The sequence below is a fragment of the Cnephaeus nilssonii genome (genome assembly GCF_951640355.1).
Source record: "Cnephaeus nilssonii genome assembly, chromosome: 6".
Lineage (NCBI taxonomy): Eukaryota > Metazoa > Chordata > Mammalia > Chiroptera > Vespertilionidae > Cnephaeus > Cnephaeus nilssonii.
Genome location: NC_137077.1, coordinates 66,666,387 through 66,810,565, shown reverse-complemented (window position 1 = coordinate 66,810,565; position 144,179 = coordinate 66,666,387). Strand labels below are relative to the sequence as shown.

The 144,179-nt window shown below is 43.3% G+C and overlaps 1 protein-coding gene across 1 annotated transcript; it reads right to left on the bottom strand.

Annotated features, from left to right (window-relative positions):
• Positions 1–36,513: 36,513 nt before the first annotated feature.
• Positions 36,514–132,600, bottom strand: TPH2 (tryptophan hydroxylase 2; the record flags this gene model as incomplete). The annotated part of the gene is made up of 11 exons (XM_079774380.1): positions 36,514–36,688; positions 36,830–36,963; positions 45,710–45,805; positions 73,162–73,288; positions 95,849–95,984; positions 99,223–99,419; positions 122,229–122,296; positions 126,905–127,005; positions 127,116–127,299; positions 130,039–130,191; positions 132,496–132,600. 11 exons carry the CDS (start codon positions 132,598–132,600, stop codon positions 36,514–36,516), a joined length of 1,476 nt encoding a protein of 491 aa, XP_079630506.1.
• Positions 132,601–144,179: the final 11,579 nt, after the last annotated feature.

Here is a 144,179-nt window from a genome sequence, read left to right as displayed (position 1 = left end):
AACAAGACTATCAGTTTTTTGTACTGAAAATACCTTCTCCCAATCTGAGCCTTAACTTTTCATCTCGTTAAAGGTATCTTTTGATGAACAAAATGTATTAACTTTAATGTAATGCAATTTATTATATTTTCCTTTTTATTTGCTAATTCTGCTGTCCTGTTTAAGAAATCTTTCCTTAAGGTTCTGAAGATTGCCTGTAATAAGTATAAGAACTGCACTGTGCATTAGTGTAGCCAGTAGCAACATGAGGCTATTTAAATTTAAATTTATATCAACTAAAATGTTTTTAAATAAAAATTCAGTTTCTCATTCACACTAGAAACATTTCAAGGGCTCAACAAGCATATGGTCTATGGCTACTGTAAAGGACATGACAATTATATATTTCTGCCATCACAGAAAGTTCTATTGAATAGCCCTTTTCTAGAAGTTGTATTGTTTATTATTTTGCTTTCTTATATTTATGCCTATATCTCACTGAATGGATTTTTGTGAGATGCAGGATATTGTTTTCCATATGGATAAACAATTGACTCAGCTTGACACTTTTCACCAAAAAGAAAATCAAATTTTAATTGATATCCCATTGAATCTATAAATCAACTTGGAAAGTTTTCATATTTACTATATTGAATTTTCTAGTCCATGAATATGGCACATTCATCAAAATATTTAGGGCTTCCTTAATTTCTCTCAATATTTTATATTTTTTGTGAAGAGTTTTTATTAATTCATTAGATTTATTCTAAGGTCCTAAGTACTATTTGATGCTTCTACATCTTCTTGTTCTCTGTTGCTGTTGTATAGAAACATATACAATTTGAAAAAAAAATAATGTTTATATATTTTCATTAATTTTAGAGAAGGAAGAGAGAGAGAAACATTGATTGGTTGCCTCTTCACATACCCCAATTGGGGATTGAACCCGCAACCCAGGTATGTACCCTGACTGGGAATTGAACCCACCACCTTCTTGTGTATAAGAGGACACTCCAACCAACTGAGCCACACTGAATTGAAATTTTTGATGATGTACTTAGCAATCTTGCTAAACTTATTTTTAATTGCATACACATGACCACGTCATGAGCAAATAATTTTTACTTTTTATTACTTTTCATGATATTGAATTGGTTAATACCTACAGTACATGAGTTCCCAAGAGCACCTCAGGTTTTATGACTCACTAGAGCAGTGGTCGGCAAACTGTGGCTCGCGAGCCACATGCGGATCTTTGGCCCCTTGAGTGTTCTAACGCCACTTCTTCAAAATAGACTCGCCCAGGCAGAAAACCGACTTCTACGCATGGGCCACGAAGTTTCAATCTCACTGTACGTGCGCACCCGCACGTGGTATTTTGTGGGAGAGCCACACTCAAGGGGCCAAAGAGCCACATGTGGCTCGCAAGCCGCTGTTTGCCGACCACTGCACTAGAGGAACTCATAGGATTCAGCATTTAGTCAATACTGAATTATTACAGCAAAAGGATGCAAAGCAAACTCAGCAAAAGAAAAAGGCAGAAGGAGTAAAGTGTGGAGGAAACCAGGAGCGAGTTTCCAAGAGTCCTCCTGCAGAGGAGACAGACAGGACCTGCTGATTCCCCTAGCACAGGACTGTGCCAACACGTGAAGTGGTGTCTACCCAGGAAGCTCATTAGAGACTCAGTGTCCAGGGCTTTTGGTAGGGGCTGGTCATATGGGCACTCTGCCTGGCATGAAAATTCCATATTTCTAGAAGGAAAGCAGGTGTTCAGCATGTACCGTGTTGCTGGCACAGACAGCGTAGGCCCGTTCTCAGTTAGGAAATGGTGGAAATGCTCCTGAAATTGAAGTTTCCAGATGCCAGCCAAGGAGCACCCTTGCAAGCAGGCCTTTCTAAGAATAGCAACCTCAGGCCTGCTGTGTTAGACTTTTGCAGAATGGCTGAGAATGTCCAATAACATCTCTCTTTTTTTTTTTGTAATATTTTTGTCAGGATTTAATATTGCTATGCTAGCTTCATAAAGCAATAGAAAGTCTTCTCTCCATTTATTTTTACATGAGAGAGTTTAAGATTGACATTATTTCTCATTATTTTCTCAGATAAACTAGGGAATTCATCTGAGCTGGAGTTTTCTTTGTGGGAAAGTTTTTAATATGGGTTCAATTTATTTAATACTTATAGGACTATCCAAACTTTTCATTTCATTTTATGTTGGTTTTGGTAAGATTTGTTCTAGGATTCAGGGCATTATAATTATCCCATTTACAGATGAATAAAATGAGTCAAATACTCTGCTCCAAATCGCATAGCTAGTAAGTAGTGTTGTTGGGATTTCAGTCTATAAAGTCTAAATCCAGAGGACATTGCAAAACCATCACACTGCATAGCTTCTTAAAAGCATAGAGAGGAACTTCCTAGAAAACCCATAACACTACATTTAAATAACCAGAATCTCCTAGGGCCTGGTGTTCTCCAGGTAAAAGTCTGATGTATTTGAACACGTTTTATGACATCATTTTAGGTCACTCAGAAATGTCTTAAAACCAATATATTCCAAACTTGGCAGAGCATTTGAGGTATTTTGTCAAGAATACTGATTACAGGGCTCCATCACTGAACTACTGAATCAAAATCTCTGGAGGCATAGTCCAGAAATCTATCATTTTAAAATTCTCCCAGTCATTATTATATGAATCCAGACTAATAAAACATTGCTACAGAACTAATGACCCTAGAAGTCATGACTGCTTAATTCATATGCTCAGAGGACTGGCTAAACTGAACATTGTTCCTTTTTCACATTGATGGGCAATATCTCTAACCCTGGCCAGTGTGTCTCCCCAAATGTTTGCTGTTCCTCACTTAGAAAACCAAGTGAGGATAGAGATTACTCCATCCAAACTCATCACCAATGGAGGATTGTGTCTCTTCCTATTCTTACAGGGTGCCATCCCTATCGGATTACAGCCCCGCCCTATAACCTCACTTAACCTTAATTACCTCCTAAAGGTCTCATCTCCAATACAGTCACCTTGGAAGTCAGAGCTTCAACATATGAATGGGGGTGCAGGACAGAGGACATGATTCAGTCCAAAGCAACAATAATAAAAATAACATCAATTGCACAAAAATAACAATAGCTATTCTTTTTTTAAATATATTTTTATTGATTTTAGAAAAAGGAAGGGAGAGGAAGAGAGAGAATCATCAATTGGCTGTCTCCTGCACACTCCCTATTGAGGATCAAGCCTGCAACCCAGGCATGTGCCCTGACCAGAAATCCAACCATGACCTCCTGGTTCATAGGTCAATACTCAACCACTGAGCAACACCGGCCTGGCAACAATAGCTATTCTTTATTTTGTGGTTACTAGAGGCCCAGTGCACGACATTTGTGCACTGGGTGGGGGTAGGGGGGTCCTCAGCCCAGCCTGCGCCCCCTCGCAGTCCAGGACCCCTCGGGAGATGTCCGCCTATCAGGTAAGGCCTGCTCCCCACCACTGTCACTGCACTCACCAGCCATGAGCCTGGCTTCTGGCTGAGTGGTGCTCCCCTTGTGGGAGCATACTGACCACTAGGAGGCAGCTTCTGCATTGAGCATCTGGCCCCTGGTGGTCAGTGCACGTCAGTGGTCGTTCTGCCATTCGGTCGATTTGCATATTAGGGTTTTATTATATAGGATGATGTCAGTGGCAAGTGCTTTATTTGCAATATCTCTCTTAATCCTCTGGCATTCTACCAAGTAACTACCATTATTGTCTACATTTTACATGTAAGAAACAGACCCTCCAAAATTACATTGAATAAATGCACGAGTAGATGGCCCTGGCTGGTGTGGATAAGTGGTTAGAGCATCAGCCTGCACACTTAAGAGTCACTGGGTGGGGGAGTGGCATATACCTGGATTGCAGGTTTGATTTCCTCCCTCCCCCACCCCACCCCCTGCTCCGAGTCAGCTAGTGTGTGGGCAGTAACCAATCGATGTGTCTCTCTCACATCAATGTATCATGTTTATCTCTCCCCACCCCCTCCCTTCCACTCTCTCTAAAAATCAATGGGAAAAAATGTCCTTGGGTGAGGATTAACATACATACATACATACATATATACATACGTACATAAATAAATGCAGGAGTCAATGATTGCTTGCATGAATGAATGATTATTTTTCCATGATCATACAGTTAATTAGATGGCAAAAACCTAGATTTCACTCCACTAAGTGCCTTCCAAACACTATATGTTTAATCATTAAAAACACTCCATAAAGGTGCTGTTATTATCCTGATTCTGCACTGAGGAAATTGAGGCTCATAGTGGTTGAGTAATTTACCCAGGTCACACCTAATAGATGAACCCAGGTTTATCTGTCTCTAGAAATTGAACTATCACACTCCATACCATAAAATTTGAGTTGTTTTGAAATAATGTGTCACATTGCATAGATTTCCTGATCTAAATAGGTGTTTGCTTAATACTTTAAAAATAAATTTAAAACAATTTGTGTCAAAAATATGTAAATTTTATCATCATTCCTGACATTGTTCTCATTCTAATTCTTTCCCCGGCCAGAGAAATAAGATGTTACCTGATGAAATTTTCCCAGCACTGAAATCTAATGTGCTGTATAGAAGGGCAGTTCCACTAGATAGAAATTATAGATGGCAGATGTCCAGGGCTAATTCATTGTCTTTTAAATGAAATAGCAAGAATGTCTTTGAAGGGACATTTATACCACCTAATAAGTAATCTTCCAAAGTGCAGTGTGTTGGCTATGATTAACCAGGACAAACTGCTGAGGTTAATGCATAATGCTCATCTTAATTCATCTGCATAAACTCCTTCTACTCAAGACTTCTTTCCCCTAGTTTTCTCTTGAGATGGCTATTTACCAACTAAAGTAGGAATTAAAGACTTGCAAAAAGATATTAGACATCAACAGTATTCTTTAAACATCTCTGGATGCAGAATGCTGACCTAAACATGGGAAACATAGATCATTGTGACAGTCTCTTGACTGTTTATTATCCAAGAGCTTGTCTCCAGCAGGCCCGGAAAACCAGCTTTCAAGAGAAGCAGACGAGTTATGATCTGTTAGATAAAGGATTCTACAGGGGAAAGAAAAGAATTTAAAACATGCATAACTAAAGCAACCTGCCTAAGCAAGTTAGAAATGATGACAAGAAAACAAGTCGGTGTGAGTTGTTAAGCAGGAAAAAATTCCGAAGCAAGTGAATAAAGCAAAGATCAATTATTTTCACTAAAAAAAGGGGTGAGGGGAGTTTAAGAGCTTCATCAACAGCACAGAATAGCCTGTCATTGCAGAGCCAGCACATAAACCTAGTGCACCCAAGTTCAAGAACGTCACAACTTCAAAGTGGTACCATCAAAACGAATTTTTCTTCACATAGTTAAATTTCTCTTAATAAAAACGAATGTTTATCATTCTATCCAGAGCTTTCCCTTCTCTCCTTGTTTGTTTGTTTTTAATCTTTATTGTTAAAAGTATCACATATGTCTCCTTTTTCCCCCATTGACCCCTTCTAGCCTGACCCCGCCCCTCCAATCCCCCCACCCCCACCCAAGGCCTTCACGACCCTATTGTCTGTGTCCATGGGTTATGCATATATGCATACAAGTTCATGGATGGTGACAGAAAGGATCAAATTCAATAATGCAAAAGTCCTTCAGTTTCTCCAGAAGAAATCTACAGCCTAGACCCAAATACCTTCTCATTTTTCTTCAATATTACAAGCAACATTTTAAAAAATGTACCTTTATTAAAAATAAGAGAAAGACTATGGAAAACTTTTCCCAACCTTATCCTTCATTTTCACATGTTGGGCATCTTCTTAGATGGACAAACTGGCTTCCCAGCCTCACGTCAGTTTCCCAAAGCTTCCCATCATGCCCACCATGGATAAAGGACTTTATTTTCTCCTTAAACTCAAATATAAGCATATCGCGTGCCTGCCCAAAACCTCCAATGATGACTATTTCCTACAGAATAGAGTTCAAATTCTCCAGCCTGGCCCTCCAGGCCCTCTCCAATTGGGTAGTTTCCTTCCCCTTTAAACATGTGTTCAGTCCATGCAACAATATTTCAGTTACACAATTATATTCCGTTCCCTCAATGAACGCTAGAGCTACATATTTCTAGGCCAATATTTCTCAAACACCCAGCTCCCATGAGCTTCCCAGAAACAGTTAAAGAAACGATGCTTTAGCCTTTGCCCAGCTGTTCCCTCTGCCCGGATGCCTTGCTCCACACCTCCAAGGCCCCGGCCTCCTGTGGCACTTCACATGGAAGTCCATCCCCGCCAAAAAAGCAAAGTCTCTCCTATCTCAACATTTACAGAGAATACTGAAGCTCTCTTTCATCACTTTATAAATGAACATCTAGACAATGCATTAAGGTTTACAAAAAAAACCCTTGCAGATATTATTTCTAAATCTTCACAAAAGTCCTTCAGTTTTCTTAGAGAAAGAGCTTTTCAGAATCTCAGACAAATTACTTCTATCTGAACCTCATTTTTATCTGTAAAATATGAATAATCATAACATAATTAAGGAATCATTGAGAATATTGTTGTTACTTTGAAACAAGATACTTATTCCCAAGGACTTTACACGGTTCTCACACAGAGAACACAAACTGGTGAACTGGAAACAGAATTTGACAGCTGTATATACTGAGTTGGGTCTGCAAGGGGTATTTTTTTTAGTTGAGCCAATATTTAAAGATTAGGAGTTCACAGAAAACCCAGATCAGCTACCCAGCTGCTCTTTCTCCGGAGGGAGGAGGGCGAGGAGGAGAAGGAGGGGGAGGGGGAGGAAGAGGAGGGGGAGGGGGAGGGGAGAAGGAGGGGGAGGAGGAAAGGTTTAGCATTCTTATATGACAATATGCCCTGGAGTTGAGTAGCTGGTGTTTCCTTTGAAGAAGGTATTCATCTCAGTGTATCACAGTCCCCATCAGTCCCTATTGCCTCTCTGACACCAAAGTCAAGTGTTAGTCCCCATTTATCATCATGCACCGTTGTTGTTTTCATAGTAGAGAGATATACCTCAAATATGTCTCTATCAAAATTGGAAAAGTAAAGGATAATCAAGAAGAATTCATGTTTCAAGAAAACCAGGGAACAGCATAAACTCTGTAGAAATGAGAACACATCTACTAGTTTAAAAAAAGTGAGTCTGTGCCTTGCACCTGTTGCTATGGTATGAATGTTTATATCCTCCCAACATTCATATGTGGGCATTTTAACCCCAAAGGTGATGACACTAGGAGGTGGGGCTTTGGGGTGATTAGGTTATGAAGGTGGGGTCCTCATGAATAGGATTGATGTCCTTAAAAGAAGCCTCAGAGAGCTTTCCTATCCCTTCTACCCTGTGAGGTTACAGTGAGAAGAAGCTGTCAGTGAGAAAGCTGGCTCTCACCAGACACTGAATCTGCCAGCGCCATGATCTTGGACTTTCTAGCCTCTGGAACTATGAGAAATAAATGTTTAATGTTTATAAGCTACCCTGTCCATGGTATTTTGTTATAACTACCTGCACAGACTAAGGCATGGGGTTGCTTTACTCATTTATATTACCACTCTGGTCCCTGGAGTCACTTGGGTTTGGAAACCTAGATCTAGGCTGTGAACTCCATGGGAGAGACAGAGAGACAGGAAGAGAGAACATTTTGTTGTTAATTTAATGTCCTATCTTTCATACCTAGAACAATGCCTGGCACAAAGAAGATCCTTAATATGTTTGTTGAACAAATACAGCCTAACAGTAAGGGAGATAGCTACTTAAAAGTAATAACTGTAATGAGGCACTGACGGTGCTATTTTAAAAATATATATACAGGATACAGTGGAAACACAACAGGCTTTGCCTCTTATCCAGCATAACATATAATAAAGGTGAGCCAATAGGTGCAGATGTCTCCTTTTCCACTCTCCGCACTGCTTCCACACCGAATGTTAGCTTCAATAACAGGGATCAGTAAACATTTTCTGCAAAGGGCCAGATAGTAAATATTTTAGGCTTTTAAAACCAGGCTGTCTCTGTCACAGTTGTTAAATCCTGTCATGGTAGCACAAAAGCAGCCATAGGCGATATGAAAACAAATGCACATGGCTGTACCCCAATAGGAGAAGCAAGATGGCGGCGTAGGCAAACGCCTGTACTCGCTGTCTCCCACAACCACATCAAAATTACAACTAAAATACAGAACAACCATCATCCAGAACCACCAGAAACCTGGCTGAATGTAAGTCCTACAACCAGAGAAGTAAAGAAGAAAGGACACTGATACTGACAGGAGGGGCGGAGGCACGAAACTGGCTGGTCCGGCACCCAGATGTGTCGCTTTTTTAATCAGGAGGGAGATCACCTTTGTGGAGGCCGCCCGGAGGAGTGAGGGGTCCCAGCCCCACACCAGACGCCCAGTTCAGGGTCCCAGAGCTGGGAAAAGAAATTCCTATGGGCCTTAAGAACTACAGGCTGTAAAAAACAGTGCAAATTGAGGCTCAGTGACACAGAGGCTGCTGGAGACCCAGCTGCTCCCCTTAAAAGGCCAGCACCACAAACTGAACTTACAAGCCCCCACTTCCTCTGAGCTCCAGTGCCCAGTGATGCTCTGGGGGACACAGACACATACGGGGAGAAACTGGACTGTCTGGCATCGGGGCAGGAACTCGGGGGCACCTTTCTTCCAGACAGAGGTGCTCGCAAGGGTCATTATTCCCATGCTGGGACCTCCTGGTTGCAGGGCTGACTGGCAGCCATTTCTGTTTGCTCAGCCCTGATGATTCCCTGAGACCCTGCTCCACCCAATTTATACCCTCCCAACCCCTGACCCCCCCCCCCCCCAACAAGTTGTGGGCAGCGGCTTTTGCATATGAATGGCCTGTTCTTTCTCAGGCTAAAACCTGTCAAACAAGCTGCAGCTGGGTCAGGGAGCCCCAAACCTATCAATAAAAGGCTCAAGACCAGCACCAGCCTGCCTTGCTTCACAGCTGGGCTTCATCTGGGCACTTCCAAACATAATACAAAGAGGAGGAATCTGCAGATCTCTCTGTAGCTCCTGCTGGGTGGCCCCAGGCAGTGGATAACTTTGCACCTCCCTGGAGACCCAGGAGCCAGTATACCCAGTAGTCAGTGTGAGACCAAACCAGATTACAACTCTTCACATCCATAAGTGACACACTCAAGGGGCAGACTCAGTGAGCACCAAAGCCCCACTGAAGCAAGTCCTGCTCAAAAATGGTGTCTCCTACACAGCAGCTCTCCCACTGTAGTCGCAGCTGGTCCCCACAGCCAATTGGCCTGGAGGTCAATGCCTCCCAGTGACACCAACAGCAATCAAGGCTCAACTATAATAAGACTGTGCTCACAGTACACAAAGGGGTGCACCTAGAGTGTCCAGCTCAGCTGATTGGGGAGGCTGGGCCACTGGCCCTACAGGGCAACTACTACACAAGGCCACTCTATCAACTCAAGGAGACTTAGCAGCTCTACCCAATACACAGAAACAAACACGGGGTGGGGGGGGGGGGGGCAGCCAAAATGTGGAGACAAAGAAACATGTCACAAATGAAAGAAATGGAAGAAAGCAAACTACTAGATATAGAGTTCAAAACCACAGTTATAAGGTTACTCCAGAATCTTCTAGAAACCTCTAAGGGATTTAGTGAGACTTTCAAGGATCTTAGTGAGAATGCCAAATAAATGGAAAAGGACCAGTCAGAAATTAAGCATATACTGACTGAAATAAAGAATAATATACAGGGATTCAACAGAGGATCCAGAGAATCAAATCAATAATTTGAAATATGAGGGAGGAAGGAAAAAACACCCAAACAGAAGAGAAAAAAGAATCCAAAAATATGAAGATAGTGTAAGGAGCCTCTGGGACAACTTCAAGTGTACCAACATCCGAATTATGGGGGTGCCAGAAGAAGAGAGAGAGCAAGATATTGAAAACCTATTTGAAGAAATAATGACAGAAAACTTTCCCTACCTGGTGAAAGAAATAGACTTACAAGTCCAGGAAGCACAGAGAACCCCAAACAAGAGGAACCCAAAGAGGACCACACCAAGACACATCATAATTAAAATGCCAAGAGCAAAAGACAAAGAGAGAATATTAAAAGCAGTTAGTTACCTGCAAGGGTGTGCCCAGACAACTGTCAGCTGATTTCTCAACAGAAACTATGCAGGCCAGAAGGGAGTGGCAAAAAAATATTAAAAGTGATGAATAGCAAGAACCTACAACCAAGATTACTCTACCCAGCAAAGCTATCATTTAGAATTGAAAGTCGGATAAAGAGCTTCACAGATAAGAAAAAGCTAAAGGAGTTCATCACCACCAAACCAGTAATTATATGAAATGCTGAAGGGTATTCTTTAAGAAGAGGAAGAAGAAAAAGATAAAGATAAAAAATATGAACAACAAAGAGGCAACAAATACATATCTATCAACAATTGAATCTAAAAATCAAATGAATAAAAAAATCTGATGAACAGAATAAATTGGTGAATGGAATAGAATCAAGGGCATGGAAATGGAACAGACGATTCTCAGAGGGAAGGAGGTGTGGGGGCGTGCAGGAAGAGATTAGACAAAGATCTTATATGCATGTTGGACATCCCCCAAGGGGTCCCAGATTGGAGAGGGTGCAGGCTGGGCTGAGGGGACCCCCTCCCCATGCACGAATTTTGTGTACCAGGCCTCTAGTAGTTAATAATACTGTATCATATACCAGGTACTTAAAAATTGCTAAGAGAGTAGATTTTTAAGGCTTCTTACCACAACAAACAAAGGTAACTATGTGAGGTGATGCTTGTGTTAATTTACTAAATTGTAGTAATCATTTCACAGTGTGTATATTAAATCATCCTGTTGTACACTTTAAATATATACAATTTTATTTGTCAATTCTACCTCAGTAAAGCCTGGGGTGCAGCAGAGCCTCCCCTTCCAGGAGAGCTGTGAGCTTAAGCAGAGATCCAATTGAACCAAAAACACAAAAATTATCCCCAAATACTCTCCCTGTAGGATTCACATCTACCCCCACCCTATCCCATCCTCACCTTTGCCCAATCTGGAAACAGAGAAAACTCTAATACAGTAATTACTGAAATTGCATTCTCAGTCAACATAATAAAATGAAGGCTTGGATCAGATTAAATTTGATTTGGAGAAGTAAAAGAAATGTCTTACACCTAAATGTTGGGGTAGAATAAAATTCATTGCTGTTGTCGCACTTCTTCATGAGTCACTTTAATTTGTAGGGTTCGGTCACATCTCACATTAAATGCAGAGCAGAATCATTCTTATTGTCAGCCGCCTCCACTCCCAGCTCATGAGCTGCAATGTGTCAGACTGTTCTCAGCACTAGACAGCAACTCTATGAGGGAAATACCATTTTTGCTCCCATATTACAGATGAGAAGCCTGAGGCACAGAGAGGTTAGATCACTTTCGACGGTCCCACAGTGTGAGCCTGAGAACTGGAACTCAAAGCCTAGTAATCTGACTACTGAGGCCAAGGTCTCCACCAGCCAGCTGCTATCCTGCCTCTTCAGACTCGGGGCGTGAGGGTAGGGGGGCGGCTCTCATCTCAGACAAGAACAGCCTAAATCATGCATAACAGGAAGTTTCATGGCTCTTAACGTCCTGGTGTAACCATATGACAGCAGATGTGAAAACTCTGAACACTAAAACGAAATAAGCCTCAGTGAGTAGCTGTTGGTGAACTGAAGGTTTTCCTTGGCAATCTCCAAAAGCAGAAACGCAACGCCTTTTTCTGCAATCGTGACTATTCCAGTGCTTTTAACCTTTAAAAGCGATGTCCTGAGTTCCAGCCAGTCCCTTTCTGGAGTTTTCCATAGAAATAGAGAAAGCCTTATCAGGACCTCTCTCATTAAAGGCCTGTGTGCCTTCACACGAGGAAAACACCACTTCCGCCGGAGCGTGCGGGCCTGGATCCAGCAAGCAGCAAAACCCACGGGGCTGGAGGAGCCGGGAGACGGTCACAAGAAGGAGATGGGAAGGGGAAGCGGGCATTCACTGCATTGTCTATGAAGTGCCAGCCTCGAGCCCTCCCGGCAGGAAGACCAGACCTGGACTGATACTTGGGGGAGGAGGGTTGAGGAGAGTGTATGAAAAGGAGCCAAAAGCTGATTAAAATCCCACAGCATATCCTTAGTCTAATTTTTTTTCCTTTCCAACGCGTTTTCACCAATTATGTTTACCACTAAATGCCTCCTCTTGTTCATAACTGATGATTCTCACATGGGCTGTAGACTCTTTACGCTAGTCATGGTCTTATTAACATGACTTTTGAAATGGCTAAAAATAAGATTCTGACCTTCCAAAGTGAATGCCTGTTTATTGCCCTTCCTTGGGGAGAAATTAACTTGGAAATACCTGCAAAGTATGACCAGGGTGACATGTCCACCCATTCTTCTTCCTAGTTGTTTCTTTAAAGTAGCGTTTCCTACATTTTTTTTCCAGAAGAGACATGGGTCTCAAGATCACTAGGCCCCAAAGAAACTATTACAAGATACTACAGACAAATGGAAAGGTTTCTGTAGGAGAATACCAAAGCGACCAATGTTTCTCAAAAACCCACTCATGTATTGCTTTTGATTTTAGAAAGGAGGTCAAATAATGAACATAAAGTATTTTTCTTAATATGTGTCAGCCATTAAAAATTATATCATCACTGCTCATGGGAATGTAGACTAGTACAACCACTATAGAAAGCAATCTGGCGCCCTAGCCGGTTTGGCCCAGTGGACAGAGCATCGGCCTGCAGACTGAAGAGTCCCAGGCCAAGGGCACATGCCTGGGTTGTGGGCTTGATCTACAGTAGGGGGCATGCAGGAGGCAGCCGATCAATGATTCGCTCTCATCATTGATGTTTCTCTCTATCCCTCTCCCTTCCTCTCTAAAATAAATGAAAATATATATTTTTTTTAAAAAAAAAAGAAAGAAAGCAATCTGGCGATTCCTTAAAAAAATTGAGAAAAGAGCTACCATATGACCCAGCAATCCCTTTCTTGGCTATATACCCAAAAACCTAGAAATCATATATTTGCAAAGATATATGCACCTCTATGTGCATTGCAGCATTATTCATGGTGGCCAAGACATGGAAACAACCAATAGAAGACTGGATAAAGAAGATGTAGTACATGTACATAATAGAATATTATACAGCCATAAGAAAATATAAAATACTGACATTTGTGACAAAATGGATGGACCTTGAGAATACTATGTAGTGAAATAAGTCAGTTAGAAAAAGCTAAGGACCATATGATTTCACTCAGTGTGGAAATAAAACTGAAACTCCTGAAGCAAACACAGTTTTGGGTGTTGGACACAGTGCAATATACAGAATTTGTAACAGAAATCCACATCTGAAACCTATATGTTCATGTTGACCAATGTCACCCCAATAAATTTAATTTTTTTTAAAAAATGATTATGGAAAATTACCTGAAAGTCAGGTCTGGATGACTCCCATTTTATCCAGGGTGTTCCATTCCAATTATTAGAACCTTTATCCATCCATCCATCCACTCCATGGTTCAAGCCAGAAAACAAGGAGTCTTCCTCAACACCACCTTTTTCATCCCTCATGTTCCCAAACATCACCAAGTCCTGTTCACTTTTACCTACTAAATTTCTCCCCATTATCCCCTCCCCCCCAAAAAAAATTATATCATTTGGTATTGGAAAAAATTAAATTAAAAAAATTTTAATGATATCATTTAAGTTCAATTTTTTTCACATAAAGAAAAACTATTATTTGATCATTTCAGGAGGTGGGGAAGATAATATTATGCAATCCTACAAAAAAAAATCTCCTTTGAAATGTGGAACACAAAGAAGCCAGATAGTGAGGATTTTTTTTTTCTATACAAAACTGAAGATTAAAATATGAATTGAAAATTAAATATGAATTAAAACTATCAAAGATAAAAAGATATATTTATAAAAACTTGGAAAACCCAACATATTCCCCCAAGCATTTATAAATGTGTGCAGTAAGTGGTGTCAGTGCCAAATAATAATTCTATACATTTTATTGATAATTGTCTTCAGCCTGACATATGGAAGGAAACATAATAGTTTCAGGGAATTGCAGCTATATATTTAGTTCCTTTAAACCTCTACTTCAATCACCTTTCATAAAGTAAAAGAAATGAAAGGAACTTTGTAAGATATACAAAGGAAACTAAACTTACTGATATATGCTAGGAGACCTGAACCAATTTCTTTCATCCAGATACACATAATTCTTACTGAGGACCAAGCTCTGTTTTTTGGATGAGCAGTCTCCTCCCCACCCCATTAGAACTGGGGAAGAATGACTATATCTGATCATGTATCGCTATCATTAAAACTAAGGAAATATGCCCGCCCCACTCCCTTGCATATGAAAGGGAAGAAAAGTAAAAAATAATCATCATCAACTTCCAAGCACTGACTTTTTATATCTTTTACAGGGATCCATGAATCTTCCAAAATTAATGACAATGGATAAGCTTCCTCTAAGATTGTGCAGGATGCTGCTGGCACATTTCTGCAAGGAAAAGCGATTTACTTTGCCCTCAGAGGAGGGAAAATAAGAGAGGGCTTAGAAAAATAAACTAGCTTGAACATAAAATTACAAAGCTGAAGAAATAATATATGAAAGAAACATCCCACCTATTCTCAATTTTAATCATCTCAAAACCTAAAAGAGAATTAAGCTTATTTATTTCCCCAACTGAGGCCATTTTGCTGAAATTGCAAGACCAGTCATTTTTGCAAAAGGAAGGGAACAAATAATAAAGATTTTGTGCTGTCCAGAGTAAATACTATGCATTAAATAAGAAGGAGGAAAGATTAAAATGAAGCTCAGTTGAGAAGGAATTTCAATTAATATATTATCTAGTATGTGCTTTAATAATAATTAATCAACATTCAAATTATAAAAATTTTCTGATGAAATAATTCCTAAATCCATAACCAACTTCAGAGGACTAGATAAATCAACAGTATTTCAAAAGTTAAACATTTCTAAGGTAATTATTTCTGCACGTTATGAAATAAATACTGATAAAATAGTAAAATTCACTCAATTATTCTTTCATTCAAAAAAATATTTAAGGAAGGCCTATTGAGGTCCAGGCTGGGTTTTTTTTAGACACTGGAGGTATAGCACTGAACAAGAAGGGGGAAAATCTCAGCTAGAAGGATGTAAGAATAGAGCTTTTATTCTAGTAAAGAAAGACAAAAAATAAAGTAAATGTATATCTATTTGATAGTGGTAAGTACTTTGAAAAACAAGGCAGGAAAAGTACTGAGGGTGGCAAGATTTGGGGAGAGAAAATTGAATAATAAAGGCTTTTCTGAGAAGGTAGCATTTGTGCAAAGACTGGAAGGAAGTTAAAAAAGCAAGACATGTTGATTTCTAGGGCAAAAGCTTTTCAGGCAAGGGAACAGAGAGTGCAAAGTCCCTGAGGCAGAAGTATGGTTGACATTTTCAAGGAGCATCAAGGAGTGAAGTACTTCTGGAGCAATGTGAGGCAGGATAAAGTAAAGATGATATCATAGTGGTAAGGGGATGGAATTCAGACCATGTACATTCTTTTAGGCCATTGTAAGAATTTTGGCGTCTTCTCTATGATTGGAAGCTTTTAGAAAATTTCGAAGAAAATGGAATGATCGGACCTATATTTTTAAAGGGTCACTCTGGTTGCCATGTTAAGGAAGACCGCCAGAAGAAAGGGCAGCATCAGAGAGGCTGGACAGAAAAGTCACTATGGTTATCCTAATAAGTCATAACATTGGGTAGGACCTGAGTGGTAGCAATGAAGATGGTGAGAGGTGTTCTGACTTGGCATGTATTTCGAAGATAGAGTCAACAGAATTTACCGTATTTTTCCGTGTATAAGACGCCCCCACTTTTCCAACCCAAAATTCAGAAATCAATATTTTAAACATTTTGCAGGTTTTCCTCTTAAGGCCTTCTTCTTTTTTGGCATCTTAAGGAGTTGTTCTTCCTGTTTTCTCCACTGTCTAATCATACGTTCAGTGGGAGGAGGTCCAAATTGTCTCTCTGCAGCTCTGTTTCCATGTTCTCTTGCATAGCTGATTACATTCAGTTTGAATTTTGCAGAGTAAGACAATCACTTACCGGTATTTATCTTTTAATTTTTTTTACATCTTTATGGGCTCAGAACGCTCTGATCCCTGTTGTATCTGCACACTCTCCACCTCCACCTCCAATTATGGCATCAGCTGATGTCAGTAACAATAAGGCTCATGATTGGAGGAAGCCTGTTTGACAAGGTATCTGCAGCTACACACCCATGCGGTTCCCTCCTCAGCTGACTTCTGTGTATAAGATGCCCCTTCGATCTTCAGTCTAACAACTTTAGAAAAAATTAGTGTCTTATACATGGAAAAATATGGTACTAATTTAATGTTTAGGGCTGGTATGAGAATGAGGAGTCAAGTATAACACTGAAGATTTTGACTGAATGTGGTCAATTAAATTATTGACCCTAACTCATGATTCCCAGCATCAGTGTCCTTCTCCTCACCTCAAAGTGGGCATTGTCTGGTTTACGACTCCTGACCATGGGTTCAACCACAGACTTAACATTGGTCAATGACATATGTGTGGAAGTGATTGCCAGCAGGTTCTGAGCCTAGGGCTTAAGAAATCTTGCACATAGTCCTGGTCAAGTAGCTCAGTTAGTTGAAGTTAACATCCCATAAACCAAAAGATTTCAGGTTTAATTCCAGGCCAGGGTGCATATCTAGGTTGTGGGTTCGATCGCTGGTTGGAGCACAAGCAAGAGGCAACAATTGATATTTCTCTCTCTCTCTCTCTCTCTCTCTCTCTCTCTCTCTCACACACACACACACACACACACACACACACACACACACACACTTTTTTTCTCTCTTTCTCCCCCCTTTTTTTTCTCTCTCTCTCCCTGTCTTTCTCTCTAAAATCAATAAAAATATATTCTCAGGTAAAGATTATATATATAATTTTAAAAAGAGATTTGCACAGTGTTTCTTGCCCTCTTTCACTTCTGTCCTGACCAGCCTTCCTGTTCTAGGAAGGTAAGAAACAAGTGGAGTGGAGAGGCTCAGGGGACCAATAGGCCTGCAGTGGGAAACAGCCTTCGCCTCTGAAGCCTGAAGCAAAGGTGCCCAGCCAAGGCCAGTCTAGATTAGCCAATTGCAAATCAACATCTAGACATGTGACTAACAATAAATAAGAGTTGATGGCAGGGTGGTTTGTTATGAGGCAACAGATAACTGATACACTGAACAAATTAATGGGCATAGTTGCAGCTACTGAAATAAGTAAGCCTGCAAGAGAAGAGAGATTGAGGAAGAAATCAGGATCTTAGCCTTAGACCTATTAAGTTTGAGTTTCCCTTTAGACTTTAAAGTATGAAATAATCACCTAGGAGAGAGGGTAAGTCAATGGATTACACAAGGCCAGGCTGCATAAGGTCCACTTGAGGTGCGTGATCATGAATTTAAAATGAGACTAATCACACAATTGTGTGTTTATTTATAACCACGTTCTGTTATGCCCATAAAGTAGGAAGATTAGATGTACCCAAGGTTGGGATTTTCCCAAACAAAACTTATAAAGCAACAGAATGCATCAAGGGAGTTGAGCGTGGATGCAGGGAACTGATAATGTTTGACCATGGAATTTAAGCTGGAAAGGAAGAGAAATGTGTAGGAATCAGGGTGAAGGAGAATACAAAGATTGGGTCAAGAACTTTTAGAGCTGAAGTTAGTGAAGGGAGTTGCAAAGGTGGTATGGTAGTCATAGAAAGTAGTTTTTTTTAACAAGATTTATGAACAGGTTGCAGTTATGGACAACAACAAAGTTAGGATGTGACTGAGAATGAAGTGTCGCGGGAGGGCAGAGGACAAGATATGTGGAAGAGGGGAGGTGACGGAAATGGAATGTCCTTGCATTGGAAGATTCATCTAGGACCTAGATTCTAGGCTCAGATGCTGAAATTGCCAAGAATTGTGTCAAGACAAGTATTAGAGCGTTAGAGTAAACTAAAGATTAAATCTTTCAGAATCTCAAATCAAAAGGTTTTGACTTCTGCAAAAGACTTATTTCACACCTTCATTGAAATCAGAGTAAATAGCATTCAAATTTCCCTATAAAACACTAAGAGAGATCTTAGAAGTTCAGTAGAACTCTTAACCAACCCCATTAACCAGCGTGCCAGATCCCCCGATGCTCCCTGTCCCCCTATAAAGCTCTTCTGTTGAAGCCCATCAGTTCAGTTGGGGTTTGCCAAGAGTCCACTATGATTGTTTCCAACCCTGTTTATACCTCTTAAACTTGCTTTTGTAATTGCCTAATTTAATGAAATATCATGTAAGTCAACGAAATGTGAGGGCAAAACAAGGGTTGAAAACTGTATTGGATGCTTTAGAAAGATTTTATAAAGGTGACTCACTAAGTGTCTTTTAAAAATAACTTTCTGCTCTAACCAACTTCTTCAATTAACCCCTTTAGCTACTGCCCTGATTGCATGAGATTAAAGGGTTCCTGGTGTTACTTTAAACTAGACCAGAATTTAAATTTAGAGATGCAAACCACAGAGATCAAATGATTCATTTCGAAGGTAAGTCGTTTATAAACGTGGGGCAAACATTACCTAGTTGAACTGGGCAGTGACTTTGATTTTCTGATTGTTGTTATTTGTGCAAAGTCTTGGAAACGATGTCATAAGAGCATCAAGGCCACACGCTTGCCTTCCAGGCAGGCTGCGCCTGAATTCCTAAATAAATGAGAATCTCTGCATTGAAGTTTCTCTTTGATTCCTTTTACATGGAATAAGAGTTTGGCGTGATAAGTTGTATTGTAACATTGCGTTCACTAAGGCAGGCTGCAGGAATGTGGTTGTGAAGTAGGTTAAGTAATTAAACTGACCTGTTCTGATCCAGGACATAGAACAGTGTGACATAGGAAACCTAACAGTGATTCTGCTACTGCACAATTTGACCCAGTATTTCTGCCCAAATCCAGACCATTCATTAGATGAAATTGTCATAACCAGGCAGTCCATCAAACAGAGCGTGACTCTGCAGAGGACCCTAAGCACGGGGTGAACACTGCCAGGGTGGTAAGGAACAGGAGAGAAGTATTTAGCATCGTAAAGGGGAAAGCAGTCCTTGTTGACCACTGTGACGGGCTCTGCATTTTAAGAAGCAGAAGGAAACTAAAAACGTGCTGCAGATAGTAAGAAATGTCCTGTTCAAAGGAAGAAAGCTGCTAAAGTGGAACAAGAACCACCATGAGACGCACAGAAAAGGATCAAAATGCTTGGATGGTTCGAGAGAGAAAGCTGGAACCAGACTGCTTAGCCACCGGTAAGCCAGGGTTTGTGCTCATTCCTCAGTGAGGATGCATGGAAATTCTGGTCTCGTTATCACCATTTAAAGTTCATCATATATGATTATACTTCGGTTAACCAAAAACTAAACTCTATATGTTTTCATCTCATGGTGTGAATTCAGTCAAAATTAGAGTTCAAAGTTAAAAACCTGCGATTCAAGACTGAGCTGTAACCCTTAGCGACTGCAGGCAAAATTCTGGAGCTGATATCATCTCCCACAGATAAACTTTGTGATATGTATCAGGTACTACAAGTTCCTCACACCTATTCACCTGGTGACATTACCTGTAGAAATTTAGTCTACAAAAATGAAGAGTGAATAGACATTTATATACAAAAATTTAGAAACAATCCAAATTAACCACTTTAGAGAAATGGTCAAATTATGGTACATTTATATGTTACCATTGGGACCAAAGAAGTAGCAAAATGTGCAACGTGTGTGTGTGTGTGTGTGTGTGTGTGTGTGTGTGTGTGTGTGTACAGGAAGAATATTTGTTATATGGAGAGCTGGGCACTGAGTTCTTATCAAGATAGAAAGTGTCCATTTGGGAGAGAAGTAGCAACTTATCAACCTAGTCTTATCCCCATTTTTACACACGAGAAATCCGAGGCACAGGAATGTTAAGTAACTTGTCAAAAGACATTCATCTCTACTAGTCAAAAAGCTAGAATCAGAACCAAGAAGATCTGATACCAGAGTGAGGCTGTGGCCGTATTCTGACTTAGCTCTGTTCAGACCAGAGATTTTCAACCTTTTTCATCTCATGGCACACATAAACTAATTACTAAAATTCTGCAGCACACCAAAAAATATATTTTTGGGCCCAAGCTGGTCTAGCTCAGTGGATAGAGCGTTGGCCTGCGGACTGAAGGGTCCCAGGTTCGATTCCAGTCAAAGGCACATTCCTGGGTTGTGGGCTTGATCCCCAGTAGGGGGCGTGCAGGAGGCAGCCGATCAATGATTCTCATCATTGATGTTTCTATCTCTCTCCCTCTCTCTTCCTCTCTGAAATCAATAAAAATATATTTAAATGTGTGTGTGTGTGTGTGTGTGTGTGTACACATATATATTTTTTTGCTGATCTGACAAAAAATAGGTATAATTTTTATTCATTCATACTGGACAGCTCTTGTTGTGCTGGCTGTTGTTAGTTTTTTATTTCACAATTTAAGGGAAAAGAGGTCAGTGCCTCTGACTAAGTAGTCAGGTATTGCACGTTTTAAAAATTCTTGCAGCACAGCAGTGTGCCTCAGCCCTCCAGGTGAAAAATGGCTGGTTTAGACAATGGACTGACTACCTGGAGCAAGAATCAGGTCTTAATCTATGCATTTCTAGTGCCTGGCATCATGTCAGCAAAAATAAGCCTCCATTGCGCTGAAGTTCAGATACTGAGCTATGGGGTCAGACATTCCAGGTTTTAAAAAAAATAACACCAGGTTTCTGCCTGACCTTAGGTGAGTGATTTACTTTTTCTGAATTTCAGATTATTTATCTGAAAAAGGAAGTATGGGACAAAGATATCTAGCTCATAAAGTGGTTGTGAAGATTAATGAGATAACACATTTAAAGGGCACCTGTATTTGAAAAAATAATAAACAAGACTGCACAACAGGGAGTTATTTTTTATCTTCCTTTCCCTTTCAAAATTATTTTTAAAATGTTGCAAACATCTGAATGTCTTCCAAATCCTCTCCCAAGTATAGTGAAAATTTCATTTAAAGAAGATTTTTTTTTTAATTTTGTTCCTTACAAGTCAAAAAATATATATCATTCAAAGAAGTCTGACTCCCTTAAAGCTTATCAAAGAAGCCAGGCTATCATTTGGTAAAACTAGCAGTGACCGTGGAAAAGAACTCACAAAATACAGGTTTTGGGAATGAATATAGGAGTGTATTAAGGTCAGCAATCCAGAGAAATGGCTCAGATGGCTGAAGGCAGGTCTCCTACCCACCAGTAGATTTTATTTTATTTTATTTCATAAACATCCCTTTTCCTTCAGGTACTGCTCATAAGACACTAGTTTCCGCCACGTGCTTTATCCTGACCTTCCATCAGAAAGTATTACTGAGTTCCAAGTTGTGTCTGCTTGGAACTCAGCATAAATTGAAAAATAGAAAATGTCACTACCAAAATATGGTGTGGGAGGGCGGATAAAGATTATTAGAGGACCAAACCTTCCTCCCAAGTCGCTGAGTTTGTGGAGGGCAATGATGTGGGTGGGGAACAAGGGGAATGTTCATATTGTGTTTCCCACTCCTTTGTATTCTTGACCTTCTCAATTTAAAAGTGTACTGATGTATGAACTGTATAAAATAAGAAAAGTTCTGATGAATAGAACCATATGGTTAACTAAGAACAGTGGATGGAATAATAACAGCCCACATTTATCGCTTGTTTACAAATGTCATGTGGCAGACACTGGGCCAAATGCTTTTCATATATTTTTCTGTTCTCAAGAAGTCTGTGAGAGAGGTGAGAGATGCTATTCTGTGTGCTTTAAATATATCACCACATTTAATGTTCACAGCCACGCTGTGAGATCACTATTATTAGTTCCTATTTCACGGATAAAATAGAGTGATTAAGCCAGCTTTCCTAGTTAATAGCAGAACTGGGTACTCAACTAGGTTATCTGACCCCCGCCTCTACACTTGTAGCCACCACAACATAGAGAGGAAAGAAAATCTACACATCTGCTGGCCAAAGCAAATGCATTCCCTCCTCTACTGGCTGCTTTATAAGTTTTTTTAAATTTTATCTTTATTGCTGAAAGTATTACAGATGTCCCCTTTTTTCCCATTGACCCCCTTCACCCCTCACCCACCCCCACCCCCACTCCCAAGCCTTTAACCACACTATTGTCTGTGTCCATGGGTTATGCATATTCATAGAAATTATTTGGTTAATCTTTACCCACCCACCCCCACCTTCCCTGCTTTATAAGCTTTAAACCTGACAAGAAAAAAAGAACCAGGAAAAATTATAAGATAAAAGAGAGACATTTTTAACTTTTTGTGTATGTGCCTCTAAAATATAGAGAACGTGATGTCGTGTTCAGACAAATCCACCATTACGTTCTCTTTGATTCATTTTATGTGTAGCAATCATACTAAAAATAATGGATATTAAACTAATCCTGACAAAACAAGCTAATTCTTATTAGTGCACAGTTATCTCATTTTTCCTGGATTGAGATAGGTATAAACTATGATTAGCACATGAAACACTTTATTTTTAAGAAATAACATACCTCTCAAAAAAGAGAGAGGAAAGCTATAAATATATTTGAATATCTTTAAAAATTGAGTGTGGTCATTTGAAGATGACAGTTTTATACAGGCAGAGCCTTCCACTCTGAAGCATTAGTGAAACTAATGAGCAACTTCTCTCTCAGCTTAAAGGAGGCATCTGACACTCTACAGACCTCCTGGGCTTGAGCCTCTGACCTTAGTTCTTAGGTTATACAGCTCAAATTATCACAGCCACAAGGTCACATATACCAAGGGGAAAATAATCCTGGAAAACTTTTAGACAGAAAAAAAAAAAAAAAAAAAAACAGGACCAAATTTTCCCATAGTGGCTACCACAAACTCTCACTTACATGGCATCTCAGTAGTAAAGTAGGGAGTCAATCCACTATGTCAGCCTGCCTTCCAGGTAGTGTCTTGATAAAAATTAAGCCACAAAACAAATAAAATAAAATAAACCTCACTTTCCAAAGAAAGGAGAATACAGCTCCCCGAATGAGGCAGGAATCCCAGGAGGACCACAGAGTCTGTATGCACAGAACTTGTCTGGCCATCCTCATGATACATCCAGTGCACAGGTGCCCCATCCACATCCCTAGGGCCGGAGGCTCAGTTCTTTGGAGTCCATAGTTCCTTAACCCTCAAAGTTCTCCTCCTTTTCTTCCAGGACCACACATTCCTGACACTCCTACCTTTCTGGATGCTTCTGTTTTCACTGTCTCTCCTCTCTGCCCATTACTGTAAGAGCCCCCCCAAGTCACCTTTCTAGCCCCCACGTGAAATGATATCAGATACAATGTAGGGAGTGGAGGGAGGGACATTTGAATGAGAAGCTAGCAAGTCCAAAAGGGAATGATAGAAATAAGAAAAAGGAGGTAAAGGCCCACCCCAAATCTGATCATTTGGGATCTAAGGATAAACTCCATTAAGCATGATGATTTTAAAGTGGGACAATAGTTATAGTCTGAACTATAAAAATCTATTTGGATTTCTGCCCAGCCTGTGTTCTCCCATAACTGCCTTCTGCCTGCAGAAAAGGGTCTTTGCAATCATATTTATACCCCCTTATCTCTCCACTCTGACTAAAGTCAACTGGACCAGGATTGGACAACTGGCCCACACTGGATCAATCGGACTCTCTTTACTAAAAATTTGAATTCAGAGGCAATGGAACCTTCTTTGGCTAAAACTATAACATGTAAAACTCAGAAATTTTAGAGTCACCATATTCCACCATGCAGATAGGTAAGTAGAAAAATCTCATCTGCAGAGAAATAAAAGAAGATGAGAGTCCCGGAAAGTAGAACGAAACAAATGTGCAGAGAAGACAAAGGTGAAAGCCTAGAGAAAATTCTGAAGTCTTTCCACTTACCAGCTCTGGTCCCTTTCAGAGGCCCACTACATCCCTGCTCTTGGATTGCAATGAGTCATCCTCCTATATAATAAAGAGGTAATATGCAAATTGACCATCATGCCCTCACACAAGATGGCCGCCCCCATGTGGTCACAAGATGGCCACCACAAGATGGCCGGTAGGGGAGAGGAGTTGGGGGCAACTGGGCCTGCAAGGGAGGGCAGTTGGGGGCAACCAGGCCTGCAAGGGAGGGCAGTTAGGGGTGACCAGGCCATCAGGGGAAGGCAGTTGGGGGCAATTGGGCTCACAGGAGAGCAGTTAGGCATCGATTAGGCTGGTGGGGGAGTAGTTGGGGGTGATCAGGCAGGCAGGCAGAGAGGTTAGGGGAATCAGGCAGGCAGGCAGAGGGTTTAGGGGCAATCAGGCAGGCAGAGGCAGTTAGGGGTGATCAGGCAGGCAGGCAGGTGAGCGGTTAGGAGCCAGTGGTCCCAGATTGCGAGAGGGATGTCCCAGATTGGAGAGGGTGCAGGCTGGGCTGAGGGGAAACCCCCCCAGTGCACAAATTTCATGCACCAGGCCTCTAGTATGTAATAAAGTTCCCCACTGTCTGCCAAGCTAACTCCAATTATACAAATACTACAAAAATAAAAGTCAACCAAGTAAAGAATGGGAAATAAAGCTAATAGTTGGTTGATCTTTGATTATAATCCTTACTGAAATGAGTATCTATTTTCAGATCACATGTGAAATGTCAGTTCTCCTCATGCCTAACCTAGGTCCTCAAGTAAAAGCAAGCCACAAGGGTCTTTGCTCTGTGTTTAGGCTGGTGGTTAGAATGAGCACTCCATTCAGAGTTGTTTAACTTACAACCCAGGTGAAAAGGAGGCAAGAATAAAGTCAAAGTAAAACTGAATCCAGCCTCTCCCTTCCCACATCAGAATATTTTTCTCAAAGTGAAATCTTCAAAGGAGAGGACCTCACAAAGGAAACAGATGGTTATTTCCGTGGGAGCAAGTAGGAGACACTCCATGCTGCCTTTCCCTCACTCCTTCCTTTAACAGGAAGGATGTAAGCAGTGATGGTTATTCCTCACATACATTTCAGCTGTCCTGTTTATGCAAGGCAATAGATAGACCGATAAGCAGCTGACTGTGGGAGGAGATTCAGAAATGGAAAGCTTGTCAGTTAGTGTTAGTGAATCATCACATGAAACAAATTGTTCACTTTTTGTTCAGCCCATTAGCTGCCAGGATGAAAGGAATTGCTCTCCCAACACATAATATTCCAATTTCCTATTTTCACTTAGCACTTCCTTTTTCTGCTCTGCAAATAAAAGGCATTTATATTCTGCCCTTAATTTGCTCCATTTGACCAGGACTTTACTTTCATCAGAGACAACCCTAAGCAATTGCTCTCTGAAATGGAGCCTGGGGAATGCAGTACCTTGGACATAGAGGAGGTTGGTTGGGCCTGCCTTTCAGTAGGGGGGCTGGTGACTGGAATTTATACCCACAACCACTCTGCCCCCTATTTCAGTTTTTCTGAGATAGACAGTGTGCAACGGCTCAAAGCCATCTTGCCACAATTCAACGAACTATGAATAATAGTTTGATTTGCTTAGTGTCTTTCTTCCAGAAAGTTCCAACCTTTATATTGTTTCATTGATTTGAATAGGTCTTTATTCCCATTTCATAGATATAAATTTTGATGTCCAGAGAGAAATGCAAAGCATCTCTGAGGTCACTGAATCGGTTAGTATCCATTGCGTTTGAATTTTCAGGTAGTGGTTTAAGGCCATCATGCAAATGACCACAAGCCTACAGATTTACATCTGAATGAGATTCAGTGAGTTCTACCAAAATCACCCAATAAAAGTATGAAAGGTCACAGAAATAAAAACAATGACCCATAACACTGATATAGTACTTCTTTGGGCCATTAAGTTACAATGATTTCATCATCTAAAAGTGTGAGGAAAGCTGGGAATGTTTAGGAGTTGATAGATTTAAAAACAAGAGAAGGAAATTAACATTTTAAAAATAATTTTGTGGTTAGACATATATGTAATATTTAATTCTCATGATAATTCTGTAAATGAGGTATTCTCATACCCATTTACAGAACATAAAACTGAAGCTCAGAGAGTATCAATAAGAGATCATCCACCTAGTAAGCAAAAAATGAGAATCTGTACTTCTGTTTACCCAATTCCAAAGCCAATGTTCTCTTTACTGTAAGATAGAATTTTTCTTTAAAGGTACCCAATCCTAAAGAAAACCATATCCTTCTGAGAATTACAGTTTTAAAAAAAAAAACTGGAACAGAAAAAGCCTTACCCAGTTATCCTAAGTTTAATTTTGATTAATCTTCTTTTTCAATGAAACAAATTGGTGGCCTACAGATTGAATCTCAAGTAGTCACCTAGAACCCAATTAAACACTTCTATTGAACAAGTCTGCTGGCCATATCTCATGGGAGAAGTCACACAGTTTCCAGCATTAGAGGAAGATTAACCGATCAGGGTCAGGCATCCCATATTTCTATGGCCCAGACGAAGCCAAAAAAATGTAACTCTTACTTCTTCAGGAAGTTGTGATTTCCACAGATGTAAACCCTCCTGCCTCTCCTCTTGGGCTTTCATCCTGGGTGTTAGCAGTCTTTGGGTGTCAGTGACTGCAGCAGGAAAATAAGAGCGGGGGATGTGGGCATTTATCAGTTCGCAGATCTGGAAAGTCCAAAGATACATCTAGCTTTAGGCACAGCCAAAACCATGAGCTTGACAATGTTGTTAAGATATTGCCACATGGGTCAACACTCAACCACTGAGCACATTGGCTGGGCTCATGTTGCTGTTAACTATACTATACCCACCAATGTAAAAGAAGTATGTGTCCATCCATTTTACTCTTTGTCCAATTGATACCATCGTAATTAGCTAACTATTAATAGAAGAGAAGCAAAAGGAAGGCCAGATATTGTAAGTACTAGAGGCCCGGTGCACAGCCTGGCCATCAAATGAGGCCTATGAGGGTTCAGCCGGGGGGAAGGAGCTGTGGGAGGTTGGCCAGCTGGCCTCCCCAATCAGAGCCATCAGGGGGGCTGGCCGACTGGGGGGAGGGACCTCAAGAGGTTGGCTGTGGGAGTTCACTGACCACCAGGGGGCAGCTCCTGCATTGAGCGTCTGCCCCCTGGTGGTCAGTATGTATCATAGTGACTGGTTGACTGGCCGACTGGTCGTTCTGGTCATTCTGGTCGTTCTGGTCATTCTGTCATAACGGTCACTTAGGCTCTTATATATATAGACTAGAGGCCCAGTGCACATAATTCGTGCATAGGGCGGGTGTCCCTCAGCCCGGCCTGCTCCCTCTCACAATCCGGGACCCCTTGAGGGATGTTTGACTGCCGGTATACGGGCCTAAACTGGCAATCGGACATCCCTCTCGCAATCCAGGACACTGCATGCACCAGTGACCATACTTCTGATACAGGTGAAAGGCATCTTACTGTTGTATGGGCAGCTACATTTTTTTGCCCTGATTATAAGAAGTAGTACATGAAGTGATCCTTCTGAGGCAGTTGTACCATTTTCCCCATCTTATGGGTGAAAAACTGAAGCAGAGAGAAGTTAAGTTATTGGCTTTGTCACACAGTTGTAAGTGTCAGAATCAGGGCTGACCACAAAATGTGCAAGCCAGAGTCCATGCATGTCATCGCTGCATCATCCTGTTTTGTTTTGTTTTCAGTGTTAGAGTAGCCTTGCCAGGTTTTAATTTTTAAATCTAAGAGACTGTTCCCAATATATAGGCTAGGGTCCCTAGGTCTGGCCAGTGATCAGGGCCAATCTATGGGACAATCGCTGAGGCAATCGGGTGGCCCCCGCTGGCACCTGCCTTGGCTGGTGGCCTGGCGCTGTCCGCTCACCGGCCCTACCCCCCCACCACCGCCAGTCGCCTCCCTCTGCCCACTGGCACCCACTTTGGCTGGCCTGGCGCCACCTGCTCACTGACCCCACCCCCTGCCGACCAGTCTTTCTGCAGGTCATTCCGCTGTTTGGTTGATTTGCATATTAGGGTTTTATATAGATAGACTAGAGGCCTGATGCATGAAATTCGTGCAAGGGGCTCAGCCCTCGCAGCCCTGGCTTCGTCCAGAAGGTTGCCCGGCAGTCCAGTCTAATTAGCATACTATGCTTTTATTATTATAGGTGGCCATCTGGGCATCTTCACCAGGAAGTTGCAATTTAACACTTCCCAACCCATTCCCTATAGACCACTGGGGAAAGGAGTCCAACAAAGGGGAGGTAGATGCATGTGCAGTAAATCTGAGGTGACATAGGGAAGGTGCCTGTCAATCAAATCTGGGAACAGAAATCATTGGCCATAGTGGGTGGGGCCACTACAAGCCTGTGAAAATTTGGGAATACATAATCCCCAAGACTAAGGAGGCTCCTGGCTCTCTTGTGGCTCTCTTGTCCCTCTATTTTTCCTTCTGCTCATGTTGCCTCTGCAGCCATGTGGCCCTGCTGACCCCATACCCAGTGAACCGATGGACTGCAGCTGGGAACACAAACTCACCTAGCATGAAGCTGGATTGGACTGTGCTCCAATGTGGAACAGAAACTCTGGACAATGGCCTTAATCCTAGCCCTGATGAAGACATAGCTGGACTTCTTTTGGGGAGGGTTGGGGGGAGGGGAGACTAAGGAAAATGGGACCTTGGAAACTCAGGGATTTAATTCCATGCAAATAAATGTCACTCATTCTTCTTAAAAAAAAATTTTTTTTTAAAGATATTGCCTCTCTCTTACTCTTGTCCCTGTCTCTACATGGTGGCCCCCGGAAATTCCTGACTCACATACTACCACCTTTCAGTCACAGAAAAAAGCAGCACACCTCTTTCCCAATGGCTCCAGAAAGGTCCAGGGTTTGACCTTCATTGGCCCACCTCACAGCATCGTCCCCCCAACCCCTGCAGCAATCATTGCAGGCAGGGCCACATACATCTCATTGGCTGATCCTTATTGAAACTGATCAGAACACTGACTGCACATCTACCCCTTTCCCTGCACGTCCACACTTCCCCTCGCCCCTTATAAAACAGTCTGGCTTTGTAAGAGATGTTAATATGGTTATTAGGACAGGAATCCGCTATCTTCTCACATCGCTGGCAATTGAATCAACTTCTTTCCTTCTCACCAGCACTTGTCTTACGAGTTTGGCTCTCATAAGCCCACCTCTGCAACTGCGAGGTGGAGTCAGTCTCACCCAAGGTATAAACAAAGAATAGTGGGCGGTGATTCACAAAAGGAGAAGGGGGACACAGTTACTAGACAAAGAGGGTATGGATGCTGGGCAAATAACAGCTACCCATGTATACAGCGGGAAGGTTAGGGAGAGGTGGGGGAGGTAAGAGATCAACCGAAGGACTTGTATGCATGCATATAAGCATAACCAATGGACACAAAACTCTGGGAGGTGAGGGCATGTATGGGAGTGGGATGGCGGGGGAGGGCAATGGTAAGATATGTACACATATAATACCTTAATTTAAAAAATGAAAAAAAAGCTACTCATGTAAGCAAAGTGACACCCACTCTCAAAGGAAAGAAACAAAACACCTCTGTCCAGGCTTGGTTGGAGTCATGAGGATTTTTCCCTCTGTTCCCAGGCAGAAGCTCAAGAGGCAGACTCAGTCTGGCAATTAGCTGTCGGCTGATCACCAATTCAAATGTGCTGGAGTGGGCCGTGCTGATGATCTGTACTTGCTGTAATCATTTGGCTGGGTGAATCAAATTATGCTTTCCAATGCCACTTCAAATCAGGATTGCTATGTCTGCACTCATGTTCAGCAGTAAGCATTACCCGGCAAGTTATTTTCTTTGATATTGACTATACGTGGGCAAGGCAGAAATGTAGGCTTCTTTTTATTTTTTTTAAATAGGTTTCTTTTAAGTTCTGTTTAACAGGAAAGACCAAAAAGTTTTAGAGATTTGTGAGGAGGCTAATTAGGATCCATTCCAACTTAATGGCGAGGCTTTCACACTGAAATGGATAAGGGAACATGTTCTGCCATTGCAAGGTGGAGATTTTTCTTCCAAGTAACTGTCTGGTTTGGGAACCTCATTCTCTCATGATGCCATGTGCAGTGATCAATCAGATGTAATGATCAAAAGGAAGTTTGCCTCAATCAATCCCAATAAACAAATAACTGCTATAGTGGCAAACCTAATGTGTTCTTCACTTCAAATTCACTTGCCAATAATTGACCTCATTAACGTCTGTGAAGTTAGCTGTTCACTAAAATTGGGCAAGCTGTACATTAGACGTGTTCAGTGGTTTGCAAACCTTTGGGAATAATAGACTGACTGAATCAGCATTATTCTAGTTCCCTGGAAATTAACAAGCTAAAGGGTAAGGAGATTGCAAAAGACCTGGGAGAAGGTTCGGAGAGACTGGGAAACTCCTATCACCTTCCTATAGTAATATTATCTTTCTTTACCTATACAGTGAGAACGAGCTTTGCACCTTTTTAAAGATTTGATATTGACAAGAAAATGACCTTGATTTCTCTGTGCCATCTAGCTTTCAAATTACCCTCCCACATCTGTCAGATGTTTTTGTTGTTCAATTATAAAAACTGTATCCAGACTAGATTATGAGAATGCTGTTTGCAGGCCCCATAACTGCAGATGCCTTGGGTTGAACATCAGGCTCAGTACCATCCTCCCAAAGAGGGAATATCTTTCCAGCTGCTGCGCCAGACCCATCCTTCTGGGAGAGAAGAAATCACAGAACGTGAACCTTTCTGGGGTATCTGAGATGTACATTTGGTGAGATGGGAGGCAGCGAGAAGAATGGAAATAGACCTAACTGATTTACTTACATTTACGTGGCCTATTCCTACAGAAATGGCCAGAGTGAACACAACTATTTAGTTTGCCTAGAAGTGAGGAAGCATTTTTGTTCTGAATCACCCTATATGTCAGCACTACCAGCTTTCACGAAAAACACCCTATTCTCTACTTCAGTTTTGCTTATGCAGTTAGTATCTGAGAGTCATGAGAAAAAAATGCATTTGTGTTACGAAGGATGTATAAAATCTTATACTAACCAATAATATAATCTTCTTGATTAAATAACATATAATGAGGAATGCTTCTCCCCAGATCAGGAAACAGGATATATGCCTTAAAATAAAAGCCTGGTTTGTCATGCCTATAGCATGCCAACAGCTTTTTTTCTTTTCTTTTCTTTTCTTTTTTTTTAAGCATACTGCAGGGACCAACTGTTCTACATCCTGCCTGGGCCTGGGGCAGTCTGGTCACAAGAAACTGGCTGTCACCGAGATCCTTATTGAAACTGACCAGAACACTGACTGCGCATCTACCCCTTTCCCTGCACACCCACACTTCCCCTCTCCCCTTATAAAACACTCTGGCTTTATACGAGATGTTAATATGGTTATTAGGACAGGAATCCACTATATTTTCACATCGCTGGCAATTGAATTAACTTCTTTCCTTCTCACCAGCACATGTCCCATGAGTTTGGCTCTCATTATGGTAGGCAGCCAAAACTGCATTCAGTTTCATTTGCTTTCAGTTTGGCTTTTTGTCCTTAAAAGATGGTGAGGGCGCCAAAACCGGTTTGGCTCAGTGGATAGAGCGTCGGCCTGCGGACTCAAGGGTCCCAGGTTCGATTCCGGTCAAGGGCATGTACCTTGGTTGCGGGCACATCCCCAGTAGGGGGTGTGCAAGAGGCAGCTGATTGATGTTTCTAACTCTCTATCCCTCTCTCTTACTCTCTGTGAAAAATCAATAAAATATATTTAAAAAAAAAAAAAAAGATGGCGAAGGCAAGTTTAGCATGATGTTGTTTTGTCAAAGAAAGCTTTAAGTATCTGAGAAAGACACTGGATATCATAGCATGTCTGCTTCTCCAGCGAAATGATTACCAACCCTGATTATTCCTGCTTCCCTCAGTGCTTCTTCTGACAGTTATGAGCTACCCATTTAATTTTGTAACCTATGTAACTACAGCTCTTTCTAATAATGTCCACCATGAACCAGCAAGATATTGACCTTGCAGATCCCCAGTATTGTGATGGCTCCTACTTGGTTTTACCTCTTCTACTCTGTCCACACACCCACCTTTCAACCCCCTACCCCCCTAACAATTCATTTCCACCTTGGAACCTGAATAACCTCTTAAAAATGTAAACTAGATCTTGTCACTCTCTTGATTACAGCCCTACAAGACTTCCCACTGCATTTAGAGTATATCTGACCCCTCTGGACCCCTGTATCATCCATCCTTGCCCCATGTTGCTCTCTTATCCCGCCTCTCTAGCCCCCTGGCAATCTATGTCTTCCTCAGACACATCAGCCTCATTTCTGCCTTCTAGACTTTGATCTTGCTGTTCTCTCTTCTAGGAACACTCTCTCCATATCTCTCTTCATACCTGGCTTCTGGCTTCTTCTCATCCTGTCCTTCTTCATCAAATACCATCTGTCCAGGAAGGTCTTTCTTACCTATCTTACTCCCTCCCCCATTTTCTTTACCACCTTACTCTGATTGTTTTCTTCATAAAAGTCACCAGGATCTCAATAAAATAATCTAGTATTTTTGCCTGTGTCTCTCCACTAGAATGTAGGTTTGAAATGGGCATCAATGTCCTCTGTCTTATTCACCACTGTATCCTCAGTGTCTAGAACAGTGCCTGATACAGTTCCTGATAGTGTCTAAACCACTGAATGAATGGTATGACCCCAAATAACATTATTTTAAAAATCACCATTTCATGTTCCAGAACTGGTTTATTTTGAATACATACAAATCTAATATTAGAAGAAGCTGTATCCCATTACTACTTCCCAGAATATGGCAATCTGCATAAGAAGCATGTCCCAAAATGAAAGAATGTCTTTGGAAACTGAAGAAGAAAAAGAAAGAGAAAAAACTCAGACACACTGGAAAACTCTGGGCTTCCTTCTTTTTCATTACAAGTAAGACAAGGTTCATGAGAGGGAGCACCAGTGCCGGATTCTTCAGAAGCTGAAAATTAGATCAAATGAATTGGAGGGCAACTACATCTCGTGTTAATGTTTTCCTCCTCGAAGAAAGAAAATGAGATGATGTGAGCCATGACTCTATTTGAAAATGAAACTTTGTATTTCTATTTGCCTGCACATTAAAGCACACTGTTTTCCATTTTAGACTTTTCATGTTGGTAAATGTTGCAATGCTTTACATTCATTAGGCTCAGGCCCATTTACTATGTGCAAGTGAGACAAGCACAGATATGTCATCCCCATAAAGCATCATTTCTAAATTACACAGTAAGTACTAAGTGAGAAACCCAACTTTCACAACCCTTACCACTATAGTTAAAAAAAAATTTCTTGCCTGGCCCACGTGGCTCAGTGGTTCAGCGTTAACCTGTGAGCCAGGAGGTCACGGTCCAATTCCTGGTCATGTTGTGGGCTTGATCCCCAGTGTGGGGCGTGCAGGCAGCAGCCAATCCATGATTCTCTCTCATCATTGTTGTTTCTATCTCTCTCTTCCTCTCCCTTCCTCTCTGAAATCAATAAAAAATATATTTTAAAAAATTTTTCTTTAACCATCTTGGATCAAAGTTCCCTACTTGTAAAAGATGCAACTTATGAACAATCTTATTATGCTCTTATTCTAACTCATAACAGACAAAAATGGTCCTAAAAGAAAACTGGACTAATCAGATTCTGGCTGTCTTTGGCAAAGTGTGATATGTAAGAAATCTGATCTTGCTAGGAACCTTGTGTTGATTTCTGATGAGCTGATTACTGAAGTCAGCAGCAAAGCCAAAATAAAGTAGTGATTCATAGTGAGATGACAGTGAACACGTGCATTTAAATTTATAATTGCCCTTGGATCTATTTAATTTAGCTTTAAGTCATGAGTCGTAATTGAGATAAATGGTTCCACTGAGCAGGTATCAGCGATGACTGTGATTATTTTGTTGTACTGTTTTCATTTGGGAACTTTTTCTACCAACATTTTTCCAATGATGGCTATTAAATTTTATAGGATTACTAGAGGCCCAGTGCATGAAATTCATACACTGGGGGAAGGGGGGCAGGGTGTCCCTCATCCCAGCCTGCACCCACTCCAATCTGGGACCCCTCAGGGGATATCCGACTGCCGGTTTAAACCAGCAGTCAGATATCCCTCTCACAATCCGGGACTGCTGGCTCCCAACTGCTCACTTGCCTGTCAGCCTTATCACCCCCTAACCACTCCCCTGCCAGCCCAATCGCCCCCAACTGCCCTCCCCTGCTGGCCCGGTAACCCCCATCTGCCCTCCCGTGCTGGTTTGGTTGCCCCCAACTGCCCTCCCCTGCCAGCCTGGTTGCCCTCAACTGCCCTCCCCTGCAGGCCTGGTCCCCCCAAACTGCCCTCCCTTGCAGGCCTGGTTCCTCCCAACTGCCCTCCCCTGCTGGCCTTATCACCCACAACTGCCCTCCCCTGCTGGCTATCTTGTGATGGCCATCTTGTGTCCACATGGGGGTGGCCATCTTTGACCACATGGGGGTGGCCATCTTGTATGTTGGATTGATGGTCAATTTGCATATTACCTCTTTATTAGATAGGATAATTGCCCAGGATTATCTAGACTTAGCAAAGCAAGGTCTAAGAAACTAGGCATTTATGGATCTATAAAACTACTGAAAATACAACTACTTGATCTTTCTAGATCCTTTTAATTTGGTACAGCTTACTCATAATTTCTCCACCCCTAATAATTTTTTAAACTACTATGTCTTTCACTTAGAATAGCATTTAAATTGCATGATTTTCACATTCTATGCACCAAATCCTTTCTCAAAACTTCAGTTATTCTGAGAATCCTGCAGAAATGAAAGAGTCTCAATAGCTAAGATAACCAATATTCAAACCTCTGATTTTTTTGTCTTAATTTTCCCTCTCTCGGATGTATGTTTTAACTCTTCCTCATGTTCTCCCTGAACATATTTAGTCCAAAATCGTCTGTCTCATCATGGACCCATATAAGATTTTGAAATTATATATATAATTTTTTATTAAGAGAACATCCTAGGAAATTGCTCTAGTAAATATTTTAGAATTGCTAACTTAAAATTCATTTCATCATCTTTTCCTTCTCTACTTTTTCTCATCTTCCCTTTCTTCTCCCCAGGATTCTGTACCCAAAGCAGAATGAGGAGAACAGTGTTGTGTTTGTTGAATAAATCAGAAGATGAAATTCATTCACTTATTCCACAGGGGTTTTTTTTATTTTTTCACTTAATCACCTGATTACACCTCTTATGGCAAGCATGACCAGAGATTTGTGGTATTATCACTATTTTTTATCCTAATGTGCACAAACTTTGGGCACATAGACAGACTCCCAGAGATCTGGCTTGGTGTAGGCCTGTGAGAGGAAACATCTGTACTGTTGGCAAGTCTAAATCTCAAACCAATCCCTATTTAGTGATGAACATTAGTTTTGATAAGCATTAGTTTCCCTTCTCTGGCTACACATAAATACATGCATATACCAAGGTAAGCTTCTTAGCAATTCAAAAGCAATATGCAATGGGCTATAAATGTTGGTGCACAACTAACTGTGCTACTTCAACCAAATCACTTAACCTCTCTGAGATTTAATTTCCACATCTTTGAAAGCAAAGCTCTATGATTTTATTGCCCTCTAAAAGAAATGGGTTAAACACCTGAGCATGATAATTCACTTTATTCCAGCATAAAATTAATAGTCCCAAGATGTATTACCCGTCGTTCAGTCTTTCCTCGCATCCTTTCTGGAAGTGTCTCTTTCCGAGATGCTTTGGGGCGCATGCCACAACCCAGCTTCTACAAGGTCAGTGCCACCTGTGTGTCCCATTTCTACAACGCTTTCTCTTCTTCCACTGTATAAACACCCAACCTAAAGTCACTCCAACTAGTGTGTCACCTCAACAACCTTTGAAACAGAGCACTGAATCCTTGTTAATGTGACGGGAAGTGTAATACAATTCTGGGTTTATCTCAAATAATGCTGTGAAAGTCCTGATCCTATGGAAAGTAGAAACGGGTTCACTGCTATTTTCATTTTATCTAATGAACACAGAGGAAAGGGCTCAGTTCTGAGAAAGAAAAGGTCAAAACCTAAAATCACAGAGGGCTATTTGCTGCAAAGTTTATATAGATGCAGTTTGGTTAAAGACACTAAGCAGGGGTGTCAAATTGATTTAAGATATTGAAACATGTTACAATCTTTCCTACAGTGAGTGGGTACTTGTCACTGGGTTCTTAATGGTGTTCCACACATTAGCACAGTAAGTTACAAGCAGGTAGAGATATACATAATTGCATGCCTACTGGCCAAGCCATGGCACAGAAAGTTATTGGTGTTATATGACATTGACTGCTAAGACCCACAAGATCATGCTGGCAACAACGCTGGTCCTGGGCATCAAATCCCCAGATACTGGTTCATTTTGTTCAAGGCATCACACACGGTGTTCAAATCGCTGCGGAGATCCTGCACCACGTTCTCAATACTTCTGGTGTCTTTCAGAATCTCCACACTCCGTGTGTAGGGATTGAAGTAGACTGAGAAGGGACGGGTAATTGACTTTGCAAAATCCCTGCAAAACAAACAGACCCAGAAGGATATGCGATCGGCCCTCATTGGTATAAGAGATAGCTAGAGGACAGAAACAGAGCCAGAAAAAAAAAAGAAAAAAAAACTTTTTTATTTTCTCTGTATGGAGGAAAAATAAGCTTACCTCATCTTTTCTTTGGCTTCTTCAAAACTCTCAGAAACAAAGTAGGCCTCCTGGAAGGTGGTGATAAGGCACTCCTGTAGGCACGTTGTCTTCGGGTCAAAGGCTTTCACACGAGCCTTGTCAGAAAGAGCGTGCTGCAAAACATACGGCGAGACCGTGAAACTCCACAGCGGGGCTTCCGACGTGCCAGGACGGCACATTTCTACAACCCAGCTCCATCACTTTACAGGACTGCTCAGTTACCAGCCCCTCCTGGAACACGGAACTCTCCCACGTGTGGGGTCAACTGAGTGTAAGGGGGTTTTGTAGTTGTCAGTGTTGTTGATTTTAAGTCTGCTCAGTGCCGAAGGGGAGAAATGAGAGGATGGTGTTATTTCATTTATTATTGGCCGAATACATACGGCAAAACGGTTCAGAGCTGTACCCCAACAGAAATGGAATTTCAGATCTATGCTATGAATAGAAGCAGGGATAGCATAAATACGGTCCTAAATTTACTGCTCTAAGCAATGTACTGAAATTTCACTTAAATGGCAGAAGTGATAATTACCTGCGTGGAGAGGTAACAGGGGCTCTGAACAAACTATTTGTGGACTCATTGAGAGACACTTTGAGGCCAGGTATCAACAGAGTCTACAGTGGGCCTGCCAATTTGAGGAAATTTACAAAGCATTCATTTACCTTCCACCCAGTACAGCAGAGCAATACACAGCAGATAAATATTTCCAGGTGGGAACAAAAGAGCTAATATTAATAGTTACAGGTATGCCCAGAGCAGGCATTAGGAAAACAGGAGAGGAAAGGCAATTACTCTCTGAGCCTTCATTAGCTCCATTCGGCTCACTACATGGCTGGCCGGGGAACAGCAGGGAACAAGGAAGGCCTGGATTCTCCAGATAAGTTCAGTGATGCTAAAAGGTCATGGTCATTTCCTGCCATGTGCTACCTGCCTATGTATAGACCCTGCATCGATGATTCTCTCACGGAATGGGCATGGAATCACTAAGGAGCTGATACCCAGGGCTCAATTTTATTTGGTAGGTCTGGATGAATCCCAGAAATCTGCATTTTAAAGGCATCCCAGGTGACTCAGACATAGTGGTTGCGAAGTATATTTGGATGAATACTCCACTAGATTCTGTCTCTTAATTTCCAGGGTAAGTCGGTTGGGAGAGAAAGACAAGGGGAAGCAGTAACTGCCTTGGACGGGGAGTTGGGCAGCGTGGGCTCCGGTGCAGATGTTGCTGCTGTCTGACCGGGTAACCTGGGCCAATCACTTCAGCTCCCTGGGCCCCAGTTTCCGCAGCTGGAAAGAGAGGCTTGGGCCGTGTGATTTCCATTCCAGCCTCTAGGTTCCACCCAAAGCGCTTTCTACCTTCTCAATCTCTCACTGCTATGGTTTCTGAGAGAGATGCTGAAAAACCTTTCCTGTTCAGTATTCTCGGTGCATTCCCCCAACAATTTCAAAACACGTGGGATGATTTGCAGCCTGAAGAGGGCTGTGGCTCCCTAAGTTGGAAAACATAATTGTGAACCAAAGGACTGACACGCAAGAGAAAGGACACATGGCCCTCCCCTGTGATCTGCTTTCTGGCGAGTCCAGGGCAATGCATACGTGGATCCGGGGATGCAGAGGACATCTCGAAGTGAACTCATTTTCCTGGCCCACAAATAGCTTCATCATAAGGAGAAGGTCACTCAGCCTGCACATGCATGCGTGCCAGATTCAGTGCGGTGCAGTGAACATCAGGGGATTTGGGTTCCCCGTGACTAATAATTCTGTCCACATTTCTGAAGCAACTTCAGCTCCAGGAAACAAAATGTCCTCTTATGAGAGCGGTTGCTCCTCTGCAAAGAACAGGCCTCCTGCTGGCTCGCCACCGGTTTCAGAATTAGAAGTTGCTTTCTTTGCAGCCATATCTGGGAGCATTTTACTTCAGTGTGTTGCTCTTGTAGCCCATCCACCCATCAGTACATACGAAAAGAAGGAATATGGCTGACACAGTGTCGTTCATTGGTCTTTCTCTCAGCCCCACACTCAGGAGCACGGGCGGAGTCAGGGCAGAGCAGCCTATAAGAACATTTTTTTTTAATATATTTTATTGATTTTTTACAGAGAGGAAGGGAGAGGGAAAGCGAGTTAGAAACATTGATGAGAGAGAAACATGGATCAGCTGCCTCCTGCACATACTGGGGATGTGCCTGCAACCAAGGTACATGCCCTTGACCGGAATCGAACCTGGGAACTTCAGTCCGCAGGCCAATGCTTTATCCACTGAGCCAAACCGGTTAGGGTCCTATAAGAACATTTAAGCCACGGCTCCCCTGGGGTATCCCTGCTGAGCCAAGGACGTTTCATGGGGTCTAGGATAAGCACAAAAAGGGGGTGAAACTCATCTACTAGGGTCTGCAATGCTTTGATAGGAAACTAACAACCATAGCATCCCTATGTGTAGAGAATGCCTCCAGGAAGTGTGTAGGCAATAATAGAGACTGGGATCAGAGTAGTTTTAGAGAAATGTATGATGGGATGACCTCACTGGACACTCAGATGAGCTTGTTTAGCCATGTTAACTGGTAAAGAGGATGAGAGGACACCAAGGAAAATTCCAGAAGCACAGGGTGCTCTGCCCCAGAATTCAAGAGAAGTCGGTGGACTCACAGCATACAATTTGAGGAAAGACCACTAGACAATACGGATCATGATTGCCTCGTGTACTATTCAAGGAACCACTGGAAGCTGATTGTGCTCTGATCTAAAAAATGCAGCCCATCCTCAGGAGCCCGTGGTGTCCAATACGCGGGTTCCCTGCTGAGGACCTCTATCCATGGAGAATGGGACCTGTGCTGCCCTGGGCGGTTATGACCATGGGGATGATAATGGTACTCAAGGACCAGCCTGGAGAATGGCAAGAGCCTAGAGTTGGGCGAGCAGCCAGTGAGAGGGGACGACAAATGAAGCTTCGATACTCCTATAAACGGTCTCCTTTACCTGCCGGGGAGCTCCCTGTGAGATGACTGCCAGGAATATCCATGCAGCCCAGAAGGCCCCCTGTTCGGAATACTAGAGTGTCAAGTATCCATGTCTCATTGCTTCCAGAGCCCACTGCCCACTGGAGTGAGGTCCTACAGAGTTTGCTCCTCAGCCACGATCCATCTCCCTCTCTAAGCTACTGGGCCTTGGAGAACAGCTGTCATTCCCTCTCCTCTGTGCCCAGTGGATTCTCTGTACACATCAAGCCAGACTGCTGCATGTCCCCAGGGAACTCCGTGGTGAATCTTTGGTGAATCCTTCCTGAAGTGTTCTTCAGGTACGCTAAAGTCTGCAAGAATTAGCCCTAACCGGTTTGGCTCAGTGGATAGAGCGTCGGCCTGCGGACTGAAGGGTCCCGGGTTCGATTCCGATCAAGGGCATGTGCCTTGGTTGCGGGCACATCCCCAGTGGGGGGTGTGCAGGAGGCAGCTCATCGATGTTTCTAGCTCTCTATCCCTCTTCCTTCCTCTCTGTAAAAAATCAATAAAATATATTTTTTTTAAAAAAGAATTAATCCAGCTTTCTGTAGAGAGGGGCCTGGTGATGCTGACAGGATCTGGTTGACAGTCCTTTATTCTCAAGCCATTTTAAAAGCCCAGGAAAGCTTGAGAATCACCTCCCCTCTTCTAACAGGACTGTTCTGGAGTTACCCATAATGCTGAAGACTAGGACACAGGACTGGGAGCCAGGAGACCTGGGTTCTAAACAGGGGTGAAAAATCCCCAGGTTGGGGCACAGTTTCCTCTTTGAGCAACTCCATGAATTCTAAAGCTCTTTTGCCATGCAATTTGAACAGGGCCTGCACCCATTCCACCAACCCCTCCCTCCACCTCCGCCAGCGTGAGCTGCCCAAGCAGCCTCCCCCCCCCCCCCCCCCCCCCCCCCCCGGAGCCTGGGCATGGCCTTCCCACCTTTCCCAGCAGAGGCGGCCATTACCTTTGAATGGGCCTGCGTGTACAAACTCAGACTTATTTGCCATCCCAGCCTTTTCAATGAAAACATCTCTTTTCCACATCAAACATTTCCTAGAATCCAATTGTTACCTAAAGTTCCTACATGACTTTGGACAACTTATCCCACCTCGGTAAGCCTATTTCCGTAGGCATCTGAAAATGGGAATACTGAACTAATAGTAACCGCAACCCAGGGTTGTGGTAAGAATTAAACAAGGTAATGCATGCAAAGTACCTGGCACATAGGAAATGCTCGATATATTTGTTTATCACCGCTGAGCTAGTCTCGCGATGAGGTTTGGTGTGCGGGTGCATTCAGCCACGGCTGCCACCACCGGGGCAGCCCCTCTCCCCGGGGCTCTGGAACCCACAGGTAAGACCCATGGCCCCAGTTGGGAGGCTGCCAGGCCCTGCACGGCAGCAGTTCCTCCCTCCCAGCCACCTGCCTTTGTAATGACATGGAGTTACTACCTCTACTATTCTAGATGTAAACCCTGTGATCCTCGCCCTCTATGTTAGGACTGGTTAAAGCTGGGAAAACACAGTGTGAAGTCGGGATTACAGGTAGGCGTTGGCCTTGGATTCTGAATAAAATAAATTTGTAAATGCCTTTACACTCACACTACAATCATCTTTTCCCACATCAGAATAACAAACATATACATTTGTATATGCACATATGTACGTATACTATATTTTTTAACCTCCCTCAAATGCTCCTCCTGCTAACCAAGCACAACTTGGCACTGACACCCTCATTGCCAAAGTTGGGGATGATGGCATCACACTTCTTTTTCGGTATCCGTGATGTTGAACGTTTCATCGGTTTGAATAAGCTACAGGGGTGAGGGAATCAACTCTCTCTTCAAGCAATCCTCTCAGAAAGGCCGAAGCTCAGTTTCCGGCTTCCAATGCCCCGGCATTGGCTCTGTCGTTATTATTAAGAGTGCCGGCTTCGGGAAAGGAAAGGGAGGAGGGAGAAGATGGGAGGTGTGAGCCAGCTGAGCAGGGTACAGGTGTGGGAGCTCGGAAGCAGTGAGTCCTAGCTCCAGCCCTATCTTTCACCACTATTACACCAGATGACCTCAGAGAACCCTCTTCTCTGCAGCCTGGCAGTAATCCTGACCACCTCACAGAGTCGCTGTACATGGTAGTAAATACAAATGACTGTAATAAATATGAACCTGTTCTGTGAAGGCTGATTAACAGCTATAAAAAGCAGTACAGCCCGGCCGGCATGGCTCAGTGGTTGAGCATCAACCTATGAACCAGGAGGTCACCGTTCAATTCCTGGTCAGAGCATATACAGGGTTTCGGGCTCAATCCCCAGTGTGGGGTGTGCAGGAGGCAGCTGATCAATGATTCTCTCTCATCATTGATGTTTCTATCTCTCCCTCCCTCTTCCTTCCTCTCTGAAATCAACAAAATATATATTTTTAAAGCAGTACAATAAATTTACTGTGCAAGGATATCCTAAAACCAAAGCCAAAATAATAATTATTATTAAAATTTTTAAACCATCAGCTTCATTAAAACCTGCAAATCAGAACAAATGTATTTATACTCTGGGATAAAGAGGGGAGAAAGGGGCATGAAAGGAAAGACACATGCTAGACTGTGGGTGAATGGCAGTCAATTATCCTATTTTCAACCTGTTTTTACGTCAGTTTTCCAGATGACTTAGCTGATATTAACTGCTCTCTAAAGTGATGATGGTAAGAAAAGGCCCTATTTAAACACACTTTTTTTTGCATCACCTTTTATTCCCTCTATGCCTCTTCCACCTCCATCCAACCTTCTCCCCCTCCCCCACAATCACCACACTGTTGTCCATGTCCATGAGTTCTCTCTCTCTCTTTTTTTCTTTTTTGCTCAATCCCTCTACCCTGCTAACACCCCACCCCACCAGACCTGCCCGCCTGCTCTCTGTCTATGAGTCTGTCGCTATTTTGCTTGGTAGTTCAGTTTGTTTATTAAATTCCACATGAGGGTGAAGTCATATGGTACTTATCTTTCTCTGATAAACAAACTTTTATACTTTCTGAAAGCTCATGACAAAACAGATAACTAGAACAAAAGAGAGATGAACCATTGCTGAAATTTAAAAAAAAAACAAACAGCCTTTATGGCTATCAGATTAATGTTAGCTTTTACAAGCTTTTTCATATTTTTGTTTCTGTCTTTAAAGATAAAAATAAGCATTATCAAAATTGTAAAAAAAAAAAAAAAAGGCAATGTTGTTATCGAAAAAATAAGACAGAAAAATGAAAGTTATCCTCCAAACCATAGATATACCACTTGGAAATACTTGCTCAGTTCTGAAGTGCAACATCCATGCCTAGGAAAATCTAGCCTCTTTAAAGCACAAAGTTTAAAACGTGTCTATTCAAGCAGAGAAGGTGAGTTGTAGATATTTATGTAAAAGTTATAAAGACTACACCAAAACCTCCAACAACTTAGCTGGGACCTACATTTGGGCTGCAGTTGGAATACAAAAATATTTTACCACATAAGGTAACTGGATCCCAAATTTAAGCGTGTTTACATTGGAATTATTATAATGCTATTAATAAAGTTATCCCTACTCAGATCAAGGACTATCATTGATCATCTAAGTAAGTTAGGCTGAAGTGTTGAGAAGTGTGTGAGAGGGCTCTGCACGGTGGGATGGAGCGAGGGGGAGCTGCGTCGAGAACATCTGCATCACATTATGTATTCTCTGTGAACTATCAGAAGATTTTTCTTGTAGAAAGAATGCCTGAATTGTAAAAATGGTCCACAGTAGCAATCATAGGGATGTTGGAGTGTTGAAATTTGAGAATGGAAGAATGCTAATGACCAGAGGTGATGGACCAGAACAGGAAGATTCATGGCTGACAATGCCCTTCGGTCGGTGTACATGTTTCTGGCTGATTTCCATTTCCAGACGATTCCATCCACACCAATCGAAACAAAACCAACAGATTCACTCCAATGCTGCCTACGCATGCCTCATTAACCAGATCAGAGGACCTTGTCGAAAGTTGAGGCAATAAGAGAGATTTGTTTCTTTTGTTTCTGGCGTGATTTATAAACCCTCTGAGGAGAATGTAAATAGATGTAGCTCAAGAGCTACATGGTTTTCTGGCTAATCTTTTTTCGGGGAAATCAAAAAGCACTCTATAGAAGGCCTAAGTCTTTCAGGTATATGACTTCATACTATTGCTGTGGGCTCTGGCCACTGTGCTGAGATTAACCCCAAATGGACTATTTTTGTTGAGAATTTAGTAAATAAGTATTTCACCACATTACATCAGGCTTTTGTTATGCTAAATATTACCATCAATTCCAGCCATGCCAAACCTCAGGCAGCTCCCTAAATGGGGCAGGCTTGACGAGAGCACACACACTGCTGTCCAATGGCTGATCTGTGTTATCTCGTCCTCCCCCTATTCACCCTTTCCGTTCCTCAGGAATCAGCTTGGGCAGCTGGGCCCTTCTCAGGAAACCTCACCAGGCATGGCCCACTCGGTGCCAGGCACATTTGCCACAGTGTCTGTATTATCTGATTGGTTATCTCTTGCACTAGAATGTAAACTCCTTAATAACAGGGATCCCAGGCAGTGTAGCCTCGTGGTTAAGGGTTCAGAGTCTGGAGCCCAGACTGCCTGGACGTGGTTGCGTCCAGCTCCAACACTTACTAGCTGTGTGACCTTGGGCAAGTTCATTAATGTCTTTATACCTCAGTTTTATCATCTGTAATGCTTATCTCATTATGTTGTTATGAGAATTAAATGGGTTTATATGGCTAAAGTATCTAAAATACTAAGGTCTATTTAAGTGTCCATTGAGGTAGTTGTTATTTTATTCTTATTCTTATTCTTCCTCATTATTTGTATTTGTATCTTCCAGTGACTGGCACTGTACAGGGTACATAGTAGGTGCTCACCCAAATGTTTGAAGAATGAATGAATGGGGTCATAAATTGAGAGGACCTGATAAAATCATAGTTAAATTGCATCTTTCAAGAACAGAAACAACCAAAAACTTCCAATTATCACATATTTCCTAATTATACTTTATAAGGATAATCAATACTCAAAATAAAAACCCTAAGATAGCCCATAATCCTGATTTTAGTCTGAATAATCAAAAAAAAGATTAAATTATTTTCAGTACTATTTCTAGACTATATTTCACATCTCATTCTAAATTCATCAAAACTTACTCTCCCCCAATGGTATAGGTAGTAATTCTGAAGGAACCAGAATATTTAAATTATCAGATGTCCCAGGCCCCAACATTTCTGAATAAATGATAATTTACTATATTTTAAGGGGGGGGGGGGGGGACAGCATTCCTTAGGCAGCATTACACATTTTAGATACCACTCAGTAAAATAACCATATGTCTATTTAGTCTTTTTCTAAATTATGTATGTCCACATATGTTTTAATACTCATTAACTGGGAAGAAGTTAAAATAATGTCAAATTCCCCTTTGGGAATAAATGCTGGGGAGTCCGGGGGAGCCATGGGGGTGACAGAAGTGACAGCAGCCAAGACACCCTTATGAGGAAGCTTTCATGAGTGGGAGCACTGCTAGCTCATTGCCCACTTTGCGGCACTGAATTTAGGGCAGTCATTTGTTAGCCAACGTGTGAGCATACATTTGTCATTCCTGTTGATTGTGCACATCGCTGCTCATCCATTTGAGTCACGCCACAAACCCAGAAAGGCATGACCTGTTTTCAGGAGTGCAAAAAGTTAGGTTAGCACCCACGGTGAGGTGCCAACTCCTCTGTGTTAAATATTTATGGAGTATCTGCAAGTAGAAATGCGCAAACAAATCAATATTTTCCATGACCTTGAACCAGTTTGCTTGGGAAGGATACTTCCGTCCACAGCTTCATACCTTTAATTCTCCAATGGAAGAAAGCAGCCCTGCTCCATATGCCCGCAGTTGCCCTTCTTGCTTGCAGAGGCCAAACTCAATTGTAAAGAAATAGCACTAAAAAAAAAAAAAAATCACACACATTCAGTAAACTGGTCAAGTTCTTCCTTAGAATAAAATGGCACCCAAAATAAAATGGTGCACTGTGCATAATTTCTTCAACCATGTCAATTTACAATCAAAAATATTTATTGAAATCTATTTTCTTATTTAATAATCCCTTCCTAGGTTAAAGGGATACAGAAAAGGTATGAACCACTAGAAGCCTTATGCTTGCTACATTCAGAAACCCTGTGAGTCAAATCAGATCCCATGCAATAATTTTATAAGTAAAAATAAAATACATATTTAGAAATAAATGAATATGTTATTGTGATAATGCTGTAAGAATATGCTATTATGTTTACTAAGTTGTGTTTTAGTGATATCAATAAGTTCATGCATAAGTGAAAACATAATATAGAATCTAGTAATCCCAAACTGATTTTTGCAGTTTGTTTATTAATTCAACAAACATTTGTTGAGTACCTTCAGGATGCCAATGATTGGTAAAGAAACAAGAGAAAGACCAAGAAAGCAAGTACATGCCAACCAAATTACCAAAACCACAATTTTAGTATGTTTTTAGTGATAACTTAACTGTATATACACACATATATACTTAAATATATATAGTGAGAACCATCTCATTGACCTGTGGTATGTCAGCATCAACTACTACAGCTTTCCCAAGGTATTAAAATCTACAATTGTTTCTGTTGAGTTTAGGAAATTAACCTAGACAGACAGAAACCCCTGTACAACCAAAAACTCACAAAGCTCTTGAGAGAAGCTGAAATCACACTATTTTTGCTTTGAGAAAAAAGTGAGAAGCTGACAATGAGCAATAAAACTTGCATCAAATTAACACTGTCCTGCATTAGTGATGACAGAGTGCTGAAGGTGTTGAGAAAGAGGAGAATTTCAACACTCCTGAAAGGGGCAGAAGATAATATTTCTAGCCCATGCCAGTTGCTCTATTTTTATTTGGAGGTTAACATGCCCCTTGGTTCAGGAAGGTTTTCTGTTTTTTTCAGTGTGAGGATGATCTGAAGTTGCATGGGCTAATGCCCTGCAGCACTGGGCTGGACCCAAAGGACTGGTCAGTCCAGGTCATGGAGCTAAACCTCTAGAAGCAAATTTTCTTTTCCTGGTTCACCTCCCAAGGAAGCTAAGATTATAGCCCTTCCTACCCCCATTACCCATAGGGCCCACCAGCAGTCCTGCTGTGTTCTGACTTCTCTTACTTTCCCATCACACCACTGTTTGACATGGTCTTCACTTTATTTATGTTTGGTGTGTACCATTTGTCATCTGTCTCCCCACCCTAGATTATAAACTCCATGAGAACAGGGATCTGTCTGTTCACGTAGAACAGGGTTTCCCGAGCTCAGCACTACTGACAGTTCAGGCTGAATCATTCTCTGTTGGGTGGATGGGTGGGTGGGTGTCCTGCATATTGCGGAATGTTTACTGGCCTCTACTCACTAGATGCCAGTAGCACCCCCACCCCAGTTATAACAACCACAAATGTCACTAGACATTGAAATGTGTTCCCACGGGAGCAACATCACTCCTGGTTGAGAACCATTAATATAGAATCGTGTCTAAAACACAATAAGCTCCATAAATATTTGGTGGATAAATAAATAGTGAATAAAAGAATTATCTCTAAGTTAATAAGGCTTGTTGTGTGGCAGTATGACCTGGAGGAAAGAAACATAATGAGGCCTGCGTTCAAGTGTGAGCCCTGCTTTTAATTAGTTATGTGACCACAACCTCTCTAGCATGTAGTTTTTCTGCCCGTGGCATCCATTCATTCATTCACTCATTTATCCTATAAACACTCCTTGAGTACCTATATGCCAGACTCTGCTTTCGCTGTTAAGGATGTGCAATGAACAAAGCAACAAAGTCCCCATCCCCATAAAGCATATATGCTATGCTGAGATGAGACAGGCAACAATAACAACAACAGAAATCAATACGCAGGATAATTTCAGGTAGAATATGCTATATAAATAAAACCATGTGATGTGTCAGATATTAAGCAAAAGACATGGCTGTTTTAGATGGAGAGGTCAGGGATGGCTGCTCTGAGGGAGAAATATTTAAACTGCAACCTGCTTGAAAAACAGCCTTTTGTGCAAAGATCTAGGGCAGGAATGGAGCGCATCCAGCCGGCAAGCTGTATGAGGCCCGCAAAATCACTTGGTCTGGCCCTGCCAAGGCATTAGGGATGAGTTAATTAAGTGTTTTACCAAATATAGCAGGCTAATTTTTAAGCTGATAATTTTGTATGGCCCTCCAACAATGTTATAAATATCCAAATGGCCCTTGGCAGAAAAATGTTTCCCACTCCTGGTCTAGGGAAAAGAGTGTTCCCAGCAGAGGAAGTGCAAAGGTCCTGTGGCAGGAATAGACTTGTGTTTCCAAGGACGATGGGAAGGTATTGAAAGGCTTTAGGCCTGGACAGAGATGTTCTAATTTAGTTTTCAAATGATCATGCTGGTGCTGGGTAAAGACCAGATTGCAGGGGGGCAAGAGTAAAAGCAAAGAGACCGGTTAGAAGGAAGCGGCAACCAAGAGACAAGGGAGTTGAGTGACTTAGAATAGACTTACTTGGGTGAGGGGTAGCAGGGGGTTGGGAGAAGGCAATATCACATAGGCCTCTCATGAGAAGAACCAAAATAAGAGATGTGAATATGTTTTGAAAAGTGAAAATACACAGGATAATTTCAGGTAGAATATGCTATATAAGTAAAACCATGTAATGTGTCAGATTGCACAATTACAATGAAGAGAAACTATCATCTCCTACCTAATAATAGACAAACATGTAAACTGACTGTACCTCTGCTCGCCCACAGCCAATCAGGAGTGAGTATGCAAATTAACCCAACAAAGATGGTGGGTTAATTTGCATACACAGATGTGGAGCAGCTGGGCAGGGCAGGATGCCTGCTATGAGAGGGAGGCAGGGCGGAGGGAGCTACAGGAGTGGTGCTCCAGCCGGGAGCAAGGACTTGCGAAGCCAGGGGAAGGAAGGCCTATTCTTGCACGAATCTTCGTGCAATGGGCTTCTAGTATACTCATAAAACAAGAAGACTGAAAGTTCAGCCTCCTATTTTATCAAAAGGAAACTCAAGTTTAAAGAGATTAAGTGATTTACTCAGGACCAGTCTACATGGTGACATTTAAGAGATCTAGAGCTCAGTATTTTAAAGTTTCTAGGTAAAAGATTAATAAATGCATAATTTTTCCCTTACAACCGAAAAATGGAGAAATAAAAGTCAAACAGGAAAATTAGAATCTCATAGCATCTTCTTAGTGTGTCTTTAAGATGACTTGTCCAATGTATATTGCATTTATGGCACATGATGTGAAATCCTTGGAACCTTAACATTGCAGACAGAAGCGTTTGTCAAAAAAAAAAAAAAAATGTGCTGTCATGTTTTAAAGCCTCCAAAATACACATATGGAGCCAGTTACAGGAGCCTTTAGGTCAGCCTATTAAAAGCATCTTCCGTTTTCCTTAACGCTATGTCATTGCGTACATAATGCATGTTCACGGTTATGGCCTAAACCAAAACAGGCTGAGGGAGCCCCTGAGAAAATACGGTGCACTGTGCACACAGTCGTCACGTGGATTTGGCATCCCATCTAATTTTAAGAGGAATTAAAAGGTCTGCATCAACTCAACTGAAGATTCAAAGCTACACCTATCCGTGTGTCTTTAGTCCTTGTGCTTCTAGAATCAGGGCAACCCCAGAGGAGAGAGTGTGTCCTTCCTGTCACTGGGAACACTCTCGGGCCCCATACCTCATCTGGGAGTCCTTCCGGGAACTCTGACCTTACACAGCTCCATCTGCTCTTTTCCTTTATCTACCTTTCCCTTTGGTTTTCTGTTGTCCTCAACCATGAAAGGCACCTAGATGCTGCTTGTACAGCCCACTCTCCCCGTAGAATTAAGACCTTTTGCTCTGAGACAGTTTTACCCTTTGTAGCTCCACGTGTGGCTACCAGGTAAAGAGAAATGGTAAAATGTACCTGAACCTCTGGTGTTGGCAAAATTTCAATTACGGACTGGCTCAGAATAATTTTCTTTTTCTGTTTTCAGCAGCAATAGAGCCCTCAAAATGCCGGCTGCCCTGGTTGGGCATGGTCACTAACGGAGAAGAGGGGCAATTGCACATTTCTTTCGCCTGATGCCTGTGTAGCACTGAACTGGGTGACCCCGTGACGACCTTTCAGAATTCAAGGAGAACTAATTGCTTCTGAAATGATTAAGAAAATATCATTTGTTTTCCTCAGAGGATTCTCCAGATGTGGATCTATAATATATCCCCTAGGGATTTACCAAATAAATAGCCTACCTATTATTTTAAAAACAAATAAACAAACAACAACAAAAAAACCTCGAACCTTATAAAAACAGGAAAAGACAATTACAGATTCTTGGCCACTAATGTCTTTTAAACAGAAACAAATAATAATATTAAGAGTAGCACCTCCCAAATTGAAGGTTACCTTTCATCAAAGCCTGAAGTTCATGAATTCCAAGTTTTACATACCACTAATTATATGTAATTATTTATAAATATTTCATTTGAATATAATTACATATAATCATTAACTGGAAACCAAAACAGGAATGATAGACTGGACCTCTTCCACAGAAAGAAAGCAGAGTCATTTGCATACACAGAGTCATTAAGCAGAAGAAAGTCTGAGTGACAGTCTGAAATCCAAACCCTGCTGCGGAACAGGCTGCAGGACGTGCTTCCACAGAGCAGGTGCTGAGGGACTGAGATAGGTCGCCCAATGCTGCCACCGTCAGGTCACTGCCGGTAGCACACCACTTCTGCAGCAGTTCTGGCGAGCCAAATGGGCAGTCGTGAGAGAGAGCTGGAGCGAACACAGTCCATAGAGACTGAACACACCAACACAATACCACTGGTCCCACGTGGTGACTAACAGAGGCCCACAATGCCATGTCCTTTTTATGTTTGGTGTGAGGTACCTGAAGCTTTTGCTAAGACACATATTCCAGGTAAAGAGATGAACATTTTTTTTTTTTTTCAAAGAACTCTTGATGGAAAAGAAATTTCCCTCTCAAAGGGTCCTTTTGCCTCCCACTTCTCCCCACTCCCTGAGTCCAGGGAATAACTATATAACCTCTTCCTGAGAGTCATGCAACCCGTCCCCCTCCCCCGGCCTTCACCACACTAACTATGTAAACTGCAAATACTCCCAAGAGTCACGCATGAAGCCAGGTCACAATAGGTACAATGACGACCCCCACGCTTTATTTGCAGCAGAACAAGGGTTCCTGGCCGGGAAAGCTCTCTGGGACTGGGCTTTGAGGGGGAGCAGAAAGGGAGATTTTGCATGCTTCATGATTTTTCCCTGCGCTAGTCCTGTGTGAAATAAGAGCGTGAGAAATGCTGAAAGACACTAGTCATCTGCAGTCCTGGGGCTGCAGCTGCTCTGTAACCACGTACCACTCACCCCTCTCTCGGAGCCTCCCCTTGTCACAAGGAAGCCACTCCTCACATGTTGGCAGATATGGGGGCCGGTCACTGCATAGATTCCAGGTACCACCGTCTGAATGCCTTGAGCCACTGCAGCTACACCCAGATATCTAGACTCGCATTTTACCATGAGCCTCTAATTAAAAATCACCAGAGCTCTTGCCAAGTCACAACATATTCAAAATACATTTTAAATTTGTATTTATTAAATTCTGTGCTAAGCTCTAGTTAAGATTACAGAAGTACCGAAAGATATGGTTCTATGCTCGAGAAACCTGCCATTATGGATGGGAAGACCAGAGTCTTATTAATATAACACTAGTCATTTAACGCTGCTCTTTGTACCCCGCCACAAACTTCTCTGTCTTGAAATCCCAGTGTGCTTATCAGTCTCAGAGCACAAAGATGATGAAGCTTGTGTTGGACTTTGAAAGGTAAATGGAATGTTGGGAGGGCTTTGGAAAGAGGGAAAGTGAATGGAAATAATAAGGTCCAGGGGTTGGGGGAGAGGGTGATGTAAGAGAACCCAAAGTGTACGTCATGGGGCGATTGAGGGAAGTCAAGTGATGGGACATCCCATCCAGCTCCACTTGAACTGGTCGAGACTGCCTCTTTGGCCAGGGATTCTCCTCAAAGCAAGACAGACAAAAACAAGTCGAGAAAAAGAAGAGGGCTGGGATTTGAGCAACTTGTCTTGTCAGCTAGAAAACAATGACCTGAATTGTGCAAACAGCATATATTGTCTTAGGTTAAGAACAGCCATCAAATGAATTAAAATGTAAAAACCTAAGCTCTGAGGAAACATTATGGCAAACCTTGTGGAAAATTGATCATCAAATATAAGAGGATCGTCCATAGGAGAAAAAAAGCGTCAGCAGAAAACAACTTTTATTGAAGAATACATCGGCATAGGCAATTTCCAGCAGTACTGTGTGAGTCGGGGTTTTTCTGTGTGGTTCTTAATACTCTTTCCTATATCTTCCAGGTTGCTTTCAAGAACAAATGGATTTTGTTTAAATGCCCTCCGGCCATTTCAGTTTTATTGCCCCTTCTTCAGCTTATCTGAGAGCATTTTCAATTTCAAAGATCACCTGACTTATTATCACTCAACATTTACTAGTTTTTTATGGTATTTTTTTATCTAAAAGAAAAAAAAAAGAAAGAAACATCCCTCATTCTCTTCCTCCCGCTCATGGACTAACAGGAGTAACAAACCATCACTTACCATCAGTGACACCCAGCAGCTGGTCCACCTCTAAAACCCTGACAAGACCCACTGCAAGACACTTCATCCCCAGGGCTCAATGGCAGGTCACAAAGCCAATCCCGAAACTTCACTGTCCCCAATGCCCTAGAGCAGTGGTTCTCAACCTTTCTAATGCCGACCCTTTAATACAGTTCCTCATGTTGTGGTGACCCCCAACCATAAAATTATTTTCGTTGCTACTTCATAACTGTAATTTTGCTACTGTTAATGAATCGTAATGTAAATATCTGTGTTTTCCGATGGTCTTAGGCTCTACAGCAGTGGTTCTCAACCTGTGGGTCGCCTGTGAGAACCGCTAGCGTGGTCGCCTAAGACCATGGGAAAACACAGATATTTACATTATGATTCATAACAGTAGCAAAATTACGGTTATGAAGTAGCAACGAAAATAATTTTATGGCTGGGGGTCACCACAACATGAGGAACTGTATTAAAGGGTCGCAGCATTAGAAAGGTTGAGAACCACTGCCCTAGAGTAAAGGTCCAAGCTTCTTCATATGGCAGAAAAGACCCTCCATTGTTGTAGGCAGTGAGACAGACATGAGCAGAGCAAGGACGATGGTCCAGGTACAGAAGGTCACCAGCGTGGAAAGCCCAGGGGCCTAGCAATGGACAATCAATTGTAGGGCGTGAAAACCTGGTGCCCACCCCCCAGGTGACTTTTCCTCCCCTAGCACATCACTGGTCATGAGGTTTGGACCCCTGACCTTTCCTCCCTAGAATAACTTCTATGTTTCAGTTGTATTTCAGCTCCAGGCCCAGAGAAGCAACAAAACCAGCCACTGCTGATGTCAGAACTGATGCGTGCATTGAATAATGACCCCCTGCCCTGGTGCAGGCCAGTCAATCAGTGGAGACCACAACCATGAAAAGACACACCTGGAAAACTGCTGAGCATTCCATTAGGAAATTTCCTAGGCCCGCCCCTAAAATCTCTGCCCCTAAAATCCTTAGGACAGAGGACCCAGTGCGCGCTCCCTCCCAGAAGCACACCCTTGCCTGTCCCTTGCCTTTCTCCCTCTCCCTTCTCCCCCCACCCCCACATCCCCCCCCCACACACACACACACACACACACATTACCATCAGCTTCCTCCCTCCCAAGCTCCAAGGGCTCTTCCTTTACCTCTATCACTTGTGTCCTAAGCCCATTTCGTCTAGGAATTACTTTTTCTACCTGCATAATTTACCCAGTAAATGTTCTCTTACAGTTTGGGTCTTGGTACTTGGTTTCCTAGCCAAAACCCAAGAACCAAGATTGCTGAACCCAGGTTTGGTCTGACCCCACCGGTCAGACACCTGGTGCCATTCCCACTGCCTACAATACCGGGACCTAGCCTCTGCCTCCTCCAGACCCGTCTCTCAGCCCTCTTCCTCTCTCTGCCCACCATTCAGGGACTATTTGCAACTGTGCAGCTGACGGCGCTCCCTCTAGCTTCCCACCTAGGCCTTTGCACACAGCTTCCTTCTGCCTGGAGTGCTCTCTCACTGACCATCACCTTTGCCCGATCCCTGCCTGTGCACCGGGGCAGGTGGTCCTCCTCTCGCCCTCGGTGTAGCCTATGGATCCAAACTGAAGTCGCCTTTCTTCTTGCCTCTCTCCACCAGACTCTGAACTCCCTGAGGTCAGGGACAGTGTTTGACTTGGGGTTTTTTGTTATTGTTTAACTAGAAGCCCGGTGCACGAAATTTGTGCACGGCGGGGGGTTGTCCCTCAGCCCAGCCTGTACCCTCTCCAATCTGGGACTCCTGGAGGGATGTCCGACTGCCCGTTTAGGCCCGATCCCACCGGGATCGGGCCTAAACGGGCAGTCGGACATCCCTCTCACAATCCAGGACTGCTGGCTCCCAACTGCTTGCCTGCCTGCCTTCCTGATTGCCCCTAACCACTTCTGCCTGCCAGCCTGATCACCCCCTAACCACTCTGCTGCCAGCCTGGTCGATGCTTAACTGCTCCCCTGCCAGCCTGTTTGCCCCCAACTTCCCTCCTCTGCCAGCCTGGTCACCCCTAACTGCCCTCTCCTGCAGGGTTGATCACCTCCAACTGCCCTCCCTTGCAAGCCTGGTCCCTCTCAACTGCCCTCCCTTGCAGGCCTGGTCCCTCACAACTGCCCTCCCTTGCAGGCTGGGTGCCTCCCAACTGCCCTCTCCTGCTGGCCATCTTGTGGTGGCCATCTTGTGTCCACATGGGGGCAGGATCTTTGACCACATGGGGGCAGCTATATTGTGTGTTGCAGTGATGATCAATCTGTATATTACTCTTTTATTAGATAGGATAGAGGCCTGGTGCACAGGTGGGGGCCAGCTGGTTTGCCCTGAAGGGTGTCACAGATAAGGGTGGGGGTTCCCTTGGGGTGTGGGGTGGCCTGAGCGAGGGGCCTGTGGTGGTTTGCAGGCCGGCCACGCCCCCTGGAAACCCAAGGGGAGGCCCTGGTATCTGGAATTTATTTTCCTTCTACAATTGAAACTTTGTAGCCTGGAGCGGAGCCAAGCCTGGGGCTCTGGCTGCCATTTCTGTGGCAGTTAATTCACCTTCTACAGTTGAAACTTTGTAGCCTTAAGCGGGTGAGCCCGGCCAGGGTGTGCGGAAAGCTTTGCTTCCCCTGTTGCCGCCGGCAACCCTGGCCTGCTCTCTCAAGCTCCATTCTGCCGCCATTTGTTTGAATTTGTTTACCTTCTATAATTGAAACTTTGTAGCTTGAGTGGAGGCTTAGGCCTGCAACGGCTATGGAAAGCTTGGCTTACTCTGTTACCTGGGAAACCTTGCTCTCTGTGGCTATAGCCATCTTGGATTGGGGTTAATTTGCATACTCGCCCTGATTGGCTGGTGGGCGTGGCTTGGCTGGTGGGCGTGGCTTATGTAGTGGAGTGATGGTTAATTTGCATATTACCATATTATTAAAGAGGCTGTCTGGTTGATAGCACCCTGCCTGGCATGTAGCAGATACTCTGCAAATATTGAAGGAAGGGAGGAAATGGTTAAACAAGTAGAGTTTCCCAGTGGCCCAAGACAACAGGGTCAGTGCTGATATTCCAGGCCAGTAGTTATTACCATCAGCAAAGTTTCTAATATTACAGGCTCTGAAGAGATGAAAACCTTTCTACTGTACCCATCAAATCAGTTTTCACTTATGGCTTCAGAAACAGATCTGTTCCTTGACCTCTCTCTCATTGGCCACCTCAATAACAGCCAATGCCCTCCATGCAGGAGGAAGGCAGGGGCCGGCCTCCTCCCGGGCTGGCAGGAGCCAGGAGGAAGGCTGATTGGCAGGTATCTCCTGCGGAAGCTCAGCCGTCTTGTGGTTAAGTGGCTTCTAGCCTCCTTCATTACTACAAGCTGCGACTCTGAAAACCCACTGATTCCGACATCTGGATCCTCATCAGAACATGTCAGGGGGAAATTTTTCAGTTTGCTGTTTCTGAACGCGGGAGCCATCTGGAGACTAGCCGGGGGAAATGCTCACTGCTCGGTCAGGGCATAGCGCATTCTGACTGTGATAGATCCAGGCCCTGAGGTGCCTCACTCACGGCCCAGGCTGCTCAGAATTAGCAGCTATGAGGAATTTCTGTCGGCATCACTGCCCAGACCTTCACTGAGCAGATGATGACACACAAGATCAGACAAACGCTATTTCACCTGGAGATGAATCTGTGAGATGACCATCCTTCCAATTGTCTTCCACATAACGCTGTGGCTCTTAAGAAGGGTATTATGAATACAAATATAAAAATGCCTTCTGGACCTGCAGGTACTTTGAGTTTCACACATCAAAAGCTGGTTTTATATTCATCAGTATTATTCCTTGGACCCTAGATGTAGTATATGAGCCTCAATGTGACATCTCCATAACAAAACAATTCACATAGTGTGTCTCTTCTTTTAAAAAAGCAATTCCATCTTCTTCCAAACGACCCTTTGCTGAACTTATATAATTAAGTACGTTGAAATGGCTAAACTTGCCTCTGAGGACACATGCGCACACACGCCCATCATTTCATACCAGGTGCATGGATTAGCATTCCATTTATATATGTGCTTAATCTACTTTGCACAGAAGACCTACTTAAGCAAATGCTATAGATTCAGAAGTGCCCAAGAACTGACTTTTATAACCTAAGCAATTCTGAGCTCCTTGAAGGAGAAGAAAACTGATGAGCGCGTTCCTGGCCATTCATTTTTTGGCATGCCCTAAAATGTTCTGCATCAAATCACACATTCTCCCCAGATGTGGTGATTTTAAAGGTCAGCTCTTGAATGCTGGTATGAAAAATGAGGTTTTTACTGACTCCCTAGTAAACTGTGGGTAGTCACCACTGCCTTTAGAGGGTCGTTTTATTTTTATCTCTGCATTACGATAAGCAACGCCCTCCTCGACATTTGGGCTACAGAGCTTGAACATTCTCAGCTATTTCTTTCCAGGCAAGACCTGGAATCCTAGAGGATGATCATATGTCTGAAAACTGACAAGAAAGGTATGTTCAGTGGGGAGAGCCATTCTCACTGCTCCACTGCACTGAGCCATCTTCTATTTGAAGTTTTTATTAATCAAGTCATGTTTCTTTTCTAGTCACTAACCATCACCACTACCATCATCATCTCTCACACTCAGAGTCGACACTACCGTCTGTATGTATAAATGGAGCTGAAAGACTTACCTGTAAACTGGGGTCCTTGTCACAATGGGGGTCCATGGGTGATTCAACCGCTAGACAGCATTTCAGCTCTGTTGAGCTTCCGTCTCTAACAATAATCACTGCCAGTTACTGTAACCTACATGCTTGCACAGTGCAAAGCACTTTACCTCATGCTCACGCCTCGAGAGGCAGGTGCTATGAAGGTGATATAATATGGTGGTTTCGGCGCATTGACCGTGGAGTGAAAGAACAAGGGTTCAAGGGCAGGCTCTGCCATTTACTTCACCTTAGGAAAGTTAGTTAGCCTTTCTCAGTCTTAGGTTCCTTTGTCCATAAAATGGAGAAAATAAAGTGAATAACTAACTTGTATGAACTGCTCACTATGTAAATCCCCCATTTTACAGATAGGGTAACTGAGACTTGATTGAGTAACTTGGGCAAGTTTAGGGCTGATAGAGCTGGATTGGAATCAGTTGTGCCTGACCCCCAATATCTATCTTGTTTGTACTACACCACACTGTTCTCAGACCCCTCAGTGACTTGGACACTGCAGACCCCCGGAATTTATGCCATGTTCTTGACAGCTGAGCTGTGTGTCAGAAAAGACAGGGGTCTGTCTAGCTTGCCTGAAACCATCCTTCTACAGCTTGCCCTGGGAAAGTGTCTTCATTGCCTTTGTGGCCTCTGGATCAGCCAAGTAACACAGCATAGGCTAAATATGTAATTATTTTGTCCCCAGAGACATTAGTGAGCACAGAGGGCACTGATTTGTAATCCCAGGGGATAGTAAGACTTAAAGAGTCTGAATCCCACTTCTGTAACCATCACCTGCCTCCGGGACACCGAGCGCCTGTCTTGGCTGCCTCACCTGGTCACACCTTGCCCTGACATCCTAAACTCCTGAGAAGTGTTTTGATATAATAGAATGGGACTCAGAAAATCGAATCGCTCAGTCCCTGCCATTATTTACTGTATGGACTTGAGCAAGGCTTTTCACTTATCCAAGCCTCCCTTTATTCATTTATAAAATGAGGATCCCTTTCCTTGCCAAGTGTTTATTGAGCCCCAGTTGTGTGTCTAGCACCCTCTGGATGCCAGGGACTGGGCTAGGGGACCATAAAGAGTCCTGCTTATCTTGAAGGGGCATTATGAGACTCAAATGCTAACTCGGTGTAAGAGCGATAACATGGTGACAGTTTCCTGCTCTGAGGTGATTAAGACCATAGTTGTCTTCGTGGCTGACTCGTCTTGTCTCTGGCTCAAATTCTATAGAGAAATTCCTTCTGGGTAGAAGATTATGGGCTTAATTACACCTCAACAGTTCCTGAAACCCAACCTAAGGAGCTCTCCAATATGCAGATAATTCATTGAGATGTAAAATTTTCCCAAACTATTAACCTCTGCTCTATCCGTAAGTATATATAACAGCAAATTAAAAATTACCAATTTGACTGCTGACAAAGTCTTCCCCTAGGAAACTACCTTTGATCATCCATCCCACGTCCTGAAACAGATGTAAGCGCCCTCCTTCCCCTATCTTTGCATTTATCAAGTTATATTTAAATCCCCATCAGTATCCTTCACTAGACTCTCTAAGTCCCCAAGAAGCGGGACCATGTCTACCTGTTTCACAGTTGAATTACCAATGGCCGACACATAGTAGAGGCTCAGTAAATATTACCAAATCAGTAAATGAATGGGCCATAACTGATTCTATCAGAGTTGTAAAAACGATATTTAGCAGGAATCCAACAAGGTCATACCTTTGCTAGATCACCTTAGCAAAGAAGCAGAATCCAATGCTCCTTTTCCTGCTGATTATAGTCTTGACTTTTATCTTGGGAGAACTTAGTCTTCCCAATTATATTCGAGGGAGGAATAAGTGAACATCCCAAAAAAGGTTTTTGTGAAAGCGAAACATTTAAATGTTTCTAAAGCATGCCATTTTAAGGTACGTACCCTTGTTTTATTACAGAGAACTCTTAAACCTTGCTAATTAGACACCAACATAGGACCCCTGTTACCAACATGGAGGGAGACACATCCAAAAAATGCATCGAAACAAGAGCAAATGACATCTTTTGGAACTCTTCCAATAGCTTCTTTGCATACTTCTATGTTAATGCAGCCATCTTACAGCCAAAGTGCAAACACCTGGCTTGAAGTCTCAGAAACAAACTCATAAGGAGGGGCAGCCAAGGTTTGAAAACCCAAATTTATTGCTTTCTTCAGTTATTAAGGGAGGGTTGCATGTATCAATGAACAGCATCACTCCTAATCTGCTTGAAAAGTTTAGTCAGCGTTTCATATTTCATGTGCTTTTCGCTGGCACAAACAATATTTATTCATTTGTTTTTCCCAGGCTGTTTTCTGCGACTTGCCTTTCTTTATGTTCACTCAAGGGAGGTGTGTTAATTAAGTCAGGGGAGGCCTCCTCCATTTCCAGGGAGAAACTTGACATCTTTTAAAGGAGGTCTTCCCTTTATTATTTATGGTGAAAGCCCTTCCCATTGCAAGGCAGCATGCTGTCTCCATCTAAAACCCCTTTGTAATACCAACTGCATAGTCTGCATTTCAGAAGAGAAAACCTGAGTTCTAGAAAGTCAGAGAATTACCCAAGGTCACACGGAAGAGTAGAAACTCTCTGCAGGGGCCTTTCCTGTACTTGAGTCTCACTGATGTGGCCACTAGAAACCGAAGAGCACAGTCGTGTCATATTCACTAGCTAGCATTTACTGGACACTTCGCTCTGTGCTGGGTCGCTTTACAACGCATTATCTCGTTAATCCCCAACAGTTCTATAAGACCTGACATCATCATTGCTCTCATTTTGAAGATGAAGAAACTAGGGCACAGAGAGGTTAATTCACTTACCCAAGGTTACCCAGCCAGTAAGGGATAGAGCCTAAATGTGAACCTAGGTCATTTGACCGTAAAGTCTGCACTCTGAATTACCCACTACACATACTGCCTCACTAGCGGTTCCCTCAGATACGGAGGCTCGAGGAAAACCAAGAGTGCCGTATACCGTAGGGTTCGCTCTATTTTATTCCAGTTTTCTCTTTTACTCCCTGTGGTATGATTATCTGAGATCAAGTGCTATGAGGAAAGTTGTTTATGATCTTACTCAAAAAGAGAACAAAAGGAAGGTGAATATTGATTAAAGTAGCACTCTCTGATGGTGACAAGACTAATGCAACATTTCAAGACCGAAGATTAAAATATGTATGGAAACCAACTTTTTAATTTAAAATTAAAAAGTTGTATTGGACAACTCCTCAAAAAAAGAAAAAAGAAAGAAAGAAAGAAAAAGCAAATGAAACTCTTTAGCTACATATGATGTTCACTAAAACACTGCAACTTATGTGAGAAAAAGTCATAAACCCCGTATTTGTAAGAGAACTTCCAACTTGTTCTTTCTGCTGTTGATGTGAAAGATGAAGCCTCTCCTGACAGCACCAGTCTTTGGTAAGCGGATGAGCACCTCGTTGCTCCTTTTCCCAAAGCCAGGGCTCGCTTTTACTTAGTTCTTACTTGACTCGGCAAAATGACTTTGCAGGAAAACTAGAAGGCTATGGACCAAAACGTTAACAGTGTTATCACCACCATGATGTTGCAAGTGATCTTTATATTCTTTTCCTTATTTGTTCATTTAAAATTTTTTTCTACACTGAACATCTGTCACTTTTGTAATAAGGAGGAGAAACAATGGTTTTTGTACAGACTTTTCAGTAAAGGAGTTCCCCAGTCGCCCTGCCTCAGCCTTCCCTTCAGTGCTCAGGGAATGGTTTTTTATGGACACTATAAAGACAGACCTGCAGACCCTGGGAAGAATGATGAGGCCCCCTGGGTGATTGATTCCTCCCAACCCTCCCAGCATTCTTACTTACACCTACTCTAGATTTAAGCCCTCAAATGACAGCATTTCCATTTTCTGTGAAACCTTACCTCAGTATGAAATCCACCCATCAGAAATATCCCAAAAATGCCATCCTTGCAGTGGCAAGCATATAAAACTCTAAGCAACTTACAATATTTCTGAGAAGGGAGCAAAGAGATTTTTAATTGCTGTGTGTTCAATGTCATGCCGTGTTCCCCTTTGTGCTTCCATTCATTGTGATGGCTCATAATGTACAGTAATACATTTTACATCTGCTAAATGCATTCTGGGTTTTTATATCACAGTTCAGAAGAATAGCTCTGAAAATCCTTTTGACTCTTTTATATGAAAACTACATTTGTGGAATGGGGTAATTAAATTCCTATAGTTTAATATAATGTTACCTCTGCTATTCTAGCTCATAAAAAAAAAAAATCCCAACCATCTTCTCTCTGCTTTTGCTAGAAATGGAATTATACCACAGATATTTCTGTTAATACAAGTGTAAGACTTTTGAGAGCCTGCTCCATTGTAGTTAAACCAGAAAACCCCTTCTTTTGTACATCTTTATGGAAATTGAAATGATTGCAAAAGTCTTCTGTGCTTGATGAATGCGTTCTGGTTTACTTTGAGAAAAAAAAAGTAAGAAAGGCTCAATGTCAGGGCTTTCAAATCACAGGAAGCAGTTAGCTCTAGATGAAGACCTAGAGGATTTCAGGTCTTAAAATGACTTTAAATTTACTTAAATTATAACACAGTTCCTTTGGTGCGGTTAGGATTTCTTGGGTAAGAGTAAGATCAAGTACTATCATACTTGGGTATGAGGTAGATAATGGCATGGCATACATCACTAAAGTATTTCATCTCATTTGCTTTTCATTCAGCACTGGATGGAAGAACATCACCATTTTAAGAAGACATTTGAGGCACAGAGAGATCATGTAATTTGTCCCTGAGTACAAGGTTAGAAAGTAACAAAGCTGGCACTTACATCATCTAAAAAACAACAAGAGATAAATATTAATGAGGATGTGGAGAAAAGGGAACCCTCTTACACTGTTGGTAATGATATAAATTGGTACAGCCACTATGGAAAACAATATGGAGGTTTATCAAAAAAAATAAAAAATAGAACTACCATACAATCTAACAATCCCACTTCTGAGTATATATCCAAAGGAAATAAAAACAGGATCTCGAAGAGATATCTGCACTCCCATGTTTATTTCTGAACTATTCAAATAGTCAAGATATGGAAACAAACTAAGTGTCCATTAATGATGTGTGTGCGTGCACATGCGCATGCGTGTGTGTGTGTGTGTGTGTGTGTGTGTGTGTGTGTGTGTGTGTTAGTTATTCGGTCATAAGAAGGAAATTCTGCCATTTGCAATAACAAGAATGGATCTAGAGGGCATTATGCTAAGTGAAATAAGTCAGACAGAGGAAGACAACTACTTTATGATATTACTTGTATGTAGAATCTAAAATGCCAAACTCATAAAAGGAAGAATTGGTGAAAGGGTAGAAGTCTCCAATAATAAGATAAAGATAAATAAGTTCTGGGGAATCTAGTGCACAGCATGGTGATTATAATACTATATTATATACTTGAAAGTTTCTAAAAGAGTAGATCTTAAATGTCTTACCAGAGAAAAAGAAATGGCAATTATGTGACATGATGCAGGTGTTAGCTAGTTAATCATTTTATATAAGTGTATTATATCAAGTTGTTTACCTTAAACGTACACATTGTTATGTGTCCATTATCTATATATATAAAACCCTAAGCAACCGGTTGACCATTTGACCGTTCACTATGACACGCACTGACCACCAGGAGGCAGATGCTCAACACAGGAGCTGCCCCCTGGTGTTCAGTGCACTCCCACAGCAGAACCTCCACTCAGTTGACTGATGGTGCCAGATGCTGGGCTCACAGCTGGTGAGCGCAGCTGTGGCTCCCGCCTCCGCGGCAGCGCTACTGAGTGGTAGTGGTAGGCGCAGCAGGGCTGGGGTGAGCGGGAGCAGCACCTGGCCCGGGCTCGGGCTCCTCCCCAGCCACCTGCCACTTTGAGCACTACTACATCCCTCGGGGGTCCCGGATTGCAAGAGGGTGCAGGCCAGGCTGAGGAACCCCACCGGTGCACAAATCTGTGCACCAGGCCTCCAGTATGTCAATAAATCTGGGGATAAAAAATCTGGCACTCGATCCTCATTGAGCGAACTTCAGATTCAGACCCTTTCCACATCACACCACACACTGCCAATCAAACATCCTGAATAGCAGCTTCATCAAGTACTGAGGGAACCCCCACTGCTAACTTGTGGCATTTACGTGGATAAAATTAAGTGGGCACAGAGCTCATTCAGCACACAGAGAATGAACAGTTACCAAAGAAGCTCCATTTTTATGAGTTTCCAAATACCTAAAGTAGGTTGTGGGGTTTTGTTTGGTTTGGTGTTTTGTGTTTTTTTTTCATCTGCAGTTATAAAATAGCTCTCTGAAGCCCCTAGGACATAGTTATAAATGATGAAGAAAGATCTGAGTTGCAAAAAATATACAACCATTCTGGATTGCAAATGGATTTGTTTCTAAATACAGTGGGCAATCTAGAGCTCTTTTTAAATACATATTTTTATGGATTTCAGAGAAGAAGGGAGAGAGAGAAAGAGAAACATCAATAATGAGAGAGAGTCATCTATCAGCTACCTCCTGCACACCCCCGGCTGGGGATTGAGCCTGGAACCCAGGCATGTGCCCTGACCAGAAATCAAACCGTAACCTCCTGGTTCATGGGTGGATGCTCAACCACTAAGCCACGCCAGCCGGGCTAGAGCTCATTTTTTAAATTCCAAATAATGGTGGTGTTCTCATCATGATGTGAGTAGATGGCACACACCTCATAATGTCGACAATGGATACCATACATGAAAAATACACAAACAGATAGAGCAAAATAGTCTTAGCTCCTCTATCAAAATTCTTAAAAGACAGCTATCGTCAGAAGGAGGTGTGGCCTTGGAGCACCCTTGTGGAAAGAGACCAAGGGAAGCAGACGGGGAAAACTGAAAAAGACCTGAGTAAGCTCTATGGGGCTAGTTAAAGAAATATAGCATTCTTCACACGGGTTACTACTGTTCTATATGCATAGAAGACATAAAAGTGAAAGCAATGAGTCGGAATAGATATTAACTTTTAGGTAAGTTACTCTTGGAAATAACACACAAACTGATCATCTACCCAGACATCTCAATTAAAAATATATACAAGTACATTCCTTCCAGCCTTTTGTTAGCTTTGTATCAAATGATCCAAACACTTGAACTACTTCAAAGGTGCTACATGCACTAAATAAGCCTGGGGCTTATTACTCAAGCTTTCCGCAGAGAAACTGAAATGATCACTTCTAATGTCATCCATCTTCAGAAGAAGCTAGAGCTTTCTTTTATTTTTATTTTTTTATTTTTTTAGATTGGAAAGAAGTCTCAAGGTTTTTATTTTAATTAATTTTTTTAAGAGAGAAAGGAAGGGAGAAACAGAGAGAGAGATGTGAGAGAGAAATATTGATCGGTTGCCTCCTATACACGGCTTGACTGGGGATCGAACCTGAAACCTGGGTATGTGCCCTGACCAGAAATCAAAACTGCCACCTTTAGGTGTACAGGACAATGCTCCAACCAAGTGAGCCACACTGGCCAGGGCTAGAGCTTTCTTTTCAAAACATCTGAAATTTCCCAACCTCCAGCCAAGTAAGCGAAGACATGAGAGACCTGGAAACAAGCTGATGTCCTCGGCAGGCAGGCAGGAAAACATAAACGGGCAATTCGTAAACTAAGGTTGCCTTTACAATTACACTTCTAATATGAATTACAGTTGATTATTAGTTTAAGACTGAATGTACATTTTATTACCACTCTCAGCATGAGAAAGTACCGGTTATACCTGAAAATTCAAACACACTTGATTCATGGCCATCAAAAGCCCCAATCAATGCAAACAACTTCACTTGGAACAGATAAATTATTTGTTTTGATAAAGTATAAACAGAATCCTGTATTACTGGTTTTATGACATTTCTTCCCTGCAAAAAAATAAAATAATTATTAGCTGGTCTCTACTCACATGAATTCAACCCTTTCAAAAAAATATTCTAGAGTTGTATTTCCTAAACTGTGCTCCTTGAAATATTAATAGCCTGGGATGCTAATACACATTCATAAAAAATAGACTTCTATGACCATATAATGTAGTTTCTCAATTCTCAAGTTCACTTTTTTTTTTTTTTTTACTTTTTAACCTTTTTTTAACATTTCCAACCTGGAGCCTCATTTTACAATGTAAAAAAAAAAAAAATCTGGCCCTAGCTGGTTTGGCTCAGTGAATAGGCTCAATCTTCAGTAGGGGGAGTGCAGGAGGCAGCCAATCAATGATTCTCTCTCATCATTGATGTTTCTATCTCCCTTTCCCTTCCTTTCTGAAATCAATAAAATATAAATAAATGAATAAATACTAGCTGAATCTTTTTTCCCCCTAAAAAAATAAAACTATTAAATTAAGGGTGTGTTTTTACAACCAATTCCATCTTAAAATGGAGAAAGCATGGTAAACTTGGAAAAATAATTTTTTTTTCACTTGTGGAGATTTGTTCTGCACCTTATCTTATTAAAGGTTCTGAAAAGTCCTGCACTTTATAAACAAAGCTTTTCTCTTTAACTCAGTGTTTCCCAAATATATTTGTCCATGGGTCCCTCCTTTTACAGAACTCATAATATCATTTCATTAGACTAGAGTTCTGAGAACAGATTCTGGGAAAGTTTGCTTACTCCTTCATTACCCTTGGCCAAGACACCTCTCTCACCACCTTCGGAAGACCCAGAGACAGAATTCCTCCCATCAGAAAGTGAACAGAAACATGTGTCAGGGTCACCAGAACTGAACGGATGACCTAAAACTCTCAGTACAGGGAAAATTCCAACTGGGCCACGGGCTGATTTGTTCTGCTTGGGAAACATCTGTGGTGTATGCATACTGATTGCTTTCTCCTAGGAGTGATGCACAGTTTTTTCTTTTCAAATGCCTTTCTGATGTGAGAAATGAATAGACTGAATTGAAGCCATCTGCATCATAGGATGGAATTCACCGTCTGGTGAAAGGAGCCCCTTACATTTCCTAACACTTGGGAGAAGAGAAATCAATATTTTCCTAGGGCTGGCTCCTAAATTTACCTTATCAGCAAGTTTCTGTTTGTCCATTCCTGAACAATTCCATGATAGAAGACATATGGCAAAGTAGCAGGAGGCAGGAGAGTGTGAGAGCAGACACGTAAAACAGAACCAATGACACGGCACTCCTAGATTCCAGGGTCCATCTTCAGGCCCAGAATAAGTCCTACATACACTCATCTCACACCACACAGAATTTATCTGCTGATACCTTATTAATCCAGTTCTTAAAAGAAAGTAGCAAACATGAAAATAAGTTTAAAAGATTGCCCAGCCAGCGTGGCTCAGTGGTTGAGCGTCAACCTATGAACCAGAAAGTCACGGTTCAATTCCCAGTCAGGGTATATGCCTGGGTTGCAGCTTGATCCCCAGTGGGGGCGTGCAGGAGGCAGCCAATCAATGAGTCTCTTTCATCATTGATCTCTCTCTCTCTCTCTCTCTCTCTCTCTCTCTCTCTCTCTCCCCCTCCTTTCTGAAATCAATAAAAATATATTTTTTAAAAAATAAAAGATTACCAGGAATGGGGGGATGAGGACAAATATGTGACACCTTAATCAATAAAGAAATTTAAAAAAATAAAATAAAATAAAATAAATAAAAGATTACCATGTGCCTATTCAAAGACATATTTGAGCATTGTCCCACAGGCCCAGCTGTCTAACAGGTCTCTGGCTTCTCTTGGACCAGCAGCATCAGCATTACCTGAGATCTTGTCAGAAATGCCATCTTACCTCAGGCTCCATTCTGTGTGCCCAGGAACTGCATGTCCACAAGATCCCTAGGTCACTTTATATCACAGAAAAAAAATACTGATCAAGGAGCTACATAACCTTTGTCTGACTTCTTATTTACTGATGATCAGGGCCCACATGCTGTGAGTTAGCTGCTACCTTGTGAAGATTGATAAATTTCACGTTATTTTTATTCACTAGACATGTAAATGATCTCTGCCTGGTAGAAAAGATAACTTCAAGGTTACGGTTTCTTGTCCTGTAAAACCGAAGCCATTTTGCACCTTATTCCTTCTTTCAGCGACTTGGATAATCTCAATCCCACAATTCCTCTCAGAGCTGGATTGACCACCCTGCTTTTCTCTCATTATTGAGTTAAATCAATCTTTGACACGTGTTCAACATATATGTATGACAGTCTTGCTTATAACTGCTTAAAAGTATAAATTATAATTCAAACAACACTGAGATACTTATTTCTAATGAACACTGTAATAGCCATCTTTTCTTAGGGAAAAAAGAGACATTGTCCAGCAAAAAGGCACTGAGAATGTTCAATATGATATGAAGATGAATCTAGGACGGGCTGGTAGTCTAGCATATAATCTAGCTCTAGATACAAGGGCTGGCAACTGAGAGCCTATATGTTTCAGCTTGCAGACATAATGTGTAGCCAAAGAGCTTTAGTCTTGTTTTAATTTTTGAATTGGAAGGTGTAATGTGCCTTCTCCAGTTCTCCACGGGCTCCAATACTCCTTATCATCTTATATCAGGCTGTTTCACACGTGTTTGCTACCCATCTGGTCCCTGAAGGCATTTACGTTTACAACCTTTAGAGAAGACACTAATCTATTAAATCCACTTAAGCCGGCACTACAGTGGGAAATGGCTGGTCTCAAAATTATAGCACACTCTATGCAGCCCTTATTGAGAGGATTTTTGCATATCTATCACACACAGACCCCGGACGGCTATGATGAGCATGAAAAGAGTGCAGCTGCCGAAACCAGTGGCCTTATTCATTACCCACCAGAGGGCAAATTATTTACATGTATAACAATTCATTTGAAATACATTTACCAAGCAGCAGCATCAATTTCTTCAGATACAAAAGAGTTTCATTTAAATGGTTCTCAGGGCGTAGAAACCATTGCCCACATAAAACAGCGGAGATAGCTTCGTTCTCAAAACTGAGCATTATTAAAATGTCAAAATAAATAACAGGCAGAAATATAGCAACGGAAGGCAGCAGCTCCAGGCAATAGCCTGGTCCCTCTGAAATCAGACCCAGAAGTTCAAAAGCAGCTGGGACAAGACAGAGTTTGGCGGTCCAATTAGTCCTCGTGGGGGTTGTTTTCTTCCTTAGATAGATCCGTTGACAGCACATCACAGAAAGTTATTAAGTGTCTGCTTTCACCAGGCATGACTCTCTTTTTCATCAGTGCTTAAATTCACGAAACAAGGACAAGCAGGCACAATATAAACAAAGTCATTAATAATATAAATCTCACCCAGAGTAAGAGAGTCATACGGCCTGTCTCATGGGCCTGCATAATGTGATTTCCGTGGTTTTCCATTTGCCCTCTCTATGGATTTTTCTTCTTCGGTACATCTCATCTCATTCTATTCTAAGATTTCTTCAGGGGCCTTAATGGGAACAACTTTGAGGAAATCAGCTAATAATACCTCCATTTCTCATCTGGACAGCTAAGAGGACTTGCTAGCCGCCACTATGGCCCACCACTGGACATTGCACCCCTCCTAGTGAGGCCTGAGCGCTAATCTCTTAGCCTTTGCAATTGGGTCATTAAATTGGGCTTCTAGCTTCGCACTTGGCTTGAGGGTCATTAATATGCATGTCGCTTGATAGGTTATTTATTCCGGAGTTTAGTTTGAAATTGCCTGGCTGAAATCTGTGTTTTCTTTTAAGACCACGTTCCAGCAGATTTTCATTCACTTTGGTTCTGACTGAGGCATGGCATGTGGTTCGAGAAGTCAAAGGAAGTTTTAGCATCATTTCAGGAAAAATCGCCCTGACCTCCTCCATTGTGAGCCTATCCTCCATAGCCTCCACGTCACACGGAAAAGGCTTTTTAAATTTCTCTTCGGTCTGCAAAACACTGTTCAAAGTAAGTGGGCAATCTCTAAAATTGGGAAGGATCAGAACTGTGAAGCTTGTGAGAGGGGAAACCAAAGAGAGTTGGGTGGGGCTCATGCAATATGGGGAAACGAGAAATAAGATCAGGCAAAACCCTGGTGAGACACCACCTCTCCACCCCAGATCTCCACTGCATTTAGAAGAGACCCAAAATCTTTCAGTGAAAGTTTTTTTGCAAGTTTACACTCCGGTTGCTTTTTTTTTTTTTTTAACTGCAAGATTCCAGGCAGGTTGGCTCCCTTGGGAGATCCTTGATCCCCCCTCACCTGTCACCAGCCACTTCCTATAGAGAGAAGAACCTCTCTGCTGGCCCCTGCTCCCATTCTGAATTCCAGTCTCCAATCTCAGAACTCACATACACTTAGAAGATTTACCTTAAATCCACTTCTCCTACATATCTGCTCATGTATCTCAATAAAAGTTGACACTGACTTGGAGTGTTCTGTATTTCTGTGTACTAGAGAGTTCGTTCTTTAAAGCAAGTACTACCTTTTAGTCTTTTTTTTTTTTAATCCCTTTTTCATGGTGCCTGAGATTCTTTAGCCTCTTAAAGAATGTCTGTTGACTTGATTGGCTATTTCAGAAAGGCAGGTACATTCCAGGGAAAGGATAATGAAAAAAGAGAGAGAAAGAGAGAGAGAGAAACATGATTAATGACCTAATGCTCTCTAACAGATGAAAGTGTTTTCAGCTATTAGAGCTAGGGCAATCCACAGCCAAGGGTATTGGAATCATGCTAAGAAATATAAGTTCCAAAAGAAACTTGATCATCCTACAGATTTACTGGCCTTAATAAATAGTTTTCAAGGTATATTAGCTTTCTTTCTTATAAATATCAAAATAGAAATGAAGAATAATGCCCCCCAAAGATGTTCATGCCCTAATCCCCAGAATCTGTAAATACGTTAACTTTGTAGATATGATAAGGGCAGCATGAATTATCCAGTGGGCTCAATGTGCCATATCAGTCTTTAAAAGGAAAAGGCCATTCCCAGCAACAGTCAGCTGGAGAGAGATGTGACAAAGGAAGAAAAGGCAGAAAGATGCAACATGCTGGCTTGGAAGGTGGAAGAAGAGGTCCATGAGCCAAGGAATGTGGGCAACCTCCAGAAGCCAGAAAAAGCAAAGAAACAGATTCTCCCCTGGAGCCTTCAACAGGAACACAGTCCTGCCAACACCTTGACTTCAGCCCAGTGAAAACTCTATTGGAATTCTAACCTTATGAAACTGTAAGACAAACTTGTGTCGTTTTAAGCCAAGCATAATTGGTTACAGCAGCAACAGAAAGTGAACACAAAAGGCAACCCTGGCCTTCAGCATGGCCCTCAAAACTGGGGAGCAGGCATTCCCTGCTGAGCCCCCAAACCAGAGAGATGTCTTATTCCAGCTGAAACTATCTTTCTATTCCCCCCTTTTCCTCTCTACCACTTGGCTGACTTTTTCTCATCCTTCAAGACTCAGTACAAACTTTCTCTCCTCTGAAAAATTTTGTTTTATTTTCTATATAGGCTATAAAGGTCTGAAAAGTGGGGACTATGTCGTGTTCTTTGTACATGTTAGTTTGAAAGATGGAATTAATTAATCATCATTCGATGGAGTGTAAAAAATAAGGAACAATCAAACTGCTTTCCTGTCACTGCATTTAAGAAAAATGATCACTCACTCACTAGGATCCACTTTCACTCACATTCATCAAGTCCTACCTTAGTCTTTCTCCTCCTCTCTTTAGACACACACACACACACACACACACACACACACACACACACACAACCTGGCAGTTAAATCCCAGTTTGTGGCTGTTCAGAGTCAGACAAGTAAGCAATACATTCATCCCTGATCAAAAAAGGAGCTGTTAAAAAAAAAAAAAAGCTGTTGGAGGTCAAAGGCTGAAAGCAGAAAATTTAAAAGGCAGGGAAAAGATTCCAAAACGTGGAGTTTAAACCCAAATCCAAGATTTGAGAATTAAATAACAGGACTCGTGTGATAGTTTCTAAAATATATCCACAAACACTTTGACACTCCTTTTCCAAAAAAAAGTGAAGCCTAATTTCCCCTCCCTTGAAGGTGGGCACGAGTGAGTCCCTTCTAATGAGTAGAATACGGCTGATGTGAACAGCATGAGATCAAGTCAAAAAGGCATTACAACTTCCTAGCCACATGAGTGACCCATCTTGGGATAAGATCCCAAACCTTCAGACAATCGCAGGCCCACAGCTTGACAGCAACCAGAGGGGAGACCCTGAGCCAGAACCACTCAGCTGAGCTGTTCCCAAAGTCCCAACCACAAACACAATGAGATAATAAATGTTCATTGTTTGAAGCCTCTAAGTTTGGGGGTTATTTGTTATGCAGTAAAATAGTCAATATAAATGAGATATATTCCCTAGGGCAGTGGTCCGCAAACTCATTAGTCAACAGAGCCAAATATCAACAGTACAACGATTGAAATTTCTTTTGAGAGCCAAGTTTTTTAAACTTAAACTTCTTCTAACACCACTTCTTCAAAATAGACTCGCCCAGGCCGTGGTATTTTGTGGAAGAGCCACACTCAAGGGGCCAAAGTGCCGCATGTGGCTCGAGAGCCGCCATTTGCCGACCAAGGCCCTAGGGCAAAGGTGACAAATTGGAAAGTCAAGAACCTAAAAAGGTCTACAAATATATTTTTTCTCAGCTCAAATTGGTAGATTTTTTTATGAGCCAAATTTTAAAAATCATTCAATTCTATTTAGAAATCTAGATTGCCAGTCTCGCTCAAAAATGTGGAGATCTGGCAACACAAAGGCTGCATTTCCATCTGGCAGCCGTGAGCGGGAAGCGGACCAGCCTTCTGCTGGAAAAGACGCATGCTCTCCCGAAGTGCACTGGAGTCCCACTAACCCCAATTCATGCCCACACCACACCAGTAGTGTGGCTTTGGCAGTGCTGTTCCTCTTTTAGTAGAGAAGTGTTTGCCAGCTCCCATATTTCTATCAAAAGTAGGAGACAAAAGATATACTGAAAGGGCTGTGTGTCTTAAGAAGTCTAAGAAAAAACTTACTTCTTAGTGGAAGTGAAGACTATTCTCGCATGTCTAATATGCCCTAAATGTGTATCTGTATCAAATACACACAACTTAGGATCCTGCTTTTTTTTCTTCCTCTTGGAGCTTTGCTCATCTAGACTACCTGACTAGTCCCTGTAGGTAAGTGAGTTTGCCAAGCCTGCTCTTTCTTATGGGCTCTTGGAAATGGGGCTAAAATAAGTCACATGAACTTGTCAGATCTGGCTCATCAGCTTCTTCAAGGTAGCTGCCAATACTACACCGTCCCTCTCATACTGCATGTTTTGAGAAGAACCTTGCAGAGACCATAGACTCTATAAAAATGATCTGGTTTTGTACATATAATAATTGTTTAGCCTGAGCTTCTAATTGCTGACTCAAATTGTGTCTGAGTACAACCATAGCAACTAACCAAAGACATAATCCCAAGCACAACCCCTACTTCACCATAAATGTGTACTTTTTACTATGATGAATATTTCTAGGAAATCGACATTGAAAATGAGAGTCAGAAAACTACAGCACACAGAGCAAGCCTGGCCCACACCAGCTTTTGTGAATGAGGTTTTCTTGGAATGTAGCCACACTCGCTCATTGACAAACTGTGGCTGCCTCTGCACCATAGTGGTTGAGCTGAGTAGTTGTGACAGACACCTTATGACCTGCAGAACTAAAAGGTTTACTACTTAGCCAAAGCCTGAATGAGAAGAATCAAACACAAGTATTTGGGTGGTTAATAAGCCAAAAGCACACTGCTTCAAAAGAACACAACACGGGGGAAGATAAAGTCACCATGCCCTATCCAGCATCTTTGCCTTAAAATCCATAGTTGATAATTCTAAAGCTTTCCTTACCTTACAAATGAACATACGTAGAATAGGTTTTTAAGTTGAAAATAAACTGACCGTGGCTAGTTTCTGAACATCTTCATCTGATGCTCCCAGAGATGCCAGGCCTATTTCTTGTGAAAATTGAGCAAACTTGGGGTCCGCAAGTAGTGGAACATGTCCCAGAAGTTCATGACATGTGTCTCTGACAAGAAAAAAATCACAAAGAAATGTTATGCTAGAAGCTTTAACTATCACTGGTAGAACAAGACTTAAAATCCTAAACATAACCTTGATATGTTTACTCTAATTAATTCCTGTCAATTTCATCAATTGTAAGACTTTTATCACATTTTAACAACTCTGAAATCCAGATGTACCTTACAGTCAATGGCACCTTAAATTATGATATATAATATTTTTAGTAAAATAATAGTGACTACTATTTACAAGTGCTTACTTTATACCAAGTACATGATAAGTGTTTTATTACATATATATATATATATATATATATATATATATATATATATATATACACACACACACACACACACACTTAGTGGCCAGATTATTATGATCTCTGAATGCATAATAATCTGGCCACTCAGTATATATCCTATATAATAAAAGGCTAATATGAAAATTGTCCCTTCGACCAGGAGTTCAACCAGCAGGCAGGCCGGCCAACCATCCATGTCTCCTCCCCCTGGCCAAGCTGGCCGGACCCCACCCATGCATGAATTCATGCACCAGGCCTCTAATATATATACACACTGAGTGGCCAGATTATTATGCGTTCAGAGATCATAATAATCTGGTCACTCAGTGTGTGTGTGTGTGTGTGTGTGTGTGTGTGTGTGTGTGTGTATTCAATCCTCAAGAGAAACTGAGAGGATTAGAGGATTAAAGTAACTTATTAGTACAAGATCCTGTAGCTCAGGGGTGAGCCAACTATAGCCATAGACCAAATCTGGCGCACTGCCTGTTTTTGTAAATAAAGTTTTATTAGAACACAGCCATACCCATTCATTTATGTATTATCTGTGACCCCTTTTGACTAAAACAGCAGAGTTGAGTAGTTGTGACTGAGATCATATGGCCCACAAAGCCTGAAATATTTACTAGCTGGCCCTTTACAGAAAAAAAAGCTTGCTGACTCTTGCTATAGGTAGTGATAAAACCAAAATATGGTTTTATCCAGCTTGTTATGATTTCCAAATTCTTGCTCCTAACCATTCCTTCAGTTGCACTGCATCTCATGTTACACTTTGCCAGGCTCTGGAAAATAGCAGAGGATCATATTGTCATCGCCAAAGTGGCTTTCCCCACAGACAATTTATCTGCCTATAACACAAGCAATTCCCTTGAGCCTGCAGAATGCAAGACCCTCCTAGCCCTCTGCTTTGGTTCACCTGAACTAAGTAATAAAAGAAGCTTAGAACCTCACTCATTTGCCTGAGCTTCCATTTGGAGCCAAATGATCAGGCAAAGGCAATATGTGTCACAATTTATCAAGGCAGATGACTTACTGAGTCATCTCCATGAATTACAGACTGTTTCCTGAAACCACACTATATTGGAACGAAGTCCCCTATGCCTCTCTGGAAATGGATCAAGAGGCAGCAATATTTTATTTTCTTTACAAAAACCAATTAGCCAGGTTGTAATTGAAAGATGTTTCCTGATTTCACCTGGGCTCCTCTGAAGTGTATCACATCAAACAGGTGCTATAATATAAATGCCAGGTGCAACCACCATATTACAAATATAAAGTAGGTTGGATGGTCATGTGGTTGAAGCAAGTGAATGGTGGTCAAAGACACAAGACTGATGCGCACATAAAACAGATGGCATTACTCAATCAAAAAATCTTGTTCCCACAACTGAAGCCACATCCCCAGTGGCCAGCCACTTCACAGACACATCCAGTGAACGGGCAGCCAAATGACATATGTGGACATGATGCTAAAAGAAACTCCAAATTCGTTCCCTGTCAACTGTGTGCCAAAAGCTTCCTTCTTGCACGTAAACTGAATTTGTGGAGAATAAGATGTGTTGTGTGTTTTTTCTCTAATCACAATGCTTAAGGCAAAGAATTGGGGACCAAGCCTCTCATTTTACCCATGAATAAAATAAAAACAGAAAGAAATAAAAGGAAAGATAGCACATATTGAGTTCTTACTGTGTCCCGGATACGTACAAAATGTTTTCATATCACATTGTTAATTTAACCTTCACTTACAAAGAAGTCTTATTATTCCCACCTAACAAATGGGCAAGCTAAAAGTCAGTAAATTTAAGCATCTTTGCAAGGTCACTCTGTTAATAAGAGACAGAGACAAGATTTGAAATAATATTCCTCTGCCTTAAAGCTATGCTCGTTCTGTTCCATTGTTCTAACTTGTATTTGTAGAGTAAATGAGAAGGGAGGTAGGCCTCAGTTTGTGAGGAGGAGAGTTCAACCAAGTTAGTTAGCCCAAGTGAAAATGTAGTCAGTATATCCAAAGTCTCTTGTCCAACTATTCCGTAGTCTTCAACCCTCCCAATTACTTGAGGAACCTTTTTTAAGATACCAGTGAATGGGTCCTGCCTAACACCAATTCAGGCCGACTCTTTGGGACCTGAGCCTCTGTATTTTTTTAAATTCTCATCCAAGGATATGTTTTTTAATTGTCTTTAGAGAGAAAGGAATGAAGAGGAAGAGAGAGAGAAACATGGATCAGTTGCCTCCCATATGCACCCCAATGGGGAAATCAAACCTGAAACCTAGGTATGTGCCCTGACCGGGAATTGAACCTGCGACCTTTTGGTGTGCAGGACAACACTCAAACCAACTGAGCCACACCAGCCAGGGCTGAGCATCTACATTTTTTTAGAACTTTCTGGATGATAATGAGACACAGCCAGAGTGGAGACCCAATACATAACTGATGATGCTAGGAGCTCTCCTAGCAAACTTCAAGCAACTAGTACTTGAAATTGAAGCTGAATATGAGTATGTACTTTTGAGCTGCTCAAATTTAATTTCACTAGAACCACATCATTAATACTGGAGAATAATGAAAGGAGGTGACAGAAAGGTCACCAGGTAGCTAATTATTCCTTTGTGTGTATTTGATTCAGTTAAATGTCTAATACTTCCATGCTAGGAGTGGACCCCATAGACTCACGCCTGTGATCAGTTTTTTAAAAGGTCATGCTGTCGGCACCACTGTTGGAATTAGGATCAAGTGGCCCACCCTGGATAAACCTGAATACGCCACTGTAAATACTAAAGCATCCCACTGATCCAGGCAGAAAAATGTGACAACAATAACTCCAAAATTAGACCAGATATCAAATTCCAGGGAAATACTGATGCTGGTATTAGCTCCCGGTATAGATAAGCAAAGTGAGCAGAAACAAAACTAACTTTGTGGCCAACACATACTAAATGCTTGCGGTGGGTCAGGCACAGAGCTAAGTGCTTCATAATGTGAGCATAGGAGAAGCTGTGCCTACTGTGCAGGTGAATGCTTGGTGCGGTACCGGATTTACTTTTGAGCTTGTTATGTACTTGAGGAAGCTGCTGCAGCAGACAGCCTTCCATCTACCCAGGTCCTAATGGAGTCCAAAGGGTAGGAAGGAAAGTGGAAAGCTGGTGGTTGGAAAGGCGAGGACAAAGGAAATACAAGAGATCGCGAGACATTAAGGACCCCATTCTCTGTGGTAGGAAGAGAGCTGTCATCTGGATTTTAAGTGAACGTGCCATGATCAGAAACCTGTACCTCTCAGCCAGTTTAGGAATCTTTAACAGCATTGCAATGGCAAGGTAATCCAACTATACCTAGAAGAGGAATTATAAATTTGAAAGAAAAAGAAATCATACAATCCAGCAGTTTAAGTTCTATTGTTTCACTGAGAGTGAAAGCCTGGCCCTGGGTGGTGTGGCTCACAGTTGGTAGGAGCATCAACCCCTACACCAAAAGGTCATAATTCCTTAATAATAAAAAAATAATAATAATAAAAATAAATATGGAGAAGCCAGGTCATACTCATGCAAAAAAAAAAAAAATCCTTGCTTATCTGAAAGTCAAATGCAACTGGCTGTCATAAGTGCAGGCCTTGAGCAGGGTGGCGGAGCTGTCCAGGAGGGGCACCCACAGACTGGACGGGAGACCAACCAGAGTCCCACAAAGTGGCCATCTTTGCACCAAATGAAGTTTAAGGGCCAAGGGCCAGACCACCCACCTTCCAGCTTCACCCTGCCCCTTGTTCCTCCAACCCCCACGCTCCAGCCTCCAGACCTTTGTCCTTGCTGTGCTCTGGCCTGGAGCAGGGTTCTCTCCCCCAGCCCCTCCCCCATCTCCTTGACTTAGTTCCAGCTATCTGCTAGGACTTGCTTCAATGCTCACTCCCCTGATACCCCTCCCCCTTCCCTCCCGGCAGGAGTTAATTTGCCCTGTTACTGCTTTTCACAGCCCTGAACCTTTCCTTCATTACAGACAGATATCCTTCAACATTCACGTGTGAATCCCTAGAAAAGAAAGGAAAAAAAAGAAAGAAGAAATACAAGGTCATGGGTTCGATTCCCAGTCAGGCACATGCCTAGGTTTCAGATTCAATCCCTGGCCATGGTTTGGGAAGCAACCGCTCAATGTTTCTCACATCCATGCTTCTCGCTTTCTCTCCAAAAACAAACAAACAAACAATGAAAGCCTGAAGCAAGATGTCTAACAGAAGGATTAATGGCACGTGAGGGGTGCCCTCTGCCCCATTAGAAGCAGAAATGATCGCTCAGGACTTTGCTACACTGTGCCCTCTCTCAGCCCCATGTCCAGGCGGAGACCCGGGAAGAACTGCCGCTGAGATGCCCCAGCCAGTGGAGAGGGGGTACAGGAACCAGCTTGTGCTTGAGCCAGGCTGTGAGCACCGTATTTTCACACCAGAAAGCAGGTGGTTACCTGTCCTGACATTAGTGGAACTTTCTCAGAAAGAAACACCAGGTTGTTCTCTATCCCAGTGTCTTCCGATAATTTTGGGGGTGTAGACCAGGGAAACTGCAGTGGAGAGATCTTTAATGTTAACTAATAAAAGCAATTCATTAACTTTGAGAAGTGGACATTTTCTCGAATGTCTTTGCGACTGAAGGACTGAGACGCTAGGCTGACTACAGCTCTCCGGGGCTGAAAAAGGTTGCAGACTATTGGGAGCCTGAGGCGGGAGACAAAGCCTTCCCTCCAGCCTTTGCATCAGTTCAGTTGCACTGGGCTGAATCCTGCTATTTCACCCTATTTCACAAAGTGCAACCGCTTTCATGTCCTGCAGGCAAAGTAGTTCCCTGCCTCGGTTATGGCATCCACTGCTGGACCCCTGAGTGTCTAATTATGAACAGGTTTCTGATGTGAGTCCACAGCTATTGCCTTATCTCACCAGATCCTTCTTAAAAGACCCAATTATTTGGCCATAATTGCACCTGTCAGCACATGCTGCCTCCAATCTCTACATCGGCAAACTTTTTCTCTTTTTAACTCACATTCCTTTGATGTATTTTCGCCTGAATAATGCTTGTCAGAGCCCTTTACACAACAGCGCTCTGTTCACTGAAAATGTCGGACCTTTCAAAACTGTTAACACTGTAAAACATCATGTCTCCTTTTGACCAAAAAAAAAGAAAAGAAAAAGAACGAAAAGCTAGAGCTGATATCAGACACTAAACTTTGGCTGCTCTAAATTGGAATCTTCTCTGATAAGCCCTTCAGAGGGACTCTAAAGCCTGCTGAAATGGGCCTACAAAGGGGCCTGGGCAAAATGCCTCCAGGGAATTCTTAAGTCATTCTCAGAAAGTTGCCATCATTTTGCTGCATGGGGAAACAAGGGTCCTGGTTGTTAAATTCAAAACCAGTCTGGCATTTTTTCCCCTCTTATCGGTTTCCAAAGCGGACTCCCCCAGCTACGAAGGAGGTGTGGAACACTTCTTTCAACTCCTGCTGTAAATTAAAACCTTTAAGAAGCAGTGAGTGGGCACCCAACATTGGCTTCCAATCCCAAATCTGCGCAACTGTCTTTTAAGCCATATTTCTATAGGTTTTGTTTGTTCTAAATGACACGGAAGCCAACACGTAGCTACATCACAAAGAGAAAGAAAGGAAGAGGGGTGGAAGGGGTGGGGCGTTCGCCTTGATGAAAAGAAAGAAGACGAGCTGGGAGCCAAAATAGGTTATTTTTTTCAGCTGTCACACAACAGTTGGTGGGTAAATGCAAGTCATCTGGGATAATACACCCGGACGCATTGGAAAGGGGGTGATTTGGTTTGTTTTCACGGCACTAGGAGATGATAACAGAAATTCATTTAGTACTGAGAAAAAAATTTTTCGGTGTTCTCTTTGGAGCCGTATACAGAGATTCTTTAGCTTAGGTTTAAAATACCGTACTATATAATCTAGCCCAGTTTATAGGCAGCCCTTATGATCATTCCCTCTTTTATCCTTATCACACTGTAGATAGACACCTTTGTGACCCTCTTTTTATGAATCCAAGCACCTGGATACTGCCCTGAAGAAAGTCTTATTTACTTTTTTTTCCCTTAGGAATTGTAAGTAAGGCCACTGATGTTACTCTTCTGCACTACAATTCTTTTGAGACTGGCAGAAAATACTATAGTTATCTTTTTTGAAATTTAGTTCGAGAAGCATTTATACTATGTGCCTGCTATGGACCAGGCACTATGTTAGGAACTGAGGTTTAACAGGAAATAAGGCATTTCTGAATGTAACTCTTAGCAAAAGTCACCTTATCCTATATAATAAAAGGTCAGCCACCATAAGCGTAACGACGGGAACAACCAGAGACCAGAACCACCACAGCACCTCACCGGGCTGGCCCCGCCCCCAATCAAGTGGTTAGGGGCGATCAGGCAGGCAGGCAGCGTGGTTAGGGGTGATCAGGTAGGCAGGCAAGTGATCAGGGGTGATCAAGTTGGCAGGCAGAGCGGTTAGGGGTGATCAGGTAGGCAGGCAAGTGGTTAGGGGCCATCAGGTAGGCAGACAGCCCCTCCCTGGGATGGCTCCACCCCCAAGCAAGTGGTTAGGAGTGATCAGGCAGGCAGGCAGGCAGAGTGGTTAGGGATGATCAGGTAGGCAGGCCAGCAGCTAGGGGTGATCAGGTAGGCAAACAGCCCCTCACAGGGCTGGCCCTGCCCCCCAGCAAAGAAAGAGGGAGTCCCAGGCCACCCTCGGCAACTCTGTGGCAGGTGTGTAGCTGGCCAGCAATCGCCCCACAGAGGGAGGCCCAGGCCAGCCAAGCCATCGCACCCCACGCCTGTCGCCTGCAGAGGGAGGCCACTGGTGGCGGGGGAGGGGGGGCAGCGCTGCACAGATGGCAAGCAGTGGCATTGGCAGGGGTGGGGCCAGCTGCCTGCAGCTGGGGGAAGGAAAGCCCTGATAGGCCCTGATCTGAGGCCGGGCCTAGGGACCCTACCCGAGGGGTCCAGGATTGTGAGAGGGTGCTGGGCGGGCTGAGGGGACCCCCCCCCCCCCGCGAGTGCATGAATTTTCATGCACCAGGCCTCTAGTGTTTCCATAAGAGCACAAACAGCAAGTCCTAACTTTCCTGACCAGTGAAAGAAAGGTTCCAGTTCTTGCAAGTAGCGCGCGCACACACATACACGCGCATGCACACACATACACACACACAAAAACACTCTAAGGAAAACTTTCAATGTCTCTAGTTCCCTACCATCTCAGCTATTTCTTATTTCTTAAAGAAATAAGAGACTTTTAATACTTTCCCTGTCCCTCCTAAATTTCACAACATACAGGGTATCCCCAAAAACTGTATACACAAGTAACACTTGATAACTCAATTGATGTTTCTTTCTTTTCAGATTTAACCCACTGGAATTAATAATTATTCAAAATGTGTATGCATTTGGGGGGACACTCTCTATTAAGAACAAAATATAACATAATGGTCAAAAGCTAATACCCTGGAGTCAGACCTAAGTCCATCCCTCCCAAGGCAAATGACTCAGAGGTGGCTGTGCAATGGGACCTCCTACTGAGGACGTGGGCACAGCAGCCTCCTCTCTGATGGAAATGTTCTATATCTACATCATCCAGAATGGCAGCCACTTGGCAAAGGTGGCTACTGAACACTTGAAAGGTGGCTAACACTACTGAGGAACTACATTTAGAGGCCCAGTGCACGAAATTCATGCACTGTCCCTCCATCCAGCCTGCACCCTCTCCAATCTGGGACTCCTCAGGGGATGTCCGACTGCCAGCAGGGATCAGGCCTAAACCAGCAGTCGGACATCCCTCTCACAATCCAGGACTGCTGGCTCCTAACTGCTCACCTGCCTGCCTGCCTGATTGCCCCTAACCATTTCTGCCTGCCAGCCTGATCACCCCCTAACCACTCCCCTGCTGGACTTATTAACACCTAACTGCTCCCCTGCTGGCCCAATCGCCCCCAACTGCCCTCACCTGCCGACCTGATCTCACCCCCAATTCCCTCCCCTGCCAGCCCGATCTTGCCCCCAACTGCCCTCCCCTGCAAGCCTGGTCCCCCCCCCCCCAACTGCCCTTCCCTGCAGGCCTGGTCCCCTTCAACTGTCCTCCCCTGCCAGGCGGGTTGCCCCCAACTGCCCTCCCCTGCCAGCCTGATCTCACCCCCAAATGCTCTCCTGCCCTCCTCTGTCAGCTAATTTGGCTCTGATTGGTCGGTTTCTATGCCAGTCAGTGTCAAAAGCTCCACCTCCTAGGCAGCCATTGGCTCCTCACAGTTCACCCGGATTTGGTTTTGATTGGCCGGTTTCTATGCCAGTCAGCATCTCTGGGCCTATCAACGGGGCCTGATCAGAAAGGTGGGGCTGATCAGCAGCCACGGTGGAGGCCTGGAGAGAAATGGAGGAGGGGCTGCTGGCCAGGCCCAGAGAGAAAGAGAGAGGCAAGTGCTGACCAACAGCTGCCACAGAGGCTATGGATCAGACCCTGCTTCTCTCTTCAGACCTCTCTTCGGGCCTGATTCGCAGCCCCCTCATTAGCCACGGCAACCCAGCACTGACTGCAGGACTGACTTCCTCCAGTTGTTGTGGATGTGACAGACCCAGAGTTTTTATATATTAGGATTTCATTTTAATTAATCATTTTAAATAGCCACAGCTGTACTGTTTTCTCAGCTATACAATGGAGACTGTAAGGGTCCCTATCTCCTGGAGTTCTTAAACAGTGTAGTAAGATAATGCATTAAACATAAGCTCTCAACAAGTTATGTATTATTCATCATATTACATTCAATTATACTTACACCGAAGTCTACTGTACTGCCATAAGTTTTGCTCTTTTGGGGGATATTCTATCACTTGAACAAGAAGCAGTAAACTTCTCTGGGAGAGAGGCCATACCATGTTCATCTTGGGGTTCCCAGTGCTCAGAAAAGCCTGGCACATCATAGATGCCCAAGGGCTACATTTTGAACTCAACTGAATGGAGCAGTGATGGCAGGGCTCTGCTGCTCCCTATAGAGCAGGCGTCCTCAAACTACGGCCCGCGGGCCACATGCGGGTGATTTTGCCGTTTTGTTTTTTTACTTCAAAATAAGATATGTGCAGTGTGCATAGGAATTTGTTCATAGTTTTTTTTAAACTATAGTCCGGCCCTCCAACAGTCTGAGGGACAGTAAACTGGCCCCCTGTTTAAAACGTTTGAGGACCCCTGCTATAGAGGTAAAGTGAAACCCAAGTATAGTTTTCCTAATTCTCAGTGTCGCATAGGGCTTTGGACTCTACCTTGGTTTTGCCATCTCCTAGTTGTGTGACCACAGGGAAAACACCTGACTTCTTTGAACCTTGGAGTTGCCATCTGTAAAATGGTGACAATCCCACCGGACGGACAGAACGTGTGTGGGAAATGTCAGGTCCCTTTTTCCTTCTCTCTTGTGGTGGCTCCTGTGCCTGTCAATAGATGTCATTCTCTACACGGTAGTGAAGGGAATGAACAGTGGTTACCGCTTCCTCGCCTAAAAAAAAATTCAATCATTTTGAATTGCTTCTTCTGAACTTGCAATTTAAAAATGCAAATATCCCTGCCCTAGACGGTCTGGCTCAGTGGACAGAGCGTCGGCTTGCAGACTGAAAGGTCCTGGGTTCACTTCCGGTCAAGGGCATGTACCTCGGTTGCAGGCTCTTCCCCAGCCCAGGCCCTGGTCGGGGTGCGTGCAGGAGGCAACTGATCTGTAGGTTTCTCTCACATAGATGTTTCTCTCTGTCTTTCCTTCTCTCTTCCACTCTCTCTAAAAATCAATGGAAAAATATCCTCAGATGAGGATTTTTTTTTAAATGCAAATATTCCTGAAAATATTTCTCCCAGGTCATCTCCATCTCCCACATCTAAAGGTACATAAGTGCGCTCCTCCCCGACAGCGAAACGCTGAGGGACTGTGAATTATGAGGTAGGTGCGGGTGCTTATCAGTGCTAATTTTGGATTACAGGCATCACACAAGGAAGGCAAATCTTTGGAACAGCGGGAAAAGGGAAACCTGCTTTGAATCTGTCAAAAAATAAAAATTTTAAACATTATTTGAAAGCTTTATCCCAAGCCACTACCAATAACAGTCCTAAAAGAACAAAAACAGGACTCCAGCAGACACGTAGGGCACAAATTCGGTTTTAAAATGCATAGGTTTTTAAAAATGTATAGGGTGTTTGTTTTGTTTTGTTTTTATAGAATGTCCATTGTTAGATTGCTTGGAGCTCTTGAGACAAAAGTGTCTGTAAAAAGTCTTATTTTTACTTTTAGGCACGTCACAAAACTAGACACAATATTATGACTGAAAACGTAGGAGTTCAGGGCTAGGAACATGGCTTGTAACTGAGGATGCACTGGAATTTATGAGGCACATCAGCCTCCACGTGAATTTAGAGGTGCCAAGTAAGAGTGGACCTACTTGGTATTAATACAAAGCTTTTTCTCTCCGAAGATCAAAGCGTTCTTTCATCATCTCTCATGCTGGGAGGTTAAGCGGTTTGCTGCCAGTCATACGGAGGGGCCTGGGTTTGGGGCCATGAAGTTGTAGGTCTTTCTGCCCAAGGACGAGGACACAGCAGCCTCCCCTCTGCGTTACTACATGGTAGTGACGCACTTGCCCCTCCTTTTTCCCAGTGAAACAGGAGATGCCCCCTCTTGGTAAATGGGGCAAGTTAACAGGGCCCTGAAAAGATCAAAGGAGAGGGTATGCTTCTAACCAGACGAGTGGTTGGACCAAAGACTGGACCGGGCAGCTTAGCACTAGACCACCGCATAGGCACATGCAGTACTTGGGGTTCTGGCAAGGCAGGGCCACTAAATTAAAGTAAGAAAGTGTCACTTTACTATCTTATACAAAATTTGTCATTAGAAAACCAAGAAAGGAGCTATTCAGCTTCAGCACACATAGAAGCTTTGAGTTTTTCTGTTTATTACTACTATGTTACATACAACAGTGCTTATTCCCACAGATGTGGGCACTACCTCCTAAGTTCAAATGTTGACTCTGTCACTTACCAGCTGTGTGACCTTGGACAAGTTACTTCACCTTTCTGTGCCTCGGTTTCCTCATCCATAAGCAATAATATTGTCCACAATAATAATAGTAACAATTCAAAGGGTTGTTATATTGAGTTCATCCACATATAGCACTTAAAATAGTGCCTAGTACATAATAGTTGATATATGCATGTTTGTTATTAATAGTAAAAAATATATATTGCTGCCTGGCCAGCGTGACTCAGAGGTTGAGCATCAGGAGGTCATGAACCAGGAGGTCATGGTTTGATTCCTGGTAGGGGCACATACCTGGGTTGTAGGCCTGATCCCCAGTGTGGGGCATGCAGGAGGCAGCCAATCAATGATTCTCTCTCATCATTGATGTTTCTATCTCTCCCTCTCCCTTCCTCTCTGAAATCAATAAAAATATATTGCTGCTGCTGTTGCTGTTGTTGAAATTACCTAAGTTGAAAGATAGAAGAGATGACAGTATTTTTAGGTCTTAGGTCCTGAAACATCTTAACTGACCCTGGGTGTAGCCCCAACCAAACTTCTCCTGAGAGAGAAGATGGCCGTGATACTGGGGTTGTGAGTTCTGGGCTAAAATGCAGGAAAGAGAGGTCAGATGGGATCGGCTTTTAGGGAACATGCCATTTTCTGAGAATCGTGGTAGTAATGCTGCTTGCAATCCTGAGCAGCAAAAATGAAAGTAGCGCTGTGGAGGGAGCCAGTTGGCTGGGCAGGAAGCTTGGCTCGGGCTCAGGTGTCCCACGGGAAGGAGCAGGTTTAAGCTGAGCAGAGCTCCTAGGAATGAAGGTTAAAGTCTACGAAGCTCTGGCTTATCTTCCCAGCTCTGCAATAAGACCTTGCCCAGCCTTGACTTCAGCCAGCCAGGCCTGATTCTAAAAACACCCAGGACAGCCAGGGCTTAAATCAGACAAGTTCACAGACCCAGTCTCTCAGATGTCAACAAGCAGGGAAAGTTGGGAAAGGAAAGATCCTATGTCTTCCTCTCATTACAGACCTAGTGAGAGGCATCTGTTCGATCAACAGAGGAACAGCTAACCCTCATAAATTTGAACGCCTGTGTCTTTACCTGCTGATATTGTTACTTAACAAATGAGGACTAATGTCTGAGCCGCAAGAAAAGGAAGGAAATGGCACCTCCTGCCAGTTTTAGAGAGGGTTCTGTTCTAATGAGCAGGGCTAGGCATAAAACTCATCTAATTTAATCTATAAAAGAGATGAAAAATAGTGTCAGGAATAATTCACTTTTCTTTTTCTTGTAAAATTGAAACATTGTGGCAATTATAAGAAAAATCACCTGACTGCAAAACCTTTTTTAAACTTTAAAAGTTATCCTATATAATAAAGAGGTGATATGCAAATTGACCATCACTCCAACACACAAGATAGCCACCCCCATGTGGACACAAGATGGCCCGCAGGGGAGGACAGTTGTGGGCGATCAGGCCAGCAGGGGAGGGCAGTTAGGGGTGACCAGGCCTGCAGGGGAGGGCAGTTGGGAGCGACCAGGCCTGCAGGGGAGGGCAGTTAGGGGTGACTAGGCTGTCAGGGGAGGGCAGTTAGGGGCAACCAGGCCTGCAGGGGAGGGCAGTTGGGAGCAACCAGGCCTGCAGGGGAGGGCAATTGGGAGGGACAAGGCCTGCAGGGGAGGGCAGTTGGGGGGAACCAGGCCTGCAGGGGAGGGCAGTTGGGGATGACCAGGCTGGCAGGGGAGGGCAGTTAGGGGCAATCGGGCTGGCAGAGGAGGGAAGTTAGGGGCGACCAGGCCAGCAGGGGAGGGCAGTTGGGGGTGACCAGGCCACCAGGGGAGGACAGTTAGGGGCAACCAGGCCTGCAGGGGAGGACAGTTAGGGGTGACCAGGCAGGCAGGGGAGGGCAGTTAGTGGTGAACAGGCAGGTAGGGGAGGGCAGTTAGGGGCAATCGGGCCTGCAGGGGAGGGCAGTTGGGGGCGACCAGGTCTGCAGGGGATGACAGTTAGGGGTGACCAGGCCAGCAGGGGAGAGCAGTTAGGGGTGACCAGACTGACAGGGGAGGGCAGTTAGGGGCAATCATGCCAGCAGGGGAGCAGTTAGGCATCTATCAGGTTGGCAGGGGAGTGGTTAGGGGATGATCAGGCTGGCAGGCAGAAGCAGTTAGGGGAAATCAGGCAGGCAGGCAGGCGAGCAGTTGGGAGCCAGCAGTCCTGGATTGTGAGAGGGGTCCCAGATTGGAGAGAGGGTGCAGGCTGGGCTGAGGGACACCCGCCCCCCCATGCACGAATTTCGTGCACCGGGCCTCTAGTATTTAATAAAGTAATTGCCTCTAAAAACGCTAACTGCAGCAAGAAAGATTTTCCTTGATGCAAAGGCATTTAGTTGCATTATGCAATAAACATTGCAATATTAGTCACTAGTATCCTGAGTTATTTCCTAAGGATGAACATTTACTCTTTGATTTGAAAAGTGGTCTACCAGGAATGAGCAGAAGATACACCCACATCAGATGGGCTGAATAACCAGCCATCCCCATGCAGCCTTGAATCTAGAACTCCTCAATGAAGTAAGTTTATGCTCTGTTGAGCCAAGTATATTTTTGTTACTAGTATGTTAAGCTCAGCATCTGATATATAAACTGGAATGAATATTTTAAAATGTTTTCATTAAAGCATTTTTTAAAGGGATTTCTGGTGCAAAATTTCAATAGCTCTTTTGGAAAGACGAATATTGTACTGACTCAACCTCAGAGAATTGACGTCAAAAAGTATATTTTACATTTAAATTCCCAGTTGCTTCTCCCTGAACAATGGACTAGGGGTAAAGGGTTGTGCTATGGATGTGTATTTCAACACTGCCTTGGGCAATGTTTTATGTTCCAAAGGGCATCAGTAGAGAATCACAGGCATCTGGTAACCTCTGGTCTCCAACCAGAAATCTAGATCAGAGTAGATATGACCTATAGTGAAGAGAACAAGTTTGGACATATTACTCCTATACGTGTGTGTGTGTGTGTGTGTGTGTGTGTGTGTGTGTGTGTGTGTAGGAGTAATATGTTTAAAAATAGGGTCTTCTTGTCCTACCCCCTTCATTTCAGAGACCTCAGTCAGTCCATTAAGCTTTGAAGGAAAGCATGAAATTTGGCACTAGGAAAATATGGTTTCTAATTAAAGAGCTGCATTGCTAAGATACCACTGACCATCAGGACTCCAGATATAACTGCAAAGAGTATACCCAAGTACGTGTGCACATGAACATTCAGTTAGCAACTATTTAACATCCACCTCACACAAAACACAAGTCTGTAGGAACCACGAAGATGAGAGACCACAGATCCCCTAGAAGGAAGTGCCACGGGAAGAAAAGGCAAATGAACCAAAGCAGAGCTAGGAATAGTAGGATAAATGGAACATCTGAAATTCAAAGCACCCCCGGAGAACCAGAACCTGATGTTAGAGACCAGACCAGGCCAAACAGACCAGGGAGTGAGAGAAAGAGCCCAGCCTACAACGTGCTTCTCTTCCCAGGATGCCCAAGACTTTCCTAAACCGAAGCATCACCACCCTCCAGCAAGAAGCTTCTACAGACAAATGGGGATATGTTCCCACCTGTCTGAACCGCTCTCCTCCCTGAGGGAGGGCACCCACCCACGTCAGACATGGACAACACGTCCATCCACGTGACAGTCCCGTAGGGACCTGCGCTAATGGTGGGCAGAAGTCGCCCATCTCATAGAATTACCTTGTGATGCAGTATTTTAAATAGTTCGAATACAATTTAGATCATGTCACAGAGTGGCATTAGTTTTAAAGGTAAGGCAATGAGCTTTCCTGCCTTTCAGGGGGGATACTATTCAAGGTTAGTTACCCAAAAGAGAAGGAAATGTACAATTTTTAGCACCATGTGAGGTGTGGTTGGGGCTTCCTTTTTTCCTTTACCTCCCTCCCTCTCTCCTTCTTTCTCTCATTTTAATAAGAGGAGGTGGGGGAAATCTTCCCGTTGCTTTTTCCAACTCTTTTTCAGCTTCGCAATGAATAACAACTTTTTTATTCAGAAACTAACTTTGTCCCAAAAACAAAATAGATGAGCAAAACAGGTTTCCCGTTGCTGGGCATGATTTGAAAAGAAGGCTACTGGTATTCTTCAAGTAGTGCTCCATAGCATCAACTGGTGTCTACATTTCCACCATTAGAGGTTCATGATTTTGCCCAAAGACACTGACGTGCAAAAATGCCTTATTCATAGAGGGATGTCCAGCATCAATCCCTAGTTAGAGTAAAGCTGCTGGGGTGAGTGGAAGACCCTCGCCAATATAGGGCTGTAGCCCTTCAGAAAGAGGCCCGACTGCCACATAGTGAGTACCCAGGACCCCCCACGCTCCCTCACTCCACAGATTTCAGGGGGACCTGGGATCTGAGTATATCTCGAACCTGGCCCCTCCCGGTGGTGGTGCTGTTCATGGCTCCAGCCCACGTTGGACTCAGCTTTTACTTGTTTCTGTATTGCCTTCGCCAGCTGGCCTTGAGGTAATGACAGCCTTAGGAAGGAGACTGACGCATGAACAATTACCATGCAGTGTTGTAAGCACTGAAATCGAAGTGAGGCCAAGTGCTACAGGAATATCTAACTCTGCCTACAAAAGCCTTCACAGAGAAGGTTGAGGCTGCGCTTTAATCCTACAGAATGAAAGGATTTTACCAGAGCATTCAGGCAGAATGAGCCACCTGTGCGAGGGATGGAGGCATGAATCAGCAGGCCCATGGGGACGCTGAGAAGTCAGTGTGGCGGGAGCATAAGGTTTAGAAGAGGCAGAAAGAGAAGGAGAAGACATGGTTTAATGAGATCAGATGCTTTCCCTGTACTAACAGGGAACCAACAGGGGTTAAACAAGGGAACGCTACATTCAGATTTGTGTTTTAGAAGGAAACAATGTCTACAGATTGCTTCTAAGAGGAAGAAGTGTAATAATTAGCAGACAGAGCAGCAGTGTTAATGTGACCTGTCAAATTTCTTCTTCCGGAACAGTGGTTCTCACTGGGAGCCATGTTGACCCCCAGGGGACATTAGGCAATAGCTGGAGACATTTTTGGTTGTCATATCTGCAGGACATCTAGTGGGTAGAAGCCAGGGATGCTGGCAAATATCCTAGAGGACAGCTCCCCACAGCAAAGAATTGTCTGGCCCAAAATATCAATAGTGCCGAGGTTGGGAAACCGTGTGCTAAGGGAAGATGAGGTGGCCAGAGGATGCAATATGGCACAGAGAGGCAAAGAGGAAGCCAGGAGATAATAGGGCTCCTCAAACTTTTGCTCTGCCACTACCCACATGCTGGGTGATGCTCCCACACCCATACAACTGGGAACTCTAGATCTTTCCCTCTCGTCCCACTGAGTGAGCCCGATGCTATTATTGGAATAACCTTGAATTTGACCCAATGGATTTTTTTTTAAGGAAATCATTTGCAAATTTCAATACTCAACTAGTGACTAAGTTGCTTGTGATCACAGCTGATCACAGCATGCAGCTATGCAACAGCCAAGTGCAGAATCACTGCCTCGGGCGCTGCTCAAAGAGAGAAAGAGCAAGAGTATGTCCCCACTCCCACCAGCAGCAGCACCTTCAATCCAGGGAGAAGCACCCAGAAAGCCCCTCCTCCCACCAGGAAAACCAGGAGTCCCTGATTCTCCAGGACTTTCCCTATTGCCCTCCAGGCCAGGAAATTTCCCCCAGAAAACCAACCCCACCTGGCATCATTTCTTAACTTCAAGTCCCACTCTCCGGCCAGATTGAGAGAATCCAGAGTCTAAAATGCAAACGCAGGCCAAAGACATGTTTAAAACCCAACGTGTGTTAAAAGCTGTGACACCAAAATGCATTTTGCACAGACTGAAAAGGAAAATAAAATTCCTTTTTCAGATAATGTCTTTTGTTGCTTTCGCTCTCCTTTCTACCTGCGTCTCCAGGGGGCAACTTTGTCTCATTAGCGCTGCCTCCGCGGCAACAGCGCGGCAATTGAAGGCAGTTATTGGGAAGCAGAGTACAAGTACCAAGTGCATTAGCCAAGCTGAACTTCACAAATTGGAGAATCTGCCCTTTTGTTGGTTTTCAATCGAGGAAATGGAATTTCATTGCAAAACAATGCCTGTGGAAGTGCTTGGGCAGGAAATGGCGCTTCCCGAATAGCGTCCCATGGATGCAAACTGGCTGGTGAGGAGCTTAGGACTCTGCAACACGTAAGGATTAAAGGGATCTGTACTGAGAATTCTGTCTGCGTAGCGCAGGGGTCCTCAAACGTTTTAAACAGGGGGCCAGTTCACTGTCCCTCAGACCGTTGGAGGGCCGGTCTATAGTTTTAAAAAAACTATGAACAAATTCCTATGCACACTGCTAAGTCGGCTGCTAAGCAGGACAGGCAGCGGCGGCAAAAACACCCGGCGGGCCGGATAAATGTCCTCGGCGGGCCGCATGTGGCCCGCGGGCCGTAGTGTGAGGACCCCTGGCGTAGCGTGTTTCTGGAAGGGTGCACTGGAAACTGGTGGCAGCTCCTCTAGGGAGGAGCAAGTGGGTGTCCAGGGAGCAGAGGAGAGCACGAAACTCAGTGTGCACAATTTGTACCCTTTTGTAGCTTTGAATTCTGAATCATCTACATGGGTTACCTATTCATAAAATAATAACATTTTTTAAAGAATAGTATTTGAACCCACCAATTCAAAAAAAAAAAAAAAACAGCCCTAAATTAGCAAATCCCAAATTTCCTCTCGTCTGAGTCATAGTAGGAGTCAGGGAAGAGGAAAACACTCAAATCTATTGTGAGAGCTTTAAATTTACTTCTGAATTTCAACCAGTATTTCCAGCTGCCAGAAGCTTCTCAGAACATCTGGAGGTCCCACCCATGGGCACCTCAAAAACAACATGCCCCAATCCCACTTCCTCCTTTCCCTCTTCCTTCCCTCTTGCCTCCAAGTAGGATCCTCCGCTAATATTCTCAGTCACTATTAGCAATAACTACCCACTTAGCTTCCCAATCCAAAACCTTTAGCATTACCTTAGGGGCCCTCCCCTCCCCTCCCCGCTATGATAGGCACCCAATATTGTTCATTCCATCTCAGTGATTCTTTGCACACAGGTGCCCTCTTGTCTTATCCCACTGACCCTTTCTAGTTCAACACCTTATCAACTAGGTCCTTTCAGTGGAATGTGAGTTCCCTGTCTGTTTTTCCATCCAGTTCATTCCCCACACTTCCCTAGTCCCCACCACCACACCACCACCACCACCACCACCACCACCACCATCACCTCATTCTTCTCAAACAAGATTATCCCATCATGCCTAAGAACCTTGGATAGCTCCCTACTGTCTACAAAATTAAACCCAAAGGTCCTAGTTTGACAAATGACCATTTACACTGAGGACTGAAGAAACATTTCATCCCTCATACGTAGCCTGTGCTCTGGCCTCTCTGGTCTCACGAGCCTCAATCATTCATGCCTCTGTGTGCCTTTACAACTTTGCACTTACTGTTGCCTTGACTTGAAAGTTTTCCCTTCCCTTCACACCCTGCCTTGTCCAAAAAAGAATTTCCTATCTCCCTTCCCAGAACGCCCCCCCCCACACACACACACACACACACACACTCAGTTTATACCTCTTGTGAGAAGCCTTTCGGGACTGCTCTCGCCTCTGTGCTCCTCGAAGACTTTGTACGCAGCCCCATTATAGCCCTAGCCACACTCTCTTATAATTATTTATGCTTCTATCTCCTCTGCCAGAATGTGAGCTGCTTTAAAAAACACCTGCTATATTTTATTCATCTCTGAATCCACTGCACCTCCCTGCTAGCATTGCACATAAATGTTTGCTGAATGAATTGGCTAAAAGTACTTCGATAAAAATGTAACACATTATCCCAAAATTTTATAGACCTCTGTGGCTAAAATCTCATTTCTTTGCCCTCTTAACTCCGCACACAGACCAATTGGCACACTATCACTGGTCTCAGGAGGGCCAGGTATTCAAAGGGAACTAACCAAGTGCCTACTATTTGTAAACAGGGCCATTTGTAAACCCTCTGGGCTAGATTTAGAGATTGCCTTTCCAACGCTGACAACACTCCTTTGAGCCCTCACTCCACTCTAAGAAGCATTTCTTTTCCAAGTGTCTGGAGTCCTATAAGTAACCTTTGTTTACCCTGAAAACACTTTCAGGGAAGCTGAAAGGAGCTTTTAAAAAAACAACAATGTAGAGACTGTAGGGACCCACCTGGTCAGTGAGCTCCATGCCCACCTAAAAGGAGGAGGGGACTTCGTAGGCTCAGCTCCAGTCTCTGCCCACTTGCTCCACCATCAGCTACTTAACTGCTTAAACCTCCAAGGGCTCTCTGCTCCCAGTGAAGACCATGGCAGCCCGTTAATCACAAGATTACTGAAGTAAAACAGCATCATAAGTAAAGGGATAACCCCAGTGGCCTGAAGAACTGTGGTCGTTTGGGTCCCTGGCCCCAATTCCAACATTGGAGAGGGGCCACTCCCGCAAACAAAGAGCAAATCTCAGGCACCAGCTGGGTGTCCTACAATTTAACTCCATGCTGACACTGTCTACCCAGAGTTAGCATCGGTTCCACAGGTAAAGGCTCAGTCCTACAAGCCTGCCTCCCCACCCACTTCAGACCCCAGCCACAAGTCCAGGTTGTTGCTGATGCTCTAGCCCAACCTGCTTTAGACTGGAGGCTCCAACAACCACTGCCTTGGGTCTCAGACACCAGTCGTATTGTGACCTATGCTTCTGACTGACTGGCTATAAACCAGAAATTTCCTTGAGCTCCTCCTCAGGTTCGATTAATTTGCTAGAAAAGCTCACAGAACTCAGAGAAACATTTTATTTACCGGATTACTGGTTTATTATTTTTAAAAGTATGATAAAAAAAATACAGATGAGCATCCAGTTGAAGAGACATGGGGGGCATGTATGAGCGTGGGGTGAAGAGCCTCCCAGAAGCTCCCTGAACACCATCCTGTTCGGTTATTACACAGGTATGACCGGTTAAATCATTGGCCATTGGCAACAGAGTCAACCTGCAAACCCTCTTCACTCCCAGAGGCCAGGAGGGTGGGTCTTAAAGTTCCAACCCTCCAATCACAGGGTTGCTTCCCCTGACAACCAGCTTACTTTGTTAGATGACCTGAGGGCTTTCCAAAAGCTGCCTCGTGAATATAGCAAGAGACATTCTCTCTCTGACCAAGGACATTTTCAAAGGTTTTAGAAGCTCTGTACTAGAAATGGGCACAAAGACCAAATGTGTATTTCTTATTATAAACCACATTATTACAAATGGGTAACCAATGAGATTACAACTAGGATCAGGCACTCATCTGAATGGAGCACAGGGGCCAGTGACCGCTTCCCAACCTCACGGTCTTTGCTTTTGCTCTTCTCTCTCCACCTGGAACGTTCCCCGTGATACAGTCTGGTCTCTACTCAAATGTCACCTCCCAAGAGGCTGCCCTAATGACTCAATCCAAAAAAGCATCTCACATCACCTGCTTTATTTGTCTTCGTAGCATTTTTAGCACATCACCGCACTTTTACCTGCTACCTATCTCAGCAATTTCCAACCAGTGTGCCACAGGAATTTTTAAAACATGCAATGCCTGACTATTTAGTCAAGGGCACCGACCTCTCTTCCCGTTGATTGTCAAATTTAAAAAATGACGGCAGCCAATACAACAATTGCCATTCTCTGTGAACAAATCAAAAATATACCTATTTTTGTCATATCAGCAAAAAATATATTTTCTGGTGTGCCGCAGAATTTTAGTCATTAGTTTACGTGTGCCATGAGTTGGGAAAGGTGGGAAATCGCTGCTCTGTTTATATGCTGACCGTTTTGTCTCTCCCATTCTCCCAGGAGGGCAGGGACCTTGTCTTGTCCCCAGACTACCCAAGCACATAGTAATCTCCCAATAAATGTTTGCTGGAAGCACAAAAAGAAGTATAATTCGGAGCACTCGAGTACTCTATACTTTCAGGGAAGCAGTAAGACACAGTTTAACATGTTAAAGCTAGCATGGTTAAATACATGTAACAGGTGGGTAATAAGGAGAATAAACGACAGGTTTTCTGAAGGAGTGATTGTGCACAGGACAGCGGGAGAGTGTTTGCCAGAGAAGACAATCACTGTCCACCTTGAAGGCAGTAGAAATCGCAGAAAATTCGAGGAAAGGGCCTACGCTGTCTCACACTGAGAGACTGTGCAACGCCATGTCATGAGGCCAAGTCACTAACAAGAAGGGCTTCACAGCTTGCCCTCGGGTCCCCATGACAGAAAAGCACAGCATCATCACTCGCTCCTCTCTGCACGCCTAGCCCACCCGCTGTCCAGGAGAGAAAGGATAAAAGTCCCAAAGATGAATTCCCTTGAGGAAACCTGACAGAGCCCAAGAAGAATCACAAACGCCATATGAATCTAGCGGTGGTGGGTAGGGCGGAGGAGCATGCAGAAAACTAGGACGGCAGGGAGAGCATGGCACAGAGTCCTGAGTTTGGGGGTGATGTGAGGACCACAGGAGAGGGGTTAGTAATAGGAGCTGCCATGGCGTGTGTAACCTCCTCGGTGTGAGAGGAGCCTGCTCCTGCGAGAGGCACGCATGTCAGCGTTGGCTTTGCCCCCGTGCCTGTGTCTCCTCATCGGTAAAAGTGGGGATAATAACAGTACCTACTCCACAGGGTTGCCATGTAGATTAAATGAGTGGATGAGCCCGACTGGTGTGGCTCAGTGGTTGAGCGTCGGCCTATGAACCAGGAGGTCACGCTCAATCCCCAGGGGGGGCGTGCAGGAGGCAGCCGATCAATGATTTTCTCCCATCATGGATGCTTCTATCGCTCTCTCCCTCTCCCTTCCTCTCTGAAATCAATTAAAAAATATAGATATATTTTTTTAAATGCGGTGATGAGAGCAAAGCCTGCAATGTAGGAATTATCCCGATTTTTGGAATTTCTGCGTGAGTCCTGCTTCTTTCAATGAAACATTGTCTGTATGGACCATGGCTTTATGGAAGCTACACATGACTCACACAGGCCCCAGCTGAGGAGCTGAGCGTTCAGGAAGCTCTTCCTTCTCGGGGTGAGTGCTGCGCCCCTCACTGGCCAAAGGGTGAAGTCAGGGGGGAAAGAGGGCCTCGTCACTTTCAAGGAAAGGGGACGTTCGTCACTTCACCGTGTGGTGTCTCCCGCCAGCCCAGGCTCCCGTGTGGCACTCACGGTTCCGGGGTGTAGAGAGGGTCCGAGCTGTGCCGGATGTACTGGGTGCAGTGGAACACCCTGTAGGCCAGTCCCGCCAGGAAGTCTCTCGGACTCAGGTATCCAGCCACCGGCCTCACCGTGAAGCCAGATCTTTCTAAAGAGGCAACAGAAAGAGCCAACTAAACACTCAGCCAACAGGACTTGCTGGGCCAAGCAGAGCCTCCTGTTATTTATAAGGAAGTTCTGGAAACAAAGTGATCAGGTCCTACACCTCCTGACAAGTGAATGACATACATCGGACCCTTGAACAACACGGGTTTGAGTGCCCGGGTTCATTTACACGTGGATTTTTTTTTTTTCAATAAATACAGTCAGCCCTTTCTGTCCGCAGGTTTCACACTCACAGATTCCATGAACTGCGATCAAAAGACCTATTTTCACAGTCCCAGCCGCATTTTCCCAACCCCAGTTCAAAAATCCTGTTTGATCTACAGTTGTTTGAATCCGGGACGGGAAGGGCCAGCTGTAGAGTCAAGTCACATGTGATTTTCGACTGTGCAGGGGGCCCTGGATTGCTCAAGGGTCAACCGTACCGCTAACAGCTATCACATCAGTGGCTTCTGATTACTAAACTACACTGTCGAGGGATGGTTTCCAGGGGAACAAGACATCTATGAAAATGGAAAGAAAAGCTGAAAAAAGACTTAAGGATTTAAATACAGAAGCCAATTTTAGGACAAGAAGGCTCAAATACACAGGAGAGGATTGCAATCTAAAGTGATGCTTACCACGTATTACCTGGTATCTTTCTAAAACACCACCCCCCCCACCACCACCACACCGTCCCCCAGGGAGGGATCCCTCCTTCGGGTATGTGGTCAGTTAACAGCTCATTCACTCCCTTCACTGGCTTCATGGAATCAGTTCACATCCCAGCTTCCTACTGTCAATACCACCTAACTCCTTCATTCTGTATTATTGTTTCTGTGATATTATGAAAACAGTCACATCAATTACTCCAATTTGAAGAGGAACATGAAAGCCCTACATGCTTTATTGGTTTAGAGTAAGAGGGAATCAAATAAGCAGAATATAATAAAATCTATAAAAATGCCCTATGCTGCTAACTCAGTTAGGCTGGGGATGGATCATGAGCGTCTCGGTTTAAGGGCCACTTCCTGCTTCCTCCTGGTCAAGGCCCAGAGCGTTTACCACAGGAAGGCCCGTCTTCCCTCGGACACCAGCACCCCAAAGGCTCCCGTTCTGTAAGCCTCCCCGTGTCAGGAGAGCACTTAGAATGTCCACAAATGGTTGATAAAGACAAAAAGCAATTAAGCTTATAAAACCAGTCTCCGTGGAGTTTCTGGTGTCTGCGTGGACATCACCCTGTCCTCGGGCCTCCTCAGACCCATCATCCTCACAGTGTTATGCTCCTTCCAAAGCTCTTGCTTTGGGTTGTTCCCCACTGGATAGCAAAAAGATAAGTATATTTTCTCCTTTTTCTATTTTGTACCCATTAAGCCAGTGTGTCCCACGTGAGGGACATGAGTGTGGCACACAGAGGAACAGTCTTTATTTTAATAGTTACGTATTTTATTTTTATATAAATTTTTTTAAAGATTTAAAAAATCACAGCAAGAACTTTGAATTTGTGGATACCACTGCTTAAAAAGTTTTCTTTTAAAATAAATTAGATATTTTAAAAGTCAGTCCATTAAAAGCAACAAAAACACTGACATGGGGCTTGCTATGAACCAATGAGTGATGTAAGCCACACTCCCAGTATCCAGTTCACCAAGGGTCGTGAGAAACAGCAATAAAAACAACAGTAATAGTGATGATAACTAAGACTCCGCTACATTTAATGTGTGTCAAGCAATAATGTTAGGGCTTTAAGTTATATTGGTTAGTTTCCCCTCCCAACCCTCGTGAGCTAGATAAAAGTATTATGTTCATTCACAGAGAAGAAACCCAAAGGCACAGAGAGGGTAAGTGACTCATCTAAGGCCGCAGAGCTAGGAGCTGGCCGCACGCAGGCTCCTCCAGAATCCGTGCTATATGCTATTCCACCTCTCATAAGAAAAATGCTAAGTTGGGAGACAGATATGGCAAAACTCATGGGCTGGTGTTCTAATTCCAGGGGTTTGAGAAACAATGCAGTAGGATGCAATCCCCTTATGTGAGCAATCAGGCCCATGGTAACTATGCAATACACACATAGCTCTGCGGGGAACAAAGAGGGGCATGTCAGAGGCAGGCTATGAGGGGAAATGTAATCTAGCTAAACAATATAACAAATCTGATTCTCCATCTCTGTCCCTCAGTCACACACACCGTCCCTGGTGCTGGGTGTGGTGCTCAGCATACCAGCTGTCAGACCACACCCATCTCCCTCCTGATACTCACGTGATCTAGGAGAGCTCAGGAAGGCAGTTACCATCAGGATTCACAGAGGAGCAGGATTTGTCCTGAGCCTCAAAGAGTAGGTAGAATCTGAGTAGGTGAAAATGGGCTGACTTTTCTAGCCAGGGGCAGAGCCTGAGCAAAGGTGTGGAGGGCCCACAGCTGGAACAGAGGCTGTGGGCAGCTCAGTCATATCAGGAGACAAACTCGGAAAGCTGGGTCAGGGCCTTGAACTGAGGCTGAGCGGTTCAGAACTTGACCGTGTAAATCAGAGCTCAGCACACTATGGCCTGTAGTCCAAATCCTGCTTGCAGCCTGTTTCTGTCCACCCATGAGCTAGGAATAGTTCTTACATTCTTTAACCATCATATTTAAATGGTTATATAAATACCTAAATAATAGCCTTCATTTTGCCTCTCGGCCCACAAAGCCTAAAATATTTACCATCTGGGCTTGTACAGGGAGGGGGAAAATAAGTTTGCCAACCCCAATAAAAACAAAGGAGAGGCACTGGTACTTCTGAGCAGAGATGCCAGGAAGAAAGGCATGCGACAGGGAGCTTTATCTGGAAGCAGTGAACAGGAGAGTAGAGGGGAGAGGACACCGGCGTCAAGCTTATAAAGTGAAGGGACTTCAGCTTGAGTGGTGGCATTGGAGTGAGAAGAAAAGACAGGTTCACAGTGGGTCACAAAGCTCGAAGTGGCAACACTTAAGAGACCATGGTAAGCTGGATAATGGCCCTCCAAAAATATCCATGGCCTGAACCTGTGGATACGTTTCCTTACGTGGCCAAGTGGACTTGGCAGGTGTGATAAGTGACGGATGTGACGTGCGGAGCTGACCCTGGATTATTCAGGCCAAGCTGATGTAGTTACAAGGGTCCTTCTTATAAGAGGGAGGCGAGAGCGTCAGAGTCAGAGGGGGACAAGGATGTCCGTGGAAGGCAACTGAGGATGCTGGCCGGGATGAAAGCCGGTGTGACGCCTTACCTTTCAGGAACATGGAGACATCCTCAAGCTGAGGCACGTTGTCCTCCCTGTAGCCACAGTATTTAGTCAGCAGAGGGAAGTTTTTCAAGTACTCCCGGCAGGCGTGGGTGGGGTAGAGTTTGGAGAGCTCCCGGAATACAACGCCCCAAGTTTTAGTTTCTTCCTCCGTGTACTCCACCCTGGGGATGGGCTGGCCGCTAGGCAGGAGAGAAGACGAATGAATGAATCTAGCTCTGGGTCACTGAGTTAAGTGTATGCTTGCCTTAATTCCTATCTCAAGTCAGATTCTTACAAAGTGGGACACCTGAGTATCTAAAAGGATCCCATCAGTATTATTATTATTTTTTAATATATTTTTATTGATCTCAGAGAGGAAGGGAGAGGGAGAAACACAGAAACATCAATGATGAGAGAGAATCATCAGTCCGCTGCCTCCTAAACACCCCCCACTGGGGACCAAGCTTGCAACCCAGGCATATGCCCTGACCGGGAATCGAACCGTGGCCTCCTGGTTCATAAGTCAACGCTCAACCACTGAGCCACGCCAGCCGGGCCCATCAGTATTATTTTTTAAAGTTAGGTGCTAACCTTCTAAAATTGTGTGTGCTTTCAGACTTCCGTAGGAATGGTTTGATTAAGTTACAGCTTCACATATCCTTATGGAAATTGGATAAGATTTATGTTCTTACTCTGAGATCAGTAACAAGTAAGAGTTCTGGGTTGGAAGGAACGGTTTCGGTACAAAGCTGTGCTCTGGGAGCCTTATCGGCAGTCACCTGACAACAGTAACAAATGAATGTTGTCACTTGAAAATAAAATTGCCTGTGGGTTCTCTTTGTCCCGTGTGGGGAACTCACCCCAATCTCCAAGTGTAATTTTAAGATTATTTGTTCAGTGAGAAAAATATCTGAGAAATACTAAAAGACTATGCTAAGTTTAAAACTAAAGAGTTTTGCAAACTGCAAAATAGGAGCATTTATTACACATCAGGCTGAGAGATGTGCACATTAAGCCCCTCAGTGGAAAGAGGGGTCAGCAAACTTTTCCTGTAAAGGGCCAGAAAGTAAATATTTTAGGCTTGTGAGCCATATAGTCTCTGTCACGATTGTTCAATTCTACCATTGGATCTTGAGAGCAGCCATAGACAGTACTAAACAAATGAATGTAGCTATATGTTTTCTTTACATTATTATCCATATTTTTTTGCATTTAATTTTTCAGTTGCAGTTTACATTTAATATTAGTTTGTATTAGTCTCAGGTACATAGCTATATGTCCTAATAAAACTTTCTGTACAAAAACAGGCAGTGGGCTAGACCTGGCCCACAAACAGCATGTGCTGATGCGTGGTTTAGACTATTGAGAGGTGGCCCTGGACTGGAATGGTCAGGGAGAGCTTCCTGGAGGAGGCACAACATCAGCTGAGCCTTGTTGGCCAGGTATGATCTGCAAGTTGACGACAGGAAGGAAGGAGAGAAAGAAATGCTGCTCTAACAGTAGCCAGCAGCCATGAGGAGGGAGCATAGCTCCTGTTGCAACCTGGAAGGGAACACAGACATGAGCTTTTGCAAACTATGGCTTGAGGGTCCAGAATCTGAATTTAGCCTCTGATTAAAATACCTGTTTGGAAAGTGAAATTAGGGTTTGAGAAAACCTCTCACGACATGCTCAACAGCCACCTGCAGCGCTCCCCTCTGCCTACCCTGGCCACTTTTCAGAAAGTCTGCCCCTGAAGTCAGCAAATATATGCACACAACGAATGGAAGCCCAAATATATACACAGAAAACTAGGAATTCTACCCCAGCAGTCCACATAATCCCACCTGTAGCACCAGCCACCACAGGAGCCTGTGCCCAGGTAGCGGCAGGCACTCAGGGATGCTGTGGGGCATCTTCCACCAGCTGAGACCACCCCCACATCCCATCCCCACTTCCCACCACTTCAGCCCCTCCCCAGAGGTAAAACGGGGAAAGAGAACCATAGCCAGAGTAGGCTCGCAAACTGCCCCCTGCCCCCAACCCTCTACATACTCAGTGTTCTTATCAAAATGCTTTCTGTTTAAAATTCAGGTAAAATTGTGGTTCCCACTGCCCCAATTTTTTTTTTTAATCCTCACCTGAGGATTTTTTTCCCATTGCTTTTTAGAGAGATTGGAAGGGAGGGAGGAAGGGGGAGAGAGAGAGAGGAAAAATATCGATGTGAGAGAGACACATCAATTGGTTGACTCCTGCATGCTCCCGGACCAGGGGCAGGAGAGCAAACCTGTAACCCAGGTATGTGCCCTTGACCAGGAATCGAACCCAAGACCCTTTGGTGTGCAGTCTGGTGATCTAACCATTGAGCAACACCAGCCAGGGCCCCAAATTCTCTTTTTTATTAACTGCAATACATGAAGGATGAGGGAATAACACGCACAGAAGAGAGAACCAGACATTAATATTTGCTTTTTCTAACTACCAAGAGGAGGGCTGATACAAACCAAATCAGAACAAGATTAGCATTGTTTAAATTTGGCTATTGAAAGCAAATAAATTACAACCGGCGGATATTGGCTGAGAAGGTCAAGACTGCTAAGACTTAGCATCTGGATGAGTTCAGAAGGAAAGCTTGAAATGGACAGATAAAAAAAAAATAGAAAGGACATAGGAAAATAAATACACAATCGGTCCAGAAAATTCAACAAAATCAATTTGAGTTGGGTAAGCCAATACAGCTAATCAGAGCTGTGCACAGTCGGAAGGTGAGAACGCGATGAGGCTGAAACGATAAATGAAATATTGAGAAGCCATTTGAAAAGAATCGTTAGGTCAAACTTTTCCCTTTGATAGCAATCTGCAAACACGCAGCCTGTCAGAGGGGAGCGGGCTGTGTCCCACAGGAAGCAGCAGAGGGAAAACAAGTGTGAGTTAGGGGAGAAAGAAAGGCATACCGATCTGTCACTTAGTAATGAATGCCTGGAGTTGCAATCTTGGAAATACAGATGGTCATGTATATTCTCATTTGCTGCTGCTTGTTTGTCCTGCCTGAGTAACTAACTAGCCTGCTCTTCTGAGTGAACGGCCGATGCAGAATTGAACTGCTACCTGGATCAACCGCAGGTAAGTCGGACTGCCCGTCACATCACGAGATTGCTCACACTGCTCTGACCCCCACCCTCTCCCCAGGTCATCTTTAAGGGAAATGTTTAAAAATCAACTTCACCACAAAGTAAAGGCTAGTTGTATCCATTTAATTTCTATTTAAAACATCCAAAATACGGGGGGGGGGGGGAATAAGAAATTTCCCATTTTTGTATGGAGTTAATACAGGGATATAATATTAGCTCAACTTTGAGAGCTGACTGTGGTGCCAGACAATTTTTTAAGGCTAAGTGTTTTTATATGAATTAACCCATTTCACTCTCACAGCAACTCCATGAGGTAGACACTATTATTATCTCTATCTGCAGATGAGGAAATGAGACTCAGAGAGATTACGCTATTTGCCTGGAATCATAGTACCAGGTTTTCTACCCAGTCAGTCTGGCTGGAGACTGGCTGGAGTCTTGATTAACTAGTACCTACCAATGAAATAAAAAAGGTATTCCAGGCACCAACTTACTTTCACATACCAAACTAAAACAGGGTTTGTGGGTATGTGTGTTCATGTGTAAAAATCGCACATACAATGATATGTAATCATGATGCTCGGGTATATTTGTAGATCACATAATTTTGTAGATACTTTCCTATTTATTCACTCATTGAGCCTTCTCAGTAAGACAGGGATGAAGTGCTGAGTTCCCCCGCAGAACAAACCTGTGCTTAGAGAACACGGAATGCAGGAACACCTGTGTTATTTCCTCTAAACTTTGAGATTTGTAGTCATGGGGAAAATCAGAGTTTATTGCACTTGCTTGTACTTTGGATTCATGGGGTTTTGTGACTCGTCTGTGAAAAAGATGACAGAGCAGTGTCCTGATCTTTTTAGGGCCTAGGATATCATTACGCACCTGTCTGCGGACACACGTTATAATGCATATATTTCAATGTCCTAAAACACTCCTCTGGTCCAAAACTAAAGTCACTTAAATACTCCACGTTCTAGAGAAAGACCCCAGAAGCTGGAGCCAACCATCTCCCTGGAGGGCTTGTTAAGCAGCAGCAGAAATGGCCCTACCGCCCACCAAGTCCTCTCGATCACCCTGCCCACGCCAGACCCCACCCAAGTCTTAACAGAGAACCAGGGATGTGTAGGATGGTGAGGAGGCCAGGGGTGGAGGGACAGGTCGGTTCTTTCCCCTTCCCTGAGTGAGAAGGGCGGGCTGCGCCATGAGAATCCTTCATAAGGACCGCGGATGTCCTATGTGGAGTCTGGCATCACATGGCCCACTGGACTCCTGCTGAGCGGCAGGGGCACAGGCGGTCCCAGGTGCTGCCGCAGAGGGGAGCCCTAGAGAGCCAGTCCCGGGGGCGTGTCTGGAAGCCTGGGAGGCTGGCACGCAGTGGGGAGGAGGAGGGATCCCTGCCGCGTGTCATCTGAAATTTGAGATTCCTGTAAACATGGAGCCTGCTGCCCAGTGAAATCGAGATTTCCAGGGGACCCAATGTGGTGTGCCTGGGAGGAAGATGGGGAAGCCCCACCCCTCCAGTGTGCTGAGTTCTTAGGAGGCAGAATGCCAGGGGTTCCATCACCCCTGAAGAAGAGGCATTGAAGGGCAGGTGTGTGAGGAGTGGCCAGCTGTGGCGTGCCCGCCTTGGAGAGGGGCTGGAGGTGTGGCCACTGACAAGGTCAAAGGGGCGCCTATCTGCAGGGGTGGGTGGGGGTGGAGGGAATGGTCTTGCCCCAAGAAAACTACATGGGACACTGTGCAGAGACCATTTCAACATAGATCACCCCATCAGAAAGAGTCTGTCTGAACCAGGGTGAGTGTGGGCTCAGGCCTGCCCGCCTATGACATTCTAACAATCCTATAAAAACCCCCTCAACGTCCCCCCTTCCTCCTGAACCCCCACTCCAGAGGAACTAGGTCCTGGAAGAAAAGAAAAAGTGTCTCCCTAGCCGAGCGCACACACCCACACTACAGATAACGAGGGGGAGAGAGGATACACGTTGAATCAAGTTGGATATTAATCTATTTTTAAATGAACGGGACTATGTCTTAAATACCCAAATGAGACGGCACTGATAATTGAAAATGACAGGAAATTGGACGTTGCTAAGAAACTAGCTTCCCAGCAGGAAAGCAGGATTCAACACAATACAGTTGAACGCAGTGAGCGGGGAAAATAAAACCATTTGATGTAGGTTTAAACCCCAACAAGATGAGAGTCTTCAACAAACTCATTATACGTACACATTATCATTAGGTCCCTAGGGGGTTCCTCCATTTAAATGGAATTCTCAACAATTACCAAATTAGTCACAGATCTCTAAGTCACTGGGGAAAAACAGATGTCACTCAGAGGTTTCCGCTCACGGCAGATTCTGCCCCCTGGCCAGGGAAGGCGAAGGCCTTATAAACACCACAGGGAACCAGTGCCCACGAAGATGTACTAGGAAGAGGACGAAGGCGGTCACGGTGGGGATTTAGGCTTGACAATGGGGAAAACTCCCTGGTGCAGGATGTTACTCAGAGATGACTAAGAACTCTCTAAGAAAACAATGAAGGCCGTGGGAGGCCTCTTTCTGCCTGGAAGGTTAAACCCCACTCTTCCTAGAGGCAGGGGGGGGGTGATTCTGAAACGCCTGTCTTGTCCCTGCAGAGAGGAGAGAGTGGAAAGTGCACAGACAAACCTCATTGGGGGGCAGGTACAGATAGCTCTTCTGTGGAAGCCCTGAGCTTGTTAGAGCAGAGTTTGTTCAACATATCCATTCTGACACTGGAATCCAGGGACACGTACCCCGCTGAGGCGGAAATGCTGGGGTTCTGTATACAGCCAGGTGAATAAGCGACAATGCTTTCATTTGATTTCACTATTTGTTTGATCTTCTCCCCCAGCAGGTCCAGGCAAGCTCTTTTCCTTATATGTATCTTTTTTAATTTGGTGGGGTTGGGAAAGATTTGATTATGGGGTATGTCCCAGCTGCCTCCTGGGGCCCTGGCTGTGAGCATGCCTAATGTGAGATGCAATTTCGCTGCTTGTGTTATCTTTAGAGAAGCTCCAGTGTCGGGAAGCAATGCACTTATTCAGTGGAAGAAAATGTGACAGGCTGCAATTGATAGTATTTACATCAAGATGATAAGACTGGCTGAAACACAAGGTGGATTGTGTTCTTTGAAAACAGCTGGATTTCCTTGGCGGCAGGGACCAAACAGCAGAAGGTAAACAGAGAATTGGTTAAGGGGACGGGTGAATCTGATAGAAATAGTTAGGAATGAACTCATTTTCTGTTTTATTTCATTTTGTGTCCCTAGGGGCAGGAGACGCCTCACTTATTCAAGAGCTGCTCATCTGCCTGGAATAGATTGTCTCATCTCTGCCTCATCTTTTCCCTCCTTCCCCATCTTAGACATTTCTCTCTTGATTGACATTTCCCCCTGGGGATGGCAGCAGGCAACGGAGAGGAGGTGAATGTGAAGTTCTATCAACTTTGCAGCTCATTAACAATTAGCAGGTCCTCTAAGGGTCTAGCCTGTTGGAGCCTCTGGAGAAGGATTATGGGGAAACTTTGAAGACAGGAGGTCTCTATCTTGGTTGCTCCTTGAACTATGAGACGAATGTGCCACGCTCCTCAATGAGCATACCCTGAATTCTGCACCATCCCCAAGGAGCTATCGGTAATTCATCGTCTTTCCTGCTCATCCAAGAAAGCACAGAAGAGTATAGAACAGCAACATTATTTTAACATTATTATAGCATAATCTTTATTTTGGCCTAATTTAATTTAAAAGAAACACTTAGCATTCACAAAATGTGCTGCTTGTTACATGTCTCACAGCTGAGGTGACACAGCCGTGTGCAGAAATGCCAGTCAGTTCTTATGACTCTTACTCTAGCTGGGAGCCACAAGGCCACCCAGTACTCTGCTGGTTGGGACCACCATCATGAGCTAGTGCCACCTGCAGCCAGGCGTCTCCAGAGTGGAGCCATGCGGTCAGTGAGTGCTCAACAGGAAGTTGGCTTTTGTCCCTGAGACCGGAAAAAATGTGGCCACGCCCTAGCCTGTTTGGCTCAGTGGATAGGGCGTCAGCCTGCGGACTGAAGGGTCCTGGGTTCGATTCCCACCAAGGGCTCATGCCTGAGTTGCAGGCTCCATCCCCAGTGTGGGGCATGCAGGAGGCAGCCAATCAATGATTCTCTCTCATCGTTGATGTTTCTATCTCTCCCTCCCTCTCCTTTCCTTTCTAAAATCAATAAAAATATATATATTTTTTAATGTGGCCACAAGCCAGGAAAAATATATATACGGTATATCCTAAGTGGAATGGATGGATTCCACTATAGTTATACCATAAAGCAAATGCCTTTTTTTTTTTCCTACTGATTTCTAAGAGTCCATGGGAGAACTCTAAGGCTCCCACATTTGATAAAATTACACTTCAGAATTCAGACCATAATGGACACTCAATCTATATATATAAAAGGCTAAGCGACCAGCCAACCAGCCGACCAGCTGGTAGGTATGATGCACACTGACCACCAGGAGGCAGATGCTCAACACAGGAGCTGCCGAGTGACAGCAACTTTGCAGAGTGCCCTCTCCTACTCCTGGACCCCTCGGGGAATGTCAGACTGCCGGTTTCAGCCCGATCCCTGCAGGCCAGGCCGAGGGACCCCACCTGCCGGAGGGACCCCATTCACTCCACAGACACCCTTTGAGCCCCAGAGCTGCCCCAGGTGTGGCCAGCCAGGGAGGGACCGTGGGAGGTTGGCTCCAGGGCGTGTCCGGCCCGTCTCACCCAGTCCCGCCCCACTGGCCACCTTCCAATTAATTTCCTTTCAATGTGCACAAACCTGTGCACTGGGCCTCTAGTTTATAACAAAATACTATCAGTAATACCCAAGGGTAAAAAAGAAGTAAAATTTCTTAAAATATTACTCTGCTAAATCTATTGCCCCATTACAATATATGCTTCTTGAAGACAAGGATTTTGTTTGCTTTGCTCATTTTTATATCTCTGCCACCCAGAGAAGAGCCTGGAATACATAGCTGTTCAGTAAATAATATTTGTGGAATAAGTAAATCAACCAATTAGGCCAAAATAAGCCACAGATTTAAAGGTTGAGAAAATTGTAGTTGTTCATATACTTTAATTGCTATGGAAAAAGCAGCTCAGAGACTTTGAGATTTTAATCAGATTGCTGGTAGCTTCATTTATCCTTATGTACTATGTAGTTTACAAGTAAGGTTTCCTTTCTTTCTAATGATCTCAACTCAGGTTTCCTAGGCACTGTCACCCATCACACTTGCAGCCAAAAATTTTATCAGGAAAGAAAGCAGCATGTACAATCCAAAGGGACATAAAGCCAAGCCTGACTAAACACAGACCTGTTTCCTTGGCTGGACATCTTAATGAATGAACTTGCAAAGATATTTTCAAAGCCATAGGGCATGATGATTAAATATTATTTTTCAAAAAGGAAACTCACAAATCACTACAGTGACTTAACAACCAGCTGAGCTGTACCAAGCTTTCCAGTCATTCAAGTTGTCTGACATAAAATGGCTCAATAGGGTTCATTCGATGAGGAGACTGGCGGCCTGCGTCAGCTCAGCTATGTGAGTAACCATCAAGACACATATTCATTTTCAGCGGGTCCCCTAGGCCAGTCAGGGAAAGAGCATTTGTGATCACATATTTTATTTGCTTTTGCAAATGAGTTTTGTGCACATGAATTTTCCTAAATGAGTCTATGGGCCCTAAGGAACTTTCCAATGTTAGAAAGCAAAAAATGTGCGTCTGTTTTGTTCCTATTGTTAATATTGGTGCTGCCTTAGTAAGAGACATAATGAAAACAAACTACTGTACCCAGGGAGCCTCGGGGAGAGAGGCGCTTTAACTCCGGGAAATTATTTGTTTTTATTTATCCTGTGCCCCAGGATAGGGCTTCCCGCCATTTCCTCACCTTGCAGAAAGCCCTCTGCACATTCAAGAGGAGTGATTTTCTCCTGCCAAAACTACCATGAAATTAAACATCAACAGCAACAACAATGGGTCAAATAGCCATTAAAATGTGCATGCTCAACAACCTCAAAGAAGGCCATCCAGAAAAGAGGTTTAAATTCAATAGCAGTCAACAGTCTCAGGCCGCTAGGATGAAGAGACCCAGGCTAGGCTCTCCCAGAGGCCACTTTCAATCCCACACATCTTGCATCTGGACACTCAGGGACGGACTGTTACTAACTACCGGGCCCCACCTCTTTCAAGGGTGGATGTGGGAATGAAGTTATTCTACAGTTCATGGCCTAATAATAGCATCCGCTCACTCATTCATTCATCCATTCAACTATAACAATAACAATAATAGCACATGACATGGATTATGTCATATGCTGCTCACCTCCTAGGCTGATAAAATGACTGTGTGCATCCCCATTTTATGGTTGGGAAACTGAGGCTTGGTGATCTTCCCAAGATCAGTCAGCCAGTAACCGGCATAGCAAGGACTCGGATTTAGAGATCCCAATCAACCAATATACCTCACTGCAAGGGACTGAGTCCCTAATAGTATCCTGCATTGAGTTTGGCCTCGGCTTCCTCATTTGAAACAGAGGGGAATAAGACAACTGCACAACACTGAGGAGATCCAAAGACATGTCATCAGTGAAGCGCCTGGGCCAATGCCTCGTAGCTAATGGGTACTCAGTATAGTTGGGTCTCCTCCTCCGGGTGTACAGAAATGAATAAAATTTCATCACTTCCCTGCAGGGCCAGAAATAGGTCTGGAGATGACAAAGCAGCAGTCCTTCGAGTAAATCCACTCAGCTCTTGGACAGGACTTGTGGAAGTAATTTTAATCTTTCAAGTTCGTGGGCATCATTCTACCGTAAAAATACTCATACCTCGTTCCCTGTGAAACGTTAGAATTTGGTGCAGCTTCTGGCCTTGTGAGTAATACCCGGCCTTCCTGTGTTCATGTTTCTCACAGCTGTGGGAGCCATGCTGTCATCAGACAACATCCCACAGAGGCATTTATGCACATCTAACAAACCCATCAAGCCCCCGACATGAAAAGGAGAAACCTTTTCCAAACCAATTTTCCCTTTTGTTTTTCTTTGTGACTCTCAGGCTCCCTTCCTTTCCACCACTGAGCTGAACCTCGGGGAGAGAGAAACACTTGGCACGAAAATGGTTCTCCCATAAAGCCTGATCTTTTAAATACTTACAAGAACTCATGTACACTGAGAATTCTGTGGAGCAGAATAACTCTTTAAAAACCCAGGCCATTTAATTCTGTTGCTCTTGTTTGCAGCTTGATTGATTCCACCTGGGTCAAACCGAAGTTGCTATGGCCGATTTTATATTTTTAAGAAAGAAAGGGTGTGGCCTTGGGCAGAGACCGATATTTAGATTCTCTTAGAACCCCTAATGTGACCTTCTTCGGAAACTATTCTAGTCGTCTGGGAAATGACCCCAGCACTACAACTATTTGGTTTTGTTCTACTTTTCAATTTACCGCTCCATTTCAAAGAAATTAAAGTATCAACAGCTAGTGTTTACGCAGGAGTCACAAAGTACCCAAACAGCCACATATATCTCGGCTTCATTCAAAACCTGGGAAAGCAAATCAATGGAGGATAATGAAATGGGATAAAATTAGCTCGGTCGAGAAGAAAACATATTTGCCTTCTAAGGTGCCTCTTCTCAAAAAGACAGAGAAGATAAAAAATTAAACCTTGGACCCACAACACAATAGAGCCCACAATTCATCAAGGTGACCAACTGCCAATGAAACTGATGAGGAACGTGTCGTTAAGGATAAAAACTTGCAACCACGTCCCCCCTCCCCCCATTAAGTTGTTGTTTTTTTTCCCTGTTAAGAAAGCATAACTTTTCCCTTTCGTTCCTCCTCTGCCTTCTATTGGTTTTGTTTCCAATTAAGATTCGCCTATCTAAAAATAGGTAATGTAGCACTCAGGACTCCTGTTAGTAATGTATTCCTTTAAGCTACATTCTGAAACCAAGCAGGACCCATAAATCATGCCTCTTCTCGCATGAAATGAGAAATGCTAAGGTCAACGAAAATTTCTGGAAAGGTGCAGAGGTGGAGCCACCCCAGTTATTTTTCTGCAAGTTGCAATAATTGCAAATGCCTCCTAGGAAAAACTCTGCAATGAATGGTAATCCTGCGGCCCAAACAAAAGCTAAGTCGTCACAGCTACCTGGGAGTTGGGAAGCCCCAATATGCACAGAACTGGTAACAAGAGAAAATTCTGAGGCGTCCTACATTAAATTACAGCAAAGGCCAAGAGTAAGAGAAACAGACAAGAATTGTTAACCAGTTAGTAGCTGTGGAACAACTAACAAAAGACTGCTCACACTCCTGAATGTCTGTGGGAGTTCTGTATCACCCTCCAGGCCACCTATTAGCCGCCCACTAGACGCCAGACCCTGCTTGCGGGTGAACGGTCAGGACTGCTGCCTACCAGCCATCAAAAGTGGCAAATGTTTCCTTGTTACAGACCATGCATCTAGCCTAGAACTGCCCCGCTTCACTCTCTCCCGCCCACCCTCCTCATCTGTAGCCAATGTAAATTCTTTCAGAACTTACATCTTCCTTCCCCAAAACCTAACGTGTGAAAGCGCCCGTCAGCTCCAGCGCAGGGCACACGCTGCCTGTCCGTGGTGCCCTGCGGCTGCTGGTTCAGTCCGCAGGCCCCAGCACCTGGTCTTTTTCTGGCCAGCATAGGGCTCCGGACCCCCTTTCGCTCAGAAAACCTTTCGGCTGTGAGAGTTGTTTTAACGCTGGGCATGGGGAGGTCAGAGGCAGAGCGGCAAACAGCTCTACCCGATACCTGCCCAACACTTCTACTCCAGGGAGCCTACCTTTGTCTCTGATCACCCACCTCCTTCCTTTCCTTTGTCAACCTATGGCTGACTCCTGCCGAGTCATCTAAGGAAAAGAGGAAACTGAGAAGATCTGCTGAGAAGTGAGGTGCTGGCTCAGAAGCCCAATACGTTTATTCCAAGGCTCATCCGTTCCATAATTTGTGTCTGATCCAGCATCTTAAAATGCATGGCATATGACTGAATCTCAGTCCCAGAGGGCTTTGCTAGGACAGCAAGTGCTATTTGGGGCTGTGGGTAGAGGCAGGAGGGTAGTAGGGGGAAATGCCCTTCTCTGCTTTGATGGGGAGAGGAGGTTAGAATCTCATCACCGTTCCCTGTTGAATGAGAGAGAGCTCCCTGTGAAATGGCGCTGAGTGGAATATTCACAAGCTCACCCAAATTGAATGTGCCTGCTGGGCTGGTGATTGCACTTTTCAATACGCGAGTCTCCATTTGGGGCTGTTTTGTTTTAGTCTCTGTTTAGCTGTGTACCTACCCTCGGAGCAAATGAATCTCAAAGGGTGCAATTTTGTCAATCAGAAAATCAAGACATAAATAGGCTAGCAACCAGAAAAAGCCAGAGAAAGACAAATCTCGAACATTGTTTTTCAAGCCTCAGCCCAGCTGTGTTTATTTCCATCCATGATACACCCCACGAGGGTCAGGCTTCCCGCAGGAGGGGAGCACAGGGCCTGAGAGGGGAGCGCAATTGCTGCGCAGGGCGAGGAGGTGGGGCCGCCGGCCAGCGCCAGGCAGACGTCCCACGCACTCCACGAGAGACAGCACGTAGCCTCGGAGCCAGACAGGGCTGGTTTGCGTCCTGGCTGCATAGAATCTGAAGTGTATCAAATACATACAAGAACGATGCATCTCAAATACGCTGAGAATTCTGTGTAGAGAATGACTTTTTAAAATTCCAAGTCACTTACTTAGTTGTTTCAGTGTTATTTTCAACTTGTGTATGAAAACACGTATGGCAAGTGAAGTGTTACAGCCACTTCCAAAAAAAAAAAAAAAACAAAGGAAGAAACAATCTGGCTTCTTGCGCTAAGGAGAGGTTTAGATTCCATCAGAGAGGCACACTGGAAACCCCTGAGAGCGACCTTATTCCGAAACTGTTCTGGTCATCTGGGAAATAAACCTAGGACTAGAGATATTTGCTTTGGTTCTAGTGTTCAATTTACTGCTCAATTTCGGAGAAATTAAAGCAATAAAAACTGGTGTTTATGTGGATGACAATCAGCTGTGTCACCTTTTGCAAGTCTCTCAATGTCGCTGAACCTCAGTTTCCTCACCTTCAAACCAAGTGCGATAATGCCACCTGTCTCTGAGGCTTACTGTGAGGTTAAGTGAGAGAACATAAGCAATGTGTTTAACACGGGGCCAGCATGGGGCCAGAATTTAACTAAAGGAAGCTACCCAAATAAGCCAGCTAAGAGGTCCACCTATGGTGAACACCTCTACCACCATCAGCCATTCATGGATGCTGCCCACCCAGCGCAGCCCCCACCTGGACCCTCTAACCGTAGCTGAGACTCACTGACCTGGGAAGGCCGTGCATACGGTCACTTTGTCAGGCTGAAGAAACAAGCTGTGTGCGTGAGTTACGTGAAACTGAAAGTGTGCACACACACACACCGATTTTTTGAAAAGCTCCTTTTTAACCCAGCCCACCATGGAGCCAAAAATTCCTTAATTCATTCACTCCTTAAAGTCCTTTACTCAGTTTAAATGAGCTTAACAAATGGTTATATGGAACTAAGGAACCATTAGCAACTTAACCGTGATGATAATAATCACATTATCATAGATTCCACACCAGCTTGCACCAGTCCGCATCTGGGCTCTGTAATCATTGCTAATCCTCCCAATGATACCAGGTACACATTAAGATGAGAGCGCTGAGACTCAGAGAGACTAGGTCAATGCTCATGGCTGCAGAGCTTGTGAGGGGGGCAGAAATTCAAAGCCAGTTCTGTCTAGCTCCAACGCCTATACATTCTGCTCCACCTTCTGCTACACCAGTGATGGCGAACCTATGACACGCGTGTCAGCACTGACACGCGTAGCCATTTCTGATGACACGCGGCCGCTGAGGCGGCCGCATGCCGAGGATGAAACATTTGCTGCTCCTGAGAGCAACATTTGCGAAATAATGTTTTTTCCTCAAAGTGACACACTACCCGAGTTATGCTCAGTTTTTTGGCGAAGTTTGACACACCAAGCTCAAAAGGTTGCCCATCACTGTGCTACACCATGCTACTCCTGCCTTCTGTAGATTAGTTCTAAAGACAGTGCATGAGCACCCATTGTGGAAGAGCAGTTAGGGAGGGTCTTAAAGAAACAATATCGAACACAAATTAAATGTATGTCCTCACCAATTTCCAAGACAGTTCCCAGTGAGCCCCACCTGCTGGTATTCATGCCCAGGTGCAATCCCCTCACACAGTATAGTAGGGCTGGGCTATAAAACCAATACAATTCATCAGGAGTGATGGTATATCACTTCTAAGGTTAGATGGATTCTTCCTTGATCTCTTTGGATCACTTGATTTGAGGGCACTCAGGCAGCCCTGTGGAGAAGCCCACGTTGCCAGAAACTGTGGCCTCTGCCACAGCCATGTGCGTGCCCAAGTTGGAAACGTCTCCCAGCCCCAGCCCAGCCCTCACATGACTGCTTCTCTGGTCAACACTCTGACTCCAGCCTCCTGGGAACGCCTGACCCAGAGCCACCCAGCCAAGCTGCTCCCCGATTCCTGACCCTGAGAAACTTTGTGAGATAATAAGTATTTGCTGTTTTAAACTGCTCAATGTAGGGGTGGTTTGTTACACAGTGATAAATAATACAGTGTAATAATCAGACAGACTTCAGGGCTTATAGAAAGTCTTGGCCAAGGTGGTGGAGAAGGGTATTAAAGGTAATAAAAAGATTGGGAGATGGTAGAGAAAAAGGCGAGATCGGTTGAAGTGAGACAATGAATGTTATAAAAATACTAGAGGCCTGGTGCATGAAATTCGGCCTGCACCCTCTTGCAATCCAGGACCCCTCGGGGGATGTCCGACTGCCATGGGATTGGGCCTAACCTGGCAGTCAGACATCCCTTTCTCAATCTGGGATCGCTTGCTCCTAACTGCTCACCTGCCTGCCTGCCTGATCACCCCTAACCACTCTGCTTGCCTGCTTGATCGCCCCTAACCACTTTCCTGCCTGCCTGATTGCCCCTAACTGCCTCTGCCTTGGCCCCAGCCATGGCGACTTCATCCAGAAGGACGTCTGGAGTGATGACTAGAAGGTCATTCAGCTGTCTGGTCTAATTAGCATATTACACTTTTATTATTATAAGACTAGAGGCCCGATGCACAAAATTTGTGCAAGGAACTCAGCCCTCGAAGCCCCGGCTGCCTTGTGGCCCCGGCTACCTCACAGCCCCGCCCACTGATCGTTCTGGAAGGTTGTTCTGCCATCTGGTCTAATTAGCATATTAGCTCTTTATTATATAGGATTACAATGGACATCTGTGTACAAATCCTTGTGTGAACAAATGTCATGATTTATTGATTTATTTTAAATACCAAGAGGTAACATTGCTGGGTCTATGGTAAGGGAATGTTTACCTTTCTAAGAAACTGTCAATACACTTTCCAAAGTGGGTGCAACAGTTTATACTCCCACCTACATGAGAGTTGTAGTGGCTCCTCATACTTGCCAATACTTGTTATTGTCAGTCTTTTTAATTTTAGCCTTTCTAGTGTGTTTTGTAGAAAATCACTGAGGCTTAATCCACATTTCCCTTATGACTAATGATATTAATCATCACATGATGGTATAGATCTTATTTTTGTGATGTGTCTGTTCAAATCTTTTGCACATTTTGAACATTGGGTTGTCTGTATTCTTACCATTGAATTGTAAGACTGCTTCATAGATATTCTCCATAAAAGTCTGTTTCAGACATACGTATTGTGAATAATTTCTCCCTATGACTTACCTTTTTATTTTCATAATGGTTTCTTTTTTCAAGAGAAGATGTTAATTTTAACAAATCTAATAATTACTTTTTTATGGTTAGTGTTTCCTATGTCCTTCTAAGCTATCTAGCTACCTCCAAAGTAGCAAAGATTTTCTCCTATTTCTTTACCTGTAAGTTCCATAGTTTTAGTTGTTGAGTCCTTTCCTTAGTAGTGGTTTCTTTCTTGGCATCTTATAGTCTCTCCGTATGCACAGAGAGACACCCAGCTCCCCGCTTTCGATGGCAGGGGAGCTGGGTGTCCACTCGTGCACCTGGGAGGCTTTTGGCCTGGAGCCAGAGTGGACACCCAGCTCCTCGCTTTCGATGGCAGGGGAGCTGGGTGTCCGCTCGTGCACCAGGCCAAAAGCCTCTGGAGCCTCTCAACGGCCGGATAGGCCCGCCCCCCGCACCTCTCAATGGCCGGATAGGCCACCCCGAGTCCCACCCCCCAGCCTCCCACCGGCCCAATCGTGGGCGTAGCGGAGTGATGGTTATTTGCATATTACCCTTTTATTAAGTAGGATTAGCAAATACTTAAAGTAGCATTTCCTGTGCAATATTCTAAGTGTTGTTAGTATATTAGCTCATTTAACCTTTACAATAATCCTCTAAAGCAGAAGTAGGGTTATCCCTATTTTACATATAAGGAAACTGAGGCACAGAAGACAAATAACTTGCAGGTGTCCCTTGGCTGGTAGTGATAAAGCTGGAGTTCACCCCAGGCGTTCAGCTGTAACTTCTACAACTCTTAATTACTCCACACACAGCCTCTCAGATTAAAAGAGAAATTGGAGAAACTAACTGAAGCCTTACAAGCAGGTCAGGGGTCTGAGTAAACCCCAGACTTTTGGTCTGGAGGTGGTGATTATTGTTTTGATAAAGTTAATAGTAAAGTGCATTGCATGGCAATGCTCCACTGATTTCATTTAATCCTTAAAATACTCCCAGGGGAGAGGCAGAGAGATACTGCTATCTTTATTTTACAGAGGAGAACGCAGAGGCTGAGAGATGTCAAGGAACCATTTGGATCCCTGGATTTGTTTTTTGTTCTGTTTTGGTTTTTTGTTAATCCTCACCCAAGGATATTTTTCCATTGACCTTTTTTAAAATATATATATATATGTGTGTGTGTGTGTATATATATATATATATATATATATATATATATATATATATAATTTCAGAGAGGAAGGGAAGGGGAGAGAGAGATAGAAACATTAATGATGAGAGAGAATCATTGATTGGCTGCCTCATGCACACCCCACACTGGGGGTAGAACCCCCAACCCAGGCATGTGCCCTGACCAGGAATCGAACCATGACCTCCAGGTTCATAGGTCGACACTCAACCACTGAACCATGCCAGTGGGCTCCATTGACTTTTAGAGAGAGTGGGAGAGAGAGAGAGAGAGAAACATTGATGTGAAAGACACATCAATTGGTTGCCTCCCGCATGTGCCCAACCAGTGCTAAGGATCGAGCCTGTAACTGAGGTCCATGCCCCGACCAGAACTGAACCCAGGACCCTTTAGTCTGTGGACTGATGCTCTATCCACTGAGCCAAACCAGCTAGGGTGGATCCCTGGGATTGAAATCAAATGAGTTTCCTTGGAAAATTGGGGAATTTTCCAACTTTAATTAAAGCAAATTATGACATGTTGAAACGCTCTTGTTTACCTTACCCACTGACATTTGCTTTTACTTATTTGCATTTCAGATTCCATGGACTAAAAAGATAAATAAATAAATAAGGAAAGCACAAAGGAAGCAGCCCCATGAGAAGAATATGAGGTTCATGTACCGCCTTAATTTCAACCAGGAGAAAGCGCATTCATAACCAAACACAATCACAGTAATATTCAAAATCAACTTAAGCAAACGAGAGGGGCATATTAAAGTCAGAGCTCGGGGCCTCTTTCCAGGACAGTACGATAGATTGAAATAACTACCGCCCCTCCACACACCACTAATACAATTCAATTAAATATGCATGCATATTGTTGGGGAATAATCATTATAATAGCCCCCAAAGAAAAATCTGTTTATTTCTAGTCAACCGGAAAACAAAAAACAAAAAACGGTATTACTCATTTTTCCTCCAACAATATAGCAATTGTGAAACCCACAGAAATGCAGGAAAGCTAATGTCAAGCTTAACATATGGAGGTGCCAATGACAGAAACCTGGAGAGTATCACACAGACCTTATAGCTACAACAGCACAGTCATCATTTTCCCTTCCTCCGCACGCCGTCTGCCCCCCACGCACCGCCATTGCCAGTGACTGCAGGTCTGTATGCGCTTCACATATCTCATCCCGGGGTCCTCTGTGCTTGTTTACACTAGAATTTCTTTTCTTTGGGCTGGGGAGGACTGGCTGTGACCCGCATCCATTACCCATGATGTTAAAACAGTGCCCTGTCATTCCAGGACCTTCATTCTCAGGTCTTCTATGGAGACTGCTATTTGCACTAATGAATGCTTCCTCCCTGTTATTGGTGAGGCAGTTAGGTCTTCCTGACACTTGTGGCCACAGCGCTCAGGCATGCCTGCAGGCGGCAGCGGGCCTCTGGGTAATCAATCATGTTTCTCGGCAGCGCTGTCAATCAGGAAGGCACCTGAGTGGCACCTATCGACAATTCTCAGTGTGCTGACACGGTCCCCAGGCCCTCTCCTCTCTCAGGCTCATGGTTATACAGACTTCGAGCCTGCTGTTTTCTCATCACAGAGTGGAATTGTTTCATTTTCCTCTGCATGGGTTGATTCTCCCCCCTGCTTTATCCTTTCAAGACTATCACAGAAAATATAGTATTCAACACAAATGCCCCAGAGGGCTTCCTGGCCATGTTTCAATAGATATTATTCGGTACTTCATATCTTTTCCTTCCCCTTCCCTGTGCACCCCTCAGACGACATCCTGCCAATCCCTGCGGCACCCCCAAGCCATCTCTGCTCCGTCTTTGTCTATATTTCCGACCATATATTTGACTTCTTCTCCGTGTCCTGGAAGCCTTAATGAACTATCAACAGGAAATTAAATTCGTCTCCCCATGTCAGAATGGTCTCTAATTTTATCACCAAACTATGTTTGCAGGGACCCCACACGCTGGGTGTTTTCAGCACCACCCAATTTCAGATGATCTGCTTCTCAGACCTGTGGTTCAAGCTTTGGCTTGGAAATCAGATCACAGCTCTCGGCCAAGAAGCCACTCAAACGCGCTTATTTTAAGTAATTACTGTATTGACATCTTTTTCCTTTGCTCACTCAGAAAGCCATTAGCACTAGAAAAAGATCTATTTCAACCAGAAACTGTAGCTTTCTTTTTTGTCAAATAAAAGCAAACCTCGCTTACCGCGTGGCAAGCTGGAGACAATGACCCAGGCCCCACTAGGGACTCGCGCGTACCTGTGCCCCACCCCCACCAGCACCAGAACGCAAGCCTGAGCCTTGCCCTCAGCTTGCAAACACACACGTATTTGCACAGAAACACACAGGTATTTACACACACACAAATGGCTAGCCCTTATCCATCCTCAAAGTCATACACGCAGAAGCCACAGCAGTGATGGCGTGACGGACACTAAGCAATGACCTCTTTCTCTCTACGTCCCACAAGTCCCTGATTGAAGCCCTCCCTGGGCACCTTCCTCACTCTGTCCACAACAAGAAGCACCCGAGGCAACTGGCGATCTGTTATCCGTATCTGCAGCTTCCCCCCACACACACACACAAATGGGAACGTAATTGCTCTCTATGAAATCTCTCCACAGAGAAGGATGTTGGTCAGCACAAAATGCATCGGTACATACAACAGCCTTTGAGTGGGAAACCGAAGAAGTTTTACTCCCGGGATTACTTCCAGGGACACTTGAACTGCAGTGTTTGTTAAGGTGGCAGCAAAAACAATGGTGTTAACACAGCTAAAGAATTAAACAATAGGTCACCTGGAAACTGAAGACAGTCTGTGCACAGGGAAAGGGGAGGCTGTCATAATAACTGACAGTTATGGTCACAAATCACGTGCTGGGCACTGTGCAAAGCACAGCCGTGGGTTCTCTTTCCTAGTCCTTACCACAGCCCCGAGAGGTGGGTTCTATTGTTAGAGACTCTTCCCCGATGAAGCAACGGGGGCACGGTGATGGTGGTCACCCCAGGAGGAAGCCGTGGAGGCAGGACTCAAGCCCCAGACAGCCTGGCTCCGGTGGCCCAGGTTTCCATCACGTTATTCTGGGCACTCAGGCTGACTCAGCATTGTCCAGGGGAGAGGGCTGCAACGGTCTTGGGCCCCAAACTCTCTTCAATAGCCTCCGCTTTGACTGTATCGCCACAAAATAGCCTGCAGGTTATAATTTGGCCTCTCTGGTGTCATGACCACAGGGAGCCTGCGTGAGACCTAGGAGAGGAGTTTCTCCCTGTAAAATGATGACTTGCTGGTGTCCTGCCTACCTCAGCCGCCTGAACCTTCAGTTACGGAGAATCAGGCCTGGACCCTGAGCACAGCCCCACTCTGCAAACTGGGGCCGCACCCTGGAACACTGCAGCTCCCTCGGGCCCCAGCCAGCCCCCCTTCGTATAAAATCCCCACCGTTTCCAGCCTCCAATTTTGACTTGTTTCCCATAGACACCACATCTCCGTGTCCCTCTGGCGCTAAGGGAAACTGGCAAATGCAAACCTGTGAAAACTTTGAGAGCCTCGCCCTCCATCGTTTCTACTATGTGCCCATTTCCTCTCCTCTCCATATAAACACGTTTAACACCAAAGGACTCCCCATAGCAATGCTTCTTAAAACTGGTTGACTCATATATATCAATTCTATTAGTGTTATCACAATACCAGCTCGCCTTCATCCAGCTTGGGCTCTGTCAAGAAGAAATAAATGACATTTGAGCTAGCTCCTTGATCACTATGCTAACAAAATCCTTTATATACCACAGTATATATAATATACTGCATATGAAATACATTTGTATCTATCTTTTATCTAAAGGAAAAGGCTCTGCCATGTCCCCACAGGTCCCAAAGGCATGTCCTGCTCACCCCTTTCTTTTTTTTTCTTTCTTTTTAAAAATATTTTATTGATTCTTTACAGAGAGGAAGGGAGAGGGATAGAGAGTTAGAAACATCGATGAGAGAAACATCAATCAGCTGCCTCCTGTACACCTCCTACTGGGGATGTGCCCGCAACCAAGGTACATGCCCTTGACCGGAATCAAACCTGGGACTTTTCAGTTCGCAGGTCGACACTCTATCCACTGAGCCAAACCGGTCAGGGCTGCCCACCCCTTTCTAAGGACCCACCTCTGCAGGCATGGCCTGATTCCACAGGCAGGGTCTGTGAACCAAGGGGAGTTCATTTTTTTCTTTTCTTTTTTTATATTTTTTTATTGATTTCAGAGAGGAAGGAAGAGGGAGAGACAGAAACATCAATGATGAGGAGAATCATTGATTGACTGCCTCCTGCACACCCCACACTGGGGATCCAGCCTGAAATCTAGACTTGTGCCCCTACTGGGAATCGAACCTGGTGACTTCCTGGTTCACAGGTCAATGCTCAACCACTGAGCCATGCCGGCTAGGCAGGGAGCTCATCTTAACACTCACAACCACTGATCAGGGCCTGATGTGAAAAAGTGAGCATGGCCATCAGCGTGCTGTCTTGGCAACCTGACGGGGAAACACTGGAAGACAAAGTTAGAGTACGGTGCTGAGGATTTAAGGGGGCAGGAGGTTGGGCTTGAGCCTGGACAAGCCATCAGCACACTGACATTGTGAGGGGGTAGAAAGTCACAGTAGTTTAAAAAGGGTCAAGGAGCTGCGTGCAACAGAAGAGATGAGAATGGAGAAGACACATGTGGAAAAGCATGTGCCAAGTAGTCCTGGTTTTCAGGATTAGAAACATAGTAGAGGAAGAATGAAGGATGCAGGGGGTTTGGTAAGAGGAAAGGAAGAGCACCAGAGCATCCAGGGAAATTAGAAATGAGCAAATGACTGGCCCAATCAGATGACTGGCCCTGTGTGTGATATGATATCCTCTCATTTTTGTCTTAAGCACCTGTGTGTCATATTTCTTAAAATGAAAGAAAGAAAGAAAGAAAGAAAGAAAGAAAGAAAGAAAGAAAGAAAGAAAGAAAGAAAGAAAGAAAGAGTGGGAAGGAAACAGATACCTTGTATAACACATGTAATGTCCTAAATTCTCACCAAGGACAAACTTGCCCCACAGGACAGTTGAGTTTCTCACCTAGTCTCAACTAGAATAAGAAAGAATCTTTCCTGCCAGGTATGGATTTATATTTTGTCCTGATGACAAGATTTATGTAGCTGATCACATACCAGACAAAGTAAAGGCAGCACCATGATGGGCTACAAGTTTTATTGGTGTGAGGCCTAACGTTTACTCCATTTTTCTAGACATGGCCTGCAGTCAACACACTACATCATCGCCTGTCGCAGTCCCCTGTCACAGCCATCTAATACCATGCACAATGCACGGTCCTCACCCCAATCCTTAGGTTCTTTCATTTCCTCCCCACCCTGAGCCAGGATTGGGTCTGAAACTCTCCAATTTCCAGGAAGTTTCCCTTTCCACACAAAGCAAACACATCTCTTTCCACTACGGCTGCTCACATGAGCCCTTTCGCCATTCTTGCTGAATCCCCTACTTTCATTGGGGCCACTAGACATTGAGGGAGGTTACGAAAAACTCAAATCAAAAGCAAAATGAAAACACAGTTTCTGGGCCCTGCAGAGTGGACAAAAGCGGCTCCTTCGTGGAGCTGCGAACACAATGGTGAAAATGTAGCACTTGGCATGGGGCCCAACGGTCTCATTCTTTCACAGTGGTGCCCAGATGTCAAGCATCAGTGTTGGTATTTAATGCCCACAGAGTTGGTGAGTGTTTAAAATGGTTCAGATCTGCCTTCGGAAAAGTCACAGCGAAGAGAAGGTGGGTCTGTTTAACACAGCGTGTGCTTTTCTAACCAGCCAGTGACAAGTTGCAGAAAACAGTTACACGGGTACTTACTATTTATAACTCATGGCCACATCCACAAAATACTTTCTTCTCTGTCGATAGACATTGTCCTTAAATCCCTTAAACAGAAGAGAGATGACGTTATTTAACAGAAAGCCCAAAAGTGAGCTGCAGAAGGCCTCAAAGGACATTGCTGTGGTGCTGACTGACTACTCAATTCAAATGGAAATGTGTATCCTTGCATGACATCTTCATGACACAGGCAGAAGCAAACTGAGCTTACAACAGTAAAACCTCATTAGCCCGGGACCGTGCTAATTTGGGATGTGTGGGAATTCAGGTTAAAGTTTACCTTTCCACTAAGTGGGCAGAATGGCTTAGTTAAGCAAATTGATACTGTGGGCTATATCTTTTGGTTTTCATTTGCATGTAATTGATCTTCATCATAAATTAATATTATCCTTTCCATTAAAACAGGTCCCTTTAACCTGATTATTCAGTAAGTTAACCTAAATTTAATTTCTTTGTGTAAATATCAATAAATGTTCATTTATTTAAAACTCATTCATTCACAATAATTATCAAATCCCCAAATTAGCATGAATTAAAGAGGTTTTGCTGTATCTTGAGTACAGCCACATGATGCAAAACCAATTTTAAGGGATTCATGCACAGGAGAGCGAGTCCGCTCCATTCCACCCTGAGTCCCCAGGAGTCTGATGAGTTTTTAGCAACTTCAAGACTTTTATTCATTGTCATAACACCTGGGAAATTAAACAGCCTGCCTGTCATTCTTCAGTCAAGTGGAATCCTTCTGAGAGGACTTCTGGTTTTACTCAAAAATCTCTCCTCTTGTCAATAGACTTTCCATTTTCTTTCTCTTCAGAGGGTGTTTCTTCAAAGTGCTGGGAGCCCAGAAGGAATTATTTCAATTTAACTTTCTATTGATGCAGCCCCAAAAGATAAGCAGGAAGCAGTGGCCACTCTGAGAAGGGAGGCCAGGCAAGATGGACAGGCCAGTGAGATCACGGGTCTGAGAGGGGAGCTGCCACAGGCCCACACGGGCCCACATGGCCCACACAGGCCCAGCTGCCCTCTGCTGCAACTTCTGCAAGGTGGGCTGTTCAACAGTAACTCAAACTCATAGAAAACCGTTGCATTCTCTCTCCTGGCTGAAGAACTGGCCTTCAGGCCAGAAACCTTCCCAGGACCCTGCTGGACAGAAATGACGAGCTTCAATCACCAACAGCCTTTCTCTCGGGAAGCACAAGAGAGTTCCCGATGGGGAGGGAGATGAGGGCCCTGAGATCACCCAGACACCTTGCAGCCATGCAGCTTCCTGCCCTGGAAGCCAGCACTTTCTTCCTCTTGCTATGAACTGGGAGTTTTTAAACGGGCTCATAGGCAGGCGTGGGGAGCCTTAAAACGAGTGTATACAAAATTCCGTGACCAGAGTTACCACAGTCACAAAGGGGTCTGGGACCTAAAAAGACAACTCCTGATGCAGAGGGGATGTGTGATCCTGCTAGAGAGGGCGAGTTTCAGCACTCACTGGGAACGCCAGGCAACCTGGGAGGGCGAAACTGAAGAGACCCAAGCACCTTTGTTACTCAAAAAGAAAGCAGGCCAGGACAAAAGGAAAAGAGTCGTATGAAAAGCACAGCATCTGTTCCCCAGTTCCTGCCAAACCGGACACCATGGTAACAGCATCATAATCTGCTGGGCTTCCTGAAGACTCTCAATGGTCTCTCCTCAGCGAACACCTGCACCTTTTCCAGGCATGCGGAGAGTGATTCACTCATCACGCCTCATTAGCCCAGGGTGGCGGTGATTACATGAACGTGTGGGCAGTCTACAGCTTCCGGGACTGAATCCTGGGCCCGCAAAATAAAACGGGGATGCTGACTACCCTGGGGATCAGAGACACAGCATTCCATCACTCGGGACTGAGGCCAGGGGCAAGGGTACCAGATAAAATACAGATACAGGACACATACAATATTTGGGGCATTCTTCTAAGAAACAATTATTTGTTGTTTACTTGAAAGGAAACTGTAAATGAGCAGCCTATATATACTTATGTGCTAAATCTGGCAACCCTAGCACCCGGAAATAGCTGCTGGACAACCCCCCCTTCCTCTCTCAGTTTCAGCCAAGGGAAACTGAAGCCAGGCTGGCAGCCCGAAGAGCTCAGCTCACTGGACGCTGGCACTCAAGGAGCTATCCCACATACGTCAGCCCTGGTGGGATTTCAGAGTCACCGGGGAGCTTTAAATACTACGCAAACCCCAGGCGCATTCCCAGGCGTTCTGATTTAAGCACCCTGAAATGAGGCCCTGGCTTGAGTCTGTTTTTTCATTCCCCACAGATGATTTGAATGGAAAGCTAGGCTGAGATGCACGGAGCTAGGACATTTGTTCTCAAACGTTAGCGCTCATGAACGAGCACCTTGTGGGAGGACCTTGAACCAGTCTAGATCCTTGCTACTCAGAGTGTGGTCCTGGAAATGCTAGGACCCTCTCTAGAATCTCGGGACCCCCATCTGCATTTTGAGAAGATATTCCAGGTGACTTGTTTGTCCATTAGCGTTTGGGAGGCCCTGGCCTAGATAGATAGTTAACCCTTTCCGGGGCGCCTCCGCGGCTGACTCTTACATCCCCAGCCCCTTCTGAGCCATCCCAGCTCTAGGGGACCCATCCTCATGCAATAACCTCTCAGAACTGGGATTCTTCTGAAGCTCAAAAAGGCCTTGGACAACATTTCTGTCCTCATCAAATAATAACATAAAAAACACCAACTTACCAATATCAAATTGTGCACAATGAACATTTGGTGTGCTTATAAAAGAAACATGTATGGTTTTAAAAAAATGAGTGAGGTAGGAGGTTGCTAACTACTTGCAATTATTTAAAGTGGCTGTAAAGAAAATAAGAAAAGGCATCATAAGGTGGGTGTAATTAGGGATAATGGAACAAAATTAAGCACAAGACAATGTACACTGAGTATTGAATACATTTTTTCACAGCAAGGTCAGTGGTTCCTGTGGTTGTTCCATCAAAAGGATTGACCCCCTTTCTCCAGGTAAGTAATTTTCAAACTAGACTGAGGGGAGCATTTGGAGAGAGGTTACCGAGAAATCCTTTACTGCCCAGGCATTGATCTGGATGATTTAATACGGCACTTCCATTCCTGGAATTGGGTATTTACTCGCCAAAATGCTTTCCACTTATTTTATTAACTATGCTTTTCAAATGCCCCTTTGAGGTCAATAAGAATTTTATTTCCACTTTTACATAAGGAATTTGAGACACAGAGGTAGGGAGACTTGCCCAAGGTCATCCTGCAAGTTAACAGCTGGTGTCTGGGCAGTGACCTCACTGCTAATCTCTTAAACCAAACCTCTGTGCTAATTCTGACTCCTCTGGAGGGGGAGAAGGGGAAGATGACAAATGGATGATGGCTGAAGGCACTTTTGAGTGTTTTTCTAATGTTCAGGAGTCTTACCTGTGAATTACTGTGAATTATCCTGAAACGTCAGGCTATGATGGCAAATATGACACTCTGTGTCTGAGTGAATTCAACTTTTTGGGGGGGAAAATGCAAATAATGCAATTGAATTAGATCTGTTTGACCATTTGTCTGAACGATATGTTATGGGTTAGTTTGAATTGGTCTACAGTAACTCAAACTGGTTTGATTGAAAATCTTCCTCTTGTTGAATTTGTCATCGTTTTCTTCAAAGCAGAGGACTCAGACTTGAGTGTGGGCTTGTTACCACCAGCTCCTGATGCAGCTGGTCCCGGGACCACACGAGAACCTCTGCATGTAGTCCCACTATCAGATTTCCAGACTTCCTCCACTTAAATAAAATGAATATCTATAAGCCATTACCCTCAGACCACAAACACTCTTGTAAGCATGACCGATCTGCTTGGGTTTCGCCCTTTTATCTGCCTGTTTATAGACAAGGGGCACCGGGGGAAAACATGCTTGTAACGAATGAGGACATTGCTTATTTCTCCCAGACTATTAACTGTACTTCATTCTGGCCATAAAGAAGTTCCCGGTCTCTTGTGTTAAATAAAAACGAATGTAAAGGCGGAGGGAGGGAATAATGGGAAATGCTTACCTACGTATCATATTTCTTTCAAGGTGGTCATTTTTATTGGCGTAGGGGAGAGATGGTGGTAAATAGATTCCGGGCGGATGCGGAAAGAGATGCGTCTTCCATCACAGCCTTATTCTAATGCCCTCTGCCTTTCCATTGAGACTGAAGTCCACTCCATTGCTCTACTCCTAACTACCTCCAGTCAAGGAAAATAGCAAGGAGAATTTTATGCTCTCACTGAGCCCCATAATGCCAAGTCCTCCCTAGTTTCCCCAAAGAGTGATCAATTTCAGTTCGTCATTCTTCCAAGGGTCACCATCTGCAAGTATATTTCAGGCTGTCTAATTCTACAGAAATAATCTCCCAGGTTTAGAATCTCCGCCTCTGTCCAACCCTCTAAAAAATGAATGCTTTGTGGAAATGCCATCTTTCTAACCTGCTTCCAGCCAACGCATATTTACAGGGAAGCTTTCTCATCTAAAAGTCTGCTCGCAGTTATGGGGAATAAATAATAAATTGCTCTACAATTCAGCATTGACAGCACAGAACATGGCACAGTGCCTGGCACATGGATGGAACTGGGAGAGCGCGTGCGGAATGGATTTTACTGGACACTTACTGGGTGGTCAGCATCGAGCTCAGAACCATACATGAGCACTCTGTGAGAGCACTTGTCCAGTTCAGAGATCTTCCGGGGGAACCAGGGCACATCCTCTAGCTCTGTTGAAAACACAGTGCAGGATCAAAAACGTTAGCTCACAGATTGTGTGTTCCCCTTTGCAGCATTTGTCAGATTGCAAAACCACCCGACAAGCAAAAACTGGCCTTGCCTTCTTCCTCTGTCCAAATGTTCTCCGGCGGATTCAGCGTCAGGATTGTAGTCTGAAATTTCAGCGACTGAATGAGCTCGTTGAATTCTGTTTTGCCACACTCGAAGTCCACAAAGATCTCCACCTCTGAACTTCTTCGCCGGGATTTTCTGGACTCAATATGAACCATGTTGACATGTTTTTCCTGTGGGGATGTAAGCAACACCTCTGAATCACCTCCAGGCATAATGAAAGGAATGCCACCAGCTACTCTCCTTCAGCTTTAAACAAGGCACCCACTGCCCACAAAGGAAGAAAAGGCATTCTCCTCCCTCTTCGGTTAATGAAAACATGGAAATGTTTTCCTCCAGTGTTGCTATTAATAGGAATAGAGACTGTAATCAGTTTTCCTGTCTCATTTAAAAAAAAAAAAAAAGAGGGGCCTAGCTGGCATGACTCAGTGGTTGAAGGTCGACCTATGACCTGGGAGGTCACAGTTCGATTCCCGGTCAGGGTTTCAGTCTCGATTCCCAGTCTGGGGCATGCAGGAGGCAGCCAATCAATGATTCTCTCTCATCATTGATGTTTCTATCTCTCTCTCCCTCTCCCTCCTCTCTGAAATCAATAATAAAGAGGGGGACATTAATATAAAGGGCCCTATAAATTACAAACATCAGCATTTCCCAGAGCAGTCCACATCCCACTGGTTATTTGGGGAGCGGGAGGGGAATTAAGTTATATAATTCCCAGATTTATATTTCTACTTTCACATGCTTCCAAAAAACATGACTAAAACTCAAAACCCTCGTTTTATAGTGGTATGAAGTGTCCATTGTAATTTAAAGTTTAAAAATAAACTTTATAACGATTAGAAATAAAATAATCTTTGAAAAAAATAAGTAAGTAGTACAAGAGGCAGAAACGGGGACGGTGTTATGAAATGACTGAAGTTTGGGAAACATGGGCCGAAGTGTAGCCCGTCTGGTAGGGAAAGAAAAGGAAGAAAGGCAGCCAAGTGTGGCTCCCTGAAGGCCAAGAGAAACCAAACCGCAAACAAACAAGTACCCTAAACGGGACCACTTAGGAACTGTTCTCTCAGCAACCTCCAGGCCAGCTCCATACGAGAATGTTTTGTTGAAATCACCACCCCGTGATGGATTTCAGGAGTAAAAGTCTCCTTACAATAAGGTGTTTGAGTGATGGCAGCAATTTAATACTTGAACCTCAGGTTTAAATTTCCCCGGGGATGTAGTCTTCCTTTCCCCTGAGTTAACTGAAGACTTAAGTTCTCCTCTCACCCTAACCCACCCCCAAATAAGCAGGCCCCTCCCCATCGCTCCGGATGGCACACTCTGATTATCAGCAGGATTCCCAGCAGGGTCCTGGGCGGTCTCAGAATCCTCAGCACAGGAGCAGGAGAGGTGGTTTCCCATGCCACTCAAACAGCATCCTCCTCGGTATAAAGAAACTACTGGTAGTCCTGCGACTAGGAAACGAAATGCCATGATTCTGTTTCGATTAACCTTTGCGCTGATGCCACATTTTCTAAACTGGCCGATGATAAAGGTGAGACTAATAGGAAGTTCAAAGTTCGAGAGTCTTCACGCAGATTGTGTCCCTTTGGACTTTTAATGTCCTCCGCTTGAAGCCGAGTAGGTATTTTTAGACAAGGGAACTGAGGTCCATAGGGGTTAAGTGGTTTAGCGAAGACCCCATGACTAGCCGATGGCCAAGTGAAAACGCAGGGTTGCTAACTCCTTCTCCAGGGTTTTCTCCACTGCACCCAGCTGTCTAATTGAATTGCCCTGCCGTTGGGCACTGTATGCAGACAGCGCTGGATGATATAATTATGTGTAAAATATTTCCCCAGATTTCCATTACAACTGTTTATGGTGCCTGATCCTTTCTCCAAGGTCAAAAGAGAACAAGGAAATATTTGCCAAATCGGGCTGCTAATTCCCCCTCTACAGTCATCAAAGAGACATTACAATAATGCCTCATATCTGTACACTTGACCAAGCATTTTCACTCATATTATTTCATCACAACAACCTTATTAGGTAAGAAGAATTACTGCTATTTCACAATTGAAGAAATTGAACGTAGGAAGCAGCTATGATTTAGCCAAGCCAGGAGAACACAGGTCTGAATCCTCTGACTGTAATTCCATCTTTTCACTGCACTAGGAGCCCCAGGCACCGTAAAGAGATCGGCACCCTATCTTAGCTCATCAGCAGCCATTGCCTCCCCCCAAAATGCATTTGTAAAGGAGGGTGCCTTCTGAAGAGTAGAGGAACCATCGGGTATGCCCTGACAAGCAGGCAGTAGTTTTTCTGGATTTTTCTAACCTCATTCTCAACCAGGCTCTTTCTTCAGTGTTTAAACCACCCATTTGGGCCTGAAAAAAAAAAAGAAAGGCTACTGCATTTCCTTAAGCAAAAGAGAAAACTTAGATATAAGGAGAGTGACTCATCTTTACAAATGGCAAGTTCATGAAACAAGGAGGCTTAGGGGAATACCAAATGCCTATACTCAGGCATCTCATTTTATGCAGTAAATGTGCTTCCAAGACATGGGCATGATTCAAATGTTAAATCAAATCGGGCTGCAGGCTCTTAATATTTAAAGAGATCCTGGCGCTTTTTTTGTTTGTATTTCCAGGTGTGAGGCTCCCATTTTTTTAATCACTAACTGCTTCACCTGACAACAGTCTGCAGAATTACGAGTAGGCTAACTCTGAATTCATAAAACATAGTTCCCACTTCTCTGCTCATCTCATTGCTTGGCAGACCAACTCCCCTTGTAAAGCCTGATGAAGTTTGTTTTCTTCGAACCTTTCAACACATTATCCAGAAATGACTCAGTGATGTTTTGTAACAGACGACAGATTTGTAACCAAGCACACAGTCACTTTTAAAGGTATGTAATGATAGTGTACATTCACCTGAAAGAGTTTCAGCGCTTTGACCAATCCACCAACTTCATTTTTCAAAGAGAATACAACCGCCGTCTTGCCACTTTCAGTAGCCGTTTCACTTTTGCTGCTTCCCTTGTTGCCTTTCTTATCATCATTTTTGCCAGAGTTTGCTTTATTTAGCTTTAAGAAGGTAGAAACACACACATACACACATATTAGTTAGGAGTTCTCTTTCACTATATTTTTTCAGAGATTCCATTCATATGCTGGGAGCCCAGTAATCATATAAACTCAAGAAGGTGCTATGTCAGTTCATAACTTTTGATCCTAAATGTTGGTCTAATTTACTCTTGGAAACTATTTTCCACTGCTCTAAAACCTCATCCAGTGGTTGAAATTAAAGGGGGACCAGATTTGATTTACTTTAAGAGCAACAAACATCTGACGACCATAAAGTAAAAAATCTCATATATGAATAATACCTGCCTTTGTAAGTTTACTTTACAGCATAAAATTTGAACTGTTAGCCTAGTTGACTCATATGGAAACTATATTATTACTAAATACAACACAAAGGAGACCAAATGTGTATTTTTCACAATAATTTTAGTTTCGATTAAATCTTAAAAACAAAATATTCATTTCATTCTGAAATATGTCTAGACATGCACTGACATTGATCACCTCACTTTCTGAAGTTAGGTCCACATGGCCAATGGGTATCTATCTACAGAAGTTCAGCACGAAGGTATGTATTCATACAAGGCCATCTGTGTCAGCAGATGACATCTAAAAAGTAGCTGTTAATCCCTCTACCTAATCATTAGGCACAAAGATTAGAATCTGAGAAACTGAAAAAGACTAACACTTTATTAGCCATTCAAGAGACTATATATATGACTAAGTAATGACTATTAGTCCTTTTGACTAAAGATACAAATGGCAGCTTCCAGAAACTTGGGTCACATTGTCAGAAATGCAGAATAAAAAAGCTGGAAACTTTAATTTAACAAAGCAAACGTAGGGTGTACTCTTTTGTACATGCAAATGAGGAACTGGGTAAACAGAGAACTTTATCCCTGACAAATAGGGATTTAATACAATCTCACCCATCTATTAGTTCCTCATGAAACTGAGGAAAGTACGTTAGACATGGGACCCAGTGGGTAGTGATTTGCCATGTCTTCCTCTGATTTTCTACTGGCTTTATCTTCACATGTTAGTATTGTCTCACTCACTAGATTTGTATATCAGTACAAATATTTTATTACTTGACTTGAGGGAGAAAAATGTTTATGCAGATATTGGAGTTTGATAGTATGTTTAGTCATTAAAAGTTCAAATGTCGTAGTACTCTCACCATCTGCCTCCTCCTCACCACCTAACACAGAGATCTTACATATTTAAGTAGCATAACTCTGAGTTTTCCTTCTAGCAATACATTATAACTTCAAAATTCCTCCATGGAATATCTCATCCAAATATTCATGATATTTAAATGTTAGAAAATCTATGTTTAAGTTTTTTGGTCTTATTTTTGCATATTGATTTAAATAGTTCTACAAAACTTGCCCTGATTACGTTTCAACATTTTTAGCAGTAATAATATACCAGTACAATACAACCCTCCGGCACAGAGTTGGAGCTATAATGTTAAAACAGATTTTTCTATGATACAGACTGAATTATTATTGGTTGATAAAGTCTGATAGTACAATAATGAAATAACATTTAATATTTTTAATGACTAGAAATATGAATACATTTTTCTTTTAGTGTCTTTTTTTATTAAATCCCATGACTATTACCTCAAATCAGAATCTAAAATCCTGCAAAATGTTACTTTTTTATTCTCTTAATCTTTAAATATAAAAACTATCTTAAATATTGAAACAAGTGGTGTATTGCTTTCATATTCCATCAATTAAACTGAATAAAATGGAGTACTGAGCAATGCAGGAAACTGTTGAAAGGAACTCAATCTTTCTTTTATTCTAATAACCAACACCCATACAGTAAAGTAGAAAAGAATAGTTCTGTGTTTGAAGGTCAGTCTTTGTAGATGGAATGGGGTATAGGAGAAGCAGTAATCTTGCAGGAACCCTGAAAATCTATTTCATTTCTTCTCCCTGTTCCTTCTCATAATAAATGGCCTTTCAAAATTGGACACACTTTTGGGGGTGTGGATATGCCACATTGGCCTATATAACCTTTCGTTGATGTTCAGGACCTTCTTTGCTTTCCCCTTACACATTCTGAGGAAAAGAAGTTTAGCATGTAGCAATCAGTACACCTGCTTTACTTTATGGAGAGAGAAGGAAGACTGGAGGCAGACAGGAGGGAGGCAGGGTACACAGATAGAGGAAGGAGTTGAGGTGTGTGTGCTTACTCTACACCAGGTGTCCATATGACAATATGGCAGGATGAGACAATTGCTACCCTAGAAAATACTCTCTAGACGAGTTCCAGATACTCAGTACTCACTGTTAAGCTGCCAAGTGGCTGATGCTCTTCGGGCACCGCTGAATCCAGAGAAAGCCCTCTCCTTGCCCAGTATTTACTGGAAAACATCATCATTGCCGGCTGCATGGATCCCGATGTAATTTTCTTTCTCTGCAGCAGGGGGGACTAGAGGGGTAGTAGCTGCGCTGGTGGAGATTGAGAAAGGAGCGTGAGAACAGCAGCCCGCTCGGGGCGCTGTCCAGAACCCTGGTGCTGAAGAGCAATGTGAATCCTCCCCTCCCAGGGCTCCTTTATATGAGTGACTGGGGACTGATGGAAGGCCGATAAGAAAGAAACTCATTTCTGGCTGTTGATGGCCACAGTCAGATTACAGACCTGAAGCCTGGGGTTATCTGTGCTCATGATGCGATTTGTTTCATAGGTCGAGTAGCCGTTTGGACGTGGGTGATGGAGAACAATACATAATAGGGTGTTATTTGTAAAAGAAAGTATCTGTCCCTGATGTTAGCTCTCATTTCTCAAACCCACTACTGGCAAGTTAACCTCAGTCTTTAGGTGACTATGAATTCAAAGATTTTGTGCTTTCTTTTCAAAAGGACAGTTTTTTGAGAATCAGCACTGCTGAATCCCTAAGCCATTTTATTTTATATGAATAAGCTTTTTCGGATCTGTTGTGTGTGGACATGTGCATGTGTGATGGCTTTCATAAAGGCACTGCTTTGCAATTGTGTGATGCCGTTTTGTGTTAATAGTCAGGCAATTGTAAAGAAAATGTGAGGCTTTGATTTAGTCATACATACATAGATTAGCCATATGTTTGACTAACCAAATAGATATAGTTGAGACACTAACCCTAGAATCTTTCTCACAAAGTGGGAAGGGAAGGAAACAAAATACCCATTAGTCATTCTTTTGATGCTATTGATGGTTAGTGAATTTTTTAAAAAATTTTTTCTTTATTGATTAAGGTATTACATATGGTTAGTGAATTTTTCCCCTCCACTTGTAACTAGATCAAATCCAACAATTCAATTTGAAATGCATATCAATTGATATACTTATTCAAACTTTCAGAAGTCATAAAATTCACCATGTCACAGGAAATTATTGCCAACCTTTTGAGGGGTGGATGGAAGACTCTTGACCAAATACTGTTGTTTGACTGCAAAACTAACCAAAGTCTGGGGCTGACACTGCTTGTTAACATAGAAAAGATAAAAAATTTCAAAACAGAAATAGATGGACTAATATTAACTGAATTTTCATTGTCACTGGAGTCTTGAGGGACAATCATTATTATTTTATCTAATTTTGGAAATATTATTTGACTTGCATTTTCTCTAAAAATCCTTTCTGACCAGCTAAGAGGAAAGTCAAGTTTAAATACATCGACTGAAATAATGGTAACATTAGCTAACATTCCTGAGTGCTTAGCATTTTTTTTATTTCTATCCTAAGCATTTTTTTAGGTAAAATAGAGATTCACCATCACAAAAGCACCTACAAGACAGAAACTATTATTTACATTTTACATATGAAGAAACTAAGGCACAAAGAATATAGGTTCACACAATTAAAGTATAATTGAGGCAGTATATAAATTCATGTGGTCTGGATCCAAAATCCATGCTCTCAACTATTACATTATATAGCTTCTTAAATACTTCAAACAAGGAAAAACATCTTAACAAAAAAAAAAAAAACTACACTCAAGAAACCATACATAGATTATTTCAGCAAAACAGGGTTTGGGAAGATATGTAATTCAACAAAGATTTGTTTAGCACTCGCTTTGTGTTAGGCATTGAAACTGAATCCTAGGATGCAAGATGAATGAAATACAGTGCCTACCTTCAAGAATATCACAGACTAGCCGAAACCGGCTTGGCTCAGTGGATAGAGTGTCTGCCTGCGGACTGAAGGATCCCGGGTTCGATTCCAGTCAAGGGCATGTACCTTGGTTGCGGGCACATCCCCAGTAGGGGGTGTGCAAGAGGCAGCTGATCGATGTTTCTAACTCTCTATCCCTCTCTTCCTCTCTGTAAAAACTCAATAAAATATATTTTTTAAAAAAAAAGAATATCACAGACTAGCTGAAAAAGCATACATGCAAATAAATAAGTGAACAAGATATATTGACTTCATAGGAAGACATTAAAGAACAAGGGAGAGAGTGCTTAATGCTACCTTAGGGGAGTCAGAAGAGGCTTGTAGGAGGTGTGGCTGAGCTGAATACTTAAACATTGAGTTTGTGCTCTAGCCGGTTTGGCTCAGTGGATAGAGTGTTGGCCTGTGGACTCAAGGGTCCCAGGTTAGATTCTGGTCAAGGGCACATGCCTGGGTTGCAGGCTGGGTCCAACGTGCAGGAGACAGCCAATCAATGATTCCCTCTCATCATTGATGTTTCTATCTCTCTCTTCCTCTCCCTTCCTCTCTGAAATCAATAAAAATATATTTTAAAAAATAAAAGTGAGTTTATGTTGTCAGAAGGGAATGGGAAATGGTCAGAGACATATTTCATCTACAGAAAATAATATAAGAAAACATGGGGGTCTGAGCAGCGTGGGCAGCCAGAGAAGTGGCAGTGGCCAGGCAGCCCAGGTTTGAGAAGTCACTAGGTGCGCTGCGGCCCTCAGGCACCCAGCACATGCCCGCCCCGCGGCTACAATGCCCACGAGGAAGGTCAGCTCTGCCAAAGGGTCGGCCAAGGAGGAGCCCAAGAGGAGGTCGGTGAGGTGGTCAGCCAAACCTGCTCCTGCAAACGTGGAAACATAGCCAAAACAAGGTGGCAGGAAAGGATAAATCTGCAGACAAAGGGAAAGCAGGCCGGAGGGACTGACTAGGAACCTAAAAGGAGATCTACCTGCGGATAACGGAGAAACTAAATACGGGGAGAGTTCAGCCTCAAATGAAGCAGGAGAAGCCATGTCTGATGAATGTCATAGACCATGTCTTATCAGTGGTCCCTGTCTCCCTTCTTGTACAATCCAGAAGAATATTTTTATCAATTATTTTATAAATGCAAATTTTTTAGTAGCTCTAGAAACATTTTTAAGGAGGAAATTCCACCTCATCCTATTTTTTTAAGTGTAAATGCTTTTTTTTTTTTTTAAAGAGGTGAAATCATTTGCTGGTTGTTTATTTTTTGCTACAACCAGAAAATAGTGGGATATTGAACATGGGAGGCTTTGATTGTCTTAGGTGTCAGCTTAACGTTCCATAGATGGGGGCAGTTCTCTATCCTATACTACAAAGCATACTAAATGGCAATTTAGAGTCAATCGTGCATTTGCTATGTCTTGAACATTTTTAAATTACTTCCAGTCACATGTTTTGGGTAGAATTGTTTCCCAAAGAAAACCACTTCTTGATCTTGGTTCTCCCTTCCAGAATTTTGTGCATCTTTGATGTGGTAGTCATTTTCCTAGTAACTTTGTTAATGTGTTGCGAAAGATTGAAAATTTGATAATGTAGTATATGTGATATTAAATTGTAAATTAGTGGGGCTTTGATGTAACAGCGTATCAACATTTAAAGATATTGGTACTTGATACTCTATTAAGGAAAATTAGCCTCAAAAATTTTAAGCTGGAAAGTCACTGGAGTAACTGTTTAGAAATGAATAGCTCAGGTGACTTTATAATTTTGGTACATATGTTAAGAATTGTATACAAATTGAAATGTCTGTGTACTGATCCTCAAAACAGACAATAAAATCTCAATTATGAAAAAAAAGAAAATATGGAGAGCACAGTTTTTGCTCAACAATGGTAGAGAATGGTTTGGAGGCAGAGGTATCCAGTGAGAGATAAGGCTGAAGAGGAAAGCAGGGTCCATATCCTGATAAACCTTGAATGGCATCGGTGGGCTTTGCACTCACCTCATCGTTTAAGTGAAAAAGAATGATTGAAAGGGTTTTCTGCAAGACAATAGCATAACCGTATTGGTATTTTTTAAAAGTAGCAGCCTGGAGGAGGACTACAAGACTGAAAGGCATAAACCATTTAGGACTTGAAGTAGTCCAGCCAGGAGAAGATGGCCTGGCCACGTGTTTGGAAAAGCCATCTATTTAGACTCCAGCCAGGTAATGGGGTTAAATGTCCACTGACTGTCTAATAGTCACTAGCAGACATGCCTTGTGATTATTTTAATTTTTATGATTATTTGCTATATTGACCAAGAGAATTGACTTGAGAATGATCAGACTTCATTTATAAGCAAAATATGGTATCTTATACTACTGTTCTCATTGTCTTTATAACAACTTTCATAAAGGGAGATTGATAAAAGGCCAGCATATTTAAGCCCAATTTGAAGAGTATAAAACTGAAGCACAAAAAGGATAATGATGTATTTTGGGATCAGTGAGCCAGAAGCTCAGATGAAACCAGAATACACAGTTCAGATTTGAAATCAAAATTACCTCCGTCAACAGGAAACAAACCAAATGGTGCCCCAAGGCTGTTTCTGTAGGATAGAATGTTTGGGGAAGAAAAACAAACCACAGAGCTTTAGATTAAAAAAGATGGCCTGTGGCAGTATCTATTTGGTTGCCATCAGATAATAATGATAGCATTTGTTAAGGCTTAATCATGCCAGGCATCCCGTATTAAACATTTTATATGTACTCCACTTAGTCCTCACAACTAGGGTAGTATTATTCCCACCTACAAATGAGAAACCAGGGGCTCAGAGAATGGTTATGATCACAAAACTAAGAAGCAATTTAGTCAAATCCATGACTAGCTGACTCCATAACCTATGTCCTTACCCAAATAGTTTATCCCTTCTGTTTCACATTTGTAAGTACAGTGGAAATTTTCTGGAATGAACAATTCGACTGAATTCCCCCCTCCCCACCCCTGACATCTGACTCCTGGAACTCATAGAATAAACTCTCCTTCTATGCCAAGAACATAAAGCATAAAGTGATCCAAGCATCCACACTCCACCTTAAGCCACCTCAAACTCCTTGAGGAAACAATTTTTAAAAATTAGTTTTAGTTCAGAAATACCACCTCTTGTTACTGGTTACTATTACTATTACCAGTTACCATTACTATTTACCCAGAAGTACCACGTCTTGTTACCAGTCCAAAGTCTGTGTGCCTGAGGCTTTAAAGGAACCTCAGAATCTGGAACAAGGCAATGTTTATTGATCAAGAAGGCACTAACCATGAAGCTGGGAGCCCTAGTAGTTCCTAAAATACATCTTAAGAAAGTACAGGGGCCTAGCCAGTTTGGCCCAGTGGATAGAGCATCTGCCTATGGACTGAAGGGTCCTGGGTTCAATTCTGGTCAAGGGCACATGCCTGGGTTGCAGGCTTGATCCCCAGTAGGGGATGTGCAGGAGGCAGCCGATCAATGTTTCTCTGTCATCATTGATGTTTCTATCTCTCCCTCGCCCTTCCTCTCTAAAATCATTAAAGATATATTGGGGAAGAAAAAAGCAAGTACCGAGTTCAGGCTTCTTTCATGTCAAGAGGAGAAATGGAGGAGCTGTCTCTTAAAACCTCAAGCCCCAAGCAGAATTCCTCTAGTGACTAGCCTGTCTAAAGCAGAAGCTATTAGCCTGAAGGCCGTGGGAACAAAGCAGGCTTTAATAAAGCACTTCACTCTGCTACACTATCAGCATAACTCATATTATGTATGTTTACATAGGTATGGAGCTCTAAATTGTTACCAAGAAACTTTGAGCCGAAACCGGTTTGGCTCAGTGGATAGAGCGTCGGTCTGCGGACTGAAAGGTCCCAGGTTCAATTCCGGTCAAGGGCATGTACATTGGTTGCGGGCACAACCCTGGTAGAGGGTGTGCAGGAGGCAGCTAGTCGATGTTTCTCTCTCATCGATGTTTCTAGCTCTCTATCCCTCTCCCTTCCTCTCTGTAAAAAAATCAATAAAATATATTTTTTTAAAAAAAAAGAAACTTTGAGGCAGTGATGGCAGGTAAATGAGGAGAAAAAGTATGCAAAGCTTCTTAAGATTTTAAAAAGTTTAGCAAAGGATAAATTTTTTTTTAATCCATGGTGATGCTCTCAGATTATGTGAGAGTCCGTATTATAAATTTAAAAAAGAAACTAAGAGGGATCCCCCTAGACCATGGTCTTTCATGGATTCATTCCACACTGTGAACTATCAAATGAAATACCCACATGCAAAAGAATGAAACTGGGCCACTATCTTACAAAATACACAAAAATCAATCCAAAAGGATTAGACTTGGACATAAATGCTCACAACTATTTGAACCCTCTCACAGAATAAACTTCCATTCTTGTAAATTTTCCTTTTTATTCTATTTCTAAACTACTGAGTTGAAGATACGAAAAACTCAGCAATCCAGACATGTGAAAAATATTACAAAATCAAGTTTAGAGAGTAACCAAAAGAAATTTCTGTGGTAAAGAATCTTTTTTTAAAAAGGAGAGGGTAGGTAGGTTCTCAAATCTGGAATGATTCAGTTATAGTCCTGTTAGGATCACACAAATGGATTAGGAAAAAGGATTCTGCTGAAGGTAATGGCTCTGGGATTCTGCCATCTAATTCAAACCTCTGGACCTCAGTTGATGCATTCTTTTTTTAAAAAAATAGTTTGTTTGTTTTTTATTGATCTCAGACCCGGGCATATGCCCTGACCGGGAATTGAACCATGACCTCCTGTTTCATAGATTGAAGCTCAACCACTGAGCCATGCCAGCCGGGCAGTTGATGCATTCTTATTCCTTAAATTTCCTCCCTAAGATGTGCCTCTGGCAGGACTAACCCATCCATTCCGTAAGTTATAGTTTATGAAGCTAGGGTTTCTTTTGTTACCCCTCTTAGGTATAAAATGTCAGTGAAAGGGTTTCTTTTCCACCCTACCTTCACCAATTGAAACTTCAGCACCTCATACTACACTGAAACGGTTAAAGGCTAGTTTAGAAAACACTACTAGCTAATAGGATGTGAAAGAAGCTACTGAGAACCACAAGGCTGGGTGTCTCCTCCTTTGGAAAGTCCAGTAGCTTGTATATAGAATCCTTAAAAGCTCTGTAAATCAAAAGAGAATATCTGCCTCAAAGTTATCCAGAAATTGAATTTTAACTGAGCAATTTAATAAAAAATCAGTTTTCTAACTTGCTTTCTTGACACCTTGACATGTGCACAAGAACAACATACCTTGAATTTTGTCATTTGGGGGGAGAAAGGTAGTGAGGCTATAGGACCATCTATGTATTTTAATAGCATTACTTCTATTGAGTACAAAAAGTACAATTTCACTCAGAAAACTGAACGATTTGTCTTTATATCATCTATTTGGGTTAGATACTATTAACTACTGACTTTCTTGTCCACAAATACTCCTTTTGGCACATTTAGCACTTGACTCAGCTAACAAAAAGCACGTGGCCCGCTTTCTTTGGGTGCATCCTGCATACTGTGTCCAACACTGACAACTGCTTGCAGTGTAACTGCTGAGCACTCAGAAGGACGTCAGTGGTTTCTAGAGCAAATTGCTTTGCAAAGTGAGCCTGCGACTCACCACGGAAGACATTCTAGTCCCTTGTACAACCAGGCCAGACATCGAAAGCAATGTAAACACAGCCCTATTTGTGTTTTTATAGCAGTCCACAACCCACTGGGTCGTATACCTCCAGTAAGACTAGTGTGGTATCACAGCAAAAGCCCATCCCTGAGGTTAATAAGTCTTTTTAATTAAAAGAAAAGCTGAACCAGAACTGGACTGCTCATTGATCATAGCTAAGCTGACTAAAATTGGTCTTTTCATTCTGTCTCCTTTTACACAGAGAGAGATGTGTGTGGAGCAATATACTACTACATAGATATTTGAGGAAGAGGAGTGTATGTAATAGCTGAACTATTACATCCTAATTCTAACTTTAGGGACTTAACTACATTATGCAAATATGGTATTTCTGATTCCTGGCAGTTCTTAGCAAAAAATTTTTATTATAATTTTTTAAAATATATTTTATTGATTTTTTTACAGAGAGGAAGGGAGAGGGATAGAGAGCCAGAAACATCGATGAGAGAAACATCGACCAGCTGCCTCCTGCACACCCCGCACCGGGGATATGCCCGCAACCAAGGTACATGCCCTTGACCGGAATCGAACCTGGGACCCTTCAGTCTGCAGACTGACGCTCATCCACTGAGCCAAACCGGTTTCGGCTATAATTTTTTTTTTTACAGTGAGTTCATAAATAGTGTAATTTTCTATGGGCTGTAAGAGTGCTTTGGATAGCCAAAAAGTTACAGAAGTCAGTCCAGTCTAACTGCCCTACCTGACCCTACCTTTGCATCTAAGGGCAACACAGTTTTTCTCCACGAAAAGATAGATAGCCTGAAAAAATAAGTCTAATAACAAAACAGCATGAAAAATATTTGTAACCAACTATCTTCAAAAAACTACAATTGAAAATCCCCATATTATAAGGACCCAAGGGGAGAACAGGCCAAATACACTGCATCACTCAAATAGCAGTGTATTCACATTAAATGCACAGATATTTAGTACCACGTAATGACATTAGGTACTGACGAAAACCTTTCAGAATCATTTCATGTTTATATATATATTTTATTGATTTTTTTTTTTACAGAGGGGAAGGAAGAGGGATAGAGAGTTAGAAACACCGATCAGAGAGAAATATCAATCAGCTGCCTCCTGCACACCTCCTACTGGGGATGTGCCCGCAACCAAGGTACATGCCCTTGACCGGAATCGAACCTGGGACCCTTCAGTCCGCAGGCCGACACTCTATCCACTGAGCCAAACCGGTTAGGGCAAGAATCATTTCATGTTTAGAAGAGACCTTGAAAATTCAGCTTCACAATGTGAAAAGGGGAAATCTACATAAAATAACAGGTTAAGATGACTAACATCACTTTTTGCTAAAAACCAGAACTAGGGCAAATTCACCTTAGAAAATCAAGGAACTACTTTTTTAAAATGTAGGGACTTGACTACTGACCATAGCCAAAACACTAACCTATAAAATACAATACATAATGGCAGTTCTCATTCAGGAGGCTCGGGGACCACTTGGATGCCTGTTAAAATGCAGATTCCTTGACCTGCCAAAGATTCTGATTCCATAGACCTGAAGTAGAGCCTGGGCATGAATTTTGATAATACAAACCAAGGGTTTGGAAATAAGCACTCTGAAGGTATTTTAATTAATGGGGGTTTAGCACATAAAATTATTAGCACCCGCCATATGTTATTCTCACATTATTTTAACACTGGTTCTCAACTTTTGGGAAAACCAGAGAACCTTTTAAGAAATTATGTGGCCTTTCCCCCAAAATATGCATGCATACACACAAGACTTCACATCCGGTAAGAAGTTCACACATCTCTGGAAACCCCAAGTACAGGAATCCAAGCTAGAATAGCATTACCTTGTTACATAGTTGCAAGCGGATCAGGTGAAATTCTAGGTTCTTCAATAAACATTTTGGGTTACTTTATATAAACTATCTTTAATAATGGTCGTAATTACATGAATTTCCCATAAAAGTTAGTTGGCATCCATTAAAACCCTTGGAAAAGTCAGGTTCAGCAAAAATCACTCTCTATCCCAAAAGAATGTTTTCCTTACTCAAAAAAACTTCAGTCATCACCAAGGCTGAAGTTCCTAATGTACAGAGATGAAGAATCCTAGACACATAAATCAATCAAAATAGGGATGTTCTTAAATGCAAAAAGGTTTCCCATAGACTTATATCAGAAGAGACTTTTTAAAATTAGACATTACCTGAATTTTAACAACTTTAAATATCACATAATACAGCATATATTTTACATGTTGTCAAGGTATGAACAGAGCATCTTGTTAAAACTAAAAAACAAATCTTTAAAAAGTGAGATTAACCAATTTATCTGAACTTTTTCAGCAATCTCAATAGCTGAAGTTTACAAAATATTTGCTAACTGGATTTTGTGAACCCTGATTAAGATTTTATCGAGCAATCTCGACAACAAAAGCAAAAAGAAACAAATGGGACTACATCAAACTAAAAAGCTTTGCACGGTGAAAGAAACCATCAACAAAAGAAAAAGGTAACTCACCAAATGGGAGAAGATATTTGCAAATGACATATGAGATGAGGGGTTAATATCCAAAAAAAGGGTGTTCCCCAAAAATGTGTACACACTTCAAATCATTATTAATTTCATTGTGTTTCTTTTAGATTTAACCCACTGAAATTAATAATTATCCAGTGTGTATACATTTTGGGGGAACACCCTATATATAGAGAACTCATACTAGTCAACATCAAAAGAAAAAAAAAAAATACAACAGCTCTAGCCAGTTTGGCTCACTGGATAGAATGTCGGGCTGCAGACCAAAGGGTCCCGGGTTCAATTCCAGTCAAGGGCACATACCCCAGTTGCAGGCTCCTCCCTGGACTAGACCCTGGTTGGGGCTCATGCAGCAGGCAACCAATCGATGTTTCTCTCGCATTGGTATTTCTCTTTCCCTCTCTTCCACTCTAAAAATCAATGGAAAAATATCCTCGGTGACAATTAAAATATATATACACACAATAAACAGAGATTAAAAAAATGGACAGAGTATGTGAATAGACACTTTTCCAAAGAAGACATACAGATGGCCAACGGACACATAAAAAGATGCTGGACATTACTAATCATCAGGGAAATACGAATCAAAACCAAAATAAGGTATCACCTAATACCTGTCATATTGGCTATTATCTAAAATACAACAAATAATAAATGATGGCAAGGATGTGGAGAAAAGGGAACCCTCATGCACTGTTGGTGGGATAGCAAATTGGTACAGCCATTATGAAAAACAGTATAGAGGTTCCTCAAAAAATTAAAACTAGATCTATCATATGACTCAACAACTCCACTTCTGGGTATCTATCTGAAAATAGTAACACTAATTCAAGAAGATATATGCTCCCCTTTGTTCACTGCAGCATTATCTGCAATAACTACGATATGGAAACAAACTGTCACTGACACACGAATAAATATGTGGAGCATACACACACACAAACACACACACACTAGAGGCCCGGTGCACAAAATTTATGGACAGGGGGGGTGTCCCTCAGCCCAGCCTGCACCCTCTCCAATCTGGGACCCCTCAAGGGGTGTCCGACTGCCCGTTTAGGCCCAATCCTACCGGGCAGTCGGACATCCCTCTAAACAGGCAGTCGGACATCCTTCTCACAATCCAGGACTGCTGGCTCCCAAATGCTCGCCTGCCTGCCTTCCTGATTGCCCTTAACCGCTTCTGCCTGCCAGCCTGATCACCCCCTAACTACTCCCCTGCCAGCCTGATGCCTAACTGCTCCCCTGCCAGCCTGGTCACCCCTAACTGCCCTCCCCTACAGGCCTGGTCCCCCCAACTGCTCTCCCCTGCAGGCCTGGGTCCCCCCCAACTGCTCTTCTCTGCAAGCCCGGTTGCCCCCAACTTCCCTCCTCTGCTGGCCTGGTCACCCCTAACTGCCCTCCCCTGCAGGCTTGATCGCCCCCAACTGCCCTCCCTTACAGGCCTGGTCCGTCGCAACTGCCCTCCCCTGCTGGCCTGATCGCCCACAACTGCCCTCCCTCGCAGACCTGATCCCTCCCAACTGCCCCCCCCCCTTGCTGGCCATCTTGTGTCCACATGGGATCAATCATCTTTGACCACATGGGGCAGCCATCTTGTGTTGGAGTGACG